Source organism: Coptis chinensis, chromosome 7 (genome assembly GCF_015680905.1).
Source record: "Coptis chinensis isolate HL-2020 chromosome 7, ASM1568090v1, whole genome shotgun sequence".
NCBI lineage: Eukaryota > Viridiplantae > Streptophyta > Magnoliopsida > Ranunculales > Ranunculaceae > Coptis > Coptis chinensis.
This window is the reverse complement of record NC_141462.1, coordinates 81,928,450-82,072,628: the sequence shown is the minus strand read 5'-3', so window position 1 is coordinate 82,072,628 and position 144,179 is coordinate 81,928,450. Positions and strand designations below refer to the sequence as shown.

The window sequence follows — 144,179 nt, the reverse complement described above, 5'->3', positions numbered from 1 at the left end:
TAAGAGTGTTACAAACAAGATAGCTAACCCTTAGCTGTCCGAGGGGATTAAACACTAAGGTGTTTTTTTTTTCCGGTGTTATATAAGTCATGTATTCATGTGAATCCCTTTTTAAGATTTAAAATCCATGTGAAAGTTCTAAGAGGACATCTCCCTGTTATATTCTTATATATAGGCTGAAACCAGCTAAGGTCGTATCCTCCTCTCTTGGTAGGCTAGTTTGTATAATGGTTCTAGGTATATTAGTGATAAGCAAAAGGTATGTCCTGTCGATAAAATAGTGACGTACACATTAGTATCTGACAAATAACTTTCAGCTACTTAAACTCTAGCTGTATTTGTATGTATTTGTATTTGTAATTGAACAATTTTGAATAGCTTAATGGATACTGTGTCCCAAGTACTTCCCCCTTCCAGGTATTTTCTAGTAATGAGCTGCCTCCTATTGTTTTGGTTCATAGAATTTTTGGATTTGGTAAAGGGTGCCTTGTAATATTTATATTTTTGTTTGAGATTTTCATTGTTTCGTTTTATTATTGATTGGAGTTTTGGGATTTATGTTTTGTTTTATTATTGATTGGAGTTTTGGGATTTATGTTTTGTTTTATTATTGATTGGAGTTTTGGGATTTACCTTATTTGTAGAGATTGGGAAACTTGTCGTATTTCGTTGGAGCAGAGGAGAAAGATGAAAGGGTACTAGTTCATGACTTGGGCTCTTTAACAAGCATACATAATAGGTAGGCTACTTTAGTTTGTGTGATTTTTTGTTCTGTATTAGTTGGATTACTTATGTCGTTATGGCATTTGTCAGGGCTCATGAATTGTTTTATTATTTGAAAGGTGGACAAGTAGATTATGGAGAAGAACATAGCAAAATATTTGGTCATTCATAGTTTGGGAGGATATATGAAGAAGGTTAGAAGATTGTTATTGGCGAGATTGTTACATTTTTTTGTGGAAGTTGTATATCTGTTGAATTTCATATTTTGTGTTGGTGTATTTGATCTCAATGCAGGGCACTACTCATTCATTTTGTTGGACATTCGGCAGGAGCCCAGGTGGTTAGAGTGTTTCAGCAAATGTTGGCCGACATGATTAATTTATTTTTTAAAGCTGCAAATGTAAGGTTTATTAGTGAACTTGTGATGATGAGTCTAGATAGCTAATAAGGTTGGAAATGGCGAAACACTTTGCCGGATGATTTATCTTTTATATACCTGTATATTTGTTTTCAAGATCTTGGTTAATTTAATCCTTGGCTTTGTGAGCTTTTTTATATATATCTTTCGGGATAATTAATGAGGTGTATGATGGTTATTTGGAGGTGTAAGACCTTTGCTAGGTGATTGGTGGTTATTTGTGGATTGCAGGTGAAAAGATTAAGAATTGAAATATCAATTATTATTATTTTTTTAAAAAAATAGCTCTCCCACGGTCTATAGCCGTAGCAAAAAATCAGATCCCACGGATCAAAACTGTAGGCAAAATGCCCTTTTCCCACGTTACAACACTGTAGGTAAAAGTGACCTTTTGCCACGGCCCAAAAGCGTCGGTACAAGTTACCTTTGTCCATAGCCGACAACCGTCGGTAAAAGTGACCTTTTGCCACAGATTTTCCAACGGTTTCTGCCGTGGCCATACTGACGGCAAAAGCTGATGCAAAGACCGTCGCTATTAGTAGGCTTTACCCACGGTCATGACTGTGGGTAGACTATTTCCGACGCACAAAAAGCCCACAGTCCTGCGACGGTCCAAAACCTGTTTTCTTGTAGTGGAGCCTCTTTGTGGATTAGGGTTTAATAGGCTAGGGTTATTACTATTTAAAACAAGACTATTACCTTCTGGAGGAAGGCCCACTATAATTGCATTTGACCCGTTCATAATCTTTTCTTGCTGACCACTCCCAGATGGTTTTGGCACATATGCAAGTACTGGAGCACGCTGGTGTGGAATCAGCTTTTTCCCTTTCATTGCTACGGCGTCTCCACGCATCTCTATATTACTTGCTATGCTAATATACGCCTGTACTAGGCAAGTTTGGTTTCCTTCCATGCAAAATTGTACCTCAGATTCATCCATCTTGTTCTTCTTTGAGCTCCCTTTCTCTATTCTGTTAGCTTGGAACTCCAAAGGTGCTCGTAAGGCGTTGGAGAATTTGTATGGTATTTCTAGTGATCCATATGCATACCTTGGATGAATTTCTAGAAAACGATGCTTCAGGGAACATCCTTTATGATCATGACCAAGGATTCCGCAAAAATAGGCAGCCTCTCTTATTTTACCCTTACCTTGAGAGGTTTTAAAGCTCCTATATCAAGGTGAACATGTTCTGCTAACTGATCTTTAGTATCAAGAGAGATTTTAATTCGTACATTATTGGTATGCACTTTGGTAGGGCTATTTGTATCTGAATCAACATATTGCCCAAGTGCATACCCAATCTTCTTCAAATCATCAACAATATTGTGTCATTCAACTGGTAAACTAAATATTTGGACCCAACACGGTACCCAGTTAAATCTCATTTCAGCTGTAGTAAGATTAGGTTCCCATCTGATTACTGAGAAGATATAGCCCTGAACCTCCCAAGGGCCATTGCTTAAAACATGTTCTAGGTCTCTTTTATCCTCAAAAGCAATCAAGAAAGTACCATTAGAAAGGGTATGGAGGCGAAAGTTACCTCTAGTAGTCCATTGCCTTTGTAGGTTTTCAACTATGGTTTGTAATGGTATCCATCTTTTGCAAAAAATATTTGCAACCGCCTTTTGGTTCCATTCCTGGATGATTGCATCTTGAAGTTTGTTAAGTGTAGCCTCTTTTGGAATAGGAGAGAAAATGAGTTTTTCTAATAGCGCGTCCTATAGATCTTGAATAGCCTTTTTTGTTTTGTTTTCTGATGATGGGTTTGTCTCCTCCTCTATGATGAAGAGGATTGAGGAGAAAGATTATATGGTAGTTGTTTCGACCAGATATGATCAAAACATCAAGTGTTAATAAAAGAGACGAAGAACATAGAAAAGTAATTGGAAAAATGATGGTGATCGGGGGAATGATGAGACTGTACCTTGCGGTTGCCTACGTACCCAAATTATCAATGTGATCAAGTCTCAAGAACGTAGTTCTGAATGAAAAATAGTTTTGTATTTATACAAGTAGAGTAGAGAATCCTTGTAGCTCAAGTATTCTTGTAGCTTGAGTCATTGTGATAGAATATAACTCTCAACTGATAATTATCTCTTTGATAAGAAATGAATCTGGACATAAATCAATGTACATTAGTGGCAAGCCATGTGGCTAAGGTTCAGCCTTAGACATATGAGTTAATGGGCCTGTACATTGATCCATGGTACTGCAAATTGGGCTTTAGCCCTGTCGATTAAACGAATAAAGTGGAGATTCCTACCAATGGACGTTCGCCACGTAGGTGGGGGTCGAAACACCGCCCCATCTTTGGCATGCGAACAAAGTTCATATGGCGAAGAAGAAAGAAAAATGAGCGGAATGTATAACGGAGTGTCGTGCGAAAAAAAATAATTGGAAAATTGACTGTCGAAAAAAAAATTCGTGAATTATCGGGAATAAAATAATGTCAAACTAACGTATACGGGACGCTATGTAGTTAAATAAAAGATGGCCAAAAATGCACATAAAAAAATAAAATATGCACAGAAATAAAATTGCAAAAAAATTCGATTGGCTGAAAAACCCGACGCAACGTCGCGTAATAATCTGAAATTTGAATTCGACGAAGGCGTGCCAACGGAATAGCGATACTTGGATTATACCGTTGAAAATTAAACGTAGGGACAGTTTAGTAATAATAGTAATTAAAGGAAGTTAAATACTAATTGGACTCAAAGTGTTCCGATGAGATAAGAATGTGGAGGAGATAAGAATTGAGATTAGAGATGAAGTTGGATTAGAAAAGAATCCCATCAGAACTGAAAAACAGTTCGACCCTATATAAGATTGGTAGTTCATGTCCACATATCATCACCCACTCAAAATTGATATGCCACATTGCCACTAAGATTAGCTTAATAATACGGATTGAACGGCGACAAAATACCACCAAATTAGGGGAGGGCAGTCATGGAAGGTCGGTGAGAAAAGTAACATGTTGTAATTGGAAGAAGTTAAAAACAGAAAACGTGAAGGAAAAAATAATGAATTTGAATATTGAGGCATGTTAAGTTCCTTTTGATTTTTAATGAGCTTAATAGATGAGAGTAGAAAGGGTCGGGGAATCCCTGTACATGACACGAGAACCTAGGTACGAAAAACCAATTGCCGGAGAAAGGTATCCAACGACCATTGATAAGTCTTGGCTAGTCCGGCGGCAATAATATATACCGTCCGCGGAGGAAAAAACGCGAGGCTTGTTAAAAGTAAGATGACAATAACTTATATGTATTTCTTTCTATTTCTAAAGTGCGAATTTTCCTTGGGTGTTTTGTATCCGACATTAATCGAACTAAGTTTGTAGGTGAAATTGATATGCTCAATACGGAAAGACGAAGAGAACTTAGCGCCAGTGACCAATCGAAATACCAAGGACACTGACAGAAACGCAGAAATAGAAAGCAATAAAGAAAAGAAGTTGCTGGATCACTACTGAAAATAAAAGACGTAACAAGCAAGAGAAATTGGGTAATGCACCTTAGAAGAAAAACAGAAGCCAACAGAATTTTGGTTCAGAAAAACTGACGAAAACCAACCAAAAGTGTCGGTAGGGATGATTTGTTGCTGGAATTCAGTGAGTTGTTGAGTTTGTGGAATAACTTGATGTTGGAGATGGGGTTGGAAATTAGTGGTGGTGGCATGAAATTGAGGAGTGGAGGTGGTTTGTTGTTGATGAGTGGTGATGGAACGAAGTTGTCAGGAATCATCTGTTTGAACGTCGAAAATTTTCGATCGGAAAATTTCGCATAGAAGATCAGTATAATGCCTTAGAAAAAATAATGAAGCTGTAAAAAAAAATTCACTCGAAAAATTTCTCGTAGAAAGATCGGCACAATGCCTTCGAAAAATAATGAAGCTCTTAAAATTTTTTCTCGAAATTTTTTTAGGTATAAAGATCAAATGTAATGACTTAGAAAAAATAACGAAGCTGACTAAAATTATCGCTAGGAAAATTTATCGTAGAAAGATTGGCACAATGCCTTAGAAAAAATAACAAAGCTGTCGAAAAATTTTGCTCGGAAAATTTATCGTAGAAAGATTAACAGAATGTCTTAGAAAAAATAATGAAGTTGACTAAAATTATCACTAGGAATATTTATCGTAGAAAGATTGGCACAATGCCTTAGAAAAAATAATGAAGCTGACGGAAAGATTAACTCGGAAAGTTACGCTCAGAAAGTTCGACTTAATGCCTTAGAAAAAATAATGAAGCTGGATAAAGTTTTCGCGAAGACAGTTGACGTAATGTGAATTCTCGCCGCACGGAGAAACGGCAGTATTACGAGCAAATTATATTCATAAAGAGTCGACGGAGAAAAGTTTAGCACAGAAAAAGCGTCAATAAATGTCGTAGAAGAAGTAAAGAAGCTGACAGAAGTTTCGTTGAGAAAGAGCTGCACAATGCCTTAGAAAAAATAATGAATGCGGAAGATAGTTAACCGAAAGTACTAAGCGAAGCAAATGCAGATTTTGAAGAAGAAAATGAAGATTTAATCGAGCGACCGTAAGACAATTGACAAAGACAATTGATTAGGTAATTGTGTGAATGTATGTAATACAATAGAGCTAAAACTTTTTTTGATGAAAAATAAAAATAAAGTATGAGTTTGTTATTGAATATTGTTGTTGTCTCAGATAACATACCTGCGGAAAACTGATAATGTCGTAGATTTATGTAGTTGAAATGAAATAGAACGAGATGCCCCCAATGCTAACTTTAAGTTGCAAAATTAGATTGAACGAAAAAATGCTCTGACGCAGAACTGACGAAACGAAACGGGGTAACTTCATCAGAAGTTGACATAGCGCGAGTAACCGACTAAGCGAGCGTAAAATCGTTCAATTTAGACTGACGAAATTAAATGTGGTAAGTTAGTCAAATTTTGTCGTAGTGATAATACGACTAAACGAGCGTAACAGTGTTCAACTTAGACTACCGAAATTAAACGTGGTAATTTCGTCAGATTTTGTCGGAGCGATAGTAACGACTAAGCGAGCGTAAAAGCGTTTAACTTAGACTGACGAAATTAAACGTGGTAATTTCACTAGATTTTGTTGTAGTGATAGTAACGACTAAGCGAGCGTAAAAGCGTTCAACTTAGATTGACAAAATTAAACGTAGTAATTTCGCCAGATTTTGTTGTAGCGATAGTAACGACTAAGCGAGCGTAAAAGCGTTCAAGATTGAAAATTAAACGTAGTAATTTCGCCGGATTTTGTTGTGCGATAGTAACGACTAAAAGCGGCGTAAAAGCGTTCAAACTTAGAAACGACGGCTAAACGCGAGAACTTCATCGATTTTGTCGTAATGATAATAACGACTAAGCGGCGTAAAAGCGTTCAACTTAGACCCATTTAAATTAAACGTGGTAATTTCGTCCGATTTTGTCGTAGCGATAGTAACGAACTAAGTGGCGTAATAAATGTTCAACTTAGGATCGATTTAAACTAAACGCGGTAATTTCGGCCGATTTTGTCAATAGCGATAGTAACGAACTAAGTGAGCGTAATAAATGTTCAACTTAGGTATGAAAACTAAACGCGGTAATTTTGTCAGATTTTGTCGTAGCGATAGTAACGAACTAAGCGAGCGTAAAAGCGTTCAACTTATACTGACGAAATTAAACGTGGTAATTTCGCCAGATTTTGTGGTAGTGATAGTAACGACTAAGCGAGCGTAAAAGCGTTCAACTTAGACTGACAAAATTAAACGTGGTAATTTCACCAGATTTTGTTGTAGTAATAGTAACGACTAAGCAAGCGTAAAAGCGTTCAACTTAGACTGACGAAATTACACGTGGTAATTTCGTCAGATTTTGTCGGAGCGATTATAAGGTTCGCTAGAACCAAAATCATACCATTGGAACTGAAGTGAAAGAACTGCTTCTTTATTGATTACCGAGTCTTGAAAAATGCAAAGATAATAACGAAAAAGAAACTATTGAACTAGAAACAGACTAACAAATTTTTGTCCGGTTTTTTGTTCAACTTGTCTATTTTGTCTGCTCACTTAGTAAAATAATCTGTTGCGACGAGCAAGAAACAAACACTGTCAGGGGCTGGCAAAAATAAACCAACAATGTCAAGACCCCATTTCGCAAATGACCAAGGTTTATGGATTGGATGACGCTTTATCGCGGAAAGTTTGACCCATATCATATATCATGTTTTTGACAAGGCACACACTTCTCGGACAAACACGTACATCCTTTGGCATGTATGGCCACCAATACCATTGAGTCATTGCTATGTGAGCGAGACTTCGCCCCCGGGAATTCCTGAGCATCGTCAGCTGCATGATCGTCGTCGGTAGATACCGAGACATTATCAGTGCCAAGCTCGTTGGAATCATCTGACAGCATAAGTGGTTAATCTAGTGTTGTCATTACAGTGACGACTTGATTTTTCACGGATAAGTATGCGATAGAATCAGGATGCCTTACATCATAACGTGGATACTGTACCATACTGATAGATGTAAAATTTCATGCAATTCGTTGAACGAAGTCCAAATAACGCTCATTCTATCATTGCGAGCCGCATATTATCATTCAAAGTGGCTAGCGACTAATTTATAATAATTAATCGTAACTTAGTCGCCCCCAACTGAAGAGTTGTGCGTATACCACAAATGACAGCTTCGGACTCGGCCATATTATTTGACGCGTCAAATCTCTAATGTAGAGACTTCTCAATTATGTCTTCATTCAACTTCAAGATGACACAAACAAGACCGGAGGCGGACTTATTATGCAAACTATCGGTGTAAATCTAGCAATTAGCTGATATATCCGATAAATATTTCAAGTCATCGCCCCCAGGAGGTAATGACAATTAGAGATCGATGTTTTCCTCATCGAGTAATGCTTTCGACATAGGAATATCATCAATAAGAAAATCAGTCATTAGCGAAACCAAAGTTTGTCGTTGTTTAATTGTATGAGTGTCAGAGACAATGTTGTAAATGCTAAGGTAATTTTTCCATTTTGCGACTCGATCCGTAGACGTTGCGAAAAAACTTGCGCAGCGGATATTCGACCAGTATAAACTTCGACTATTCCTTCTTTGAAATAAGCTTAAGACGTCTGACAGCATGAAATAAGGCCAGTGTAATATTTTCAATACAAGAATGCCTCGAGACATATGACGGACATTATCCGCGAGGATGGCGAAGAAGAATCGCCGAGGCAATAACCGTCTTTGAATAATTTGGCGCATCGGTGGAACGGTAGTTGGGTCGTATGCAATCGGATGTTGAAAAGGAATAGGAGGGAGTATTTCGATACCGTCAAGTTGACTTGGAACCGCACATTAGCGATGATCGTCAGTAAGTGCATCGAGAACTTAGGCTCGTCGAGTATTCATCATAACTTTTGTAGAACGTGATCATCGGTTTTGCATAAGAACCGCAGACGGCGCCAATTATGTTTCGACCAGATATGATTAAAACATCAAGTGTTGATAAAAGAGACGAAGAACATAGAAAAGTAATTGGAAAAATGATGGTGATCGGGGGAATGATGAAACTGTACCTTGCGGTTGCCTACGTACCCACATTATCAATGTGATCAAGTCTCAAGAACGTAGTTCTGAATGAAAAATAGTTTTGTATTTATATAGGTAGAGTAGATAATCCTTGTAGCTCAAGTATTCTTGTAGCTTGAGTCATTGTGATAGAATATAACTCTCAACTGATAATTATCTCTTTGATAAGAAATGAATCTGGACATAAATCAATGTATATTAGTGGCAAGCTATGTGGCTAAGGTTCAGCCTTAGACATATGAGTTAATGTGCCTGTACATTGATTCATGTTACTGCAAATTGGGTTTTAGCCCTGTCGATTAAACGAATAAAGTGGAGATTCCTACCAATGGACGTTCGCCACGTAGGTGGGGGTCGAAACAGTAGTACTAAAGAGAAGATCAGAGAAAAAGGATAAAGAAAGCTAAATATTTGGAGTAAGATTTAAACTTGAGGGCAGATTTTATGTTTGGGAAGTAGGAAGTAGGGTTTTTAGAGAAGGGTTTTTCTCTGCTTTTTCATCCGCAGAGAGGATTTTCAAACAGATTTGGTCTTATCATGCAAAAGGTTGCTATTCAAATTAGAAGAAAAATGATTTTATTTAAAGACGGGTGTTTAGGGGGAGGTAATGGCTGTGCTGATTACTTCATATATGTATATATATATAGGCTACTATTAATTCAATCGCGGAAAGTGTTACATGGATTTTTTGTGATTATTTATCGTTTTATTGCATTTTGCATATGTTTAGTGGCGTGACTTACATACTTTTATATCTTTAAATTTATTTTATTTTTGATAGAAAGAAAAAACTATTAGACCCATTCCCATTAGAGCCACTCCCGAGTCACTCCCAATATGTACAAAGTCATATCTCATCCTACCAGTTGAATTAAGAGTTCATATTTTGCAGATACGGTCTCCTCGCCATGAATAACATGCCCACCAAATTTCGACTCATTTAAATATGTCTAACCTAATCAAATATTATTATGAAATCAGAAAATTCTAGACCGTTAGATAAATGTTCAAAATTGAACATTAGTTTTCGCAAAGTCAGACATTTCCAAATATAATGAAATTTTATGGGCATGCTATCCATGGTGAGAAGATCATACTACAAAAAATAGGATCTTAATTCAATTTGTAAGTCAATAGAGTTAAATGTCCTCTTAATTCAGAAAATATCTCTCTAATGTCCCATGAGTTAAATAGGACAGACTTCAAGAATTAATAGAATCACAAAATTTCATAAAAAGTACTTGAGTACCATAGGATGGATCGAGTGAGATCATGCCATGTCCTTGCATTGTAATTGATCAAACTAAGACATGTAAAGATTATCATTAATTATTTACTTTTTATATACAAAGAATTTTGTTTTATTCATTTTTATACATATTGATTTGCTTAGTGATTTGTTTCTATATATTATGTTTTAACATAACACATTTAGAAATTATAGCAGCAAAAGGTTTTAAATGGGGGTAATTATATTTTTTACCCCCCAAGTGTGAGGAGTTTACAATATAAACCATTATACAAAGTCATTATATTGCATTACGGTTGTACACTGCATCATAATCCAATCCAATGGAATTAGATCTCAATCCCTACACGGTAAAAATATTATCTACCCTAGCCCAAATCAAAGAAACACAATTTACCTATAATAGGATGTAATTAATCGCAAATACTTCACTTAATATACTCACTCCCTCTCTAATCTTCTATCTACTATAGATTTCTATCATATATTAAAAAAAAACCCTCCTCTCATCATAATTAAGAATCAGTCAAATTCGGAATCGGTCAAATCTGATATGTGGGAAGAAATTTGGATAGTTGTAATATTATTATGGGATGTCAAATCCGTTTCTACATCATAAAAAATTTGCCCTAAAATATTTCGTCACTTTGATATGCTTAAGTTGTTGACAATTTAGTTTATTTAACTGGAAATTGTATAGAGATTTTACTAGTTTGTTTATATTGTTTGACTGTCATCTTATATTTCCAATAGCTAATTTAAGCGAACATTCAAAATTAAATTAATCTTTGTGTGCGAGTTTAAAAGTGAAGTTGATCTAACATATGCTATTTGAGAGATCTTAATGGTCACTTTCAAAATGTAAAAATATGAGAGAGAGATGTCATTTAAAAGTGTGGTTCAAAATAAGAGAGGAAAAAAAAACAAAGGCTTATGGGCGGCATTATTGAGAAAAAAAAAAGGTAAGGGCGGTGGTGATCATGGCTTTCTGGTTACTCGGCAAAGTGTCAAAGACGTTTACAAGATATATAAGAGCATCTTTAAGTGAGACACTATCCTAATATTAAACACTAAATTTTCAATAATTTGGTGTTTTTCCATCTTTAGGAGAGTCACATGTTAATGAAAACACAAAAAAAAACATCAAAGCAAATACCAAATCAGCCAAAATTTGGTGTTTGTTTTGGTGCTATATCAAATCTCTCTTGCGGTTTTGGAAAAACCGCGCGGTTTTTTGAACACCGCATAAGTTTGGGCTAGAGTGTGGGCTTCAATCACGCGGTTTTGCGAAAACCGTGCAAGAGATTTGAAAAGAGAAGAAATAAGGTGGGCTTGGGCTTTTGTGGCGCGGTTTTGCAAAAGTTGCGTGGACTTAGGCTTCTAAAGTGGGCTTCTATGGTGCGACTTTGCGAAAGCTGCGTGAGTTATACGGTGCGGTTTATCCAAAATCGCGTAATTTGATGTCAACTATTTGATATCGCTCGTGAAGTTGGTTGGTGTTTTTTTTATTTGTTATTTGATTTAGTTCAAATATTTAGTGTTTTTTTAGTTTCTCTCCTAAATATGCTCTAATAAGGGCATCTCCAATGGAGGGTGTAAATAGTATAAAGTGTAAAATTTACACTTTAAATGCTAAAAATCTCTTTCCAATGGGGGTTGTATATCGTAGATAATAAGTTATTAGTCAATAGATGGGGTGGAAAATTCTCCATCCCGCTATTAGTTAATAAAAAAACCCGGACGGCAAGCTTTATTTTTCTATTTGCGACGGTCTAAGTCCGTCGCTCAGTGATTTACAACTATTACCAAACACAGACATTACTTTGAATAACGTATGAAAGTGGACCACTATTTGTTTTAAGCTTTTGCGACGGACCAAACCTGTCATTTTTCATTATTTTGAATGGGCTGTGACAGTTTAAGTCCGTTGTTATCTATTTTTACACATTTGCCTCCCCTACTATTGGAATAGTCACAAATAGTAAATATATACTTTATGTATTTGGGATCCCCTACTATTGGAATAGTCACAAATAGTAAATATATACTTTATGTATTTGGGATTTAGATAGAGTGTATAATCCTAATAGCGCCTATATGGAGTCTATGTAGATGTAGATTTTTACACTCTATTGGAGATGCCTTAACCACAACAGCCATCAAGTTATTGGTAGGTGGGTATCTGGTGGACTTTAGAACTCGAGTAGTGAAGATGATGTGGCTTGGTTAAAGCCCTTTTACGAATTTCATGGTATTAATTGGCAAGCCTCCTTTACTCAATTGAGCGGCGTACATTCCTCTATTATTCTAAATTAAACACGCACATTTCTTGCGGCAAATACCTTTTGGGCGGACACTAATTTTTTAAGGCCCAAAAGATTTTTGTGGTTTTTGAATTTTGCATAACTTTGTTCGGCATGCTAATATTTTTCTTTTTCTGACGATAGAAGGTTTCCATTAAAATGTTTTTTGCGATAAAAATTTTCGCATGTTCTAATTGTCACGAAACATGTGGTGCATTCGATCTATTTTCCATTATGACACAAATGGAATAACCACTATTTATGGTATCCTATTACAACGTCCACTACCCTTTTACCAAAGGGTGCTAACTCCATTTTATGGGGTGTTAATACTACCGCCCATTAATATGGCATTTAAGGTGTAAAAAGTAGAAAGTAGAAAGGGTACCTTGAGTCTTATATGGAAGAAGGCAAAGCTAACGACAAGAGTTAACTAGTGTTCCCCCCTCCTAGGATGACCCAATTAGGATTCCCTCTATTAGATGGGAAATTAGGCTCTCCTCTCTAAACATACGGTTAATTTGGTTTTGGTTTGACAGTTAATTTTTAGGTCAAATAATTGAAAATGACACAATTACTCCCACCTAAGTAAAATTGAATATTTTCTTTTTGAAAACAATGAAAATAGTCGTGTCATTTTCAATTGTTTGACTTAAAAATTAACGGTCAATTCAAATTGATTGTGTGTTTATGGGAGAGACCCTAATTTCCCATCTAATAGGAGAAAATCCTAATTAGGTTATCTAGTAGGGGGTAATACTAGTTATAACCCTAACGACAACAGATGGAGCAGGTAGACACAGATCTAGTGCACCGAATAGTTGAGTTAGTTGAATACCTCTTAGTGGGAGTTACCCAATACTAACAGCTAGTTTTATACTTTTATTGACTAAGATCACTCTTGTACTGTTTAGCTAGTTTGGCAATGTTTTAAGTTTTTAAACACTCGATAGTGGCATTGCTCAAATCACTTGTCTAAACTTCACAGTCTATTTGTCCACCCCACCTTTTATTTATAAATTATAAAACTGATGATTTGGCAAAAAAATAAAAAATGTGTGTAAGGTATAAGGTATAGATACAAGGGAAATACATTTAGGTTTTAAGCATAAGCAGCCGCAAATGCAGCCCAACTTAAATCAGATGTGCCTAATTCATTGGCTACACGTTGTTTTAATTGTCCTCTGATTAGTCAATATTAGCCTCAACCAGAAATTCTACACTTCTCCTTTAGGAATAGAACATCGTGGGGTCGTAACGAAGAAGAGGAAAGACAATTTGTGACTCGCAATCTTCTTGTGGGAGTGTTTACTGGTCCACTCCATATTTACGCGAGTGTTAACAGAATCCACTCCATTGTTTGTAGTATGGTATGTACCTACCATGTGTTGAACCCTTTGTATCCAATGTCGAAGCCTGCCTCTACAAGTTCGAGCTTTTAAGCAAGTGGTGGTTCTCCACAAACATCAACAACAACAACTAATTAACAACAATGAAAAGCGTTTCAGTGCGAGACGGGATTCCTTGCACCTGGATCAGACTCATTGAACTGAGGCATATAAGCAAGTCTCCAAAGACTCCTAAGACGACTTGTAAGCTTAGCCTATGTAATTCTGTAAACACAAGAACAATGGTGACAGTCCCTCACAGCCTTACTAGAGGAAATAAATAGTCTTACAGCTATTACAATTTACAACTACAAACCACTTTTGCAATCCACGTACATACGTACAGCTTACTGTTTGATCATTTTGAAGAGAAAAACCCCTCGATGTCTTATTATAATTATGAAAACTTAAAATTTGTCCCCCAAAATGAAAATAGCCCAGTGACATTCTGCTCAATATCTAGATAAGCCGTTATACATCATAGTCACTCCATAGTCCATGTCACTCAGTTCCAAAACACTTGCACATTAATTTGGCCTCTCAAATTCCATTATACAGTGGAAGATTCCAAAACTAAGAAGTCACACTCAGTAGACTACGCACTCCCTAATAACAGAGTGTAGGGTACAAGTCAGTATCAATTCTTTACACAGGAAAACCAAATTCTTGTTGATAACCTGAAGAGCCTGGTGAACTAGGAAACCAACTCGTAGCCCTTACTGTCTGCGTTGTTTGCGGTATATTAAATGGTGCAACTAGATTTTCTACAGAATCATCTTCAACTGTGGTTATATCATGTATACTTGACCTCCTCTTGTCTTTCTTTCCCGAGTTTAAACGAAGATAGTACTTTTGAGCATGACTAGCCACTTGGGTTGGTGTTCTCGACACAACCGCATTTCTTGAGATACTTCTCCAATCTCCCTTACCATATTTTTGCAGTCCAATTAAAAAAAGCCTGTCACAACATCAAACACAAATCAAATTAGGAACCAAAATATCTCAAACACAAACTAGACCAGCATCTAGACTACCTATAGTAACACTATAATAACCAGGATTTAAGACAAGTACAAATACAAAACTAAACAACCTCTATATATCATGTTTAACATTATATACAAGGTACCACGAGCTAAACTGTTGTATCATATATATCATTTAAATTTTAAAGTATCTACCAAGCAAGTGAAGTACCTTGTCAACTTGTTTTTTTAAAGTATACAAGTCAATGGAGCATTTTAGACATTTTAGGGGACCAGGGACTGTGGACCAATTAGCAATTGCCACGATACTCTCCTCCAATGTATTAAGGAATACGCTAATGCCCTACAAGATGGACTGTATTATTTTTCAAGAATGATTATCTGCTTATGTCTGACAAGTGACCAGTGATCGAATAGTTTAGAGTATGTTAATGTCTGAATATCAAGCATTTCAAATAAACTAATGAAGAAAAAACTATCTATCTTACTTGTGCTCGTCTTCAGTCCAAGGAGTCCCTTTCTTCCTTTCTGACTCGGTCTGCTTCGACTTGGAACCACTACCAAACGATATCTCCCTTTTACTCGACTCCGATTCCCAACTCATCTCTAACGAATCATCAGCATAACAGGGCAACTCAACTCGTCCCGAGTCGATTTCCGACACGTCATGAACTAGCTCTTCATAGTGTTGTTTTACTTCCCAAGCTGTCTTTCCAGGAACTGCATCAGCGATTCTTTGCCACCGATTACCGGTTTCCTCTGGGAATATAACAAGTGCTTGTTCGAATAGTTTGTCTTGTTCACGTGACCAAGGTGTTGTACATGACGAGGAATTGGCGATCATCCAAAGACTGCCTTGTAACATCTCTCAAAATCAAAATCGGGTTTGGTTTCTTTGGGTTGTCGTGGAAATGATTTGGTGAAGTGTGTGTGTTAGAGTGAATTTATAGTGAGGAAGGAAAGATGTCGGCTTTTAACACGTTTTCCTATTTTTGGCTTTTTGGTGGACTTTTAGTGCACTACACCTGTTGCTGCAGTCGCACATATGAAACTATCATATCCATGGAAAATATGAAACTACGATGTTTAAACACATGGCTTGCATCAAAAGTGCGGGTTTAAGTTGCTAAGTTGCTAAGTTCTAATAACTTTTAACAAAAATGATCTCAACACCTATATATACTATTTATAAAGAGGGCGTGGACAAAGCATTATTAAGTCAACAGGACCAATTGCCCAACTCATTGAATTGCAATCAGGCAAGTAGTTTAATTCCTTCGCATAATCCACGTACTGGCTAGAACGTAACGTAGAATCATTGTGCTTTGGTTTAATTAGCGCAACTGTCCAAGTTAGCTACGCATAGGAATCATTAAAATAATTCAAAGAATATGCAAAGTGACATAGTTAGAGGTGGATGCTTATCTAAATGAGGATGATTAGTAACTCTAAGTTTTTCTATTGTATGCCAATTAAAATGAAACGCGCAGTCACTTCATTTTGCTATTGGTAAAGAACAACTCGTCGAGTTACCAACTCCTTTTGAAGTTATCAACTTGAATCTTCCAACCTACGTGGCTTTCAAATATCATTCGCGGGCTCCATTAAAGAGGTCGGTCTAAAGCAGTCCAAAGGATCTTGAAACTTCGTGGATAACATTCGTTTTGTTCAAAGGGGACTTAACTAGTGACAGATGAATTGACAACACTCGAGTACTTCCAAGTTTTTGACGTTTATTGTTTCAGACTTTCAGTGTGCAAGACCTCGATGCCACCTCAAATACGGATATTGCAACAACTGCAAAGTCGAAATATTAGCATTGAATTTTATATCATGGGTCTAGATTCTAGACTCTTTAAGTATAGCTTCAGTGAAGAATACTTACTGTTGAAGTGGCCTTCATGACTGATCTGGCTTGACTGGCCAATTAATCTGTCTATCAGAAGCACTTTGACGATTAGTCAGCGATTAAACTTTTTTATTACCATCACCAAAATTAAATCTGCCAAAGTACCTACAATTATAGGTAACTAAATACAAATCAAACTATGGCTGGGACTGACCTACACCAGGATGTCCAGAATTGTCTTGAATACCAGTGGAGCCGCTAGGCCTTACAACCTTGTAAAAAAGGGCTGTAATGCTGGTTCTGTACTGGTGCTGTAATGTTACAAGTGCTCTGAAATATTGCTGTACTCCTGATGCTGCTCTAAGATGCTGCTGAGGTGCGCTTGGTGCTCTTAAATGCTGCTGAGGCACTGCAAGTGATCTAAAGTTTTGTTGAGGTGCCGCTGGTGATCTAAAATGCTGCTGATGTGGTGTTGTTGCTGCTCTAAAGTGCTTTTGAGGAGCACCATAGTACTGCTGAGAAGCTGTGCTGCTGCCTGTGGAGGTTGATGCTTTGAAGAGGCTGACTCTTTGCTTGGAGAGGCTGCTAGCTGGCTGTAGTCACTTTTTTAGCTATTAATGGAGAAACCACTGAAGGTTGAATTTTTGATATAAAATTACAGCTCGCAAGTCATAACTGAATCGATAAGAAAGCACATTTTTGACAAGTACATGTTCGATCCCACTGAGATGTGAAAGATTCAAACAACATCATGGATAAAAAATTTCAAATGGGCATGTGAAAAGATGGAAATTTTGCTAAGTTAAAGATTAAAACGAACGTATTGTCAATATGATTCTACAAGATTTATTTTCGTTCTAAGTAACAAATTCTAGCCAGTTTAAAGGATCTTCTGATAAGTCCATGGATCATTTTAAAGACAACTTAAAAGAATGAGCCACAATTAAATAAAGTGCTCAGAAATCAGAATCCACTGAAGTACAACTTATACTGACTCAAATATAGTACCCATTAGAGGTGGCCCGGCCCTAAACATTTAAATCATTTCAGTTATTAGGGCCGGATAGGGCCGGGTCGGGCTTGGTCATAAGTCTAAATTTCAAGTCCTGACCCTACCCTAAGCCCTCTTTAATAGTTTAGGGCCGGGCCTATATATTTTCTTCTTTTATCAGTTTTAAAACTCATTTATATTACATAAAAATTTCAAAGATTTGCAAACTTAAAGTCCCACCACTTTGAAATTTGAATAACAACCAATCTAGTAATAATTCTTGATAAGTCTAACAATTTAAAATACATATCCACAATCTAATAAACTGAAGTACATAGAGACTCATATTTATATTTCAAAATTACAGTTAAAATGCACAAGACACATTTTGGAATGAGCTTTCACTGACATAAATCCGTTATTTCTTGTACTCAAATCTCACCAAAATTACATTTAACATTGAGGAACACAAATACAAATAAGAGTATGGAATGAGTTTTTACTGACGTCAACCTATTTTTCATTAGGCTAGTGCCCAATGCTCATTATTGTTCTTGGCGACGAGGTTAGACGGGGAGTTGTGAGGTGTACATGAGTTGTGAGATAGAAACAATTAGGTTTACAAGTTTTTATGATATAAGACAAGTTATTAGAAGTACCTATATGGTAAGTGATAAATTACAAAGGACAGTGTTATTTTAATTGAAAATATGTAACAAGGAGTTGGATAGTTTTAGTTGTGTATTTTATAGTGAAAATATAACTAGGGCTTGGTTAGGGTCGGGCCTATGTTTGAAACCTTAGCCCCGACCTGCCTTTAGAAGGCATTAGGCGGGTCGGCCCCATACTAAAACTCTGTGGAGCTTTAGTTGTGAGGGCTTTATAAGGCTTAGGGTCGGGTCGGTCAGGGCCGGGTTAAGGTCGTTAGGGCCAAATTCCCACCCCTAGTACCCATTTGTATGATTCAATATAATCAATCAAAATTATTCCCGAAAATAAAACTATAAGAACCTTTTATTTATTTAACCAAACCTGAGCAGTACTCATCTGTTGGGGTTAATCACCGATACCAATCGATTCCCCACTACACAGATAATTTGTATTTGAACAATAACCACTCCAATCAATAATCTAAATATTTCCTACAACACTCCTTGTAGTGGGAATGAAGATTACAATCACTCCTTGCAGTCTCTCACCTTACTAGATAACTCCTCTATCTTTATAGGCTTGTATCTCTGTAAAGGTTATCTCTTAATCTTGATAGCTTTCAAGATTGGGTTTTTTCTTACTTCTGTGTTGTCTCACGTGTTTTAGGTTTTGCCAAAAACCCCAACCTATAATGCAAAACTCGCAGTTCCACAAAAATAGAATCCTGCCAAAATTAGGCATGGGCTCTGGTGTGGTCGGAATTGTGCTACAAACGGGCGGGCGCCAGCTTCTTACCTTGATGATGATGTCCAGCGCTGAGCTCGGGCGCCGCTCAGATTTGGTCGGGAGGGCTGGTGCGCTTTGCCCGAGTCGATGTCCAGTGCTTTAAGCGCTTTATGGCTTTCGAATAAGTTGTAGATGGCGCAGGCGCGCTCTGTCTTTTCCACACAAATTGAACTAATTTCTCTCCTCTCCTCATGTGAGGGATAACTCCAACAGTCTCCCCATCCTGAACAGTGAGGGGGGATACCTCCATGCAATTTCGAAATCAACAGGTGGAGTCTGCTACCATTCTGGCGGTAGCACAATAAACATCAAACTTACCTTTCGGTAAGACTTTGGTCATCATATCCAACCCATTCTTGTCGGTATGGATCTTCTCGATACACAAATGTTTGTCTTCGAGTATTTCTCTAATCCAATGATAACGCACGTGTATGTGCTTGGATCTAGAATAAAAACTCGGATTCTTGCTCAAATGGATGGCGCCTCGATCGCCATAGAACTACAAACCGCTTTCGCTTTAGCCCTTAGTTAGTTGAACCTCTTCATCCATATCTCTTTGCAACACTCGATTGGCGATATATACTTTCGGCTTCACGAAGTGGAGAGGGCAACACATTTTTGCAACTTAAATTGCCAAGAAACTGCTCCCCCTACAAAAGTAACCAGATAACCGGAGGTGGACTTCATCGAGTCAACATTACCTGCCATGTCTGCATCAGTGTAGCTTTCAAGTAAGGGCTTACTTCCACCAAAACACAAACACGATTTGGAAGTACCCTTGAGATATCTCAATATCCACTTAACACCTTCCCAATGCTCCTTCCCCGGATTTGACAGAAATCGGCTTACAACACCAACGGCGAAAGCCATATCCGGTCTTGTACACACCATTGCACACATCAACCTGCTCACTGCGGATGCATAAGGAATCTTTTTCATCTGACTCTGCTCATGCTCACCCTTTGGACACATCTCTCTGGTCATGCGGAACTAGCCACCAAGCAGACAACTGACTGGCTTCGCTTGATCCATGTCAAATCTCTTCAACACCTTCTCAATGTAGCTCTTTTGAGAAAGCCACAACTTCCCACTCTTTCTGTCACGAGTGATCCGCATCCCAGATATCTACTTTGCTTGACCCAAATCCTTCATCTCAAAGGACTTACTCAAGTCTTTCTTCAGCTTGGATATTTTGTTGATGTTTGGGCCAACTATTAACATATCATCCATATACAACAAGAGCACTATGAAATCCCCATATGGAAATCTCTGAACAAACACACAATGATCGGAAGCAGACTTCTTGTATCTTTGCTTCGCCATAAAGGAATCAAACTTTATGTACCACTGTCTCGGTGCTTGCTTCAACCCATACAAGCTCTTTATCAGCTTGCATATTAGGCGCTCCTTGCCTTTGACCTCAAACCTCTCTGGCTGGTCCATGTAGACATCTTCTTCAAGGTCTCCATGAAGAAAAGCTGTCTTAACATCTAGCTGTTCAACCTCTAGGTTCATACTTGCGGTCATACCCAATACCACTCGGATAGAAGTCATCTTCACTATAGGAGAGAAAATCTCATCAAAGTCAATACCTTTCCTTTGACCAAATCCCTTCACAACAAGACGAGCTTTGTGCTTTGGGTGTGGATTGTTCTCCTCATGCTTGACCTTGTAGATTCACTTATTCTTTAGAATTTTTCGTCCTTGCGGTTTCTCAACTTACTCATAAGTGTGATTTTTATGCAAAAATCCATCTCATCATGCGTGGCCTTCAACCACTTCTCTTTGTTTGTACCTTCAAGTGCCTTTTGATAGTACATATGTTCTCTACCATCAGATAGTAAAACATACGTATGTGGTGGATACCTGGTTGGAGCTAGTCTCTCTATGTCTGACGTCCTTGCCCCATCTGCTGGTGTCTCAAGAGGATGTACTTCTACTTGCTATGGTGGTGGTTCATGCACTTCATCTGCATCTTCTATACCAATAGGTTCTATCCCATCATGAGCAATATGATTCTCATCATGAGCTTCAAACTTATGGTTTTCTGCATTCTCAATGCCTTCTACACGTTCCACAGCAGGAACTTCTGGTTTTGAATCAACAAGATCATTGGTGAAAGCCTGTAGCTTCTCACCCTCCTCAAAGTTTGCTATGGTTTAGTCTTCCAAGAACACAACATCTCGACTTTTGATTACCTTCTTGTTAATCGGATCATAGAGTTTGTAACCAAACTTTTCATCTCCATAACTTAGAAAAATGCACTGTTTGGTTTTGTCATCAAGCTTGGATCTCTCATCCTTCAGAATATGCATAAATGCCCTACACCCAAATACCCTCAAGTATCCATAATTAACATCTCTGCCTGACCATACTCTCTCTAAATAATCACTATTTAGAGGCTTTGACGGCAAAAAGTTGATCATATGCACGGCTGTACGCATTGCTTCTACCCAGTAGCTTCTAGGTAGCTTAAAGTGAGATAGCATGCATCTCATCCTCTCTAGAATGGTACGGTTCATTCTCTCTGCTATTCTATTATGTTGCGGTCTCTTGGGAACGGTCTGCTCATGACGGATCCCATGACTCTCGCAATACTCTTAAAACGGCCCTATGTACTCACCCCCATTATCTGAGCAAATATACTTCAAAAGTTTCCCTGTCTCTCTTTCCACCATGCTATGAAAATTTTCAAACACGCCAAGTACTTCATCCTTGGTCTTCAGACTATATGCCCATACCTTTCTTGACGCATCATCAATGAAGGTCACGAAGTATAAAGCTCCCTCGTGGGACTTCACTTTTATAGGCCCACATAAGTCTGTGTGCACTAGTTCAAGGACATTGTCCTTTCTGTGAGATGGGAATCTTTGGAAAGACACCCTGTGTTGCTTTCCTACCAAACAGTGAGTACATCTATTTAAATGTGTACCTTTGATGTCTGGCAAGAACTTCCATCCTTTTTTCGCCCATATGACACAGTCTCTTGTGCCACAATTCAGAGGAAACTTCTTCTTCTGACACATTCACTTCTGCTTTACACAAACTAGCCTGTGTTTTGTAAAGTTAAGAGAGCAAGTTTTCTTCTCTCTGGCTGCTACAATGGAACCTCTTTTTATTTTTCATATCCCGTTACCAAACGAGTTTACAAAGCCATCGTCATCTAACTTCCCAGCCGAAATTAGGCTTAGCTGAATGTCAGGGATATGTTTTACATCCTTGAGTGTCAAGGTGTAGCCGACATTGGTTTCTACATGAACATCACCAATGCCTATAATCTTTGAGACACCATTGTTACCCATCTTCACTTCACCATATTCACCACAGCTGTAGGTAGTGAAGAATTCCCTGTGACGGTATGACGTGATAAGATGCTCCTGTATCTATCACCCACTCTGTATCCTGACATAAAGTACTAAGACAATACTCACCACAATCTGACACAATTCCCACTAGATTGTCGACTAGTGTGGTAGTATCTCTGCCTGTGTTTCCGTTTCTTTGTACCATGTCTTCATGTGCACAATTATTCTTCTCATCACTTTTCAGTGTTCTGCACTCATATCTGAAGTGACTCTTGGTGGCACAATAGTAACATTGCCTCTCTGTCTTAGGAGTTCTAGCTTCACCCCTAGATTTACTTATGTCATCACCTCTAGAACGAGATGGTTTTCTGTTTCTACCTCTTCCCCGTTTCTCTGTGACAAGGATCTCTGAGTGAGAGGAGCTGGCTTTTGAATTCTTTCTAGTCTCCTTATTCAACAAAGACGTGGTAGCCATCTCCATAGTAACGATTCCATCCTTGGGTCGCCCGCAGTAGAGATCAAGCAATGTCTCCCAACTTTCGGGTAGAGAGCCTAATAGAAACAAAGCCTTAACTTCGTCTCCCAAATTAATCTTCATCAAATGCATTTATTGATGGTATTCTGTACTTCGTTAAGATGCTCAGACATTGAAGAACCTTCTTGGTACTTCGTGTTGGCAAACTTCTTAACGACTAACACTTTGTTTTCGCCCGACTTCCTCTCATAGAGGTCTTCTAGTTTCTTCCACAAGCCAAAAGCTGTAGTCTCTTTGGATACATGGTGAAAGACACTGTCATCAATCTACTATCGAATGTACCTAATTGCTTTTCTGTCAAGCTTGCTCCACTCAGCCGTAACAACTGTTTCCGGTCTTTTTTCTCCATTCCTAATGGGTTGTGCCAAGTCCTTGCAATAAAGCAAGTCTTCTATCTTGGCTTTCCAAATGGTGTAGTTCTTCCTATTCAGACTCGTCATGCGAGTGTTCATGGAATTGTCCATCTCCACAAATTATTTAAACTCAAATCTTCTCTCAAGAGTTTTGTCAAACACCTTCCAACCAAGATTTGGATAACACCCTTGGCTAATCTAACCTGGCTCTGATACCACTTGTTGGGGTTAATCACCGATACCAATCGATTCCCCACTACACCGATAACTTGTATTTGAACAATAACCACTCCAATCAACAATCTAAATATTCTCTACAACTAAAGATATACCGTGGTTCGGCCAATGGTGCATACTTCTACAAGAGCTAATCCTTTTATAAAGTGGGAATGAAGATTACAATCATTCCTTGCAGTCTCTCACTTTACTAGATCACTCCTCTTTCTTTACAGGCTTGTATCTCTATAAATATTATCTCTCAATCTTGATAGCGTTCAAGATTGAGTTTTCTCTTACTTCTGTGTTGTCTCACGTGTTTTAGGTTTTGCCAAAAACCCTAATCTATAATGCAAAACTCGCGGTTCCGCAAAAATAGAATTCTGCCAAATTTAGGCATGGGCGCGGGCGCGCTCTTGCCTGAGTCGATGTCTAGGCGCTTGAGCGCCTAGGGCGCGCTCTGTCTTTTCCACACAAGCTGAACTGATTTCTCTCCTCTCCTCATGTGAGGAATAACTCCAACACCATCAAGCCTAGGGATCTACTATCAAGGAATAAATCAAAACATAGTACATCAAAGTTGAGCAAGAGTGATTAAAGGTCGTTCAAGTTTGAGAGCTGTAGTGCCAAAGTATTCATATATACATCGAAGTAGGCAAGATTAACCTCAAGCAGTAAGCACATAATAATGGAGAAAAAAACAATAACAAAAAAGAATAATAACATCCTAAAGCTTCATCCTTAGCCCTAGTTAGGGGTGGGCAATGGGCCGGGTCGGGCTAGCCCAGCCCTAAACATTTAAAGCCTTTCAGTTATTAGGGCCGGGCATTTCGGCCCTAAAAGTCTCATATAGGTAGGCCGGGTCGTCATAAGTCTAAATTTCAAGCCCTGACCCTACCCTAAGCCCTCTTTAACAGTTTCGGGCCGGGCCTATATATTTTCTTCTTTTTACTACATCAGTTTTAAAACTCATTTATATTATAAAAAAATTTCAAAGATTTGCAAACTTAAAGTCCCACCACTTTGAAATTTGAATAACAACCAATCTAGTAATAATTCTTGATAAGTCCAACAATTTAAAATGCATATCCACAATCTAATAAACTGAAGTATATAGAGACTCATATTTATATTTCAAAATTATAGTGAAAATGCACAAGACACATTTTGGAATGAGCTTTCACTGACATAAATCCGTTATTTCTTGTACTCAAATCTCACCAAAATTACATTTAACATTGAAGAACACAAAGACAAATAAGAGTATGGAATGAGTTTTTACTGACGTCAACCTATTTTTCATCAGGCTAGTGCCCAGTGCTCATTATTGTTCTTGGCGACTAAGTTAGATGAGGAGTTGTGAGGTGTACGTGAGTTGTGAGATAGAAACAATTAGGTTTACAAGTTTTTATGATATAAGACAAGTTATTAGAAGTACTCATACGGTAAGTGATAAATTACAAAGGACAGTGTTATTTTAATTAAAAATATGTAACAAGGAGTTGGATAGTTTTAGTTGTGTATTTTATAGTGAAATTATAACTAGGGATTGGTTAGGGTCGGGCCTATGTTTCAAAACCTTAGCCCTGATCCTGCCTTAGAAGGCATTAAGGCCGGGTCGGCCCTGCCCTAAACTATGTGAGGGCTTTAGTTGTGAGGGCTTTATAGGACTTAGGATCGGGTCGGTCAGGGCCGGGTTCGGATCGTTAGGGCCAAATTCCCACCCCTAGCCCTACTTGATAACTTAGCCTAAATGGGATAAAACCGTGGATTGAAGAAACTGACAACGACCTTATTAGCTATAAATAAAAAAAAAATTGATTTTTTAACGGAGTTGCTGAACTCTTCCCTCTCAACTTCTACACTCGTAAACTCTCTAAACATCAAATTTGCTAAAACCCAAGACCCAAGCCTTAGTGCCTAAAACGACCACACAAATTACTTGCCTTACCAGTTGTAAACTAAAGCCAGTAAGTATGTTGCATGCAAAGATGCCTGCCTGTCTACAGAAAAATCGAGAAGGTTTTTTTTTCAATATATCTAGACCACCAAATGGTGGACTTTTTAGCAGGCTGCAGGGGTTTAAATTAATTAGAACTTCTCTAATTCTCAACATGTTGATCAGGGATGCAGGCAAGGACGGAGACAGAGGGATCAGTACAAAAGGGTTCGTCCCTCCAAAAATTTTCAGGATAGTGTACTACTGCCCCCTCATATACCTTGCCCCCCTAATCCAGATTCATGACTCCGTCCCTGAACACAGGTGTACATTTGCAAATTCTCTTCCGGATCTTGGTGCGCTGTTTCTGAATTACGAATAGGTCAAGGTAAACAGTCAGACTCTTTTAATCATCATGCTTTAATAATATTTTGTGCTTTGAAATTCAACTTCCAACTTTAAACTCTGAACCAGTAAGGTCATGCAAAATGCATAATTCCTCTTGCATGCCACACACTCCAATAGCTAACACTCGGTTGATGCTTGGTCCACACCTCTAAATGGATGTCTTAGGCAAGTCTGTTGTGATGATTCTTTATTTCTTGCTCCTGCTCACCAATCCAATTGGCATCATCAACAATTTATTGATGCTTCGATAATAAGTACATTGATGCACAAGGAGTCCAATTTCTTCAATTTTATTGAGCCATATGGCGTCCTTTCGAAGTTAGTCAACCATGGATCTACTTTGCTTGGATTTTATAGCCGTCACTCTTCTCCAGGTATTGAATATTTATCTGAAAAAAGTAACCTCTCAAAGTCTCAGGTAACACCTACATTCCTGATGGCTTAGTTTCATCACAACTTCAAGTATACCAACATTCCTGGTCGTGTCTTGAGTTTCATACTCCTTTCAAACAAGTTTTCTGCATCCCTTGAAAACCATATGAACTCAGCATCATTAAGTACAAGAAAATCTTCATCTAAATCTTTTTCAGAAAAGGCGTTACCCCTCCTCCGACTTCAGGAGTCCAGGCTGCATTCTAGGTGCAAATCAGGCAGCAATCTAGGTGCAAATCAGGCAGCATTGGGTTATCATGTCTATTCCCTGAACTGACATTAGCAGTGTCAACACTATCTTCTACGCCTTATCGTTGCTCGCAAACGGTGGAAGTTTTTCAAACTCATCCTCAGACAATCTGTATCTCCTCTATTTCCCTATTTCTCTAGTTATTAGGCTGAGTCCAATGGCTCTCTATCCCTTTAAAAGTAGTGTTAAAGTCAATAAAGTAGAGCTAAAGTCAACAAAATAGAGCTAAAATCAACATATTTTACTCTATCATTATTTTTATGTATATATACAAAAGGATTCTACTCTCTTATCTTTTTACTTTATATATATATATATATAAAATAGAAAAATAGAAATAATCCTTTGTATATATAAAGAGAAAATTAATGATAGAGAGTAAAATCTGTTGACTTTAGCTCTACTTTTAAAGGGATAGGGAGCCATTGGACTCAGCCTTAGTATACCCCTCATCGTTGCCCTTATTGCTCCTATCCTTCTGTCTCACCCTCTGTTTCAGTCACGGTTTCTCTCCCCGTATCTTTGTTGCCATTTACTCTCTCCTCTCCTTTCTGTTTCCCCTTTTCATTCATTGTGTTGTCCAGTGCTGGTGCTTCAGCTTCAGTTGGATATTTTCCGTCTCTAAGGAATGATGCCATGTAAGCCCAGGCAAGGTACCTAACTGGGTTACAATTGGATCCACCTCTTCCCACTTAACAAACAGATGTGAGTACACGTTTCCATCAGACTCGATCTCTATCCACAAAACAACAGATTATCAAGAAAGCAGTCAGATCATACCTTATCAAGCGTCATCACTTCACAAGAAATGTCTTACAAGCTACTCTATGTAGCACAGTTAATTCTAATCAAAATTATCTGCTGTTAGTGTTCCCACCTAAATTGTCCACTGTATAGCACAATCGATCCTTAAAGACACCATACTGTATCATCAAATTTTTCAGTAATAACATGGCATCGCATGCATGACCTATCAAATGTGCCCAACCATCAAAATGCGCTGCGCAAACATGTCAATTTAAGATAAATTAAATAACGAAGACAAAATCACATTCAGAACCCAAAGAAGCTACATGAAGCAAAAACAATTCAAATTTTTCCACCTCCATTTTCAAACTACACAGGTAGAACCAATCACTCAAACTATTTCAGACACTCCCCCATTTGCATTTGTATCTAGACTCCACCTCCCATCCTCATTCAACTTCAAACTATTTCAGACACTCCCCCATTTGCATTTGTATCTAGACTCCACCTCCCATCCTCATTCAACTTCAACAGTACCTCACTGCAAGCTCATAGAACAGCAGCCTTCAGAACCCAGTTAAGCTCTTCCATTATAAAAACCCTAAACTAGTGCAAAATACTACCAAGTCTTTCCAAGAAACATCAACAAATAATAAACTGATTCCAAAACCATCCAAAACAATTTAAACCACGGGTGGCCTATTTTGTACATTCAAACTAGGATTTGTAACAAAAATCAGTACTTTTTTAACCAAAAATCACCTCAAGCATGTACAGAAGTTTGAAACAGGAAAGAAACGCCGACGATAACAGTCTTACAATCTTCCTGGAGCAAATTCAACGCAAACGCATGGATAACAGTCCAGAAGAAGGTATTATGCCCTGTTCTTCAGCAATAACCTCAATGAGCTGCAAAATCACGGTTGTCTATGTAAAATGCTAACAAATCACCACCTCTTTATATTGCTGTTGATTTCAAGTGGATTCAAACTCTAAATCGGCGATAATCTATCCCTGTCCTTCGCTTTTGATTGCATTTCTTTGCCTCCAAAGAGAAAAAAGGTTCTTCTATAACAATTCGTGCAATTACTGGACGTGAACAACATGGGTGATGCAACACGACTCTCTTCCAAATCAGCTCTATTAGAGCAAGTCCAATTGTGGGGAGGGGAGGTGCCACATGACTATTTTAGCACTTATACCACCCCTGGTATATTTAGTGGGCACAATTTCTGCCGTCAACAGAAAATTATGGTACAAACGGCACAAAGTCTGCCGTCCGTCCTTCACTTAAATTATAGAAGCTGCTACACAACGTCACAACCTCTCAAATTTAGCTGAGTTTATCACATCAGCCAAATTTAGAGCTCGTATAGCAGCCCTAGAAATAAGGGTGGAATTCGAGCTAAACGAGCAGAGATTTACTATGCTCTGCCTCAAGCTCGGCTCATTTATTACACGAGCCTTAAATTGAGCTCGAGCTCGGTTCATATAGTTAAACGAGCGAGCTCGAGCCGAGCCCTAATAGCTCAGTTATTTTACACTACAAATATGATATTTGAGCTAAACAGGCTGAGCTTCATCAAGCTCATTTGTTACATGAGCTTTAATTTGAGCTCGAGCTCTCGGTGTTAAGGTTTAACACCGATACCAATCGATTCCCCACTACACAGATAATTTGTATTTGAACACAATTCAACTCTAATCAATAATCTAAATATTCCCTACAACCAAACTAAAATGCCCAACTCGCTAAACAACTATTAAAAACGGATAATAATGTAAAGCAGTAAAAGCAAACCACAACACAAAGATATACCGTGGTTCGGCCAATGGTGCCTACTTCCACAAGAGCTAGTCCTTTATAAAGTAGGAAAAAAGATCACAATCTCTCCTTTCAGTCTTTCACCTTACTAGATCACTCTTATCTCTTTACAGGATTGTATCTTTGTAAAGATTATCTCTCAATTTTGATTGCTTTCAAGATTGGGTTTCTCTATTTGTTCTTGTATATTTTCGTGTCTCTTATGAGTGTTAGGTTTTGCCAAAAACCCCAACCCTTATTGCAAACTTGCGGTCCACAAAAATAGAATTCTCCGAAAAATAGGCATGGGCGCGGGGCTCGCCTCGGGCAAGACCAAGTCGAGCGCGGGTCGCGCTGAAGGTACTAGAGGTCGACCAAGGCATGAGCGCGGGTCACACTCAAGCTTATGCACGCAAGCATAACACCTTTTCTCTTCATGTGAGGGATAGCTCCAACAATCTTCCCCTCCCAAACAGTGATGGGGGATACCTCCATACAATTTCCAAATCAACAGGAAGAGTCTGCTACCATTCCGGCGGTAGCACAACAAACATCAAACTTACCTTTCGGTAAGACTTTGGTCATCATATCCGACCCGTTCTTGTCGATATGGATCTTCTCGATACACAAATGCTTGTCTTCGAGTACTTCTCTAATCCAATGATAACGCACGTGTATATGCTTGGATCTAGAATGAAAACTCGGATTCTTGCTTAAATGGATGACACTCTGACTGTCACATAGAATTACAAACTGTTTCTGCTTTAGCCCTAGTTCGTCGAAGAACCTCTTTATCCATAACAACTCTTTGCAACACTTAGTGGCTGCAATATACTCAGTTTCTGTAGTGAAGAGGGTAGCACACTTTTGCAACTTTGATTGCCAAGAAATTGTTCCCCCTGCAAAAGTAACCAGATAATCGGAGGTGGACTTTATCGAGTCAACATCACCTGCCATGTCTGCATCAGTGTAGCCTTCAAGTAAGGGCTTACTTCCACCAAAGCACAAACACGATTTGGAAGTGCCCTTGAGATATCTCAATATCCATTTAACACCTTCCCAATGCTCTTTCCCCCAATTTGACAGAAAACGACTTACAACGCCCACGACAAAAGCAATATCCGGTATTGTACACACCATTGCATACATCAAGTTGCCCACTGCGGATGCATAATGAATCTTTTTCATCTGACTCTGCTCATGCTCACTTTTTGGACACATCTCTTTGGTCATGCGGAACTGGCCACCAAGCGGACAACTAACTGGCTTCGCTTGATCCATGTTGAATCTCTTCAACACCTTCTCAATGTAGCTTTCTTGAGAAAGCCACAACTTCCCATTCTTTCTGTCACGAGTGATCCGCATCCCAAGTATCGGCTTTGCTTGACCCAAATCCTTCATCTCAAAGGACTTACTCAAGTCTTTCTTTAGTTTGGATATCTTGTTGATGTTTGGGCCAACTATCAACATATTATCCACATACAGCAATAACACTATAAAATCACCATCTGGAAATCTCGGAATAAACACACAATGATCGGAAGCAGACTTCTTGTATCCTCGCTTCGCCATAAAGAAATCAAGCTTTATGTACCTGCCTTGGTGCCTGCTTCAACCCATACAAACTCTTTATTAGCTTGCATACTAGGTGCTCTTTGTTTTTGACCTCAAACCCCTCTGGCTGGTCCATGTAGACATCTTCTTCAAGGTCTCCATGAAGAAAAGCTGTCTTAACATCTAGCTGCTCAACCTCTAGGTTCATACTTGCGGTCATACCCAATACTACCCGGATAGAAGTCATCTTCACTACAGGATAGAAAATCTCATCAAAGTCAATCCCTTTCTTTGATTGAATCCCTTCACAACAAGGCGAGATTTGTGCCTTGGGTGAGGATTGTTCTCCTAATGCTTGAATTTATATATCCACTTATTCTTGAGAATTTTTCGTCCTTGCGGTTTCTCTACTAACTCATAAGTGAGATTCTTATGCAAAGAATCCATCTCGTCATGCATGGCTTTCAACCACTTTTTTTTGTCTGTACCTTCAAGTGCCTCTTGATAGTACATAGGTTCTCCACCATCCGATAGTAGAACGTACATATGTGGTGGATATCGGGTTGAAACTAGTCTCTCTCTGTTTGACCTCCTTGCCCCATCTGCTGGTGCCTCAGAAGAATGCACTTCTCCTTGCTCTGGTGGTGGTTCATGCATCTCATCTGCATTTTCTATACCGGTAAGTTCTATCCCTTCACGAGCAATCGGATTCTCATCATGAGCTTCAAACTCATGGTTCTCTGTATTCTCAATGCCTTCTGCACGTTCCACAACAGGAACTTCTGGTTCTAAATCAACAAAATCATTGGTGAAAGCCTATAGCTTCTCACCCTCCTCAAAATCTGCTATGGTTTGGTCTTCCAGGAACACAACATCTCGACTTCGGATTACCTTCTTGTTAATCGGATCATAGAGTTTGTAACCAAACTTTTCATCTCTATAACCCTGAAAAATGCACCGCTTGGCTTTGTCATCAAGCTTGGATCTCTCATCTTTCGGAATATGCACAAATGCCCTGCACCCAAATACCCTAAAGTATCCATAATCAACATCTCTACCTGACCATACTCTCTTTGAATAGTCACTATTCAGAGGCTTCAATGGCGATAGGTTGATCACATGCACGGCTATACGCATTGTTTCTACCCAGTAGGTTCTAGGTAGCTTAAAGTGAGATAACATGCATATCATTCTCTCGACAATGGTACAATTCATTCTCTTTGCTATTCTATTCTGTTGTGGTGTCTTGGGAACGGTTTGCTCATGATGAATCCCATGACTCTGGCAATACTCTTCAAACGGCCCAATGTATTCACCCCCATTATCTAAGCGACTACACTTCAACAACTTCCCAGTTTCTCTTTCCACCATGCTGTGAAATTTCTCAAACACGCCAAGTACTTAACCTTTGGTCTTCAGACTATATGCTTATATCTTTCTTGACGCATCATCAATGAAAGTCACGAAGTATGAAGCTCCCCATGGGACTTCATTTTTATAGGACCACATAAGTCTGTGCGCACTAGTTCAAGGACATTGTCCTTTCTGTGAGACGAGAATCTTTGTAATGACACCCTGTGTTGCTTTCCTACTAAACAGTGAGTACATGTATTTAAATGTGTACCCTTGATGTCTGGCAAGGCCTTTTACTTAGCAAGAACTTCCATCCCTTTTATGCCTCATATGACACAGTCTATTGTGCCACAGTTCGGAGGAAGCGTCTTCTTCTACCACATTCACTTCTGCTTTACACAAAATAGCCTATGTTTTGTGAAGAGAGCAAGTTTTCTTCCCTCTGGCTGCTACAATGGAACCTCAGCTCAGTTTCCATACCCCATTACCAAACGAGTTTACAAAGCCATCGTCATTTAACTTCCCAGCCGAAATTAGGCTTAGCCGTATGTCAGGGACATGTCTTACATCTTTGAGTGTCAAGGTATAGCCGACATTGGTTTCTACATGAACATCTCCAATGCCTATAATCTTCGAGACACCACTGTTACCCATATTCACTTCACCACATTTACCACGGTACCGGTAGTGAAGAGAATTCCACGTCTTGCGTTGTGGCGTGATAGGATGCTCCTCAGATCTGCCACCCACTCGATATCGACATAAAGTACTAAGACAGCACTCACCACAATCTGACACAATTCCCACTAGGTCGTCGACTAGTGTGGTAGTATCTCTACCTGTGTTTCCGTTCCTCTGCACCATGTCTTCATGTACACAGTTATTCTTCTCATCCCTTTTCAGTGTTCTGCACTCATATCTGAAGTGGCCCTTGGTGGCACAATAGTAACATTGTCTCTCTGCCTTAGGAGTTCTAGCTTCACCCCTAGATTTTCTTCTGTCATCACCTCTAGAACGAGATAGTTTTATGTATCTACCTCTCCCCTGTTTCTCTGTGACAAGGATCTCTATGCGAGAGGAGCTGCCTTTTGAACTCCTTCTAGTCTCCTCATTTAACAAAGATGCGGTAGCCATCTCCATGACAACGATTCCATCCTTGGCTGCTCTGTGTAGAGAGACTGCTAATGTCTCCCAACTTTTGGGTAGAGAGCCTAATAGAAACAAAGCCTCAACTTCGTCTCCCAAATTAATCTTCATCAAATGCATCTGATTGATGGTATTCTGTAATTCGTTAAGATGCTAAGACATTGAAGAACCTTCTTGGTATTTCGTGTCGGCAAACTTCTTAACGACCAACACTTTGTTTCCGCCCGACTTCTTCTCATAAAGGTCTTCGAGTTTCTTCCACAAGCCAAAAGTTGTAGTCTCTTGGGATACATGGTGAAAGACATTGTCGTCAATCCACTGTTGAATGTACTAAATTGCTTTTCTGTCAAGCTTGCTTCACTCAGCCGCAGCAACCGTTTCCGGTCTTTCTCCTCCATTCTCAATGGGTTGTGCCAAGTCCTTACAATAATGCAAGTCTTCCATCTTGGCTTTCCAAATGGTATAGTTCTTCCTATTCAGACTCGTCATGCGAGTGTTCATGGAATTGTCCATCTCTACAAGTTATTTAAACTCAAATCTTCTCTCAAGAGTTTTGTCAAACACCTTCCGACCAAGATTTGGATAACCCCTAAACTAATCTAACCAAGGCTCTAATACCACTTGTTGGGATTTAACACTGATACCAATCGATTCCCCATTACACAGATAACTTGTATTTGAACACAATTCAACTCCAATCAATAATCTAAATATTCCCTACAACCAAACTAACGTGCCCAACTCGCTACACAACTATTAACAACAGATAATATTGTAAAACAGTAAAAACAAACCACAACACAAAGATATATCGTGGTTCGGCCAATGGTGCCTACTTCCACAAGAGCTAGTCCTTTATAAAGTAGGAAGGAAGATTACAATCTCTCCTTTCAGTCTCTCACCTTACTAGATCACTCTTATCTCTTTACAGGGTTGTATCTCTGTAAAAGTTATCTCTCAATCTTGATTGTTTTCAAAATTGGATTTCTCTCTTTGTTCTTGTGTATTTTCGTGTCTCTTTTGAGTGTTAGGTTTTGCCAAAAATCCCAACCCTTATTGCAAACTCGTGGTCCACAAAAATAGAATTCTCTGAAAATAGGCATGGGCACGGGGCACGCCTCGGGCAAGATCAAGTTGAGTGCGGGTCGCACTGAAGGTATTGGAGGTCGACCAAGGCATGAGCGCGGGTCGCGCCTTGGGCAAGCCTATCAGGCTTATGCACGCAATCATAACACATTTTCTCCTCATGTGAGGGATAACTTCAACACTCGGCTAATATAGTTAAACAAGTGAGCTCGAGCCGAGCTAAACAAACCGAGCTCCGAGCCGAGCCCAAGCCACTCGGCTCAAATTCCATCTTTACCTGGAAACATTTTTTTTCTTTAGCAGCCCATATAGCACCCATTTGGACTTGCCTCTTAGTGGATAGGGCCGTTTCACATTTTATATTTACAGGGGAATTTACATCTATAATATAGGAGGAGCACTTGACTGAGGGTAACAAACTGATGACCAACAAAAAATCGAATTTAAAATGAGGGAGTGGCCATGATGAAAAATGAATTCCTACGGGGATGTCTGTCGAAAATTGAACTAAGAATGGGGGTAAAGTTTTAAGAACCTTTCAATATTTATACCCAGTAAAACTGGAAATTTTAAAAAAACAACAACTCTTTATTAGTAAAATTATGGGATACAAATAACCCAATACTTAACTACATAGAATACTTGTTACCTTCATGCTTCATCCGCGCGGTTGTTCTCTACACATGAGTCTTGATCATTGTTATCTTGTAACTCAGTTGTTGAATGGATGACTAGTTTTGAGTTAGTCGAAGCAATTGGATAAAAGAGTACAAAGCTCAACTACACTAGACAGGACTTCTATCCAAAAAGATCCAAGTGGGACAATAAAATTTAATAGTGTTCGCTAAAAGAGTAACATTGTTAGTTATTTGATATATTGACTCTTGACTTCTTGAGATCAAAGTAATCAACTGCCCGACTACTTTCGTAGTTTTCAATATCAAGAAAGAAAAAAAATCTGTTGAGCGAGTCGGAAATAAATTCTTGTTGTCTCTTCACTCTCTTGTACCAAAGTCCAAAGGGCAGAAGAAGGTTTTTTAATGCTTGTGCCCCAAGTTAAGCTAATGTACCATCCATTTTTCAACGTAAACAGAGTGTCCAAATTCAAGTCAAATGTAATGTGAACGGGTAGTACAAAACACATTCTGACTAATTTTAGACAATTTGGAGGGTAGTGTACAGAGGCTAGCAATTTAAAGGGACATGCTACGCAAGTGTCAAAAAACAGATTCTCCAGTGGCTGGAAATGGCTACCTCCCATGGGGAGCTGCAGCTGCAGCCTTGATGTAGAACCTTAGGATTACTTCTATTTTGATAGAACGCAACTTCACATCATTTTGGTAGAATGCAACTTTTAGTCATCCGAGGTTTGCGCTTTTTCTGGCTTGCCTACTTCTACTTTTCTGGTGAATCGTTGCTTTCAGTTTCGCCAAACAGTAATCATTTTCTAAACTTGGGAAATACCACCTAACATGCCGAAATCTCTTTTGAAACCTAATTGATAAATTGAAACATTTCTTGAGATGTTGTAAAATTTTACTGTACCGAAATGTAAAATTTTGTAGTGGTAGTGAGTAAGAAATTAAATTTTGTTTTCGGTTATTGTTTTGGTGACCACAAAAACGAAAATATATAAATTTTCGAGAAATGAAAAAAAAAAAAATATGGTGTAGTAACTATTCTTTCAAATTTAAATGTCTATACACAAAAAATGACCAAAATAAACAACTCACTTTCTCAAAATTAACAATCCTCTCAAATAAACCTATAAGATATCTCAATAATCAAATGTGCCCCAATAAAAAAATAAAAAATAAAAAATAAAAGGGAAAAACAACAAAGATGACAAGGTGAATACTAAATGCTAAATGTTTGTTTGAGAAAGATTAAGTCTTTAATGTTCAGTCACTAGTAAATACTAAATGTTAAATTGACAAAAAAAATTTAACCACTATTTAAATTATTTATTGCACTTGTTATTATTCAAATTTTTTTGTAAATTTCATAAAAAACTGCTTATTATTGTACAAAATAAACGAAATCGATAAAATGGTTAAAAATTTCGTGAAATTACTTTGAAAATTTGCAAATAGAAAACGTAGGGTTTGAAATATTTCTATGCCGATCGAAAACAAAAATTTTCGTAAAAATTTTGCAAAAATTTCCGAAATTAAGTTTCTTAGTCGTGAGCGGTGATTGTGTTTTTTTTTTTTTTTTTTTTTTTTGTTGATGAGAGTGGTAATTATGACTTGAGAGTGTTTTAATAAAATCTTCAAATTATTTTGAACGACTTGAAATGAAACAGATTTTTCTGAAAGATTATACTCTCAAGTTTCAAATCATCCTTGTCAAAATAGAGATCTCTTAAAAAAAATCATAACTTAAATACGTGTTGACAGTTCACAGGTGCTACTGTCATGTGTTCAAGTGTTTGTCCACGGATTGGTTCATTTGATAGTCAGAACAAATACATTCAGATTCTTCATTCTAATCGATATCAAAGCGTCAGGAATTTATATGACCGGTTCACAAAAATAAAATGGGAAAGAAAAGGAATTTATAAACTTAAACGATGACCGGTTCACAAAAATAAAATGGGAAAGAAAAAAGCCTTGGGGCACCGAATGCAAGTCATACGCTTCGTTTAATTGCATTAACGAGGTAAAACCTATGACTAATTTCTAGGCGTGTTCATGGCAACAAGTACCAAAAAAAGCCTTGGGGCAATGTTATGCTTCGTTTAATTGCAAACGAGGTGTGTAGTTCTGGCGTGTTCATGGCATTATGTTTGAATGTTATGCTCAACTGTGTAGTTCTGTCACTTCTGACTTTCTGAGTAGTTAACATGTAGCCATGTAGGGCACTAAAATCCTCTGTCACCATCATATTAAAAACAATTATTGATCGAGGTCAGTAGGTAGAGTACTCTTAAATGTAGATCTTAGCGTGTTTTTTTTTTTGAACCGTGTACGATAAGTTTTGCAAACTATTCTACTCTTGCTCAGTTTCCCAATATGTATGATGACATTAGTCTTATATAATAAGAGAAGAGGGCTTAATGTATGCTCTAATCCTAAGGGTGGATTCGAGTTAATCAAGCCGAGTTAATATATGCTTAACCACGGCTCGTTTATTAAGCGTGTTCTGAAACAAATTTAAGTTTGGCTCATGTAATATATGAACGAGCCTGAGCCAAGTGTAAAAGTTGTATTTCGTCTAACCTTACAGGTATAGGTAATTCAGAAGATAAAGAATGGATGATTAGGATTGACCGAGTTCGTATGGACGAACTGCCTACGTATCAAGTTCTCTCTCTTGGGGGGACTTGAATCAGGTCAGACGTAGTTTCTCATTCTCTTTATATAGGCAAGGAGCCCGCGCCTCGTGCCTTTTTGTTTCAGGTCAGATCTAGGTTTTCAGGTCACTTATGAGCCATGATGGCGAGTTATGAAGAATCAATGAGTTGCGGGCCTGAAGTTTCGGTCTTGATGGTTGTAATAAAGATATACGTTACCAGCCGTTACGGAGCGAGAGGAGCGAGCACTATGGAGGTCGCTTCGGGGTGAGATCGTCTACTCGACTTAAGTCACTTTGAAGCGAGCTCACAGGTCAAGTTCGTGAGATCGGTTGGTGGTGATACTGCTCTGGGTGCGAGTTGAATAAGTTACTTGCCTGAGTGGAGTCACTATGAAGCGAGCTCTGAGGACGAGGATACTAGGTTGGTTGGTAGCTCTGTATATGTTGGATACATGTGTGATATTCATTGGATGTGAATATTACTCCCTCACACAGCCCCATCTCAGTAGGCCGCTCTTTGCGAAAGAGCGATCTGCTGAGAGAGAACGTTATCACGTGTTAAACACATATGAAGATGCGGATGGTCTCGCGCAGAACTTGCCACCGACCTATCTCATCAGATCGTTCAAGTAGTGAACGACGATCTGACGTGAGTTTTAAGTGGCATGTGGAGGGCACGTGGTACTACTAATTTGAAACCTTTTAGCTGAACCGCCTCATTTTGTGGGGCGACGTGGCATGCTAGGGCTAAATGAAATGATACGCCTGGAGAACTGAATGGTTCGTCACTTTGCACCCTACTGAAAAACAAGAGCGTAAGGTTAGTTTCTCTTCTCTGCCATTTTTTGCTTTGTGATTTTTTCTTTGTTGATTTTTCTGTTGGTTTGTGAGGTCGTTGGTGCTTGTCACTTTTTGGTGTTAACTTGTGAAAGGAGGAAGTATGTCTGACTCCGATGATACTCGATCTGATGAGATTCGAGAGGTTTCGTTGAGTGAGGAAGTTGAAGAGGTTGATTCCGAAGTCCGTGGTGCGGGCGAAAGCACGGACGTTAATGAAGGTTCCTCTTTTTGGTGGGTCATCCCCTAGAAATGTAGACAAGCGTGCTCTGGAAAGTTTTCATGAATTGAGGGACGCTTGTGGTATAGATGTTAGCGACCTGGAGATACATGAAGTAGGGGATGACGCTGACGCTTTAAGTAATGTGTACATCCTACGGGGATATGGGGTGGTAGTTTGTGAGGGGCAATTGCGAGCTGGTATGAGAATACCGTTCTCACCACTTGTTTGTAATTTTTTGAACTTTTGTATGAAGTCGCCTTGCCAGTTCGTTGGCAACACTTGGCGTTTGATGGGGGTATTTGACCTGTTGAATGAGAGGTTGGGGTTCTGTGTTGAGGTTGCTAATATTATTGAGCACTTCGTTGTGAAGCAATCTTGTGCCAATAATTTTAGTTTGCAGATGCTGACGGGGAAGTCGCACGTTCTGGACGGTGTGAGCAACGAGCCTTAGGATAAAAGGCCGTTGTTGTTAAGTGGAAATTACTGTGCTAATGGGTTTGCAATTCATACTAGGGCTTGCGATTTTTCTGGTATGTTTTTGTGTCCTATGTTGTATACTAAACATTATTTGTTTGTTTTGAACTGACGTTGGAACTAGTTGTTTTGCAGAGGTCACTGTTGTCAGTCATATTGAACGGGGGGTGATCGAGAGGTTCGCTAAGCTTAGCCAAGCTAAGAAGCAAGAGAAACTTCCTGAGGTAGCTGCTTTCTTTGTAGAAAGGGGAGGTCATGGGATAAGGCTCATGCGGAGGAATCAAAAGAAAAAGGGCTCATAGTTAGGTCGATAGTGAATCTTCTAGCGAGTTCATCATGAATAGGAAAGATAGTGGCGTTCTGACTGGGAGCAGAGGAATAAGAGCCGGAGTGGGCCGCTGAGGCTTGTGGGAGGTGTTGGGCCTTCTGGGGGTGATGGTGGGATGCCCAGGCTTAGTGGTGGGAAGGGTCACCATTCTGGTTCTGATCCTACTCCCCGGGAGCAAACCAGGAGGTGGGCGGCTGCTCTGGTGGATGTAGATGAATTGAGAGTTGTAGCCCGTGAACCTGGAAGTTTGTTAAAAAGAAAGGCTATTGCTGATGATGATAGGGTGTCGAAGGCAGCTCGGCTGGAGGGCATAATGGGGGTGGAGTTTGGCCATCGTTTTGCCAAAAAGAAAGTTGGGCGTTCTGAGGGAGGTTCGAGCTCCAAAGTGAGGTCGCTCCAGAGGGTTAATCTGGGAGATGACGATTTGAACCCGCTTGAGAAGGGTACTGCTGCTGTGACTGTTATTCCTCCTAATATAAGAGAGAAGTCTTCTGGTAAGGGTAGTGCCAAGGCTGGTCTTGGCAAGGGGAAGGGTGGAGCGCTTGAGACTGGTGTCACTTAGGTTCACCCCAATACTGGAGAAACCCAGTACGTGATGAGGTCTGACTGTAGCTTCTAGTCGGCTCCAATTGCTAGTTCATTGCTGGATAACATCGTTTTCAATAGAGATCAGCAGAATTTGGATGCCTTTTGTTGTGTGTTGCGTAGGATGATTTATTGATTTGAGGACGTACTGCTGTTTCGTAGGTATTGTCCGGCTATCAAAAGTTGAAAGAGCTAGCCGTGATTGCTGATGCTGAAAAGGGCAAGCGAGAGAAGATGAAAAAGGAACTGGAGAACGTGCGTTCTGTTCAAATCTCTCTCCAGACGAGTTATGATGAACTGAAGAAGCCGCACGATCAGATCGCTTTGGAGAAAATGGTAATGGCAACGGCACTGGAGGAGGCAAATGACGAGGTGGCAATGTACACTGGGTACGTGGAGAAGGCAACAACTGCGGCCATGGCGGCGAAGGACGCTTATGAGGCTCTGTTCGGCGAGGTGAACGAGCTGGCCAAAGACTACAACGATCTGGAGCATAAATACCTTGCTTTACAGGTAGAACCAGAATGTGGGGCTCGAGGTGTAGCAGTGTTAGACGCACCTGGAGATGCTAGTATCGTTCTTCCTATATGTGAAGGTCCTGCTCCTGTGAATGAGGTTGCCTCGGATCCTGTCCTGGAAAGTGCTGCTTTGGAGGACGCGCTGGAGCCCCTAGCCACTGAGAACTTGCCAAATATTTCTTAAATCTTGTCAGCTGTGAGAGAATGTTTCTTTGTTTTACTTGTCTTATCTGTGACTGGTTGTTATGATACAATAGAACTAGTTTCTTGAGCTTGCCTGGGTAGTTCGTCTTTATTATTATTGTATGGCCTATAACCCTATACATTAAGAGCTGATAACCTGGGATTACCTGGGCAGTTCACCTTTATTATCTACTTTATTTTGCAACGAACTGGTTTCCACTTGAGTGGCAGTTCGGTAATTATAGAGAATTGGTTTCCTGAGTTTGTTCAGGCATTTCGTTCTTTTATATTTATGAAATGCATGTTTACTTTTCTTGCTCTTTTTCTTGATGCTTTGCATGTATCTTGCCTGATTTTTTTGCACGTATATAGCGTTGTGTGTTATAACTGGTAAGAAGTGTCTAGGATATGCAGCCTTTGAGCTCGAGTGGTGATGTTGCTCTTTGTAGAGCGTTCTTCTCTAGGTCGCGTCTTAACATTGTAGGTTTCGACTAGTGAGAAGTGGTGAGGCGATGTAGCCGGTTAGCTCGAGAGAGCATCCTGCTCATAGAAAGTGTGTTGCATGTTGTCGAATTCTACTGAGAGAGGATTGTGCACGTGCTTGGCACGTGTGAGGAGGGGAAACTCTGTAACCAGGAATAGTAACCACCTAGTGTAGTGGAATTTGAAAAGATGGTGGGTCGTGTGGCACGTTGGTTAGGGTTTTGGTGTATTTATGGTATGTCTTGGGAAGTGAAACGGTTTACCTTAAAAGACCTTTTGTGTGAGGTTGTAGGGGTAGTGTGCGTCACTTTCTTCAAGCTAGTTGCCAAAGTTCTTGCCAAAGCTCTCGTCGAAGCTCTTGTCCAAGTTCTCTAGCATTTCAGGTTTGCTCCAATTTCTTTCCATTTCTCTTCTTTGTGATATGTAGGCTTAGTACACTTATTTTGCTGATGTTGTGCTGTCAACGGAGTGTAGAATGTCGAGGGTAGATGGTGATGATTTTAACTCTTTGGTCCCTCCAATGGGAGGGATGAGGGAGACCTCTTTGCTCATCTTGGAGGAGATTAAATTCTTGTCATGCCGTTCACGCGATCTAGGTAAGTGGAAGGCTGTCTCTTCTGACACGAGGGCCACAAAATGATCTAAAACTGTAGGTCGCTCTGCTTCTGTTTCGTGCAAGCGAACTGGAGGTGTGGTGTTCAGGAACTGATAAGACCCCAAAACTGTAGTTTTAACCCCTTAATAATATTATATTTAGACTAATTATGTGTATAATAAATAATAGTTAGTATTGTTTACGTGTTTTTGTGTATTTTAGGTATTGGAGTAAAATATGTGAAGAAATATGTCACTTTTGCAAGAGAAAGGAGCAAATGTTGGTTGGTAGAGATTGCCATGAATAATTAGGGATTAAAAAAATCCAATCTTTATGTGAAAACATAAAAATTAGGATTACAACAAATCTATGCTAGCCTATTAAGTTTTTAATCAAGGTGGAATCAAATCCCCCTAATACCTCTCTTCCCATTCACATCTTATAATCAAATTGCCATAGTATAGTCTAGAACATTCTAATTAGTTATTTATACATATTAGTTTTATTAAACCATTACTCTCATGGATATTATAGAATTGTTAAGTTAGAGAAACTGTTACGTCTAGTAAACTAGGAGTGGAACGAATTCTTTACTCCACCATATTGCAAGATAACGAAAATAGAACTTTGATCGAAAGAGTAAATCCACAAACTTTTACTTATTCTTAGCATAATTAGTTAAGAGTAGGTAAAACGTCTGTTTTTACATTTATCAGGAACCCGAGTTCAAGAGGTGGGGTCGACCTGGGCACTCGCGATCGTGTTGTAGCAGGTAAGGGAAAAGTCAGGCGGGGAGAGCTCGGGCTGGGGTATGCATTCTTGGGGCGGGATGGTGATCCGGGAGACAGTTCTTCTACCGGGAAGACGGGAAGAGGCGCGCATAAAAATGATCCGATCAGAAGATTGGGTTAGCACCCATAGCTAACTGTCTTCTGGACGGTATTGTCTTGAAGGGTGACAAGGAGATGCTGGAAGACCAAGATTTGGATAAGACTATGGAGACCATGGATATGACTTGCTGTTTGGTAAGCTTTTACTATTCTCTGGTTCCTTTTTCTTTTATTGGCGAGAGTAACATGTATGTTTTTATTGTAGTTTCTTACTGGGTATCATAAGTTGAAGCATATGGCCCGAGTTATGGAAATTGTGGAAAATGATATGGGCAAGATGAAGCAGGACTTGTTGAGCTTGCAACTCACTCGAGAGGCTGAGAGGAAGGAACTGGTTGAATTGAGGAAGCTGCATCAGGACGCTATGTCCGAGAGGTCGTTGCTGGTCAGTTCGATGGTTGACGTGCAAGAAAGGCTGGGAGCAGTAACTGAGTACGCTAAGCAATGCAAGTCGGTTGCTCGTCATGCTCAACAGGCATATGACAGAGTGTGCCAAGATTATGCGTTGTTGGAGGAGACATACTTTGAATTGAAAGGAGAGCGTGAACGTAGGGCTCTAGGTACGAGTGTGCTTGTCGTGCTGGAGATGCTAGTAATGCTCCGTCTACCAGTACTGTTCTTGCTAAAGATAAGCATGTTACTCCTGATGCTTGACCATCGCTTCCGCATTTCTTCTTCCTTGGTGAGGTTTATTTAAATGTTTCTCTCATTTTAGAATTTGTGAGTGGTTGTAAAACAATAGAACTGGTTTCTTGGGCTTGCCTGGGCAGTTCGCTTCTTGAAATGGTTAGGGCTCTGCCCAGATACATTAAAAGCTGATAACCTGGGGAAACCTGGGCAGTTCGCTTTATCTATCACTTTAGTTTTGAGATCGGGATGAATTGGTTTCTACATAAGTGGCAGTTCGATAGCTTTAAAGAACTGGTTTCCTGAGTGTGTTCAGGCAGTTCGTATTTGCACTTATGAAATGCATGTGTACTTTGAAGTATGATCTTACTTTTGTCTAAATGATTGTTGCATATACTTTCATAGGAATATGACCTAGAAATGTATATCCCGTTTGTCTAGGGAAACATAGGGTACTATGAAGCGTTTGAGCTTGTGTGAGCGTTGTAGCTTAAGTAAGTGTGTTGTTCGTAGAGGGCGTTTTGCACTTAGTTGATCTTAGAGGTATAAGTCTCCAACTATCGATAAGCGTTATGGCTAAGTAGCCTGTAGGCTATGTAGCCCTGAGCTCGAGTGAGAGTTTCATCATTCAAAACGTTTGAGCTTTGGAGAGCATTTGAGTTCGTTTGAATATTTTGCTCTTAAAGAGCATTCTGCACTTAGTTGACCCTAGAAATATAGGTCTCCAACCAATGAGAAGTATTAAGGCTATGTAGCCTGTGGGCTATGTAATCTTGAGCTCGAGTGAGCGTTTAGTCATTCAGAATGTTTGAGCTTTGGAGAGCGTTTGAGTTCGTTTGAATGTTTTGCTCTTAGAGAATATTCTGCACTTAGTTGACCTTAAAAATATAGGTCTCCAACCAGCGAGAAGTGTTAAGACTATGTAGCATGTGGGCTATGTAGCCCTGAGCTCTCGTGAGCATTTTGTTGAGGAGAACGTTTAAGCTCTGTAGAGCGTTTTAGTTCGTAGATTTGACATCATTGGGATAATGCAGTTCATTGATGCTGAATAAAACTATATGGATAGTGCTAAGAGAAAGAATTCATGGACATGGAATTTTTATTGATAAAATTTCTTTAACAAGAAAGTATTCCAAGGACGTGGAAGTGCCTGTCCATCTTGGGTTTTGATCCAATATGATCCATTGCCAATGACTCGTTCCACTATATAAGGGTCTTCCCAAGTTAGTGCCAGTTTTGAGTCATCCTTAGTCTTTTTCAAGACTAGGTCGCCTGGTTGGAAATTGCGAGGGTTAACTCGCTTGTTGTATGTCTTCCTCAGAGTTTGTTGGTAGGATGCCACTCAAATGGCTACTAGGTCACGTCGTTCTTCGAGTAAATTGACTTCACGAGCAAGAATGGAGTCATTCTGTCCAGATTCGACGATCTCTGATCGAGTCGTTGTAATTGTTAGCTCAGTAGGGATGATGACCTCAGTACCGTAGCATAGTGAGAATGGGGACTCGCCTATACTAGAACGAGCTGTCGTTCTATGAGCCCATAGGATGTTTTCTAGCTGCATTAGCCACTAACTTTTGTTCTTTTCAATATTCTTTTTCAAATTTTCCAGAATTGCTTTGTTACTAGCTTCCGCTTGATCATTGCTCTGGGCGTACTGGGGAGTAGAGAATGCGTGAACGATCTTCCACTTAGCCAAGAATTCTTTAACTATTTTCCCTTTGAACTAAGAGCCGTTGTCCATCACCAATGTGTGGGGGAGGCCAAATCTGGTAATGAGTTGGTTCAAATGAAGTTTCTGACATTAGCCTTTTTGACGTGTGCCAATGGAATCGCTTCCACCCATTTGGTGAAGTAGTCTGTTGCAGCTAGGATGAACCGAAAGTCTGTGCTCTTCTGTGGAATGAATGGACCCATGATGTCCAAGCACCACATGTGGAATGGCCAAGGGCTGGCAATGTTGATCAGTTCTCAAGCTGGCTGAATGATGTTGTGGCCAAATATTTGGCACTTAATGCATTTAAGTATGTACTTCTTGGCGTCAATTTACATTCGCGACCAGAAGTATCCTTGTGAGATTGCTTTGTGAGCCAGAGAGCAACCTCCTGCGTGGTTTCCGCATTCTCCTTCGTAGATTTATGTGAAAATCGTCTAACCTTGTTCTGGGCTGATGCACCTCAGATGGGGTCCTCCAGCCAATTTTCTGAAAAGTTTACCGTTGACGAGGTAGTAACGACATGACTGATACTGAACCTGTTTGGCCTTTGTGCTATCTTTTGGTGACTTGCCAAGCTGGATGCAATCTATAAGAGGTTGCATCCATGCTTGACTCATCTAAGTTTCAGAGAGTGGGCATAGGTCGGTAACTTCTAGGACGTGTTCATTTTGGTAAGCAGGTCGGTCGACTACCTCAATAAGTAGTTTCCTTGGATCACAGTTCAGTGTTTGGGTTGCGAGGTATGCCAAGTTGTCAGCGTGGCAATTCTCGTCCCGTAGGAAATGTTGTATGGTGACTCTTTTGAAAGATGGTAATAACTGATCTACAACTTGAAGGTACTTAGAAAGGTTACCTTTATTGGTGGTATACTCATGAACGACCTGGCAAATGACCAGTTGTGAATCGCTAAAGACCTTGAGCTCATGAACATCGAGCTTTAACGCCATACGGAGTCCCATGATCAGGGCTTCGTATTCCGCTTCATTGTTGGAGGTCGCAAAATCGATGCGAACTAATTTTTCCACCATAGAGCCATCTGGTGATACTAGGACTATGCCGACTCCACTGCCCCCTGGGTTGTTAGCTCCATCCACGAATAGTGACCATACCAATGTGTCTCGTGGTTTAGAAGTCGGGGTGTTCTCTTCTGGTTCCCAGTTCAGGTCGTCAACTGGGAAATCTGCTAAGAAATCAACAACGACTTGACCCTTCTGGGAGGTTCTTAGAGTGAATTCAATGTGGTGTTCATAGAGTTCTTCTGCCCATACTGCCATGCAAGTCGTCTTGTTGGCTTTGAGAAGTATCTTCTTTAGTGGCAGGTCGGTGAGCACTTTGATTGGGTGTGCTTGGAAGTAAGGCCTGAACTTTCTTGCTGAATAAAGTAGTGCCAGTACTGCTTTTTCTTTGTATGAGTAGTTCTTCTCGGCTAGCAACAACGTTTTGCTGGTGAAGTAGATCGGTTTCTCTGCGTTCTGTTCCTCTTTGAAGAGAACTGAACTGAACTGATAGCGAAGTCAGAAACATCTAGGTACAGCCCCAGTGTTTCACCATTAATCGGTTTTGCCTTCACAGGTGGTGTTGTGAGGTAGTCTTTGAGGGTGGAGAACGCTTGGTGGCATTGTTCGTTCTATGAGAACTGTTCGCCTTTCTTGAGAATCTATAGAAGGGGTCGGCATTTGTCTGACGCTCTTGATATGAATCGGTTTAGAGCTGCCACCATTCCTGACAGTTTCTGTATCTGCTTTGTTTTTGGATCTGGCATATCCAAGAACGCTCGAATCTGGTTTGAGTTCGCTTCTATCCCTCGCTGAGGCACTTGATACCCCAGGAATTTCTCGGAGGAGACATCGAAGAGGCATTTCTCTAGGTTGAGCTTCATCTGAGTTCGCCTGAGTCTGGAGAGCGCTTGTTCGAGATGATCTAAGTGATCTCCAGATTTCTTGCTTTTTACAACCATGTCGTGTATGTAGACTTCCATGGTGTCTCCTAACATGTCTTGGAACATTTTGGTGACCAATCCTTGGTAGGTCGCTCCAGCGTTCTTTAGGCCGAACGGGAGGACGTTGTAACAGTAGATGCCCTATTCTGTTACAAACGATGTTTTCTCTTGGTCTTCTTCGGCCAGTGGGATTTGGTTGTAACCACTGTAGGCATCCATGAATGACATGAGTTCATGGCCAGCGGTTTGGTCTACGAGTTGGTCGATTCTTGGTAAAGGGAAGCCGGTTTATTGATTGACATTGGTGTAGTCGACACATAGGCGAGCTGTGCCGTTCTCTTTTGGTACTGCTACTATGTTGGCAATCCATTCAGGGTATTCCACCTCTTTGATGAATCCTATATTTTTTAGATTGTCGATCACGTCGTTTATTGCTTTTCTGAACCTAAGAGATAGTTTCCTAGGTCGTTGGCGAACTGGCTTAGCATCAGGGTTAATATTTAACTTATGACATGCAATTTTGGGATCAATTCCAGGCACATCGATATACGACCAAGAAAAAATATTTTTATTTAATGATAAAAAGCTTACAAATTGTGCCTTGAGAGTAGGATCAAGATTAGCTCCTACGTAAACAAACTTGGGGTCATCCTCGGTTCCTAGGTTGACATTTCCTTTATCTCGGTTGGAGTAGCCTCCTCAATAGGGTGAGCAACCTCTGGGGTCTTAGTCTCATGCAGTGTCTCTTTCGCTTGAAGGGGTAAGGCGACCTCTAGGGTCTCGACTTCTGGAGGGACATTTTTTACCGAGCCCTAGTGTTCTCTTTAGTGAGCTCGCTGTGGGGGGCATTGGTTAAGGTCTTAACCTCAAAGATGAAGTCTTCTGCCAGCTTGGTTTTAGCGATCTCGCCTTTGGTTTTTAGTGAAGCCCCAGTGGGCTTGCTAATTGAGTGGATATGATTACAGTTGTGAGCGTCGAGTTGGTTGCTGCGGAGCTCCATCATGCCTCTGGGGCCGGGGAAATGCAACACTTGATGAAGTGTTGATGGGACTGCTTGCATCTTGTGGATCCAACGACGTTCTAGTATAGCAATATAGGATGAGTTGACATCCAGAACGCTCAAGCATGTGTTGATGTTGACTTTATTTTCATGTGATCCCATCGAGACAGGTAGAATGATGTCACATATTGGATTAACTCGTGATCCATTGAAGCCATAGAGGGGAGCTATTGGATCGACCATAACTGATTTGGGCAAGTTCATCAATTTCAGAGTGCGATAGAATAGGATATCGCACGAACTGCCTGGATCGATCAAGACGCGTTTGACAGTCCAGTTGCTGATTTTGATGTGGACTACCAAGGCATCATTATGTGGGAGGCACACCTTGTTGAGGTTGGCTTCAGTGAAGGTGATGTCTCCTGAGCTGCGGCCATTTGTGCGTGGGATGGGGGCCGCTTGTGAGGAGAACTGGTAGACTTCGTGGAGGGCGCCCACTTGTCTCCTTTTCTCTCTGGAGGACGTGACCGAGTCATCTTGGAAGGTGATAATGTTGATGGTTCTGTTGGTGTCTCTGTCAGAGGAGTGCTGGCGACGTTCGTGACGCGATCGCTCTTTTGAATGTCCTCTTGCATGAGAACAAGCTCGGCTGGTTGGGTGTGGTGAAGTTTGACTTCGCTCTCTGCGAGCCATAATTTTGTGACGCAGGTCGCCATCGGGTATATCAGTATAATGTTTGAGATGCCCTGCCTCAATGAGGTCTTAAAGGTAGTACTTGAGCCCCCGACATTCGTTGGTCTCATGGCACTTTGCTTTATGGAAAGTGCAATACGGCTTCCCTAGTGTGTCCTTTGGCCATTTTACCTCAGGTCGGTAATAGGCCGTGTTTTTTATTTTCTCCAGTATGTAACTTGGAGATCTTGTAAGCACAGCGAACTCTCTTTTGGTTTGGTTTCGCCGCCGGGTCCATCACCGCGCACGTTCGGGTCGCTTGTTGGAGGATGGGGCGTTATCTGAGATCGCAGTGACCTCGCCTGCGGCCTTTATCCTTTCTTTTTCAATGCCTTCAGTAAGCTTGATGTACTTCTCCACACGTGCATACAGTTCGGCCAGTGTTTCAGGGTGCTTTTTCATGAGCGACCTGAACAGTTAGTGTTTTTCCTGATCGCATTTGAGAAGGCCACTATGGCGGACTCCTTGAGGCCGCTCTCCATAGACAGTATCTCTGTCTTGAAACGTCCCAGGAAGGTACGAATTGGTTCGCCACTCTTCTAAGACAATTGGAAGAGTGAATTAAGGTCGGCTGTCTTACGTTTGTTGTGGACGTACTGACTAGCAAACTGGTCAGTGAGCTTTTCGAAGCTGTTGAATGAGTTTGGTCCTAGCTAGTAAACCTAGTCGAGAGCTCCGTCTTTTAAACTTGCTGGGAACAAGCGACATTGCAGGTGGTCGAACTCCTATGCACTGTAGAGTGCAAGGCTTTGAATGTAGCGAGTTACGTGCTGCCGGTGCTGCCGTCGTACATTGAGAACCGAGGTTGAATGAAATCTTGAGGGGAGGATTTATTGAGTACTTTGAGTGTGAAAGGTGATGCCCGGTACATCATCAACATCTTGTGGACGACCTGGGTGGCGTCTTTCTTCCCAGTGCTATGTTCAATCCACTGGGAGAGGCTGTTGATCTGTTGGTTGACTTCATTGATCCCGTCCTCAGCGGTAACCCCGTTCGGACTTTAGGATTCAACCTGGGTTTTGATAGCGGCGTTCTCCTGTCGGAGCTGGGCGATGCTATCGTTCATGGTTTCCATCTGGGTAGCCATAGCCTTCAGTTGATCGTGTAGGTTTTCCATGCTTCGTGGGCTTGAGATTTTGTTCAAAAGTTTTTGTTTGAAGGTTTGTGAACTCAAGAAATCGAGCCACAGACGGCGCCAATGTAAAGGTTGTATTTCGTCTAACCTTATAGGTGTAGGTAATTCAGAGGAGATAGAATGAATGATTAGGATTGATCGAGTTCGTATGGACGAACTGCCTACGTATCAAGTTCTCTCTCTTAGGGGGGGGGGGACTTGAATAAGGTCAGACGTAGTTCCTCATCCTCTTTATATAGGCAAGGAGCCCGCACCTCGTGCCTTCTTGCTTCAGGTCAGATCCAGGTTTTCAGGTCACTTATAAGCCATGATGGCAAGTTATATAGAATCAATGAGCTGCGGGCCTAAAGCTTCGGTCTTGATGGTTGTAATAAAGACATACGTTACCAGCCATTATGGAGCTAGAGGAGCGAGTGCTATGGAGGTCGCTTCGGGGTGAGATCGTCTACTCGACTTGAGTCACTTTCAAGCGAGCTCACAGGTCGAGTTCGTGAGATCGGTTGGTGGTGATACCGCTCTGGGTGCGAGTTGAATAAGTTACTTGCCTGAGTGGAGTCACTATGAAGCGAGCTCTGAGGACGAGGATACTAGGTTGGTTGGTAGCTCTGTATATGTTGAACACGTGTGTGATATTCATTGGATGTGAATATTACTCCCTCACACCGAGCTCGGTTATTCTACACTACAATGATGCTATTTGAGTTTATCGAGCCGAGTTTCATCAAGCTTGTTTGTTAGATGAGCTATAATATAGGCTCAAGCTTGGCTCATTTATTAAATGAACGAGCTCGAGCCGAGCCCAAGCTGCTCGGCTCAAATTCCACCCTTATCTAATCCTCCTCCATGTCAACACCAATCGAGCCATCAACCATAGCATGACTTGAGTGACTATTGCTACCATAGCAGCACGTACGACAACAATGAACAAAATCAAACTTGTGCACATGTACACAGACTTAGCTTCTTTTCAAGTCATTTTAATTAAAACAGCTTTCATTTGTTCTTGACCTGGTCATTAAAATTGTTAAAGTGTGTGGACTGAAAAAGAAGAATAATCCCACATTGAACAAGAAAGGAGTTCATCATAGATTGATAAAGTGGAAATATTACTAATTAGTACCGAGGCCTTTATGGATAAAATCCCACGCTGATGGCCTAGTTGCGGCCCAAGCCCAATGGGTGGTTAAGTGGGAGGCAATATCAGTACTAGTTTATCCCATGGGCGCAAAGGCCTAGACATAGCGGGTGTGCCCAGGTCCTAACAATTGGTATCAGAGCCGATGGTTCAGTAGTGACATCTAACACACAGATCATGCAGAAACAAGAGACGAAATCATTCAAGGTGGAGCGACAGTGAAGGCTGCAACTCAGGTGGAGTTGCTAACAACTGGTATCATTGTCGATGGTTCGGCAGGGACATTTAGCACAAATCATGCAAAACAAGAGACGTGCCCATGTCCTAACAATTGGTATCAGAGTGGATGGTTCAGTAGTGACATCTAACACACAGATCATGCAGAAACGAGAGACGAAATCATTCAAGGTGGAGTGACAGCGAAGGCCGCAACTTAGGTGGAGTTGCTAACAACTGGTATCAAAGTTGATGGTTTGGCAGGGACATCTAGCACAAATCATGCAGAAACAAGAGACGAAATCATTTAAGGTGGAGCACCAGTGAAGGTCACAACTCAAGTAGAGTTGCTTAATGAAGCATGCCCATTACAACAAAGATTGGTGCCCTTTAGATGTTGTGGAGATTTCAGATTGAGAATGTAACTCCTCCACTAGAAAGGCCCATACATACCAGAGTTTATGGCATTGGATCGTGCTCGACGATGAATGAATGGAATCCCTTGGAGTTTGGTCCAATGTAGAGATTGTTAGAGTGTGTGAAACGAAAAAGAAGAATAGTCCCACATTGAACAATAAAGGAGTTAATCATGGATTGATAAAGTGGGAAAATCACTAACTAGTACTGAGGCCTTTCCGGATTAAACCCCACACCCATGGCCAAGTTGTGGCCTAAGCCCAATGGATGGTTAAGTGGAGGACAATATCAGTACTAGTTATCCCATGGGTGCAGAAGCCTAGGCCTGCAAGTGTGCCCAAGTCCCTAAAAGCAAGTCAAAAGGAGGGGGGTATAATGGGCTGTTATAGTACTGCCACATGAGTTTTTTAGACTTTTTAGTAGCCCAACCAAATTTAGCTGCCCAAAACATGAAAAACTATTCCAATTGACACTTTTAGCAGCTGTTAAGTTCGGGAGACGAACAACTAATGTCTGTCTGTTAAGTTGCAACAGACAAACACTTCTAATGGCTATAAATGGCTCGTTTTTATGAAATTGTATATTTATACACAACTACTTTACACAACTCTCTCACAATTTGCTCACGTGAAGTCAAATATAGATAATCATTAAACTATAGAACAAACATAGATAATTCTTAAACTAAAATACAATATAGATAGTCATTAAACTAGAACATAAGTTATGCATGTAACTATCCTTGAAACTACATTCATTGATCCGCACGATATTGCCAAAGGTGATTGATGAGCTCAATTCGTAGTTGAACATTAGTTTCTCTGCTATGAATACGACGAAGTGTATTGAGTCTTCCTGCAATTTTCTCATGTCGATTTCCTGCAACATGCAATGCGACTAGAGGCTCCCAAGAAACGTCAATTTACCAATATTCGATATCAATATTCTCTCGTTCATCCTCGATATCATATTATGTAAAATGATACACATCTTCATTATCCGATTAATGTCATCCCTACTCCACATTTGCGCCAGCCTCTTGATTATTCCCCAGCTAGCTTGTAAGACACCAAATGCATGTTCGACATCTTCTCGACACGCTTCTTGCATCTTAGCAAAAAATCCCTCCCTTTGAGTTGTTGGGTGAGGGATTGTTTTCACTTTGCACAAGTGTAACCCATTTAGGATAAATCCCATCGGCTAAATAGTAATTAACCCATTTTGTATTAACAACCATTCACAGTGTAATTGCAACGAGGAGCATCATCACGCATAAGATTGTCGAAGAGGTGAGAACGTTAAAGCACGTTGACGTCGTTGTTTGAACCCGCCATACCAAAAAAATGCATGCCCAATCCACAAATCTCTATCGGTGATGGCTTCCAAAATTATTGTAAGTTTCTTTTTATATCACACATGTGTACTTTGTCATGCCATATGACACATTTACCATTGCCAATGCATACAATCTAAGCTTCTAAGCATACTTGGGAAGCCATGATTTTCGCCTTGTTAACGTATATATAGTACACGTTGAATGTCCTATTTGTTTGGAGCCCTCAAATATTCTTTTCGAATAGTACCATCATGTCATCACAAAAAAGCCTCAAGCTTTTGAAAAGAGTACTCTTTGCTATTTGAACGTATTCATCCCACGCATCCGCACCACAACCATATGAAAACAAACAAATGTAAGCAACCACCTTTTGCATACCCATCAAATATGGTTTTCCAATGCCATCAACCTTGTATGTGAAGTACTTGTCGTGGTTGAAGACGACTTTCAAGATTCGAAGGAAGAGATGGTGTTGTATCCTAAACCTCTTACGGAAGACATCAAGGGGATACTCTGGGTTTTGTACGAAGTAGTCCCTCCCTCCCAATCCTATTATGAGCCTTAATTCGATCACGACAAATGTACTTCATACTGGTGACCAAGCCTCGATGATCACGACTAGCTTCGTGCATGTCTTGCAACAAGGAAAAGATTGGTAAGAACATGTTTTTATCGTTATTGACCATGTTCTCTTCTTCATATGAGGAGCTTGATTCGACATAGCTAGAAGAAGAAGTCATTTTGAGTGTGAGAGGAGAAATGTTGCAAAGTTGACAATGGTGAGGCTTTGATGGTACAATGAAAAAGAAGGTGTAAATGAAGGAGAAAATTAGAAATTCGTGGTTTATAAAGTTGACACAAGAAATAAAGTTTGTGGAAGGATGGATGTGATTGAAGTAAGAAATGGAGTTAGTAGAATGGATGGATATGATGCAATTGAAATGGTATAAATAAAGTTAGTTGAGATTGTGACGGTTGTTGAGGCTTTGATGACAAGTAAATACATGTGAGTGAATAATTGATTGAATTTGGCTAAGTAAAAATCATGTTGAGTGTCTGGAAAGTATAGATGGTAGATTTTCTGTCGTCTGACCATTTAATTAAAACTGGGGACAGGCGGCACAGTTTCTACCGTCTGTACACAAATTACCCACATGCCGTCCGTCCCCCGACAACTTATTTTGGCAGCTACTAGACAAGGCCACAAATTTGGCTGGGTTTATCACACCAGCCAAATTTAGGAGCCTTCTAGCAGCCCTATTGGAATGACATTTTGGTGTTTGAGGTGCTATATGGCCTTTAGCAGCCCCATGTAGCACCCCCTTGGACTTGCTCTAACAAAAACAAGTTACAAAGAATGCTACTTGTTGTTTATTCTCTATCTGTAGGTAATTTTGCTGACATAAACCTTACTGAAAATGAAAAAAATTCAAAGTTACATTGTTTAACTTCATGTACTAAGCTAAAATAAGATAACTACAAAGAATGCGCGCTACTCGTTTATTCTCGATCTGTAGGTAATTAGCTTACATAAACCTGCTTCATCAAGCTTGCATTGAAATTTGAAAGAACCCCTCTAGTCAAGCTACAAAGAACCACATTCTAATGCTCATTAAAGCCAATCCAATGTTGCCATTCCAATAAATGGTCTGCCATCTCCCAATTATCAACATCACCAGTTGTCTGAGATTCATGGACATCATTTCCTGGGGACGTATTAAGAGAGCTCTGATCAGATGTTGAGGCTACATTCTCTTGAGCTTGGTCATTAGTTGTATCAGTTGTTGTAGGTCCTGATGGGCGGCGATCAAATGCTCGTAAGCATCCAGAGTTTACGTACACTCGGCACACACTGAATTCGTGTCGTAGCTACACAAAAAAGAAAAAAATAATAAGAATTAAAACTTCATACTAACTCAAGAAATAGAATAACGTTATATAGCTTGAATTAACTAGGTACGGTACGGTATAAGTATTTGTATGGTAACTAGTCCTAATGATGTTATGGAATATGACTGTAAGACCTTCAAATTACTTGTAAATTATTATATAGCATACAAAATGTTGAAGGATTGAAGTATGAATATCAATGTTTGTGTTGATCTGAGGGTAATTCCAAAGTCTACATTAAAGCCAGACTAGTATAAATTATATAGTATATAGACATGCATACCATTTCAGTTGAATAATTTGAGGCATTCACGTACACTTCTCCTTCAGTGGCTTTATACTCTACCATCTTCCACTTAGTTTTTCTACCTGAAGGAGCTTTTCCTTTGTAGAAAACCATGGTTTTCTTGACACCAATAATGCGGTTATTAGAGTAAACAAAGCCAGGAGAGCCTGTGGCTTTCCAGTATCCTGAGTTCGTAATTCGGTTCGGTCTTCCTCCTCGAGCTTCTCTCTCTTGTCTGGGAGTGAAGAAAAACCATTGCTCAGGGTCCCCATGGCACAACTCTCCTGAAATCTCTGAAACACAGAAGAAGAAGAAGAAGAAGAAGAAGAAAATGGGCAAATGAGTGTTATTGTAACGAAACGTTTGATCATTAACAACTATATGTGTATATATATATGTCTGTGTGTGTGTCAGTGTGTGTAACAAAAAAGTAGTTCATATACACTAAAAGTAATGGAGGAAAGGAAGAGAAGCTTATTGTTACCTGGGAGATCCCATGGATCAAACTCATAAATGTCGACAACAGGAATAACTCTCTGAAACTCTTCTACCCCAATTCCTTCTAGCTTGTTACGAAGATAGAACGAAATCAACTCTACTTCTGTTGGAAAGAAACGAAAACCTGGTGGACGTTCATCCATATGTAAATATTTTTAGTTAACGCAATTAATGTTGGTCTTTCGAACTTCTTTGCGAGTGTTTTTTTTTTCTCTTTGTGGTTCTGTTCTGTCATAGAATTACTAATTGGTAACTAATTTATAGGTCATTGGATTGTTGGACGTTTAGAAGAAGTTTACGCAAAAAAAGAAAACTTTATTGACGGAGTAAATTAATTAATAATTAATAAAGAAACTGAGATTCTCTGAAAAAGACATATTTTAGCAGGGGACATGGGATACGGATTTAACCGAGTAAGGCAGGATAAACGGAGAAACGTAAGGACGTGGAACTTAAGTTGAAAGTTCCACGCGGTGGTGAGGAATAACGTTTCGAGTTCATCAGCTTTTGTATCTGCCTGCCACCACATACAAAATTTTCCACTTGCTTTTGAACAAGTCAAGGACCATATCCCCTCCAATCCAACCATCATGTTGGTACTAGCAGGGATGTGTTGGTACTAGCATGGATGTAATGATGCATGCTTTATTATTAAATTGGTGGTATGTAGCAAATTTAAATAGCGGGTGCCTAAAATATGGTAAGTCTGTAGGTTAAGTCCAATGGTGCGCAATCTCACCAAATACTGCGAAAATCGTGATCCAAATGATGAGTCAAAACACCAATCTGTTAATGCTATTGTTATTAATTTACCTATACATAGCGCAAATTTTAGTGGAATGGCGTATGATCTACATGCGGGTAGAATATATTTTGTTGGCATGCCACTACAAATGGCGGGTAGAAAGTGTTTGCACATCACTAGGAGTGGTGTTTGGTAATATTTGCTTGATTTGGGCTACACGCCATTGAGAGAGGCGGCTAGAAATTCGAATATTTTCTTCACGCCTTTGGCACTGGCGGATGGCGGATGGTTTAGTAACCATTGGGTGCAGCTTACACCATCCCTATGCTATTGTGCTATAGTGGGATAGCCTACAAAACCATATATTGGTGTACTACCAAATTGTCTACACCATGGCTTCACTTTCATTTTTTTAAGACATGATTTGTTTGTAAATATTTTGAAGTAGGGATCTAAATGGGGCGGGTTGGGGGTGGGTGGTTTGTCATCCCCATCTCCATCCCGGATTTCAATTTCATTTCTCTACCCGCCCCATCCCCACTTGAGAGTTGAGAGGCCGTCGGAGATTATCCATACCTGCCCCACTTCCCATTAACTAACTTAACAAAAAACAATTTCTTATTAATAATCACCTAAATAAACTACTTTTCATCTATATATTAACGACACTTTTTGAATTTGGCATTAGACTAGTGAAAAGATGATCATGGTTTGAAGAATGAGGTATTGAGTTTGATTTTACTCTTGCAATTTTTTTTTTACAAATATATACATAATATATGCACTACATACTTAATTGGGGCGTGGTCCAATCCTCGCTTGGAAAGAGTCGATCTGGCATTCCCCATATCCCCCTGGGTATTTTTTACATCCCTATTTTGAAGTGATCTAACTATTTAAGTGTTTATAATTTAATTATTCTTGGACACACCCATAAAACCACTCCCATTCTCCATAACTAACTAAAGTTTTTGTCATACATCAATAACCGCCTGAATCCAATAATATATCTTCCAAATTCATTTGGGGTATTTCTAATAGGGGCAAAAAAAAAAAAAAAAAAAAAAAAAAAAACTTTGTAATATTGCATTTAAGAATTCAAAATCATTAGTTGTTGATTGAGACTTAGGTTGGACAAAAAACATGGGTATTTGTACTTGTTCATTGTAGTAATCCAAAGTATAATAATTTCTGAGTTCTCCCATTCGTCAAAATTTGATTTGTTTTTTTTTTATGTTGCTAGAGAGCGAGATAAATTATTGGAGAAGAATTCAAGAACATTTTTTTTTTAAAGAAAGAAGAATAAGTAAATGACTTGTTTTGTCTTAGGTACGCCTAATAAAAAAAAAGATAATTTATGAATCTAAATATGTCTAAATTAATTTTATTTATTTATTTTAAAATTGGTAAATTATTGGAGAAGAATTCAAGAACATTTTTTTTAAAGAAAGAAGAATAAATAAATGACTTGTTTTGTCTTGGGTACACCTAATAAAAAAAAAGATAATTTAGGAATCTAAATATGTCTAAATTAATTTTATTTATTTATTTTAAAATTGGTAAATTATTGGAGAAGAATTCAAGAACATTTTTTTTGTTAAAGAAAGAAGAATAAGTAAATGACTTGTTTTGTCTTGGGTACGTCTAATAAAAAAAAAAATTTTAGAATCTAAATATGTCTAAATTAATTTTATTTATTTATTTTAAAATTGGGTATGAGAGTGTTTTTATAGGTGTGTCCAAAATCACCAAAAAAAAAATTATAATTTAATTATCTTAACTATATATGTGTATTATTGTGTATATCTTTTGATGGGCCTGGTACGTCTTTGGAGTTTGGATTTGAGCGTTGTAAACAACTCTTTGGCATGTTTTCCTATTTTCCTATTTTCCAAATACGTGTTTAACAAAAATTCCGCAAAATAATCCAAATTTCGAATTGACTACTCAATAATAAACAAAATATCAACCATTCACTGAGTACGAATTCTGAAGTATGAACACTACATCTTTCGACCTAGCAAATATTGGGTTAGTCTTTTACTTTGTCACATCCCGAATAGCCTGGTGCATCCTATTTAATCTAACAGTGACTGGTTGGGATCTGGACTCTAAAATACGTGTTGAAGCCGTGTGGAAATTTCTTTTATTTGATCAACTTTCAAGATTATGGAATAGAAAAGATAAAGTTTACCATTAAGGAGCAATATCAACCTTAATAACAGCTTTGTTTAGATAAAAAAACACTTTTTTGAGCGTAAAGATAATGATCTGTGATTGAGAAATTTACGTTTGATAGCTCTTTGAAGATAGTTGAGGAAAGTCAATGCCAAGGGATTTTCACTTACATCAACGTCTACAGTTACCGCATTTCATCTGTAGTGGTATGGAAGATCGACTGAGTCTCTTATGAGAACGAGGCTGTGTAGAATTTAAACTTTGATTCAAACACACAAAATCGAATAATATGCGTAGAAGAAAAATTTGGACTAAATAAACTTTAGTATATCAATTCAATCACTTATCTTAATTTTTTTTTTAATAGAGTAGAGAGTTATGGCTGACCCAACCTGCATTAGTTAAAATCTTAAGTATATCCTCCCATTCTTATCCTCCTCAGTTATAGTCGTGAGAGTTAAGCACAAAGGAGGGACAAAATAGTTGGTTACATAGTCATTTTCTTGTCCTGCAAGGAAATCTGCAACTCTATTCATTTCCCTGAACACATGCACAAAACTTACTGCTGTAAAATAACCTAGTGTAGCTTTAATAGCAGCAACTAAGTTTGCGCATTGCCATGACACCCTCTCCTTGTCCTGGAGAATTCTTACTGATCTCAAAGAATCATAAGCCACTATAATCCTTAACTTTTGAAGCATCTGGCATCCTTTCAATCCTTCATAAATAGCTCTCAGTTCTTGGAAAAGAATTGTCCTCAATCCACCACCACCAGAGTATGCGAGTAGGACTTGGCCTTGGGAATCTCGTATTACACCTCCAATTCCACACCTATCCTCTGACAAAGCACCATAAGGATTCAATTTCACTGTATTTTCAGGTGGTTTTGTCCAGATGCATTGTTTAGGGGTTCTCATAATCAAGTTTGTCGTTAGTCCTAGCCTTTGTAACAACACTCTACCTTGACTAGTGCTTGTTACTGTGGAGAATTGGCCTTGTAAATAAGTGCACATTTCAGTTGTAACCCAATTTTTAACCACCTGCCAAACTTGTGAAGTATTTCTAAACCTTATGAAATTTCTTCTCTCCAAATAAAACTTACCACTGCACATAAGAATACCTTATAGATTTCTGCCTCCAGCGTATTTGTGCTGCAAATTCTCATAAGTTGAAACCATTCAGAGTTAGTGTCAAGCGCTTGTATATTGAGGCCAAGTAATTGTTTCATACTCTCCCATATAGCTTTGCTGTACACAGACTCAAAGAAGAGATGCTTTGAGTTCTCCCTTGAGTTGTTACATAGGCAACACTTTGAGCTGTGAAGCACCTTTTTCTGCATAAGCATGTCTTGAGTGGGGATGTTACCTGATAAAAGCTGCCACATTGTGAATGAGTGTTTAGGTACAACCCACTTCCCCCAAACAAGATGAAACCATCTTACTTTAGCTCTAGGGAGATGCAAAGCACGATAGGCAGATTTAGAGCTAAACCTTCCATTAGGGTCCGGAGTCCAAAGAATCCTATCCTCTGTTAAAAAGGAATTAATTTTTGTGGCAGAAATAGTATCCTTAAGAGAGCTCGATGGTAATTCATTAACTATGACATTCCAATTTCCCTCATGAATAATTAAGATCACTAACTTTGGCATTGCCTGGAAGTGGAATGACAATCCTAGCATATATATTCTCCCAAAGTGGTGTATCTTCACACCACATATCATGCCACAGCCATGTATAACCAATAGAAATACTGTACTTTATAAATTTCCTGGCTACTTTCCTTGTTTCAAGGATTCCTCTCCACACCCAAGAGTAGTCCTTGGGTACATTCATAGTCCAGAAGTACTTCTCTTTCAAGTTTTGGTCCATAAATTATTCTCTTTAGAAACCACTTTAAACACTAATCCACATTGAGCAGCTATATTCCACACTTTGAGGTCCAATATCCCCAATCCACCCTCCTTTTTGTCCAGTGCAGTACATTTCTTACTTGCATGATGGATTTTCTTGCTCATAACATGGCCACTCCATAAAAACCTATTACAAATCCTTGTGACTTGCTCCAGAACAGTTAAAAGGATAACAGAATTCTTTGCCCAATATACATGGAAGGTGGAGAGCACTGAATGGATCAATTGTAATCTTCCTGCGTGAGACAAAACTCTAGCTTTCCAGTTTTGAATTCTACTTGTAATCCTTTCCACCAAAAGTTGACAATCCTTTATGCATAACCTAGGAGAGAGTAAAGGTAATCCAAGGTAGGTGATGGGAGGAGTTGCCAGTTGGATACCTATGGTGTTTGCCAAAAGTTGGCCTTCATCTGAGTTCATACCTCCAACAAGAAGTGTTGTTTTGTTCTTATTGAATCTCAGTCCAGTTGCTTGAGCAAAGATTTCCAGTATTGCTTGTATAGTAAGTAATGAAACACACTCACCTTTAAAGAAGAGGAGTAGATCATCAGCAAAACAAAGGTTCACAATCTCTGTTTTTCTGCATTTTGGATGTGGCTTTATGCTTCTACTCACAAACCCTTCCTTGAGTAAACAACTCAAAATTTCCATAATGAGAACAAAAATGTAAGGAGATAGAGGGTCACCTTGCCTTAAACCCCTTTTGCCTTTAAAGAATCCTTCCAGAGTTTCATTAATCATAATAGAGAAATATGGTGTTGAGAAACACATATGAATATATCCATCTTCTCATTTTAGGGGGAAAATGTAATCTTATAAGCATAATATTTATAGCATCCCAACTCACTGTATCATATGCTTTACTTATATCCACCTTAAGAGAGCATCGAGGAGAGACATGCTTTCTAGTGTACTTCCTTATTAGTTCATGGGAAAGTAGTAGGTTATCTTGAATAGTTCTTCTTGGAACAAAAGCTGACTGGTTCATGGAAACAAGAGTGTCCATAACGGGCTTCAACTTACTCACTAACACCTTTAAAATGCACTTATAAGTTGTATTACAACATGCAATAGGCCTGTAGTCAGTTACGTTCTCTGGATTAGGCTTCTTTGGCACTAGGCAAATGAAAGTAGCATTGAATCCTCTTGGCATTGCATTTGTGGTGAGTACATACTTCATGGCTTTAAGGAAGTCTTCCCCTACTATAGGCCAGCATTCCTTAAAAAATAATGCATTGTAGCTATCAAGACCTAGAGCTTTATAGTTGTCCATGCTGAATAAAGCTCCCTTTATTTCAATATCATCTACTTTTGCTTCCAAAGCTTCTCTATTACTGTCATCAATGGTTGCTATGACATGTAGGTTCTCATAGAAATCATTTCTATCTTCTGCTGCAGGTTCACTCCCTAGTAGTAATTCATAGTGTGAGAGTATTGAATCAACTACTCTACTATGGTCATTGATTTTCATTCCATTTTCATCTGTTATCGATCATACTTGTTCTGACCTTTTCTCTCCTTCACCATGCTATGGAAGTATGCAGTGCATCTGTCACCCAAGAGCTGCCACTTTGACCCTGCCCTTTGCTTAATCTCCTTATATTCCATTTCAGTTTTCTCTTCAAAGTTTGAGAAATACTTTTTAGACCATTGTTTAAGTGTTCCCTTAAGGCATTTCAGTTTTTGGGTTAGAACAAAGATAGGACTACCATAAAACTGGGTAAGCCATGTTTCCTTAACTACATCTTGAAACCTAGCGTGCATACACCATGCATTACAAAATCTGAAAGGGTACATTCTTTTTGTATCTATGAACCATGATAAGATCAAAGGGGTATGGTTTGATAAACCCTGTGGGATGAATTCAACTTCTGAAGCAGGAAAGAGTTACTCCATTCCCCATTGACTAGGCATCTATCTATTTTAGAGCCTTTCCTCGTGTAGTCATCTGCATTGTTTGTCCACGTGTAGAAGCTACCTGTATACTTAAGATCAGTGAGACCAGCAGTATTTACACAATTCATAAAATCCACACACTCCCTAGGATGCAAAGGTTCACACCCATATCTTTCATTTGAGTTTAATACACTATTGAAATCACCACACATTGACCATGGTTGAACTATAGTGGCCTGCAACTGGGTGAGGTCATTCCATAGTGACATCCTTTCCCTTCTTGTATTCTTTCCATACACAATAGAAAGAAGAAAATTTTGCCTTGCAAAATAATAACCTCACAATGCAGCAATTGTGACGTTTCTTTTAAAAGGTTTACCCTAACAAAATTCTGGTCCCAGCAAAACCATATTCTTCCACTGACATCAGAGGAGTAGTTACTTACATGTGACCAATAAGGGCAGGCGGTATTCCTTATTGCATCATATTTCTCCTTTCTCACCTTAGTTTCTAAAAGACCCAACATACATAGCTTCTATTCCTTTCTAACTTTAATGATGTCACTAGCTTTAGAGAGCTCATTAAGCCCTCTAACATTCCACACTCCTAACTTTATCATTTAAAGTTTAAGGGAGGTTTGTTCTTCCCTTGCCCCTTCGGCTTCTTCCCAATCTCCCTGTTCTTTTGGTTCCAAGTTTTGTTTTTCCTTGGACTAGACTAGTTTTGTTGTTGCTTCTTCTTAGACCTTGTTTCCCTTGTTTCAGTTTCTCGTTGAGATGGTTGAACTAGGTGGTCAGTGAACACCTCCTCCACCTATTGTACTTGGGCTTCTTGTAATAGCTGCTTGTCATTTCGAACAATAGAGAAAAGCTCCCTGTCTTCCAAGTATTGTGTTTCTTCCACTTCAGTGGCTGCTAGTTCTTCAGAGTCAGTGTTGAAATCTTGTTCATTATCTTCAAACTCATCTGATAATACATGAAAAGCTCCATTCCCAATAGATAATGGGGGCAACATTATATAAAAGTCAAGTTCTTTGAATGGAACCATGGCTTGTGGGACTTCTGGTTGCATTACATTTGTTTGTTGCTCTCTTGGAACAACCTAACTGGTTGGGATTGTTACCATAGCAGGTTGTGTACTCCTCTGTTGACTCACTGCAATTATCTGCTCCCTTAGTAGTGTGTTATCTGTAGGACATGTTGTAGTAGCTATTTCTTTGCCAATGGCACCTCCGACATCTCTAGTCAGTCCTTCCCTATCCTGTATTCTAGTCTCCTCAGTGGCTGTTACTGGTCGCACTTCTCTTCTTTCCCATACTCTATTCCTAGTTGGGACTACTGCATTAGGTCCATGCATTATATTTGTGTTTCTCCCAACTAATGGTACCTCTATATTGGTAGCTGTAGTGCTGACATTTACTTCTGTGTTTGCTGCTGCATTAGTGCTCGGGAGAGTACTAGTTTTGGTTGGGCATTTAGCATCTTTATGCCCAAACTTGTTACATATATTGCAAATTGCGGGTAACCATAAGTATTCGACTCCTACTTCTACTACAATACCACTCAACTTAAAGCTCAAAGTATCTGGGAATTTTGCATTAACTGGTACTTCCACGCACACTTTGGCATAATCAAGCCTTAGTTGTTTTTGTGTGTCTTCATCCCAACAGTGTGGCTTCCCAATTCTACTTGCAACAAAACTCATCCCCTTCTTCGTCCATAGCATTTTTGGAACATCCCACAACTTCACCTATATAGGTAGTGTAGTCATGTTCTTTCTTTGCATCTCTAGTTCTTCAGACCATTGCCTCACCATAAATACCCTTCTTGCAATAAATAAAGGGCCCCTTTCTAGAACCATTTGTCGGTCTTCATCCTCTATGAACTTGAAGTAGAATAACTCCTTGTCAGTAGCAATATCATAGTGTGCCTTTGTTTTCCATGTGCGCTCAAGAACTCTTTTGACCACAGGAAAAGGAAGTCTTTTATCTACAACGAAGCCTACCAAGTGATCTTTCTAGTGCTCTTTGCCTTCCTCCACTATATCATCTGGAACATCAATAATCTCCAGACCGAGATCCGTTTCAATCCATTCTAATTGGCCATCAGAAAATTTTGAACTTGGGTTTACAAACAGCGAACTCCAAGACATAGGGTTCGAGAGAGAGCTCGAGGATACAACAGGGGGATTAGAAGACTCTGAGGTCGTCATAGAAACCCAACAAACAAAAATCCCCAACACTAGCGGCAGAAGAAACAAAAGCCAACACTCTTATAGTGTTCTCATTCCTTACCTAACGAGGATAGTTAATCACTGGAAAATCCCCAACTTTGTTAAAAGAAGGGAGTAGATTACAATGAAGAACTATCTCTGCGAGGAGTATGAGTGAACAAACAGCAAGAGAAGATCAAGATTTAGCCGTTCACTCGAAAGTCTAGCTAAAAATCTCTCTTTTACAAGTTGCTTGCTCAGAAAGTTACTATAAGAGGTAAAGAAACTAAGATAAGCACCTAAGCAAAAGAATTGGCCTTATAAAATGTACCTTAAGAGGAAAAGAAAAGACGAGTCTTGAAGATAAGAAATCGCCTTTCAAATTGCCCGTTTAGTCTTAAGTGACGTCACGAGAGCCCATCTCCATAAACTTGATAAACAAAAGAAATTATCTCTCCATACCGGTGCATCTCTCTTATTATTCTCTCACTTATTCTTAAGCTAATGTCTAGGCACACACACACATATATATAACCCGGCTCTTAAAAGGACCTTAAATAAGGACTAAATCTAAAACAATCACAATTTCACCTACAAAATAATTTAAAACCTAATCTTTTGTACATATGATCTACTAACTATAAATAACATCTCTACAAAAATTCAACTCGTTGTCACCATTTCTTTGGGCAAGGGTTTTTGGCTCCATAAGGTGACAAATCCCTATTTTCCCTCATAGTGACTTGCATTGGGAATGCTCTATGCAAGCATCAATTTGTTACCTCCACATAAGACTATTTCCCCTCATAGCTACCTTGCTAGTAAAAAGTTACTAGGGGTTGTGCACTACAAATGTGACTATAAACTTCGGACGGAATATTTCATTCCGTCTGAATGTAAAAAATAAAAAATATCGAAAAAATGCGCCAGACGAAATGTTGTAAGAAAGAAAAAATAAAATAAATGAAAAAAAGTCGAAAAAAAAACACGCCGGGACGAAATGAAACCTCCCGTCTGGAAAAAACACACGAGACGGAATAAAAAGTTCCGTTTGAAATTCACAACTCAGTAACAATCTCGGTAGCTCTCATTGTTATCTAGTGAAGAGCTACCTCCATAGTCACCCTTGCATTGGGCCATTGGTTTTGGTTTATAAGAGTGACAGGTTAGAACATTCCCAATACAAGTCAATATTTTCCCCCTCTTATCACCTCCACATAGACAGTTTTTACCCCTTCTTATCACCGTTTTTGGTGAAAAGCAAGGTGAAGCTGCCCAATGCAAAGGTGAATATTAATCTCGGACGGGATGTTAGATTTCGTCTGAACATAAAAATAAAAAAAATGCTCCGGACGGAATGAAACATCCGTCTTAAATGGAAACCCCCAAAAAAACCGAAAAATCATGCGAGACGGAATGAAACATTCCGTCCGAAAAAATACCTATTTTTTTAAAAAAAAAACACGCGAGACTGAATCCAACATCTCGTCCGAAGTTCACAAGTCAATCACTATTTCGGTTGAAGGTTTCACCCCAGTAATGACTTGGGAAAATAGTCACCCTCCTTTTCACCTCTGCATTGGACACGGATTTGAACAAAAAAGAAGTGAAATTTTTCACATTCCCCTCTTTTTCACCTGCATTGGAAATGCTCTTACTATTTCTTCTCAAAGTCAATTGTATTGGGAATGCTCTAAATATAAAAATGATCAACGTCAAGATTCTCTCCTCTGTTTCTGAATGACAAACACTTCATTGACCTACACATATGAACTTGTAGATCAACTGGTTGTACAACCTCTCCTAACGAGAGAGGTTAGTTGCAGTTTCGAACCCCAACTACGTTGTATGGCAGTATGGGAAGTTTGCACTTGTGTAACTATTAAGCCCTTTGGGATGGCGATAATAGTCTACGGGCAAGGTTCCGAAGAGTCGATTACGGCTCCATGTTCGATTACCCTCTGGGCTGATGATTATAGCTTTCAGGCCAGCCGAAAAATGATGTGGCTGCATAAGTGGACCAGAGCGAATTAAAGCAAGTAGAATTGGAGGCAATGAGGCTACTCACTTAAGTGGTGCAACGACACGTTCAAGTTTTACTTCTGCTTGTTTTGTGAAAAAAAAAACTTCATTGACTTGCTCGGTGACTTGTGTTGTCCTCATGCAGTCATGTTGCTGGGAAACTGCAAAACCAATTGTGTAGGCCCCTATGGCCCAGGGAACCAGCTTTACGTGATCTATCAATTTTGTACGAAACCCCACAAAGATACAGACCGGAATTTTAAGCGAAAAAAAAATAATAAATAATAAAAAAATAATAAAAATTACCTACTGGGATTACTGGCCCAACAAACCACGGAGAGCAGTTGTGGAATCTGGAATCAATCAAACAAGACAAACATTGATGTTTTGTACCGTCAACTTTGTTCGATTTATTAAATTAGGCCAAAAACTTTTTTTTTTACAAATTGGGCCAACAACTTGGTGTAAAATGGTTAGATAAACGAATAGAACATAACAATAGAGGAAAAACGGACTGTCAAGGCATGTTGTAAAGATTTCACTGGCGTTTTTACTCACATGATTCAATGACAGAAGTAGAGAACACAATTCTCTCTATGACAACTCTCTCTGGCGGTTAATACTTGAATGAAAGAGATGGGTTTAGGTCTTTGTAATTGAATATCTTTGGTTGATGACTAAAAACCTTTATATAGAAGTTCAAATCACTCACAAAAAGTTAACTAACTAATGTGGGACTAAATAATAATATAGACTGCAAAACTGGTTTCCAAGAGTTTACCAACCACTGTGGAACTATCACACAAAATACAATAAGAGAAAGAATACATTTGTTCATCTTCTCAACCAAACTCACATAAGTAATTTGAAATATCAAAAGAAGAATACTAACAATCCTCCACTATTTCAAAATATTTATAGTCCCCGCTATTTTGGAATAGGATATGACAAAACGGTTAACGAAGTGCCAGAGAGAATCGAAATTACAGTGCATAAAATACTGATGCTTTACGGGCTTGAACCAGTCATAAGACAACAAATCATATCTCATGTGAAAGTGGTAGAATAAAGTCTTTGAATCAACATTCCTTTGTAGTGAGATAGAAGACATGCACCCACACTGCTATTTCATTGTATTGTTTGTTCTACGGTGTTGCGCTTTTTGGCCTTACGCTACATGTGCTACATGAATGCTCTAGAATATTTGCCCAAATATCCATAAGAACCAACCCAATACTACATTCATATGGGTGAATTTTCATCAGGTGTACATTGCAGTTTAAATACACCACCTCATTAAAATATGGGCTATGGAATCCAATAAGAGTTAAAGAACTCATCCTTAGTAATTGCAATTCTAATTATACATTGTATATTATAGTACCATCTCGTCATAGGGTGGGACGTCTCATAAATAAATAAGATGATAGTACTGCAGGACGACAAAGTGACTTGCTTTTTCTTTTGAACCTATTTCATGGGATCTCCAATCACATAGGTAGGGTTACCGTCAGTGTCGCCCTATATATGGGCATAAGTCCCATCCCCCTCGACGTATAACCACTTGCCTCCAAATAAGTGGCGCAGTCAAACATGTAGCCAAACTAAGTCTGACCTAACATAATCTCTAACAACTACTTTATTAAGTTATATCTCAAACTTATATGAATATTTTTCCTATTGCATATATTTTTTTATGTCTTAGTTATTGCAATAATGAGACAGTTGCAAAATGTATACACATTAGGAGGCTATTTAGAGCCAATGGAAAAATTTGCCAAGAGGTTGCTAACCCATTCAACATCATCGCATGCCTTTTCTAAGGCGATTAGCTTGGATGATATCAAAGATTCTCAATTTCCACTAAGGGTAGGTAAACATATAAACATTACTGGATCTAATTTATAACACATTACCCTTCCAACAATGATGAAAATGTACTAAATATAAGTCCATAATCAATGGCTCCGCTATAGTACTTGGATAATCTGACAATATACATCCAATATTCCTTATAAGGACAATGTTCCTTATCAGCTCAGTATATCATTAATGTAGGTAGTGATAAGTCTCATATAATCCATCAATTACAATAGGCTACCAATAATATTGACATATTTAGTATGAGAAAACACAAGTGGATTATTTTTCATAATATGAATATTTGCCACAAAAGATGTTGACACAGACTTACTATCATAATACTCATACTTTTTAATGAAAAATATTTCTACAAAGTTCTATAACAACATAATGAGACAAACATGAATTGTAATTCTTATATTCACTAATATCATTCAATTATGTAATGCCCAAAATTCCCATATACCATCTGGTCAGTCTGGTTTAAGGTACGCTATGAGCTACAACCATATTCAAATGACAACATCTTGACAACTGAATATAGCAATTACAGAAATGAGATCAACAACATAATTAAATATCATATCTCTAATGACAATCTATATGTATCTCAATAGGAATTTATCTGTCTCATAAACATTCTCAATGCTAATACTCATGATACTAAATCATCTAAACAAAGAGAGATTAACACATATATTTCTTACTTTACTTTAAAGAAAGTACACATCTTTATCAATATCATTATTTTGATATCCACAAGACACCAATATACTGTCGAATTTCTTATGCCATTTATAGGCCAATATATTAACTCATTCAAAGATTTAATTATATTGTATATATACTATAACACACCGTGTTTTTTTTACGTATTTTTATATTTATTAATTAATTAAATTATTTATTTTCAAAATTCGTCGGATTGGACTCGGGATACGTGGGCCTGGTTTTGGGCTCGAGTCTGTGTTAGGCTTGGGTTTCGGACCCAAGTATATAAACACATTGTTCTAGAGAATAGGGTTTTAATAATAAGAAAAATAATGAAAATGGAGGCAGAGAGAGAAGCTGGTTTGCTGGAGAGGTGGAGCGCGACGGTTCGGACGAAGAGGGATTCGTCGAGCTGTTACGTCAGGTGAGTAGATATATTATGTTTGATAAAGTTCTCGTTGTTTACTGTAGATGGCATGAGGATAGAATCAATATGATTTTACTGTTCATATACTGTTCTATGAGTCTGATCATACTGTATACTGTGTAGTGTTAACTACGTATGCAACCTTGAATAATCGTCTGTTCAGGAAAACTTAAACGAGGGTATTAAATCGATGATGGCTGCTGTAAAAACAATGGTCGGCTTATTTATTGGCTACGCGCTTTCGCATTTTCGCCAAAAGCCAAAAAGAACCAACTCGACTATTTTGTTTTGTGTGAATGTGATTGTTTATGTTTGCTGTAAATGTTCTGGTGGAACTAGATAAGTATCGATGCGTCTAAATGATTGTATTGACGGTGGTTGATGGTAGTTGGTGTCGTGAGATGGAGCTTTTGCAGAGCAGTAATGGCGTCTAGAGTTTGGTGTTGTGTAGATTATTGTTTTGTTGAATTTTGATTGATGATGGGGGTCGTGGTGGATTTTGAATTGGTTATTGGTGTTGGAGGACCTGAGAGTGCTGTGATTGAAGCTTGAATAAAGCTTTAATGGCGTCGTTCGAATTTTCTCAGTATGATGAAATGGTGAATTGTTGACATAGGTAGCTAGGGTTTTTCTCCCTGAACCAAACCGCTGGGTTTGTTTTACTTATGGATGGCCGGTGGTGGCCGTTGTGGTGGTGGAAGTTTTGTTTGAGGAAGGAGATGAACAGTGCAACACGATTTGGGCTTGGGCCAAATCGTGTGGGCTCATATGTTTTAAACTTTTGGATTTTATTTTTGGGCTTTAGTGTAGACTATGGGCCTTAGACTTTGGGCCCTTGGGTTAGAAGAGTTTGGGGATGGCTGACTTTGACTGTTGACCAGAGTTGACTGTTGACCAGAGTGGAATTTGACTTTGACCAGGGTTGACTTTGACCAGTTGACCCGAAAATTTGACTTTTTTTCCTAAAATTATGATTCGGTCTAATAGGATAAGTCTAGGACTATTAACGTGTTTGATTTTTGGCTAAGACCTTTATAAATATACTTGTGTACGTGTATTTACTGTTTTGTATTTTTCAGTCTTTTACGATACACAACGTTATGACACTTATACATTCATGAAATTAATAACGCGTAAATAAAAAATAATTGAATCAAGATATTTCTACGTTCTCTGAAATAATTTATGAAATAAAGTATAATAATGCGTAAACAAAACTTACCGCACCCTTTTAGAACTCTCCACGCCTCAAGTTTTGGAATTTGGTTTATGACTGATGAAGTCATATGTTAGGTGGGCATTTATTGAATGTGCCATAAATGGCCCGTTAGTGTTATATAAGGGTATTCATTGAATGTGCCATGAATGACCAGATTGTAGTTGACTGCCCTAAAGAGGAACTAAGGTATTCGCCTTGGGTTAGTTGTATTCCTTGAGTGTACGGGAATGTAGGATTGGGTATTCCTTGAATGTGGCAGGAATGACCCAGGGCATTCATTGAATGTGCCATGAATGGCCCGTTAGTGATTTGATAGGTGTTCCTTGAATGTGGCGGGAATGACCTAAGGTATTCATTGAATGTGCCATGAATGACCTGAGTTTTGTGCCCAAAGAGGCTGTGAAATATGTGTATGAAAGCCCAGAGATGGCTATGATATTGTGGTATTCGGTGGGAGAGAGGCACACAGGAATGTGTGATTTGGCAAATGTGTGGAGTGCAAATCGTGGAGTAGGTACTAAAGGGTGGGTGTATAAGAAAAGTAATTGATTAATTAATAAGAGAAATTTCTTTGATTGTGCGAGTGTGTTTGGGTTTACTTTTGAATACCTATAGGATATCGACAAATGATAGAAGTTCTAACTTTCTTTTGCAGGAGGGTAGGACTTAATAATATTTTGTGTATGGACGCGGTCCTACCCTTATACAGCGGCGGATATCGGTAAGTGTAATTCATTTATTTAGATATTAAAACGAGTTATTAGAATGAGTTAATAAGATGGAAGTTAATAAAATGGAAGTTTTGCTTGGGAAGAAACTATGCCGTTTGAGATGACGGAACTACCTGTCTTCCAAGCTGAGAATGATTAGGTTATGATAGAGTTAAAGTGTTAGTTGGATAAGTAAAGTTTGAAATGTTTATATGTGTTTAGTCTACTCATACCAGCAAATTCAATTTGCTGACCCATGTTTGCTTTGTTTTGGCAACGTGGGTGTGTTTTTGGGAACATAGGTGGAAGGCAGTGGAACCGCGGCGTGTGATTGGGATTCTCGCCTGGAGCAGTCTAGGAGTTTAGTTTATTAGGTCTGATCTTTTGGAAGGATGTAATAACGTAGGTTACATTTTTATATGACATGAGAATACGATGTTGGAAATTGTTATTCTTAAAGTCTGTTTATGTTTGTATTGGGATAGAAGAAAGTTTTTAATAAAGTGATAGTTGAGGAATTTGGAGTTTATTTGTGGTTAAGTTGATCCTGTTGTGATGTGGGTTTTAGGTTTTGACATGTGTTGTATCCCCCCGTCATAGCCTGGGTTTTTAGACAATTGAATATAGTGATGTTTGAGATATTTATATTTCAAATATTCATTATTTTAATTGTTTAGAAAATCGGGCTGTGACATATACCTTAAGCTCATCACTTGGTACTACTTGGTATTGTAGTTCCCCAAGTTGATCCATATAATTTTCTTCATCAAGATTGTCGTATTAGGAATTGAAAAGTTTTGAAAAAACCATTTGATGAATAAAATTATGGATCATAACTACTCAACTAGAGCCTTTATAATTCTGAAGAAGAAATTCTAGTTACATGAGCAAGGATCCAAAATAGTATAAATTTGTTCTCTGAGTGAAACCCATTGGCTATCTATATTAGCCTCGTATTTTGCAATACAGCTATCACGTTTTAGTTTTCTCTTGAAGATCCAAATTCAACCTTTAGATCCCCTAAGAGGTAGATTAATTACCTCCTCTTAATAATTGTGTAAATCAAGAGTCTAATTTAGAGAAGTTGTATCCTTAAAAAAGGGACACTTCTTATAAATAGACAACATCCTTATAGGTTAATGAATCTTCCTTAAGAAACATGTAAACATTATCATCGTGAATGGTGGATGTACTCACCGATAGTTTTCTAAATTTCTTGTTAAGAAATTATGGAATTCTCTTTTTGTAGTTCATTATGAACATTATTCAACAACTCAATGCCAATTTCACAGAAAACACAACCTCAATTAAATTAGCATAGAAGACATTCAATAATAGTGTGGTATTTGCAAGATTGTTATCACTCATGACTACTGAAAATAGGCATCACTATTATGAGTTTAACCAATGAACTTCTACTAAATAGTTATAGGTCTCAAAAGACTTATTTTAGATGCATTTATGCATTCACAATAGCCTTGGCAAGACGTACCCCCCCCCCCCCCATATTTTGAAGCATTTTTGGATAGGCCCAAGACCTTACCATACTTCGCAAGTCGGTGTCTTTCCAATTATCTTGTGAAGTAAACTATAGTAAAACAGTGTCATATATATGGGTCACCCCCCCCAGTTCAATGGTTACTTAACCTAATCAAACTTACATGCAAAACACATTATACGACAAACACTGAAAAAAACTACAACAATAATATGCACTCGATCTTATGACAAGAATATACGTTACTCAAGTCTATGATTATGGATCATATTAAACATAGTCATATTATGTTCATGCTATCTATATGAAAGTAAACCCGCATATGATTCTAATGAATCTTAAGGAATAAAAGAATTAGATAAAAATATTTTCTCCAAGATAATACTATTATCAATCTTCTTTTCATCGTTCAACATTCTAATTTTTATAGTGAGACAATCAACACGTTTGTACATCATCTTAACTATTTATCCATAGTTAAAAGAGGATAATGCCTAATAAGACAATCCACATGCGTTACATCTCTTTGTCTAAAATAATCACAGGAGGATATTGTCTAATAAAACAATACATAATCTTACATCTCCTTGACTAAATTAGGTTTAGGAGAATATTGATTGTTTCACATATTGTTTCCTTTTGTAAACAACAATGTTCATTACTTAAAAATTATATGGCATGGTTAAGTTTCATGTCAAAGGTCAAGAATGCATTCATGCCAAACACACTTAATATCATACCATTGGTTCAGAAAATATAAACTTTAAATGTACCATTCACAAAAAATTAAAAGGTATACGATATTAAACAAATCTAGCCACTGAATATGCAAAACAACAGAGTACTCCACCTCCTCTTCATACATGAGTGATAAGTGCTCAAAAAGAGTATTTTAACCCTAAGTTATATCTCTTATTTAGCCATCTTATTGGACTAATAGTACTTGTAAGTTGTGTTTTATGATTTTATAGGTGAAAAAATATAGTTTTGCCAAATATTAGAGTTAAATGGCAAAAAAAGAGCAATTTGGAGCATTAAGGATCAGATGGTAGCTCATGGATAATTATGAAGAAGGCCCAAGGTTTTGAAGCTATGAAAAGATAGGACTTAGACCTATTTTAGAGCTTACTTCAAAATCTGTAGAGGTAGTATTTGTTCGGCTGAACTCGGTTATGTTGAGCTGCCTACGTATCGAGTTCTTTAGTGAACTCGAATCAAGTCGGACGTAGTTCAAGCTTTTGATTGGTTGATTAGATGAGAGATAAAGATAGATGATCGAGAAGATGGAGAGTTGGCCCCCCTTGAGAATGGAGAAGATGCCTCCTTTTATAGGCGTAGATCCCCCTTTTACGCTGTCTTGATGATTACTTTTACTCCTTCCGTTATGAAGTAATGATCTCTCATTAATGATGCTGGTGACTAGCTTGTAGCGGTTACGTTTCCTAGGTCGTTTGGACGATCTGACCTTAGGTCGTATGCACGACCTGCTTGTAGTCTGGACACGTGGTTTGCCACGAGTGGCTGAGAGTGGAGGGTACTGACATAGCCCCCTCTCTTTAGATCACTGTTTGTAGAATAGTAGTATAAAGAAAGATAATAAAGGAGACCGCGTGTCTTACTTGGTTGAAAATGGAGATTGTTGCAAATTGAATTTTCTGTGTTTGTAGACTGGATGTCGTTTGTTGCTTAGAGCTTTGTTGTGAGTTGATGTGATAGGTCCTCCGTTGTAGTGCACAAATTATAGCTTATAGTGTGTAGATCATAAATCGTATGTCATAGCTCGTAGTTCGTAGATTGGATTTTAATGATAATTAGCCTTTGAGTGGTAATTACAATTGAATCAAGTTTAACCCTATCAGAGGCCTTAAGTTGATTTGTGGTCCTTTTGGGGGTACCCTGGATTGGATTTGACTGATAATTAGCCTTTGAGTGGTAATTATAATTAGATCAAGATTAACCCTAGCGTTGGTGTTAAGTTGATTTGTATGCCTTTTGGGGGACGTTTTTATTGATAGTTAACCTTTTAGGGGTGTCACTATGGTTGATAGCTAACCTTTTGGGGGCGTCACTATGGTTATGTATGTTGCTACGCCCAGTTTTGGAGCTTTGAGTGACCTGGTCGGAGATGGTTGTAGCTAGCCCCCAGTTCGTAGTAGAAGCAGCCATTTATAGGTGTTAATGTTGTTTAGCCCCAGTGTTGGAGCTTGATTGACATGTGTAGATGGCAATAACTTGTCCCAGTTCAAAGATGGCTATGGCTTGCCCCCCAACTTGATTGTCTTGCAATAAACTGCAAGGGAGTGAGCTTCCATTTTGCAATTCGAGCGACTCACTGGTTTGTAGTATATGCAAACCGTTGAGGAGGAAATTGCGTGCTTTGAATTGTTATATCTTATTCGGGAATACTTAGATCCTTCTCGATTTGGAATTGTTGATTCCTTGATTCGACAAAGTATTGTTTCTCCTTGATTTGTTATTTCAAGTGATGATGGATATGCTGACAACCTTTTGTGTGTGGTATAAGTCCATGGTGAGCGTGCTTTTTCAGATTGATTGACATCATCGATGTGAGCTTTATGATGTGATCAGTCTGGGACGACCTGAAATATTGATGTTCGTTCAAGCTCTAGTGAACTGATGATAATCTGTGTACAAGCTGAACTGATATTGATTGTGTTCAAGTTGAACTGATAGTTGGAATATTAGTTGCTTCTTCCAGGTTGTAGACCTGCTCTGACCTGACTTGAGGATGACTTGATCTGAGGACGACTTGACCTAAGGATGACCTGAGATGAGGATAACCTGATCAGAGGATGAGCTAATCTGAGGATAAGTTGATCTGAGGACGACCTGACTTGAGGATGACCTGAGCTGATGATGCGCTGATCTGATGGACGACTTGGCTGAGGATGACCTGGCTGAGGACGACCTGAGTTGAGGACGACCTGATCAGATGATGAGCTGATATGAGGATGACCTAACTTGAAGAAGACCTGACTTGAGGATGAGCTGATCTGAGGATGACCTAAGCTGAGGCCGACCTGAGTTGATGATGCGCTGATCTAATGGACAACCTGGTTGTGGACGACCTGAGCTGAGGATGACCTGATCAGAGAATGAGCTGATCTGAGGATGACCTGACTTGAAGATGACCTGACTTGAGGATGAGCTAATCTGAGGTTGACCTGAGTTGATGGAAGGCTGATGGACGACCTGGCGGAGGTCTTTGCATGAGATCTGGCTGAGGTTTTGATATAGCTCTGTGATGAGTTGTGCTGGTGTGCGCTTTTCCTCATTGATATAGGTCCATAGATTAGCATGCTCTAAAGTTTGTATTTGAGATTGGTTGAACCAACACTTTAGTTGACCTGGTAAAGAGTGACCTGTAAGCTAGATTCCTGGATCTGTATTGTCACCGATTCGCCGTAAAGGAACGTGTGACATGGTGGTAGTTGGCAGCCCTCGGGTCAGTACTGGATCGACTGCATGTGATCTGTAAGTATGAAGTATATCTTCCAACATAGAAGTGTGCACAGATTATCCAAACTGATCCAAAGATTAAAAATTACTATAAATGAAGGATAGTTGAATGTAGACTTATCTCTTAGAACGCTGACTTTTCACTTGCTGCCATTGATAATCCACACCAAGCTTTGAACTGTTCTTCCATGGTGGTTTTACCAAGTTTTATGGGCTTGAGAAAATGGTTTGAATGTTTTTTCTCAAGAAGACAAACCGGCAGACGGCGCCAATGTAGAGGTAGTATTTGTTCGACTGAACTCGGTTATGTTGAGCTGCCTACGTATCGAGTTCTTTAGTGAACTTGAATCAAGTCGGACGTAGTTCAAGCTTTTGATTGGTTGATTGGATGGAAGATGGAGATAGATGATCGAGAAGATGGAGAGTTGGCCCCCTTTGAGAATGGAGAAGACGCCTCATTTTATAGACGTAGATCCCCCTTTTTCGTTGTCTTGATGATTGTTTTTACTCCTTCTGTTACGAAGTAATGATCTCTCATTAATGATGTTGTTGACTAGCTTGCAGCGGTTACATTTCCTAGGTCGTTTGGATGACCTAACCTTAGGTCGTATGCATGACCTGCTTGTAGTTTGGACATGTGGTCTGCCATGAGTGGTTGATCATGAGAGTGGAGGGTACTGACAAAGCCCAAGGCAAAATGACCCGTTACTTGGACCAAAGCCCGCAAAAGAGGAATGAAGAATGGAACAAAAGAGGAAAATAGACTCATGCGTCTGGGATGCATGGATTTACACTGTCTCATGATTCCAGATGTTTGGAACCAACTCAGCAGCTCCACCTCTTAACGCTTTTGGAAACGAAGATGGAATTAGAAGGAGGTCGATATGTAATAGGAAATTAGGTACAAAAACCTATGTTTTGAGATGTTTCTAGAGATCATTGTAACCCCTATAAATAGAGCACCTCAGTGCCAGTTGTAATGGCCAATACATATTTATTCATTCTTGTCTCCGAAACTTGAGGCAGAGAGAGGTTAATAATAAGATATTCGGTTTTCACTAGCCAAGTCTTAATAAATTAATCTCCCTAGTCTTATGTTCTTCTTTTCTTCTTTTTCATGTTCTTCCTTATTGATAGAAGACTAATCTTCTTCTTCAAGGGAGGAGATGAAGTCGGTGCTTAGGGTTCGGTGATTTTTCTGGTTCATGATTTTCTCTAATCAGGTTGGTTCTTTATGTTTATAGTTATTAATTAGCTACATTGCCCATACCAGGGGATCGAAGTATAGAATAGGGTTTATGATTTGCAATATTAATATCATGCTAGTGTTCTTTACTTTTCTTCTAGTAGCATAGTTCTTTAGAGTTAGGAAAGTATTTTTTGTGTTGCCCTAGAAGGGGTAGCTCAGGGAGTGGATGCCTGGAGGAAGTATTTTTTGTGTTTGCCTTAAGTGGTGATTCATTGAATGGCAGCTTAATTAGGAAATACTCCTTGATGTTGCTCTCGGTAATACATTGAATGGCTACCCGAGCTTATATAAAAGGAAAAAAGATATTAATAGTATAAACATAGGAGCAATCTCAAGTAGAAATAAGTGTTAACAATGTTTCGTCCAAGAGAACATTAACACTCGCTTGATTGCCTAATTGTAGTCTACTTGTGAGAACAACCATGAAACAGAAGGTCGTGGATCAAAGGTATCGGGTGGATTCAAATATCTTGAATTCCTCTCTATCATATTCTGTCTTTATTTCGAATTCTTAACTTTAGTTTAATTAGATAGTTTAACAATCCTCAAATCTCTACAACCATTGTTTTAATCTATCCCTCAAACCCCCTTTCCAATCCCGATCTTATTCATAATACAACTTAAAAGTGTAACAATATCCTACTCATCCTTTACTAATTGAGGGATAATTAGGTTTTGATCTCATATAGGTTTGGTCAACGACATCCATCATCCATCATCCTACATACCATTCTCAAACAACAAAACTAAGTGTGTCAATGAGCTCAAGTAAGATAGAATATCATATCAACAAGACATCAAGTGCAACCACAAAATGTCTTCAACTAGAAAAAAAATTACCAATAAACTATAATCAAGTTCAAGATAAATCCACGATGATTAATATCCAAAGCTAGCATACTACACAACCTTAGTATATGTTATATTAGATATAAACTACAAGTTACTCCATCTAACATGCATTCTCACAACATTACAATTATAACCATCGTATAACAATACATACACTCAATAGACAAGGTAAATAATTATGCATTGAATACATTATAATTACTAACCAATATTTGAATGTGGTTTATATTAACTATCTTAAGGTCTCTCTTAGACCATCTACGTACATCTTCATATGTACAAAAAAAATTAATATCACACTACATCTAATCAAACCAAATAATATCATTAATGATAAACAAAGCTCACGTATAACTTGTTGACTAGGTTATTAATAGTAAAAGGTTTAAGCTTAGAGATTTTCCTCCTAAGAATAAAAACTGGCATGCAACTCTAGGTAAGAATATCATTAGATAAGCAAACCAAAATAATTGCAAGAGAGTGAAAGAATACAATACCTATCAGATTGAAAAACCGGATTACCACGTTTACCTCCATCCAAAAAAATAGTATCAAAGAACTATACACTGAACTAGCTTAGGATGAACTAGATATCAAGCCATATACCATTGTAAAGCTCTTTGAATCAGCTATCCAGCCCTAAAAGCAGATTGTAAAATCGAGCTCTGAGTTGAAAGTTATAGCTGTTTCCGTAACGGGTGACAGGGTAGTCCAAAAGACGAACTTTGACGTTTTCTTGATTGAAAAACCCATATTTGACTTCCACAAACGTAGGAGAAATATATACAATCATCTAGGGTTTGATAAACCATGAAAGATTGATAAAAATTCAATCTTTAAATAGTTTTCCTAGCAAAAACGAAATTATTAGAAAATTTCTAAAGTCATTACTTATTAAACCAAACAATAATAATTAAAAGTAAAACATTTATCTTTTTTATTGTCGTCTCGAAACACTATCATTTTTTCTACGAATATCTCTTAAGATTGTTGTAAAAGAGGTTAGATAAACGAATAGAACAGAAAGACAAAAGAATAACGGGCTGTCAAGGCGTGTGAAAACACTGTCCTTAAAAAGAAATTTTGCCCCCTCAGATAGTGTAAAAGCTTCATAGGCATCTTTACTCACAGGATTCAATGACAGAAGTAGACTAAGATACACTTCAATAATCTACTCTACTAGAACAACGACATAACTCTATTTGGCGACTAAGGCTTGAATGAAAGAGGTGGGTTTAGGTCTTTGTAATTGAATATCTTTGGTTGATGACTACAAGCCTTTATATAGAGGTTCAAGTCACTCACAAAGAGTTAACTAATCAATATGGGACTAAAACAATAAATATAGACTACGAAACTGGTTTCCAAGAGTTTACCAACTAATGTGGGACTATCACACAAAATGCAATGAGAGAAAGAACACATACTCATCTTCTCAACCAAGCTCACATTTGAAATATCAAAAGGAGAATTCCAACACAACTTTGGTTAACAATGTATCATGTTAGGCCACTGTTACCATTCCATTATTTTAGATGCATATATGTGGCGTGCCGGATATATATATATATCGGGCCGGCTACGTCGACATACTATTCTAACATACTATCTTGACATACCCACCGACAGTCAGATCAAACAGAATCTGACATCCAGATCTATTTCTAAAAACCAAACAAATAATTTAAAAAAAATAAAGGCGAAAATGATATTTACGTTTTTCTCACAAAAGAAAAAGTATTTTCTACGTCTTTATTCACGCAGAAAATTAGTCTAGAGGACTTAGTTATAAATATTTAGTAGTCCTAAGACTCTTCTTAAATTTGTTTAGAATTTAATACCCCAATTTGACCAAAATATGGAACTAACCACCTGTTATCCAACTTTACCAAGAATAGACGAAAATATCCTCACTTGGAAACAAACATAACCGACTATCTACCGAGTAATATAGTGGGATACAAAATAAAAAATTAAATTTCACACAAAAAATTCACTTATAACTACCTGCCTTCACATTTAAAAATGCATATAATGAAAAGAGGGCATCTAGGGTGCATCAGAGTGTATGAGTGCGCAGGAATGAGAGCCCTTGGACAATACTTCTTTGCTGCAATACACCAGTACTTGTGCCTATATGAGTGGCCCAGATGCTATACGCTGAGTACACCCTGCGCACACTAACTTTTCGGTAATGAAAAAACTAAAAATATTATGTCTCCAATATTTTGTGGAGGCATTTGACACTAGTCGTTAAGTCTAAACTCCAAACCACTAGACATTAAACCCAAAATCTTTATAAACTAGACCCTAAGCCTAAACCCTAAACCTTAAGACACTAAACCCTAACCCCTATAAACTAGACCCTAAGCCTAAACCCTAAACCTTAAGACACTAAACCCTAATTCCTATATTCTAAATTTATAAACAATAAACTCTAAACCAACCCGTTTCATTTAATAGTAGTTAATCAAACCCACAAAATAAATAATCAAATGCATTTTGTATATGTATTTTAAAATGCGTGGTGTGTATGCATTTTAAAATATATAGGTTTATAACGTGGTGCATCTGCATTTTAAAATATATAAGTTTATAACGTGGTTTATAACGTGGTGCATCTGCATTTTAAAATATATAAGTTTATAACATGGTGCATCTGCATTTTAAAATGTATAAGTTTATAACGTCCACATTCGGATGAAAACAGGTAGTAGTGTCAAATTTAACTTTTGGAGCAATACACGTACTTTTTGCTAAATTCTATTCAAACCCAAAATCAGAAAATTAGTCTAGAGGACTTAGTTATAAATATTTAGTAGTCCTAAGACTCCTCTTAAATTTGTTTAGAATTTAATACCCCAATTTGACCAGAATATGGAACTAACCACCTGTTATCCAACTTTACCAAAAATAGACGAAAATATCCTCACTTGGAAACAAACATAACCGACTATCTACCGAGTAATATAGTGGGATACAAAATAAAAAATTAAATTTCACACAAAAAATTCACTTATAACTACCTGCCTTCACATTTAAAAATGCATATAATGAAAAGAGGGCATCTAGGGTGCATCGAGTGTATGAGTCTTGTGGAATGAGAGCCCTTGGACAATACTTCTTTGCTGCAATACACCAAGTACTTGTGCCTATATGAGTGGCCCATATGCTATCTGGTGAGTACACCTACTGAGACTAGCTTTTTAGGTAATGAAAAAACTAAAAATATTATGTCTCCAATATTTTGTGGAGGCATTTGACACTAGTCGTTAAGTCTAAACTCCAAACCACTAGACATTAAACCCAAAATCTTTATAAACTAGACCCTAAGCCTAAACCCTAAACCTTAAGACACTAAACCCTAACCCCTATAAACTAGACCCTAAGCCTAAACCCTAAACCTTAAGACACTAAACCCTAATCCCTATATTCTAAATTTATAAACAATAAACTCTAAACCAACCCGTTTCATTTAATAGTAGTTAATCAAACCCACAAAATAAATAATCAAATGCATTTTGTATCTGTATTTTAAAATGCGTGGTGTGTATGCATTTTAAAATATATAGGTTTATAACGTGGTGCATCTGCATTTTAAAATATATAAGTTTATAATGTGGTGCATCTGTATTTTAAAATATATAAGTTTATAACATGGTGCATCTGCATTTTAAAATGTATATAAGTTTATAACGTCCACATTCGGATGAAAACAGGTAGTAGTGTCAAATTTAACTTTTGGAGCAATACACGTACTTTTTGCTAAATTCTATTCAAACCCAAAATCTACTCTTTTTGTTATAGTAGTTATCTTATCTAAAAGTAGTTATCTTATTCAATCTTTATTCTGGTAGTTATCTTATCTACAAGTAGTTATTTTGGAAGGGTGAAAAAGAGAATAATTTATATTAAAAAATAACAGGTGGCACCTAGTCTCGAGTCAAAAGCTTAGTATCTAAAGATTTTCTATAAAAAAACACTTATGGCGAATAAAAACAATGTAGGGGTATTAAAACCCAAAATAATTATGGATAGGGCTTTAGAGTTGTTTTTTTTTAAAATGAGACTCTCTAGCCCAATTTCTTGATTTTTCCTTTTGTAAATTAAAATGTTATTTTTTACCTTAATTATTTTTATTTGTTTGGTTTCTTATTAGAAGCAAATTTGGACGTTAGATTCTGTAAGATCTAACGGTTGGCTAGGTATGTCAAGATATATAATATATATACGGGCCGGCTACCTTGACATACTATTCTAACATACCATCTTGACATAATATATATGTGTGTGTGTGTGTGTGTGTGTGTGTGTGTGTGTGTGTGTGTGTGTGTGTCCCACTGGAAGCTCATGTGGCTTTGTTGTAGTGGACATCTCATACCCACTGATGTGGCTCCATTGTGTCATGGCTACATCACTCTTATGTCATTGTAATATCATGCATGTTGCACGTGTTAATAACCATTGTAATATAAAAGTTACACTTAGTCGCGATTCTCATTTTTTTTAGCCAGTCTGAAATTCCCAAATTCAAATAGAAACCCTAATCTCCAAATTCTTAAATCAAAAACCTAATTTCTCTCGACTGAAGGGCTGGGACAAAATTGTCATCGTTATTTCTCTCGACTTCATTGGAAGAATTCACATTTTCTTTCACCATCTTCAAAGTAAATGCATCCAAAGAACTTTCTACCAAGGTTCTTGGCTATCCATGAATAAGTGATAGGAGAAGGCTCTCCATAGTAGTAGTGAGGGTTCTCTTGAAGTTGATATCTTTGAATGAAAAGAAAACCTTAATTTGGGGATTTTAAAGAGAACTGAGAATTTAGAGCTTTATTGAAGAAAGATAAGAAAGACAAAAATAGATAATTTAGAGAACTAGAGAATTCTAGCAGTCAGGGATTACAATCAATTGGGGGATTGTAGCCGTTAGGGATTACAAGATTTGGGGATTTTTTAGTCACAACTGATTATTGCTTCTAATTTATGTGCAACAAGCGTGATTTTACAATGACATAAGGGTGACGACATTATGACATCATCATTAAATCAAAAACCTAATTTCTCTAGACTGAAGTGCTGGGACAAAATTATCATCGTTATTTCTCTGGACTTTATTGGAAGAATTCATATTTTCTTTCCATTGGACGAATTCACTTTTTCTTTCATCATCTTCAAAGTAAATGCATCCAAAGAACTTTCTACCAAGGTTCTTGTCTGTCCATGAATAAGTGATAGGAGAAGGCTCTCCACAGTAGTAGTGAGGGTTCTCTTGAAGTTGATATCTTTGAATGAAACGAAAACCTTAATTTGGGGATTTTAAAGAGAACTGAGAATTTAGAGTTTTATTGAAGAGAGATAAGAAAGACAAAAATAGATAATTTAGAGAACTAGAGAATTCTAGCCGTCGGGGATTACAATCAATTGGGGGATTGTAGCCGTTAGGGAATACAAGATTGGGGGATTTTTTAGCCGTAAGTGATTATTGTTTCTAATTCATGTGCAACAAGCGTGATTTTACAATGACATAAGGGTGACGACATTATGTCATCATCATTAAATCAAAAACCTAATTTCTCTTGACTGAAGTGTTGGGACAAAATTATCATCGTTATTTCTCTCGACTTCATTGGAAGAATTCACATTTTCTTTCATCATCTTCAAAGTAAATGCATCCAAAGAATTTTCTACCAAGGTTCTTGTCCGTCCATGAATAAGTGATAGGAGAAGGCTCTCCACAGTAGTAGTGAGGGTTCTCTTGAAGTTGACATCTTTGAATGAAACGAAATCCTTAATTTGGAGATTTTAAAGAGAACTGAGAATTTAGAGCTTTATTGAAGAGAGATAAGAAAGACAAAAATAGATAATTTAGAGAACTAGAGAATTCTAGCCGTTAGGGATTACAATCAATTGGGGGATTGTAGCCGTTAGGGATTACAGGATTTGGGGATTTTTTAGCCGTAAGTGATTATTGCTTCTAATTCATGTGCAACAAGCATGATTTTATGATGACATAAGGGTGACGACATTATGACATCATCATTACATCAAAAACCTAATTTCTCTCGACCGAAGTGCTCAAGCAAAATTATCATCGTTATTTCTCTCGACTTCATTGGAAGAATTCACATTTTCTTTCCATTGGATCAATCCATTGGAAGAATTCACATTTTCTTTCATCATATTCAAAGTAATTGCATCCAAAGAATTTTCTACCATGGTTCTTGTCCATCCATGAATAAGTGATAGGAGAAGGCTCTCCACAATAGTAGTGAGGGTTCTCTTGAAGTTGACATCTTTGAATGAAACGAAAACCTTAATTTGGGGATTTTAAAGAGAACTGAGAATTTAGAGCTTTATTGAAGAGAGATAAGAATGGCAAAAAGAACTAGAGAATTCTAGCTGTCGGGGATTACAATCAATTGGGGGATTGTAGCCGTTAGAGCATCTTTAGGAGAGAAACAAAAAAAACATCAAATTTTTTAACCAAACCAAACACCAAACCAAAAAAACACCAACTAACTTTAGGGGCAACATCAAATTTTCAAAATCAAATAATGCGGTTTTGGATAAACCGCGCCATATAGCCACGCGGTTTTCTCAACACCGCGCACTGAAGCCCATCTTAAAAGCCCAAACACACGCGGTTTTGGGAAAACCGCGCGATGTGTCGCACTTTAACTTTCTTATTTATTTTCTTTCCAAATCTCTCACGCGGTTTTGGCAAAACCGCGCCATATAAGCCCACTTAGAAGCCCAAGCCTATGCGGTGTTAGAAAAACCGCGTAGTTTTTTCAAAACCACGTGAGAGATTTGATACAGCACTAAAGCTGGAACCAAATTTTGGCCAATTTGATATTTGGTTTGGTGTTTTTTTAGTGTTTTCATCCAAGGCCCAAAATATCGCCGATATATCTTGGTAAATTGGTACACCGATATCGATATTTTCGACATATATTCACCGAATATTGAACCCTTTTTTCTGATATATATCGGAATTTTCGATATAAAACTTTATATCGCCGATATAATCGATATATCCGATATTTACGATATATATCGGTTGACTTTTTGACCATTTTTTTAAATATAAATCCGATATTTTCAATATATTTCCGATATTATATTTCCAATATATCCGATATTTTAAATAGTTTGGACTGGTCACCAAAAAAATTGGATATATCTGATATATCCGATATATATCAATTTTTGGATATACCGATATATTCATCGATATCGATATTTTGGACCTTGTTTTCATCAATCAAAGATGAAAAAAAACATGTTGGATGCTAGGAAAGTCTCTCCTAAAGAAGATGAAAAACACCAAATTGTTGGATGCTTAGGCATCAAAGTATCTCTCCTAAAGATGCTCTTAGGGCCATTACAAGATTTAGGGGCCCCTTTAGATAAACAATAAACACTTGTTGTTGCTTCTAATTCAAACCAATGTTACATGGTCAACAATAATTGAATAATTTTCATGATGACATAAAAGCGACGACATTATGGCATCATCATGCCATATCAATTGTTCTTAGGTGCCGATTACAGTAGGGCAACATAAACTTCCGTTAACTCACATTGACAGTCATTAATACACATAAGCATTTGAAGTAGGTAACGGAAACACACCAGTGGCATAATGTGATAAATTAACCAAAGTTGTTGGCCCAATTTGCTGAAAAAAAAAAAATTTAGCCTAATTTGATATAACGAGCAAAGCAAATGAAGTACAACTAATTACAAAACAACAATTTTTTTTTCATCAAACAAATACAACTAAGAAGTGTTTGGCACTTTGCACAAACATACCAATTCATCTAGAGAATTTGCAAGAAATAAAGTAAATGAAAGAACGGTGCTTTATTTTCGTGATATAAACTCTAATTAGCATCCACTTAAACAAAGATTATATTGGATATTTGGATGGTTGATTCGCACTTTCAGGAAATAAAAAATGGTAAGGCTGCTTCACTTTCATAATTTATTCTGTAATTATCATCCAACTTTGAATGCGAAAATTGGCTGGTTAAGTTGATGATTTGAATATTCAACAAAGAAATTACATGGACTTCGGTTAATTTGTAAGTAGAAAGTAGAAACTAGGAACTCCAATCAAGTCAATCTACATTTGGAGTCACCCTATGGTCCAATTCCACAAGAAATCTCTTCCCTTCCACATTGAAATTGGAAAGACAATCAGCTTTAACCCGTGTATGTTATAGATGCATTAACCGTGTATGTTCATTGTAAAGAACTCTAACAAGTAACAACGAGCAGAAGCAGCAACATCAGCAGACATTCGGAATCGTTATGGGTCCATAACCTATCACACCACCACTTAATATATATATATATATATGGGGTAGGTTCCATTTACAACACTTTTTATACAACGTTTTATACAATATCCCTTGAAAATATGAATTAAGCCTTGATTCTTTGTAGATATGATCTTCACACCATGGAGATCATCTCCACAAAAATTCAACTCATTTGAAAACTCTTAACCATGAGAAAAATTGCTCTCAACCTATGAATTTTTATCAACGGTCCATAAATATCGATTTTGTAACCCATTTTTGGCAAACTTAAAAATGTTCAAAGGATCCGATTTTTTATGGAGGTCATATCCATGGTGAGAACATCTTATCCACAAAAAATTAGCCCTTAAAACATCTTAAAGGGTCCGGTGGGGGGTATTGTATAAAACGTTGTATAAAAAGTGTTGTAAACGGAACCTGCCCCTATATATATATATATATATATAATATAATAATAATATAATACAAACTCAAGTCGTGCCTCGTGCATGTCTCCCGGGCTATGCATGGAGTCACGGAGAAGAGACTCAGAGACGTGTATCTAAGACTCTTAGGCTCAGTTAAGTGGCATAGTTTAGAACCATCCAATTTTACCCCACTTCAACTGGGGCCAAATTACATCTAATTTTTTTATGGGAAACACATACAATTCTACTCCATTTCAACAGGTGCCAAATGACATCCAATTTATATATCATTCTACGCCACTTGAAATGGTGTCATTTGTTTTCTTCCAAATTACTCCACTTCAACCGGTGCCAAATGATCTGACATCTAATTTATCATTCTACTCCACTTGAAATGACGTCATTTGTTTTCTTCCAAATTAGTCCAATTCAGCTCACGTGAAATGCCTTTCGTATTCCTCAAATATATGGATAGAGAGTAAATACCGCCTGACCACCCACCACTTTTGTAGGAATAGAGAGTCATTGGACTCAGCCTTAGAGTGTGAAACAATTGTCATCGAGAGCGTGAGACAATGCCAAATATTTTCATTTTCATTTTCCCTACATTTATGCTTGAAGATTAAATATGTACGGTGGCACTCACACACACACACACACACATAGGAGGGATAGAGTCACATTCGTTGTAGCCACATTGTCACAGCCCAATTTTCTAAATAATTAAAAAAATACATATGTGAAATATAAATATCTCAAACATCACTCGGTTCAATTGTCTAAAAACACAGGCTATGACGGGGTGGATACAACACATGTCAAAACCTAAAACCCACATTATAAAGAATCTTAACAACAAAAATAATCTCCAAAAATTTTCTTTATTACTTTATAAAAGGTCTATCTTCCGTCCCAATAAAACATCAAACCACTCTAAGAATAATAGTCTTCAACATCGTATTTTCATTCCATATGAATATGATAATACGTTATTAAAAAAAAAACTTTCAAAAAGATCAATCCTAATAAAAACTAACGGACTGCTCTAGACAAGAATCCAAATCACATGTCGTGGTTCCACCGCATTCCACCTATGTTCCCAAGAACACACCCACGTTGCCAAAACAAAGCAAACATGGGTCAGCAAAAATGGAATTTGCTGGTATGAGTAGACTAACCATATATAAACATTATCATACTTTAATTATCCAAACAATCACGTTATATTTTCCCATAACTTAATCATTCTCAGCTTGGAAGACAGGTAGTTCCGTCATTTTAACCGGCATAATTTCTCCCCAAGCAAGACTTCCATTATATAACTCATTATAATAACTTGTTTTAATGCCTAAGTAATTGAATTAAAACTTATCGATATCCACTTCTGTCTAAGGATAGGACCGCGTCCCTGCACAAAATATTATTAAGTCCTACCCTCCTGCAAAAGAAAGTTAGAACCTTTATATAACATATGTAGATATCCTATAGGTATTCACATGTAAGCCCAAACACACTCGCATAAGCAAATTAATTTCTCTTATTAATAAATCAATTACTTTTCTTATACACATATTTCACAACCTATGTACCTTAGGTCATTCCCGCCACCTTCAAGGAATACCCAACTCTACATTCTCGTACACTCAAGGAATACAACTAACCCGCAAGGCGAATACTTTAGTTCCTCTCTAGGGCAGTCCAAACAATCTGGTCATTCATGCACATTCAATGAATACCCGGGTCATTCATGGCACAGTCAATGAATACCCCTTTATAACACTAATGGCCCTTTATGGCACATTCAACAAATGCCCACCTATCACATGACATCTTCTGTCATAAAACTCATTTCCAAAACTTTAGGCGTGGAGAGTTCTAAAAGGGTACGGTAAATTGTTTACGCATTATTGAACTTTATTGCATATATTATTTCAGAGAACGGAAAAGTATCTTGTTTCATGTATTATTAATATATCGATGTCTAAGTGTCATAACGTTGTATATCATAAAAGACGAAAATCTCACATAGTAGTTAATACACATACACACGTATATATAAAGGTCTTAGCCTAAAGCCAAGCATGCTAATAGCCCTAGACCTATCCTAATAGCCCAAATCATAATCCGAGTTAAAAGTCAAATTGGGTCAACTGGTCAAAAGTCAACTCTGGTCAAAGTCAACCCTGGTCAAAATCAAAGTCGACCTGCCAAGGGTCAACAACAGTCAACCAGCCCCAAACTCCTCTAACCCAAAAGCCCAAAGTCTAATTGGTTTCGACCCAAGCCAATGTGGTCTGACCCAAGAACAAAATAGAACCTGGCCCAACCCAAACTAATAGATTTTGGCCCAAAGAAAACTAATGTCTCAGCCCAACAACTAAACAAACTAAGGCCCAAAACAAAATTTTGATTTCGGCCCAACACAAGCCCAACCGACCAACAGGTCGTCTCCTTCAGCTAGTGAGCAGCTCTCCTCCACCGCCTACCACCACCAGCCACCACTCATCACCTCCTCATTCCAATCCAGCGGTTTCACCCCTCATAAAAAACCAAACAACTTTAACTTACCAAGAAACTCCAATTACAAGTTTCGAAAACACTTCCCCAACTATAGATCTGGATTCTCGACGCCATTGATGCGTCTTCAAGCTCCCAACAGCCGCCCCCTCACTCTACCGCACTCAATCAATCCTCAATAACCCATAACCAACCAACAATCAACACATTTAAAACAACAAGAGTTTAAACCAACCCAAACAAGACAGGCGACTCCATTAACAGTTTCTTCAAAGCTTCGACAGCCGCCTCTCACGACACCAACAATCACCCTCAATTCAAACCAACACTATACTATACTAACAAATTCGATTCCAACATCATCCAACAAATACACAAATTAACAGTTCAAAAGAAACAAAATCTACACAACCACAGTATCACAGTATCAAAAGTATTAAGGAGGTGACGGTGTTTGGGGTTCGCGCCTCCATGAACAACCACTAAAGAGTTTCAACAACAGTCCAAAAATTACGCATAACAGAATGAACAGGAAGAATAAACATAAAACTTATATATTTTGATAATAAATCCGTAGATTTGAAATTGATGAAAAAAAAATCATCGTTATAGTAGTTCGTGAGAGATAAAATCTACTCACCCGTGATACGCTCCTGTTGCCAGAAAAATCTCCAACAAGAAACTTCTCTTCTCCCTTTCCTCTCTGTGAAACTCTATTTTCTGTAAAACTCCCCTTTTTTTCTCTGTATAAAAACTCTCATGTTTTTCCTCCAAAAACTCTACGTGAGAAATCACCTTTTTTATTTGTTTTTAAAACCTCACCGAAAAACAAGGGTTGAAACTTATCTATTTACCTACGGGTCTTTTATCCTTATCTGATAGTTATCTATATTTAGTTTAACCTATTATAATAATAATAATTAATTATTATTATTATAATAGGGAAAATATAAGAAAAAGACAGGGTGTTATACACATTGTAAACGGATCCAAACAAAATCGTGGACTTAAAAGTTGAATTAAGGGCTGGATTTGTGTACATATTATCTCCCCACCATAGAGAGCATGTTCACAAAAATTCAGCTCATTCAAAGAAGTCTAACCTTAGAATATGCTCACAAAAGTTTTGGACCGTTAGATGTAAAGTTTAAAAATAAACACTAATTTTTACATGGTTAGACATATCCAAATATTATAATTTTTTTTTAGAATAATCTTCATGGTGAGGGGATCATTTCCACAAAAAACCAGACCTTAATTCATTTATATGTCAAAAATGTGGCTATAATGTGCGCATAAGAATGTGGCTCCAATATGTATATATCATCAAATAAACTTTGATAACAATTATTGCTCCAGTAAATGAGCAAGATAGTTACAAAACACTAAGGGGCCTGACTTCTACGCCCAAACAACTGTGAGCCATTGGCATCACTAGAGCATGTCCCCAAACACCAAATGACCATTTTAATGGAGTTGCTAGAAGAGTGGTAAATTTGGCTGGTGTGAAAAATCAAGCTAAATTTGAAGCCTTGTATAACAGCCATTAAATAAGTTCAGGAAGATGATTGGCACAATTTATGTCGCCCGTCGGTTAAATTGTACCAAACGAAACGAAAAAATTGTGTCGTATGTCACTGTAGAGGTACATTTTAGTCATAACCTTACAATGTCGGAGAATAAGGTTTCTATAAGATGTTTGACTAAACTCAAGTCGATGTTCTGAGCTGCCTACGTATCTAATTCTCTGATGAAATGGAATCAAGTCAGACGTAGTTTATCTTGAGTGATTGAGTTGGAGATGGAGAGAATGTGAGCCTCCTTTGAGAATGGAGAAGACGCCTCCTTTTATAGGCGTAGATCCCCCTTTTGCGCTGTCTTGATGATTGTTTTTACTCCTTCCGTTACGAAGTAATGATCTCTCATTAGTGATGTTGTTGACTAGTTTGTAGTGGTTACGTTTCCTAGGCCGTTTGGACGACCTGACCTTAAATCGTATGCACGACTTGCTTGTAGTCTGGACACATGGTCTGCCACGAGTGGTTGAAAGTGGAGGGTACTGACATAGCCCCCTTTCTTTATATCATTGTTTGTAGAATAGTGGTGTAAAGAAAGATAATAAAGGAGACCGCGTGTCTTACTTGGTTGAAAATAGAGATTGCTACGAATTGAATTTTCTGTGTTTGTAGGCTGGATGTCGTTTGTTGCTTAGAGCTTTGTTGGAAGTTGATGTGGTTGGTCCTACGTCGTAGTGCGCAGATCGTAGCTCGTAGTGCATAGATCATAAGTCGTATGTCATAGCTTATAGTGCGTAAATCGTAGTTCGTAGATTGGAATTGATTGATAATTAATCTTTGAGTGGTAATTACAGTTGAATCAAGCTTAACCCTATCAGAGGCCTTAAGTTGATTTGTGGTCCTTTTGGGGGTACCGTAGATTGGATTTGACTGATAATTAGCCTTTGAGTGGTGGTTACAGTTGAATCAAGCTTACCCTGACATTGGTGTTAAGTTGATTTGTACGCCTTTTAGGGGCGTCATTATGGTTGATAGCTAGCCTTTTGGGGGCGTCACTATGGTTGATAGTTTGCCTTTTGGGGACATCACTATGGTTGATAGCTAGCCTTTTTGGAGAGTCACTATGGTTGATAGATAGCCTTTTGGGGGCATCACTATGGCTGTTTCCCATTGAGCATCCTTGATTGTGATCTGACATCATAGTGCGTGGTTCGAACTTGATTCTTAGCAAGGCGTCAAGCTGATTGGTTGATAGCTAGCCTTTTGGGGGTGATATTATTGTCGTAGATGCCATTTGAGTTGGCTTATTAGTAAGCCTTTTAGGGGCGTTACTATGATCATATATGCCAATTTGGTTGGCTGATAGTAAGCCTTTTAGGGGCATTACTATGATTGATAATTAGCCTTGAGTTGGCGTGCTTATAGCTAACCCCCAGTTCGTAGTAGACGCAGCCCTTTGTGGGTGTTAATGTTGTTTAGCCCTAGTTCGTAGTAGAAGCACCCATTTGTGGGTGTTAATGTTGTTTAGCCCCAGTGTTAGAGCTTGGTTGACATGTTTAGATGGCAATAACTTGTCCCAGTTCGGAGATGGCTAGCCCCCAGCTTGATTGGCTTGCAATAGACTGCAAAGGAGTAAATTTCCATTTTGCAATTTGAGCGACTCACTGGTTTGTAGTATATGCAAACTGTCGAGGAGGGAACTACGTGCTTTGAATTGTTATATCTGATTCGGGAACATTTGGATGTTTCTCGATTTGGAATTGTTGATTCCTTGATTTGACAAAGTATTACTTCCCCTTGATTTGTTATTTCAATTGATAGTGGATATGCTGACAACTTTTTGTGTATGGTATAATTCCATAGTGAGCGAGCTTTTTTAGATTGATTGACATCATCAATGCGAGCTTTGCAGTGTGGTCAGTCTGGGACGACCTAGAATATTGATGTTCATTCAAGCTCCAGTGAACTGATGACAACCTGTGTACAAGCTGAAATTGACAGTGATTGTGTTCGAGTTGAGCTGATAGTTGGAATATTGGTTGCTTCTTCCAAGTTGTAGACTTGCTCTGACCTGACTTGAGGATGACTTGATCTGAGGACGACCTGACCTGAGTTGAGGAAGACCTGATCAGAGGATGAGCTAATCTGAGGATGACTTGACTTGAGGATGACCTGACTTGAGGACGACCTGACCTGAGGATGAGCTGATCTGAGGATATGATGACCTGACTTGAGGATGACCTGAGCTGAGGAAGACCTGATCAGAGGATGAGCTGATCTGAGGATGAGCTTACTTGAGGATGACCTGAGTTGAGGACGACCTAATCAGAGTATGAGCTGATCTGAGAATGACCTGACTTGAGGATAAACTGAGCTGAGGACGACCTGATCAGAGGATGAGCTGATTTGAGGATGACCTAGCTGAGTGATGTAGGAGGATCTGAGTAAGATGATGTTGAGTTGTCAGATTGCACATTGATGGTACTAAAGTATCATAAGTTGGCGGATCAGTGCAAAGATGGCAAGTAATCATGATCTTTAGCTAATTGGAGTAAGTTTGGATGCGTTTTGGTATTTTGGCCATAACTTTGGCTACAGTTGTCAAAATCACGCATGTGATCCCAATTTGAAAAGATCTCGGCGGCGCGCACGCTGTCACCACCAAGCTACACTCTGTGGTGGCCAATTTCGAGGTCAAAATTCATTGTTTTCTCTTGCAAATTCACTTTTTTCTATTTTTGTCCGACCTGAGCTGATGATGCGCTGATTTGATGGACGACTTGGCTGAGGACGACCTGGCTGAGGACGATCTGATTGATGATGACCTGGATGATGGAAGGCTGATGGACGACATGGCGGAGGTCTTTGCATGAGATGTGGCTGGGATTTTTATATAACTCTGTGATGAGTTATGCTAGTGTGCGCTTCTCCTCATTGATATAGGTCCATAAATTAACATGCTTTGAAATTTCTGTTTGGGATTGGTTGAACCAACACCTTAGTTGACCTGGTAAAGAGCGACCTATAAGCTGGATTTTTGGATCTGTATTGTCACCGATTTGCCATAAAGGAACGTATGACATGGTGGTAGTTGCAGCCCTCGGGTTGGTATTGGATCAACTGCAAGTGATCTGTAAGTATGAAGTATATCTTGCAACATAGAATTGTACAAAGATTATCCGAACTGATCTAAAGATTAAAGATTAGTATAAATGAAGGATAGTTGAATGTAGCTAAACTTATCTCTTAGAACGCTGACTTTTTGCTTGTTGCCATTGATAGTTGAATTGAAGAATGCTGGATGTTCTTCCCTAGTGGTTTTTTAACCAGTTTCGTGGGCTTGAGAAAATAGCGTGGATCTTTTTCTCAAGGAAATGAAGGAAGTTGAAGGTACATTTTAGTCACGACCTTACAATCTCGGAGAATAGGGTTTGTATAAGATGTTTGACTAAACTCAGGTCGGTGTTCTAAGCTGCCTATGTATCCAGTTCTCTGATGAACTGTAATCAAGTTAGATGTAGTTCATCTTGAGTGATTGAGTTGGAGATAGAGAGAATGTGAGCTTCCTTTGAGAATGGAGAAGACGTCTCCTTTTATAGGCGTAGATCCCCCTTTTGCACTGTTTTGATGATTGTTTTTACTCCTTCCATTACGAAATAATAATCTGTCATTAATGATGTTCTTAACTAGTTTGCAGCGGTTACGTTTTATAAGTCGTTTGGACGACCTGACCTTAGGTCGTATGCATGACCTGCTTGTAGTCTAGACACGTAGTTTGTCACAAATGGTTGAGAGTGGAAGGTATTGACAGTCACTATTCACTTTTATTGTTAATTTTCATTGTTCACTATTTATGACAGATGCATGGCAAAATATCTGCCGCCCGTTACAATTTAAAATTTGTGTCGTCCATCTCAGTGAACTAACGCACATTGGAACGGTTTGGTGGGCCAAATTTGACTTGCAAACTATAAGTGCCAAATTTCTGATGTGATGTGTCACCCTTTTAGCATGTTACCATTGGACTTGCTCCTAGTGGTACATCTAAATTTATGAGAAATAATATAACATATACTAGGTTTTCTCTTAAACGACCATGTTATATAGTGTCTTGAGAAACTTATATAGTGTCTTGCACAGTTTATACTTTATACAGTGTTGTTCGTTAAACAAGTTAATAAGTGTAAATTAAAAAACTGTTCAAGACATTATATAAACTGCCTACAAAGTTTATGAGAAAGCATGTAACATAAACTAACGAAAATATTGTCCATAGGGGATCTAATTCTCCATTATGTCATTGAATTTCTCCCTGCAAAAGTATTGATAGTCCCTTGGCAATCCCTTCTACAAAATTATAAATTACGTTTGTTAAAGCACAAGGGAAGTTGGATCACTTCTATGCTGTTTTTATTTGGAATAATTCACTACTATGTGCAAATTTGGTTCAGTTAATCTCAATTCAGTATATTTTGTGATGGGCTTTTGTAGATGTATCCCTTGGAAACTCGCAAATAGTACTGTCTTATTTTAACCGTTCAAGGGCTCCTCATGGAACAGACAGTAGTAGTTAACTGTCAACAAGAAAATAAGAAGCTTTGATCCCTTAATAAATAGGATTTATTGTCAAAAACTGTTTTAACTTCCCAGTTTGAAAGCATCCACAAAGAGGCCTAAGCAAACACCAGCTTTCCAGTAGTTCACCATGACCACCAAGGACTTAAACCTCCCATTGGAGACAGAGAGGGGTTTTCTGTACATAAGCATCCCAATCCCCTCAATGGCAGCAACCACAACACCAGCCACTAATACATCCCAATCACCAGTTTGTCCAAGAATTGTAGCAAGTGCATTAGCAGTGTAGAAGCCCAACAAAAGGAGAAATATTTTCATGGGAAAGTTCTTTCTTGTTGCATTAAGCTTATCTAAAAGCTGTCTTCCACTGGCACCGACTATTCTCCCCAACCGTGTCTGGCCTAGACCACTATTGTCATCATTGAGGCTGTCTTGGCCTCCACTGCCAGGAGTTCCTCCTGTGTCTAATGCAAAGGCTATTCTCCACCCCCATCTTCTTTTCGGCCAACTGTTCAGACACAAAGCACAAAGAAACAATCTGGATGAAATCATTACTACTGGGAAGTTAAGGCATTTCAGTTCCAAGCTCAAAATTCCCAGCAGTATCTCATGTTTTAAAACCTTGTTTTGCAAGTGGCAATTGCAAAAGGAGAAAATAGGGACGAGCTTAAGTTCCACAGCAAATGGAATATCTTTCTATCCAAAAGGTATTAGAAGGCAAAACCTAAAAATTTCTGAATTACATGTGTCTAAGGTAAATATACCAACTGTGTACGTTCAAACAAAGGGAGTACTCATTCACCAAATCTCCAACATTTTCAATTTTTTCTTGCTCGGTATTGGATCTTGTGAACTGAGCAAGCACCATGGCTATAAATGAGTGAATTACGCATGTGGCGAGAAGGCAACTTCACAGCAGACCTTGCAGCTAATATGGATGCCTATATAAATGGGATGTGCCTCATCTAAATTACTTTAGATTTGATTGAGCTTGCAATTGGGAATAGGAATACCGCCTGGTCTTCCTTACAGTCCCACACACTTGTACATACTACTTCTTAATATCAATATATTCAAATCTTTTCAAGCCAAAAAAAAATGGAGCTGGAAAAATGTAAACAACATATCTGTTCGAGATACATGGAGCTGGAAAAATGGACACTTATCATGATGACCACGTTATATTATAAATGGAGCTGAAAAAATGGAGCTGGAAAAAATATATTCAAACCCTTAAAAGCAACATTTCTGTTGGAGATACATGGAGCTGGAAAAATGGACACTTATCATGATGACCACGTTTTATTATAAATTCGATGACTAGTTGCACAAACTAAACACTCACAGAGACAGATCACGTCCACGTAACATCAACTATTTCTTGAAGCGATAAGGAAGTGAAAGAGTTAGCAATGGATCGCATTCAAGAAACTTTTCAAGCCTATAAGCATTCCCTTAATAAATTTCAGAACCAGGAAGCAGTAAAGCAAATGAGATGGAGATCTACACCAGATGTACATATATAGACATGAAATAGGAAATCCTTTGAAACTTCAAAAAGCTTTTTGAAGCCATTCATTGTTATGCAAGACCCAAACAAGAACAAAACTTCCTTTCCACTTTTAGAAAGTTCTCATCACACATGGATGCATACTTCTTGTCCCAGCACTACAACCCATTATATAAGGGGAATCCCTATTGCCACACGGCCACACGTACATAAATATTTTTAAGAAAATATTTTGAAGTCAATAATCATCATTATGGAAGACCCAAACAAGAAAGAAAGTTCCTCTGCACTTCTGAATCTCATCACATATAGATGCATACGTCTTGTCCTAGCCAACCCTTTATATAAGGTGATATACTTATTCCCAGACATACAGACACTTCTCAATACTAACATAGCAGAGTTGTTCACGAATTGGAGATGAGTGAAAGAGAATTGATATCTTCAAATCCATCAACTTATTTAAATTTAGCAACTCCCACCTTCATTCAATTTAAACTTTCAGTATGACAATAAACAAGAAGTCAAAGCGATGACGTTTTGCCTAGGACCTCAAGCATTTTAAGCTTCAATCCGCATCCAAAGAGGAACAGAAGAATTCAAAGCATGAATCAGGAAAGGAACAATAGACAAGGCCATAGGCATATTCTAGTTAGCTTTTACACATCCAGAAAACTGTTAATCTGTGATAGTCAAAACCATTTGGTACCAACAAGAGCATTTAGGATTAAGAAAAATCTTCTTCTTTACCGCTTTTGACTCATTTTGTACGTATAAGCAGGTGTTCGTGAATGCGGGTTTTTACTCCAATCCGCACATGACCAAAACCTTAAAATGCAAATGTTTAAAGTTGACTTGATTCAAAGATAACAGTATAACTCATAAAGCTCCTTAACCACAACCAGTAAAACAAAATTTGAGAACGTACTGATTTATTAAAAATGGATGTACTGTTGCTATACTCGTTACGAATAAATTAAACATTCAGCTCATAATAGTAATGTAAGTTACATTGACACGGGTAAGCGTATACATATCCGTATCCAACACATATAATATGTGCGTTTTTATTTTGTTTTTCTCTTTTAGAATATGGTGCTCCACCTTTATTGTCTGAACATACAAAACAGAAGTACCCTTCTAATCCGTATGAAGTATAGCATGTTTAGGGAAAGAGGTGGCAATATATTAAATGTACCAGGTCACACTCTACGGCTTCGGTAGATTTACTCTAATAAGAATGCAAGTAGACAGTGCCACAAAAGCTATGTAATCATAGTGTTATTTGTTTAAATATACGTAATCATGGCTAGTGATTTTACTGTGAATTTCCGGCTATTTTTGTGAATCTCTAGCATTCTACTTCCCCTTTAATATATGAAAAAGACTTGGACATATTCTGAAACTTAGTAATTGAGAAATAATACCTCTTTCTGGTGACCAATGCAGTCTTTAAACTAAGCTCTGAAATTTGTCTGGCGAAACTTGGCTTGACATCCCAGCTTTGCAATATGTGGCACGCTGTAAGAGTCAAACACGACCTTTGAAAGCCTTCACTCTCCATTATTGGCATGCCCGTTCGCACCATAGCAGTTCTCATTCTACAGTCTACAAACTACTAAGTTAAATGAAAACGCTTACAGAGTTTTATTACTCCAATCTCAAAATATGTGGGTCTTCTAGAAAACAGTCTGTTGCATATTCCAACTCCATCTTATCACCCAAACAACAATATGCTGCATTCAACTATGAAACAGACGACCAGAGAGCCCTTCTTAGTTGTGGGGTTCCCTGCAACTTCACACCACAAGAAATAACCGTGTCGTCTGGTTAGCCCACAACTCGTTTTCAGCCCCGTGGGTTTCTAACTTTCGGGTTGGCCAGCCCAACTTGCGACTTTCCTCGAAACATTTCTCTACCAAAAAATTAGTTTAACTGAGTCTGTTAAGAATTCTTTGGACTCCTAATACAGACAGGCATAATATTTTTAGTTTTTACACCCAAGTTTGACCAAAACCAAAATTTGACTCATGTTTAACCACTTTGGACAAAAATACCCTATTTAATTATTTGCAACTATTTCTACAATATGTGAAACAACGAGATTTCCTCTCTCATAATCTCTTAAAAAGTTCATAAATTTTAAATGTATTTAAGTTATTTTGAAACTCAACATTTTAAAACATATATCTAAGTTATTTACTCCAGGCTTCTAGCCCTTTGGATAGTATTTTGTGGAGCAATACACCTGTACCTTTTGCTGTTATGAGTGGCCAAATTCAATACACCACTCTTTCTTTCCTTATAAATCTAAATTTTATTCAAACCCAAAATCCACTCTTCTTGTTCTGGTAGTTATCTTATCTACAGCTAGTTATCTTATTCAATTTTATTTTGGTAGTTATCTTATCTACAAATAGTTATCTTGGAATGGTGAAAAAGAGAATAAATTATATTAAAAAAAATGGTCTCGAGTCAAAAACTTAGATTCTAAAGATTTTATATAAAAAAACACTTACGGCGGATAAAAACAATGCAGGGTATTAAAAACCAAAAAAATTATTGGTTGGGCTTTTGAGTTGTTTTTTTTTTTAAATGAGACTTTCTAACCCAATTTCTTGATTTCTCTACCACGCCCTTGCTCATATTGTTCCTGTGTGTTTTAAATGAAAACAAATAAAACATATTGCATGTGCCAAAACGCTAACCCGCCAACGCTATTAATATAAGTTTACCTATCTATAGCGCCAGTTTTAACGAGATAGCGTCAAGTTTACACGCCAGTATGAGTGGCGGGTAGAAGAAATCTAAGCCACACGCCACACTGTGTGGCTGGTAGGGCTGTCAACGGGTCGGACCTGAATAGGACACTCCTAGGTCCAGGCCCAGCCCAAATCATATTTGATATTTTGAGTCCAAGCCCAGCCTAGGTCTTATTGGGCAAGTTCGGATTCAGGCCAGGCCTAAGTCCGTTAACAATACATGAGGGGTCTGTTAGCAATGAGAACTGTTATTTTAGTCTAAAATTTAATTAAACTTGTAAGTGGTAAAAGAATCAAACCCACAACTCTTGTGTGGCAAACACAATACTAACTAATATGGCTTCCAATTTTCTATATCAACTTTCAGTAAATATAATATATATTAATAATATTAAATATAAAACACATAAACTATTATAGATTTCGGGCCGGACTATTATCGGATTGGACATAGGTATGTCCAGACCTGGCCCAATAATCTTATCGGGCTAAATTTAAAATCTAAGTCCTTATCTTATCGGTTCGGATTCAATCGGGCTTCGGGCTTGTCCCGGCCCATTGACAGCCCTAGTGGTGGGTAGATTTTTTTTTTTTTAAATCTTTTTTCCCACACGCTTTTGGGAATGGCGGTTGGAAAGTGAAGAGTCCCAAAAAAAAAAAAAAAAATCCTCCTATACGCTATTGGTACTGGCGGTTATCAAAAAAACCATTGGTTTTGGAAACGCTAACCCGCTATCACTATCTACTGTACTATTGTGGTTTGGTGGGATAGCACACCAAACCATTGTACTTAGCCTAATGCATGAACTAATACGCAAAAAAAAAAAAAAAAAAAAAAAAAAAAAAAAAAAAAAAAAAAAAAAAAAAAAAAAAAAACTAGTACGTGTAATCTGGATATAAGAGAATCTTTAGGTGGTAGCTGGAAATTGGCATTCAAGTTGCCAAATCATACCTTGTCAAAAAGTGCCATCTGGGGTTCTACCCCTACGCCAGTTGAAGTGGGGCAACACCAATTAAATTATTGGCGGAAGTGGCCCGCGGCAGTATGAGTACAGTGCTAAACTTGTTCGCATATTTCCGACCAAATTTGTTACCACTAACATTTGCTATCCACCTAGACAGGCTTTTGATTCTCTCAGTTGGGAATTCTTGTTGGAGGTGTTGTCTAGATTTGGTTTTATGCTCCTGGATCTCAACTCACGGTTGGAATTGTGTCATCCGTCAAATATTTCTTAATTTGAGATTGATATGCTAATAGGCGAACGACATATATTTAGTCAATCGTCGCAAGGACAGACGGAACTAGGATTCAACGTGTAGGAGTGCAAGAGTATATGCAATCCTTAATTGAACTATATATATATATATATATATATATATATATATATATATATATATATATATATATATATATATATATACTAGTATTTTGGACCCGGGCATACGCTCGAGATCTATTAAATATATATATACTAGATTTTGGACCCGGGCATACGCCCGAGATCTATTAAATATTTTATGTGCTGAAAAGACTTTACAAAATGTCTCACACAATTTTCGAATCAGAATATATTTTTATTGAAAATAAACCAAAATATGTTAATGAACAGCGATTATGGTGCATAAGTACTTGGAAATTAAGGGATCAAATTGAGAAAGTCTCTTCACTTTGTGGTTTAGGATATTAAGTCGTTATTTTCAAATTGAATTATCTTAAACTCGATCTAGTTTGTATAATAGTTTTCTTAGATTTACTGTGATTTAGCAATAAATCATCACTGCTCGGCTTACGTACTAATGTGTACAAATCACTAAAATATCTATATATCAAATCACTAAAACAGATTGATTGTTTCCATATCCTCAAAGAATGTACTACTCCCACTTAAAAGATTTATCACATGAACGTGTTCTACGATGAATTGATGAATACAAAAAAAATCTCTTTCAAGAAAATACGTTCACCTACTTAAAATAATCCCCTAAGTATTTTCTCTTTTTCGAGGTGATTGTTTGTATACATGCAAAATATACTTATTCAATTCCAACATGAATAATAGAGAAGATCATGTCGTTCTATGTCTTTCGTCAATGTGAACATGTCAAAGTGTTAACATAAAAATGGATGGGTAAAATGAGTAATGACCATTAATTTTCATATTTGAACAATCTAATAATCAAATGGATGGAAGAAGAGTGTGTCTTTCAAATAACATTCCCTTTACAAACTTGAAGCTTCTAACACACACCTTGAACTTATAATAAAATGTTCAAATATTCCATCTTATTCCACATTTTATCTTATTTCTTATAGTAGATTTATCTATTCTCAATGTTTCTACACGCACATTGCAAAACAAAGTTCAGATGAAGAAATAGTACCACAAAGTTGTTCCAATATTACGCTAATGTTGAAAGGGTTAAGTTTGATGGTATCAATAAAGTGCCACAAAAATAAGTATAACAATAATTCACACACAAACACTCTTCACTCTTTCAGACTAAAGAATTATCATCTATCAATTATCAGTAGAACACTCGTAAGAATTTTTAAGCTTCGATATATTTTACTCCAAAATTATTAAAATTTCTACAACCAAAAAATGTTTAGGTGGCTCTCTTTGAAACCAAAATTTGTTGCATATCGAATAAATGTTGTTGAGCTATTGCAAGTTCAACTGTAGTTCCATCACTTTGAAATGTTCATCACAATACAAATTCAATGATAACTTTCTTATGCAATACCAAGAGTAGCTCATATAGGACATCATATTATTATACAACTTGGCAACATCCTACTCCATGATGATATGTATATTCTATAAGCATCCACATCTATTTATGAAGTTAGATAGGTGAAACATATTTGGCAGGATCCTACTCCATAATATGGACATTCTATAAGCATTCTTACCCATATCTTTTAGCACTATCACATTTTCTTGCACTTAGAATGAGTACAAATTTTGAAAATTTATTTTTAGCACTATCCCATCTTCCTGTACTCGGGAAAAAAAAACAAAACTTAGGAAACCAAAGACAGCTGCCTCGATCAGTTAATTTAATCATCACTCTTGAATGAAGTGATTTCACTCACCGTATCTTGTATTTGTTATAAGAGTCAGTCCAATTTCTGTTCCAGGACCTGAAATGAAATGTAAGAAGGTTGTATATATTCAGTTCAAAGAAAGCCAATGTATTATTTATAAATGAAATTAGTTAAGTATATATACTTAAGATTTTGCTTACCATTTGGGCTCTAAAGGAAACCGTCCCAAGTGCCAAATATAATTTTGCTTTTGAGTTCATTTGTGTTTCCCAATGATATCCGAATACAAAATCTAGATTGTTATAGTCAGCTCTTATTGTGATGGAAAAAGCTCTATGGATTTACATGTAAACGTATTATATTGCTCTATATACATTGAATGGAAAAACAACATCACACACATAACTATACATTACATCTACTTGTCTTCCAAATATGACTATCGGTGATCGTCCGATCTTTTCATAGTGTTCTTAAATCGATAGAAACACAGTTCTCTACATTAATGAGAAAGAACTTAGGAAAGTTTTCCCCTTGGCATTTGATCTTGTGTTAATTTTGGCATTTTCTGAATTGAGTGTTCAAGTGTATGTATGTGAGAGGTTGTGTTTGGATGATTATTAGATATATCATTAGATTGTCTAAAGAAACAATGTCATATAAAGAAGCATAAATCAAATGTGCAAATAAAAACACCCTTTCATAATAAGTTGGTGTTCTTTTTACAGGTTTAGACTTTCAATATGTATATATTATCATATTGTAGTCTGCATGTTTTTGAAAATTAGAATGAGATCCAAGAAAAAAAAAATGAAAAGAAAGAAAAGTGCATATGTAAAGAACTTGGGAGAGTTTGCACCTTGGCATTTGATCCCATGTTCACTTTGGTATTTTCTGAATTGAGTGTTCAAGTGTATGTATGTGAGAGGTTGTATTTGGATAATTATTAGATATATCATTAGATTGTCTAAAGAAACAATGTCATACAAAGAAACATAAATCAAATGTGCAAATAAAAGCACCCCTTCATAATAAGCGGGGTGTTCTTTTTACAGGTTTAGACTTTCAATATATATTATCATATTGTAGCATGTATGTGTTTGAAAATTAGAATGAGATCCAAGAAAGAAAAACGAAAAGGAAGAAAAGTGCATATGTTAAAAATGTGAGAGTGCGTGATAGGTATTCAGGCACTTACTCGGGAAGTATATTGTTCTACTTCTTAAGAAGTTAATAACCAACAACAAATGTAAATTCTAGGTATATGAAAGGGTTATGCGAATAACATTTTGAATGTTTTAATTCGATATATCTCACATAATCCTTAGAGAATAGGGGGAACCGTCGGAAGCTGATTGTACACCCTATAATAAGTTATTAACTGAAGAATATGTAGTGTTTTTGAGACCGCGTTAAGGATATATTCTAAATAAGTTGGTGTTGTAATAGGGAATTAACTTCTACAAATCACCTATTTTTTAGCAATTTTTTTATTTGATCAATTATATAAGAATTGGGACACTAAAAGTGTTTGATTCATATTAAGAAATTACCTTCTACAAATCACCTATTTTTTAGCAATTTTTTTTTATTTGATCAAATATATAAGAATTGAAAATACACTTAAACTCTCTAAATATAAGAATTAGAAATACACTCAAACTCTCCAAAGAGATTCTATGTACGTGGGATTGTAGGCTATTAGAAAAGATTATCTTTCATATTAGAGTGCCACATAGGAGAGAGAAAATGATATCTCTCATATTAGAGGGCCAGATAGGAGAGAGAAAAATCTCTTGTAGAGGTCTCTGCTTTAGTATATAGACTAGATTTTGAACCCGGGCATACGCCCGGGATCTTTTAGGTATATTTCGTGATGTAAAATAAATATTTTATTATGATAGTTTTTATATTTAAAAACTTTATGGTCTAATTCAAGTACAAAATGTGTGGCTATTTCGCGTAAGACTCCTAAGAGCATAAACAACTAACCCAACTAATGACGCAGTGACCCATTACTAATTTTACTATCATCACTTGAAGTTTCCAAGTTGAAGTAGAGTTTACAAAAAAAAACTTTCAAAACCATTATGCTTATTCTTATGACTTGCATTGCTTAGAAAAATAGTCTACAGCCAGAAATGTCATCCCTCCAAACCCCAAAAACATTGCACGCATATATTGTTCCAATTATTGCAGTTTTTTCTGTAGACATGCCCCCTACTTTAACGCTTGATGTCGGTCAATTAGGTTTGACTCTCATTAACCGTTAGTCGAGGTTTCTATTTTCTCCCAATAAAATAATAATAATATTTTATTATTGCATACATAATAGAAATTATTGAGGGCATATTCAGCATTTTATCACAGGAGTTTTAGATTTTTTTTTATTTATTTATTAGAAGAAAATAGAAAACCTGTATTAAGGGTCAATGAGAGTCAAATCTAGTTGACCGACATCAAACGTTAAAGTGGGGAGGATGTCTAAAGAAAACTAGAGTGGGGGGTTATATCTAATTCCCAATTATAAATGGGGGGAGGGGGGGTATGTCTAAAAAATCCTATTTGTTTGTTTTTAAATACATTTTTGAGTGCAATTAGTAAATCCGTTCTAAAGAATTAGTAATTGATTAAATCTGTAGTAATGTATAGTATATTGTTGCATTGTTTATTGTTTCCTTGAAAATATACTACTTCTTTGACCATCCCACCTCAGCACCTCTTTAATCTGTCCAGTATTTTAGTTCACAGTAATGTGATATAGGTAATGGTTTGGTTGTTGAATTGTTTAAGTAACACTGATGCTATGGGATGTTCTGAGAAGCCCATTCTTTTTTTGTTAGGATTTTTAAACTAATAGGCCAGATAAGTTGTTTATGTTCCTGTGTGGGTCTATTATATTAGAGAAAGAAAATGTTGTTTTCCAATCTTTATTGTACTTGGTCATGTGTAATTGTATATCACTGTATCACTGTATTAGTGTATATCATTGTATCTTTGTATGTATGTTGCTTTGAGTAATTAGTATACATGCTCCAGTTTCTACATCCAAAATAAAGTCAAATTATTAATGAGGTCTTACTCTCACATTTTAATGATTCAACTACATTGTCTAGATAATTTAGATATATATCTCAATCCCGGCCTGTCTAGATGTTGTTCTTAAAACCGCCACATACAACTGCCCATGTGTGAAAGCTGTAATAGATTCACATGAATTTCCAACCTGAATATCCTAGTACCTTGAAAAGAAGTGGAGGGTCTTTATGATTTTGGCAAGTCTCGTGCTATTAGTATTAGAATTTTTATGTCAAAAAAGTTGGGAGATCTTTTGGAAGTTTCAAGTGTCTTTGCTGCTATCAATCATGTGGAATGCCACCCAGCTTGGCAACAGTCTCAGTTGCGTGCCTTTTGCCAATTGAATGGAGTACACTTATCCGTGAGTTATAAGTTTTAAGAAACTTAAGCTTCTAACTTTAATATTATACCCCTCTTTGCAGAGCTTTTTTCCATATCTGGCCTTCACTTTGCAAGGATATTAACCATTAGGTTCCCCTGGTTCAGCATAGGTAAAGAGTATTGTGCGTAAGCATCTAATATTAAATGGTGTCAGAGAAATTGTTGAAGACTCCTGCACAAATTGCTCTTAGTTGGGGACTCCAAATAGGTAACAGTGTGCTGCCTAAGAGGCATGGATGGTAGAGAATCTTTACTGCTTTGATTGGTTGATTCCTGATGACTCTTTTGTGAAGTTCTCTGAAATTGAACAGGCAATAACTGGTCTCTTGTAATACTTTTCTGGAATTGTAGGTAGATTTTGTTCTTTGTGTGCTCTGATTACACTTAATCAATCATTGCATGTTGTCCACTTATGCATCTGAAGTCATTTATTATTTTTATTATTCAGAAAATAGGATCAGGGGTTGAACTGGATTTGATATGTACCATTCCGATGCTAGCTGGTCATATTTTTTGTGTGTTTGGTATTCTTGAGAATAGTATGTTGGTAACCAACATATTAGTTATTCACTAGTGCTTATTGACTTGTCTTCTACTTGTTCAGTTGTGTTTTTGGTGGTGTTGTTCATAAAATTAATCTATAATTTCTAGACATCAAAATTACGTATGTAGTACTATTTATCTCTTGATGTGGTGGTCAGACACTATATATTAACTTTGTTTTTTGTTTCGAAGTAACTGTAAACTTACCAAATGGTTGCATGACAATATTTTAACGCATTGAGTGAGAAGGTGTTGCAAAAGATTGGTTTGGGAATTGATATGTAGGGTATTGTCCATAAGGAGTCCAATTCAACAACCAATTTTATAACTTAGTTATCATTAAAAATGATTAAAAGTTTGGCTTTTCCGTGAACGACTACCACGATCCTCCGTTGACTCTTCTTCAGTTTCCAGTTCTTCAAAATCATCAACCAATTTGTATGACTACCAAGTCGGGTTCTTCTCCTACCCGTATCGAATAGAACATGCTGAGCAAAATCTTCTTCATGTAAAACTTGCTCGATTTAGATCGGAAAAATCGTACGGATTTTATGAAATCGTGTGTTATGGGCTCGAATCCTTAGTCATCTGTCTCCCTTGTTTGATTTCTTTTCTATTTTATTGCATTTTATATATTAGAGGACCTATATTTGTATTTAGTCCAATAAAAAATGATTATATCATTGATGTATCTGCAATTCAATATGGATGGATATATATACCACATATATATGCCTCTCTTACTCTCATTTTTCTCTATAATTTTTTATTACTTGAACAGTTGATTCCTTTTTTCTTTTTCTTTTTTTTTCCGCCTTAATCCTTTGGCTAATAAGATTTAAACTTCCCATATAGATCGAGAGTTTCCTAATAGGAACACAAAATGTGATGCTTTAGTTAAACCCTTCAATATATAAAAGGTTTTAACTACGCATTTGGTAGCAACTCCTGACACCACACGTGAACACCCCAACTAATACATCACAATTAATCTATGTAGGTACAAACTATAGCAAACACTTATAGTAATAAGAACTTATAAGTTATAAGTACAAAATATTCAAGTTCTTTTATCTCCCCCAGTCCCCTTAATATTAAACTTGATAGCTTAATTCGAAAACTTTTGGCCATCTCAACAATTAAGAGTCTCCTTGTGCATTTGCCCTACTCAATTTATCTTCTTATTTATTTCCTTCTTATATATTTTGAATAAATTATGATCTTTTTCCAAGTTACAGTTGGTCGATCTCATCCCTAGCTAGCGGTATTCTGATGGCCACCTGTCAATATTTCAAAATAGGTATTTATTTGGACCAAGTGTGTTCTATGCTCCAATGCGCCTATCATCAGTCTATCCCATATGTTTCATTCCCCAAGCCCCTTTGAAGTCCAAGCAAAAGCCCCATTTCGAGTCAAGGTTTTTGTGATGTTATGTCAAATGGATTCTATGTTAAGATGGAACCTAGACACGTACATGACATAGTTTTTTTTTTTTTTTTTTTTTTTTTTTTTTTTTTAGCAGTTAGGGGTTAGGCAGATCCCAACCTGTATTAATATTCAACTCAAGCTCTTTGATACATCATTCCCCCATCATCTTCCTCCACTATTACATGTAGCTCATACAGAAGAGGAGGAATGCTATAAAAGGCGCATAAACCCTCACAATGATATATATATATATATATCCTTAATAGTACTCGACTTTGCCAATCAGTTAACAATTCTATTTCTCTCTCTATACACGTGAGAGACTATCATAGATTCGAATTTTCTCATGCACATCCTGATAGATGCTACCAAATCCAAACAATACCAAGGGCATTCCTCTACCCTGTTAATCACTTATACTACTCTTTTGGAGTCAGATTCTACCATGATTTTCTTACAATTCATGTATAGAGCTGCAAGTAAACCAGCTTCAATGCCTTTGAGTTCTTAAATAATGACAGATCTGAGGTTAGAATTTTCCATATAAATGATCAATGGGGCTCCCTCGTAGTCTCTTAGTATCCCACCATAGCTTGCTCCTTCTACATTTACCGCTCCATCTGAGTTGATCTTCAAAGTGTCTTCTGGTGGTTTTGACCATTGTCCTTGAACTGTACATGGTCATTGTCTTTGAACTGGACAAAACATAGTTTCTAGACTTTTTTTAATGATTTTTTGACAAACACACAATTTCTCTAATTGAGCCCTATTTTGTGTTTCCTTATTATATAATTTCCCTAATTGACTCATACGCTAGGCAGCACAACTTCGTTTGCTTAATTTTTTGTTCCGATCAAAAGATTACTTATTAACTGGCAATAAGGTTACTTGGCCACAACAATAATGATCTTCTTTTCTTTAATTCCAACATGAAAGATCAAAATCTATTCACACGAGCGGATGGAGATGTCTTGGTGCCAAGTCTTGCTTAATTCAATGCAATGGTCATTCTTTTACAACTTTGAATTTAATGAGTGTATTTCATTTCAAGTCCCATTATGCACATTTATTTTGGTGGTGTCAATGCCTACAATTTTATGACGACATCCTCTCACTCAGATTTTATGCTTTTACCTATAGCTAAATTGCTAATACCATTGGGGTAAGATAATACATATGTGACATGTTTGTATACACCCAGTTTATGCTGTAAATAGATAGTCTTAGAATAATAATATGAAGTCCATTTATGTTGTTGAGAATGGAAATCAAGGCATATTTAACATTGTTCTTTCCATGATCATCGTGTTATGCTAGTTTTCGGTCAATTTGTATTCTTTTTCTACTGTGCTTTCATGGCTTCATTGCTTATTATCTATTCTCTCCAAAACTTCCAATTATTTTTAAGATTTTTAGGAGAGAGCTTCAGATTTACGTATTAAAAATCTATCTTAGAGGTCTGTGCTTTAGTATATAGATAGTAGATAGGGAGTGCTTTTTTTTTCGATAGAAACTGCTGGGTGTATTATTCATAAGAACCAAACCTTACAAAGTTACAAACAACAAACGAGCCAAAGAAAATACAAGGAAATACAAGTATATAGGGGGTGTGGTAAAGAAGTTTTGTAAATTTCTTGGTGCGAGTCCTTAAAGTTTTGAACATTTTTCTAGCAAAGTAAATACAGTGATGTAGTTTTCTCCAAATCTCCCCGTGCCCCCGGGTTCCATCTATCAGGCTAAGTCCAATGGTGCGGCAAAACACCAAATTTCGCGTAAAATGTGATCCAATGGTACATTAAACCGTTATACCGACAACGCTATCGTTATAAATTTCTCTATTTATGCAGTCACTTTTAACGCTATAGCGTATGCTCTGTACGCCATAACCAGTGCCGGCTAGCAAAAAAATCCTAAATAACTCTACACGCCATAGCCAGTGGCGGTTAGAAATTTGATTTAATTTTGAAATAACTCTACACGCCACTCACTGTGGCAGTTAGAATTCCCACCACTCCCAATAGCGGTTAGAATTGAATTCTCTATTTTTTTGTTTTTTTAATAACTTAATTTATGCAATTACCATTCTATCCTACCCTTTTAAATTTTTTTGCTTTAGTTGTATTTCTTTGTTATAATTTCAATTTTAAGATTAAATTTATTCCGATTTGCAACAACTTAATTAATTATTTAAATAAAACATTTATTGAAAAAAAAACAAATTAAAAGGAAATACATTAAAAATGCATCAAATACGTACGAAGCATTTAAAATTCTTAATCAAATTAATCAATCGCTTTCTCTGTATTCTTCAAAGTGCAAATTTCTTGAAAGAGTTCGTGCATTGCGAAGAGTTTGATCTTTCAAAATTTGTTTCTTTGCGTTTTTGTACCATTCTTTTCCTTGAGGTGTCATAGTCGATGTATTTGTGCTCATGATCTCCTTTTCCCATGTCAATGTCTCACGGAATTCTTTTTTTTTTTTCTGCAAGTTTAATCCTTAAAGGATTAGACGCTTCACTTTCATAGAATTTTTTCCCACGGTCAGTTGCTGCCTCAATGGCCTCCATCGCCCGTTGAGATTGCCGCGTTAATTATTTGAGAGAAGTTTTGTTTTGACTGTCAACTCTTTTTTTTGTTTTGATTTGTCTCTTCCACAATCCGGTCTTTTTGATGAACTAGGTCTTTGCATTTCAGAATCAGGTGTTCCCCCCATGCCATCTTGTTCGTTTAATGGAGCTGGAGACCCGTTATGAAAATTAGTTTGAGAGAAACCAGGTGTAGTTGGAATTGAATAGCGCGCCCATTTTTTAGTAGTCTTTCAAAATAAACCACGATGATCAAATTTGAAGGGTTTATTATCCTAAGACACGGTGACATACAACTTCCTTGCTTGCTCCATCTGTAAAAGAAAAAAAAAAATATTAGTTTGAGTTTAATCAATTATATTCTAGCTAAATAATTGATATATATATATATATATATATATATATATAATATCTTACAATGTCCATTTCGTTAGTTCCTGATTTGTTCATATCTTGATTTAAACATCCACGAAATAAAGTAACTACTTTATTTATAAGTTGCCAACGACTTGTAACACTTCTCATAGTTCGTGCCTCTGTAAAACCCAGTATCATATCATCCTCTGATTCTCAAATTGTTCTTTAATTTTATCCCACAACATGTTGCCTGATTGATTTGTTCCGGTAATTGGATCAATTGAATTATCCAACCATGCTTGGCATAATACTGTGTCTTCATCAACGCTAAATGATGATCCCCTGCTTAACATTGTTACTGAAAGAGAGAGAGATGAAGACAGTATTATTGATAATACAAAAATAAAATATTACTGATGTTTGCGGGAATGTGCCTTTGAGAGAGGAAAATACAATCTTTTTATAGGGTCAGATTGAATTATTGGATTTTATTTTCTTGTAGTCTGTACGCTATTGATTAGGGTCATTGGGTTGTGGGCAATATTGTAATGAATTATGTAAGAAATTATTGGGGTGTGTGCAAGATAAAGAACTGTGGGCAAGATTGAAATGAATCATGCATGCATGGAATCTATTTATTGGGGTGTGTGCAAGATAAAGAATTGTGTAAGAAATGCATGGAATCTATCTAGAGTACGCATGCTGCATGTGTACTCTCCTGGCCCTCCACCAGCATATATAAACATAACTCTCCGTAGGAAATTAAACCAATTTGCTATCTCACACAACTTTTAATATTTTCAATTTTTATTCCATAACTTATTTACTAGCAAAATGAATTCTGATAGTGATAATAATTATGATTCTGTTTCCCAGAGAAGACGACGTATTGAAAGACACTTCATGCATGAACAAGAAGTGTTGATAGCAGCTGCACTCGCAATTCAAATGAATCTTGTTATATCAGCTCATATCATTGAAAACTCCAATCAACCAACTCTCCGTATTGGGTCTGTCCCAGGACGCGCTTATAGGAACCGTAATAGGGCAATGGGAAATGCTCTCTTAAAGGCCGATTATTTCAGTGTCAATCCCACATATGATGAAGTTTTATTTCAGAAGCGTAACAGAATGAGCAGACACCTATTCTCGAGGATTAGGAGTGGTCTTAAGGAACATAGTGATTTCTGGATGAAGAAATATGATGCAACCAATAAACCCGGTTTGTCGTCACGCGGCAAAATAATGTGTGCGTTGCAAATGCTAGCAAACGGAAGCCCAGCTGATTCAATGGATTAGTATTTTCGCATTGCGCAGTCAACAACACTCTCCTTTGTTAAAATGTTTTGCAAACATGTGGTGGAGAGATTTGGTGCACAATATCTGAGATCTCCAAATGAATAAGACATTGCCAGATTGCTCCGTGTTGCTGAGTTTAGAGGTTTTCCTGGCATGCTTGGCAGTCTAGACTGTATGCATTGGAGATGGCAAGCATGTCCAATGGAATGGGCAGGATAGTATACTAGACGACATGGATCAGCAACTCTTGTACTCGAGGCAGTTGCTTCTTTCAACATGTGGATATGGCATGCTTACTTCGGTTTACCAGGTACTAATAATGATGTTAATGTTTTGTGGCGCTCTAATCTTTTTCACAAACTAACATTAGGTTTAACCCCTATGGCAAACTATTCTCTCATGGGTAAGGACTATACTGTCGGTTATTACTTGGCTAACGGTATATATCCTCAGTTGTCTACACTAGTGAAGGCGAAAAGGAATCCTAAATCAAGAAGAGATAAATTTTTTACGCTGATACAAGAATCTTATAGAAAAGACGTTGAACGAGCATTTGGGGTTCTTCAATCTCGTTTTGCAATTGTTAGAGGCAAAGCTCGCTTGTGGGACAAAGATGTGCTCTATGATGTTATGTCAGAGTGCATTATTTTGCATAACATGATTGTTGAGGAAGAACGACATAACTCTTTGAACACTTACGTTTATAGAGACTCTGAACCTATTATTAACCATGATTACTTTGAAAATCCTAATATAGCATAAATTGTTCCCGACCGAAACCCCAATTCAGCTGAATTTCGCAGAGTCTTGCAACGCGTGGCATATATGCATAATAGGCATGAGCATGTGGAATTAGAGCAGCGTCTGATTAACCATCTATGGGAATGGCGTGATCAGAATTAGGATGTTTTTATGTCGTGCATTTCTTATATGTTTCTAGTGTATGTTTACTCGTGTGTTTACTCGTGTACGTTTACTCATGCATTTATGGGAATGGTAGTATTTTTATGTCGTGCATTTCAAGTGCCTGCTCCATTCAATTGCTTGGATTAGGCACTTGAATTTGACTTCTTCTGCACTACATGCTTCATTGCTTTATATTCGCGCAGCCAAGTAGAGACCATTAGAATCTCATAACACATAACCAAAAGGGGCCTTTGAAGTTTGTATATTGAAGCTTGCATCTAGACCACATTTAATTTGAGATATTCAGGAGCTTGTGCCCTCCATTTACATTCTTCGATCTTTAGTAGTCTATTTTTCTTCCCTGCATGTTTAAGTATGTATGATCAAGAAAGAATTCAGAGATGCATAATTAAAGAAACTTGGCTATCGGCTACATCTCTCCAGCCACAGGTTATAGTATAACAGTAGGCAAAATTGTGTCCAAATTTCCCTCTAAATAGGCCAGCTTTGTGGTGGATAATGATCAAGCCTCAGTTGCCAAGGTGTTGTGAACAAAATAGGTCTTGCTAGGGGGCATTCCAAAGGGATATGGTGGATGGTTTCTACTTTCATACCATATATAAGGCAATTTTTAACAAGTGCATGAAATAAATATTTGAGCAAAAAGAGAAGTTCTAGCTATGGCGGTATCCTGACTCCTGACTCCTGATTCCATGTTTGGCGAAACTTGGTCAACATAGTGAACATACCATACATTGGGCATTATGAGCAAACTTTCAACCAAGTGTTGCCAAGTGCCCACGCCATTCCGTCCAGAGTCCAAACTAGTCGCTCGGGTGTGTAGCACAACCTTGGCAATATTTGCTTGTAGCTGACAAAATGGGCAAAAGAGATATCCAAAGAACTTTCAGTAACATAATTAAACGGTAAGTGTTACTTTTCTTGATGTGCTACTGCTCAAAATGACCAAGAAAACATCACTCATAAACATACATGCTTCTTTACACTAACGTCACTGGCAGTATAGATTAGTATGACCAAACCATGTCTGAACTAAAAGAAGAGAGCGAGAGAGACCAAGAAGTAAAATGGGATGGTTCTGTTCCCCCATGTGACTGACACCACCTAAGCAAATAAGATCACAGCAAACTTCACTCAAGTCTTCCCCGGATGCAATTACTAATTCTACAAACTCCATTGTCATAGGTGCCAAGAGTTTAGCTCTGTTACACCTTCAACATGGCGTGGATGAAAACTTGGACTACAAAATGTAAACTGAGACTTGATCACATCAGTGCACCACTCAATTTCATAATGCAACAATCACACAACATAATCAATATGATCTTAAACATGTTCAACCAATACAAAAACATATATAAATTAAGTTACTCACAAATTCCAAGCAAATTCAAAAATACCTGCGACCAATTACAAAAAAATCGGACAGAGTCTCCTTTGTAATGTAGACATTAAATCATATCTCAAAACCTGTCATAATCTGTAAATCTCACATATATAACAACCCAACAACTATTGCTAATACCAATAGATAATTATAAGTTTAGCATCATTACAAATATGTATTGAACAATGAAATACTAATAGAAACCATAACTGCTACTTCCTTCTCCCTGTGAGCTCGAGTAACGCATGGATGGATCAGTTGATTCACCCGCAAAATGAGGGACATATACATCCTCCCTTGAGATAGATGGCCGAGTCTGAACTTGTGGGGGGGGGTCATCTGAGTCGCAACTACTTCAGCGTATTCAGAATATGAAATGTCATGACTATTCAATTCTTGACGAGCGCATTCCAATATATCATCCTTATTACAAATATTGAGCGCATTCCACTATTCATTTGCAAATAAGACTAGCCATAGAAGTCGTGTCATGCATGTAGTCCTCTAACATCGTCTTCAATTGTGCCTAAATTGATACCATAATTAAATAAATTAAATGTTAATACAAAAAATAAAATAAAATAAACTATTTAATTTACTTACTGGTGTCAAGTTGGCATCAATAGGGAGATGTGGCACCAAATCTTTGTCAATTGGTGGAACACGTAAATTAAAGATTTTACCATTACAACAAGTAATAGGGATAACCCAATTGGCTTCAGGAGTAACAACTGACTCAACTTGTGACAATGGGGGATATGATGAGCGATTAAGGGTTGCCCCCATCGGCTGTGAGATACCTACATCCTCCTTAAGACCAGATGCACCAACAAAGTCCACATTCACACCTCTATAAGTTGGGGGTAGAAGCATCCCCACTGAGACACGAGCCCAATAGTCAGTGTATTTGCTACTCACTAACCTGTCTAATCAAGGCATCAACAGAAATGTCACCACTGTTGTACCATTGGAGCAATATATCAGTCTGGCATCCGTTAAGATTCATATGCGAAGGGGGATCACAAGGAACTGAAGGAATTCCAGTGACTTGGCGATGACAACACTCTCCTAAATACCAAACATTTACTAACGGTCCAAACAAGATGCATCGCCAACTAGTCAACTCTAATGCTTTCCGAACATATGGATGATTTATGCGTATGCATGTGGAATCTACCCATGGTAGCCATACAATAGAACTCCGAGTACGAGACTCTACCTGCTGTCGCGCTAGACATAGATTACAATGGGATTCACCCACAACCTTATGACGGTAAGTTGGACCCCAATTATTTATAGCAGGAAATTGGTCAGGCTCTTCAAGTATCCGAACGTGCATGCCATTTCGAAAATAGGAATAATACCAGTATTGAACAAAAACAAATATATTAGCACATAACTAACTAATCAAATCCATTTAAAAAATAATTAACTTTAATTACCTCAATGACTTGCCACATCCCCACCACAGTTTTACTACCATTGCCAATGCCAAAACGACATACCAAGTCCAAAGACCCGATCAGTTGCGTATATGCAGCTCCTCCCCAGTCATAACTACTGATATCATCTATCTGAATAAGATTAGCTAGATATCCCAAACGAACCTTGCTGTAGGAATTTGCTAACAATGCATTTCCAATAACATACAACATGAAAGCACGAAACCCTATTTCTCTTTCATTAACACTATCTTGCACTGCATAAGATGTATACATCTATAAATGACTCAGTTTGATGCTGCCACTATAAATCTCATCCTCCATTAAAAAAGGTAAATATTTGACAGCCTCATCAAATAACTCATATTTTGAATCAAAAGCTATAATTTTTCCTTCTCCAACACGCAACCCCGTAAGTATTGAGAAATCAAGTGGCGTAAAGCCTATCTCGCCACATGGAAAATGAAATGTGTGGATAGAGTCCCACCATCTCTCTACAATTGCTTCAACTAACTGTCTATCGAACTTTTCAATGTCAATTTGAGCAAAGATGTCAAAACCAACATTCTGAAGCATCAATTAAAATTCTCCAAAGTTCACTTGGCTCAACCATTCCATAACAGGGGCCAAAGTCCCTTTCTTACCGACTTTTTCCTTCGTTCCACCACCTTCACGAAGAGTAAAGGATATGTGTGTTTTGTTCCACCACCTTCACGAAGAGTAAAGGATATGTGTGTACTTTCCTCTACAACAACACGGTGATAAAAACTAGGATCAAACTCAGAATAAGAAGTCCCTACATGTACATCTTCTGGATTTGGGGCATTTGGTGTCCCTGACTTTTTCGACTTTGTACTCTTACCTCTGAATTTGTGTAAAATACCGGACATTGTAACTAGTGAAAAATAAATTAACACCAAAATCAAACATAATTTATAATATGAAACTAAATAAATTGGTCTTGCATTACGACAAATAAAATTAAGTGTGAGTTATGATATGGCACAAAACTAGATGATATGGCATTACGACAAATAAAATTAAGTGTCGCATTTTCTTTCTACTGATGGTATGACACAAAACTAGACCACACTATAGTATTCTACGTATATCAACACACAATCGTAGTCTCCTTAACCTAGAAAAACTCCAATTATCCTTCAAAAGGATACTAACACATCATTTACCAAATCAAGTGGACGTATTGTTGAGACTTAGACAATGTGTTTCTAACCTTGGCTTCGAATGAAGGAGCAGCTCGCTCTTGGATTTCTTTGGGTAATATGTATTGAGAATCCAAGTCAAAGTGCTTGAAGAACTGGCTTGCTAGGCAATTATTAGTGACTAAATTGTCCCACAAAAACTTGTAGCACATCAATTGAAACCTGCCATGCTTTTATAACACATCGTTATAAATTAACGAAAATCTTTCCAAATTATAAAAGCAGAATTGTCTACGATAAGAAAGTGAAATTATAAAAGCAGAATTGAGAGAACAACATCAAAGTGAAATATTGATAAATAACAATTGAAATTCAACAAATTTTAAAAGGTCGGCCTTATATCTCTCCTAAAATAGCTAATCATAACACGCACTCTCTTGTATAGACTAGCAATGAGGAGGACTTTGTCAATCTCATCACCTTCATTTTTGTCCACTAGAATAACCATTGCCAGAATTCTTTCTATGATGCAGCAACTGGTTCAAGAGGGAAGAGACGCGGATTGTAGCAAGTTCGAAAACTTGAATATATAAAAGGCCACTTTAGATGCTTGTCAATTTGAAGGACAACATTGGTTTTTCCTGAAGAAGGGCCACCATAGAGGAAAAGAGGAAGTAGGGGGGAATTTAGAGGACCAAGTAATCGCAAGAGCTCGAGTATCTGAACTCCTCTGCCAGGAAAAGTAGAAAGCAATGTCTCCTAACTGATGGATTGTTCTCCGCAAACAAGATCATCAAGAATTGATGAAGGACGAGGGTCAACTTTCTTTTGATTTTGGATGAAGATTTTTGTAGGTGTATTAGAAGCAGAAGATCTAGTTGTTCTTTCGGTGACTTGGAGAGACTCCTCTTTGCCCATATCTTCAGAATATGGCTAGATTGGCTAGCACCCTACACGCAACTATATGGCCTAAAGAATTCACTCCCCCCAGTGTATTCTAACCATAAAATGTGCTATCTCCGAATTCTCTTACTACCAAGAACCTGTATATATTACTATAGTAGCTACAGAGATACAGGAAGCTTATGGAATTGGTAATCAACTATGCTGCATCCGATACTGATCACCAAATAGTCAGTTTTAAGGAGCTCTGATGTGGCTTTTTATCCGCAAATAAGCTTATGATAATTTGTCACGTCGTAGTAGTTGTTCTTAATATGTAAATGTACTCTTCTTTGGGTTGAAAACAATGTGCCCTCATATATTGAAAAATGAAAACTTTGAAAAGGGGAAAACTGTATCAAACATTCAAATCTCTTTGAATGTTATTGTTTCGTTCTGCAATATTGCCGTCATAATAACAACACTATGAACAATTTTGCCTTCATGCTGTACTTTGGTCACATCTTAGAAGTATCTTTGCGGTGACTAACTTATCACGAGTGAATGCAATACAATGTTGTACTGGCATAACATGAAAAATGGTAACTTGAAAGTAACTTAATCTTCATTTTCAAAATTGGGCATCACAAAAAATGTAATCTTTTAACGAAATACTCAAATCCCATTTCCTAAGCAAAAAAAAAACATGCTTTGAAGGAAATTGAACAAACAATTGGTGTGCAATTACGAAAACAACTATAAATAAAAACAAAGGGGTTTCTTGATTCACATTTACAACAGTGTAAAGTACAGGAGTACTATAAACAAGCTTGTAGAATTACCTACTGCAGTTTTTTTGCCTCCCTCTTTCTTTCCAGCCATTTTTGTGAGAAGTGGCGATGAAAAATCCAAAATTCGGCGTCAATTTCTAGGACTTCTGTTTTTCTCGTGCGGTGGTGTTGAACAGTGAGAGTGAGAGTGAGAGTGATTTTTTTTCCGTGTTCTGGGTGTTTTTTTTTTGAAAGGGTAAAATGGGGAGATAAATACCTACACGCTTGTGGGAGTAGCGTATAAAAAAACTTGGTTTTTTTTTTATTTTATTTTATTTCTTGCCCGCCACTGCTGATGGCAGATAACAAAAGGGGATATTATTGCTGTATTTTGGGTTGCACGCCAATATCAGTGGCGGCTGAAAAAACAAACCATTGGATTTGATTTCGCTATCCCACTAACGGTATCCACTGTGCTATTGTGGTTTGGTGTTTTGCTACACCAAACCATTGGACTTAGCCTTATCTATGGCTACTGTCCGTTAAGTTTTAGCACCCATCCCTCATCTGTGTTGCTTATTCGCATGTTGCATTAAACTTGCTCTTATATTTGTTTCCTTTCTCTATCATTGCAAAGTAATATGTACTTGTGTAATATGAAGTTTAGTGTCACATCCCGAATTTCGACAAAATTCGGAAAAATAATATTTGTTCCCGACTCTTCGATTTTCGAAGTGTGATGCACTCTCAACTCCCATAATCAGTTTAAATACGTGGATAATTAAAAACCAATAAAAATTTAAGATAAACAAAAGTCCTCTTCATTTCCCAAGAACTCACAAATATTATTAAATTACAAATCTTCTTTCAACAACTCTTTAATTATAATTACAACTGAAAATACAAAACAACATTTGTCTCAACTAAAATCTATTACACCTTAAGGGAAAACAAAACATATCTTGAATGTGACGCTAATGCAAACCACAAGAAGCAACCAACCTTCTTCAACATTAATCCTGCCAAGACTTATCAACTATGTTCATTTAATGAACACACCTGATAAGCAAACATGCAAATCGGGTCAGCATTATAAACAATGCTGGTGTGAGTAGCCCTAAAATACAAATTATACTTATACATATATATACACAATCCATAAGGCATTTAGTTCCTCCACCGAGGCGCCTTAACTTCCAACGACAAATACAACATTCTTAATTACAAAAATTTAGGCAGGTAGTTCCTCCACTGAGGCGCCTTAGCTTCCCAACCATAATACAAATGTCACACCCCGAATTTCGACAGAATTCAGAAAAACATTATTTGTTTCCGACTCTTCGATTTTCAAGGTGTGACGCACTCTCCACTTCCAAAAACCCATAAACAGTTTAAATATGCGGATAATTAAAAACCAATAAAAATTTTAACTTAAACAAAAGTCCTCTTCATTACAAAAATTAACAAATGAAAATGCAAATAACCTTATCTCAACTGAAAATCGATATCACCTCAAAAGAAACAAAGCCTATCTTGAAATGCGACGCTAACGCTAACATCAAGCAGCAACCAATCTTCTTCAACACTAAACCTGTCAAGACTTATCAACTATGTTCATTTAATGAACACACCCGATAAACAAACATGCAAATCGGGTTGACATTATAAAAATCTTTGGTGTGAGTAGCTCTAAAATATAACATATATTTATACATATACATACACATTCCATAAGGCGCTTAGTTCCTCCACCGAAGCCTTAACTTCCAACAACTAATCTGAAATTCTTAACTACAATAAGTAAAGGCGGTAGTTCCTCCAATCGGTAGCCTTTAACTTCCCACTAACCACACAACAAACCATATGCATAATAAAAGACATTTAGTTCCTCCACGAGGCGCCTTAGGTTCTAACTAAACTATAACCAGTCAAGCATATTATATACTTACCTCGTTCCATGCTCAATTACAGAGTGGGTCGTCTCTGCACAAGTAAGTAGTTTGACCCACCATTCTGCAAAACCATATACAATCATCCATCTAAAGATATATCATTAACCAACATATTACCATAATTATATTAATTAAGGCTTTCTTTGCGTGTCCCTAAAATCACGTCGTATCTATGTCTTACCTAGTTTCCCTGGCTACCACAATCGCTACCCAACGCCGAACATATACATCCACATGCCTCCCCTTATATAATGTATCACTCCGTATGTATGTAACTACCCCGAAATGGATGCCACACACCGTAAACCCTCACACGGAAGCCATTATGCAAGTATCGCCACTATTCGGCATAAAATATCGCTGTCTCATTCTATTTTTTGCGAACGGAATAATCAAGCCACTATTCAGCTCGATTGCCCAACACATATTGGGTCCATCATCACATAGATACACCCTCCAAGGGCTAATCATATCACCCTACACAAGGGCCATTCATATTAATCACCCGGAAGGGGCCAAATCAAATTACTGCACCCTTACCCATAGGCGCATCACATGAGTTGTGGTAGCTAGGTTTTAGAATTTTCGTTACGTAATTTATTCAAATGTCATACATTAATGACTCATAATCATTCCACTATATCACGTGCAGGTCAATTACCTTATTGCACTAAGCCACAATATTTAGAAATATCTCAAAATATCTCATAACCATTTGCATTCTTTCACGTGCCAATATATTATTGCACTACGCCACACTCCCGTGGAAAATATCCACAAATACTCTACTAGTATCTCACAAATAAAATAATGGAGTGTCTATACATTTATTTCTTCACAACTATTGCAGTTAATGTATATATATATCCCAACATATTATATAATGTCACAATATCAACGTCAAATCTTAATTAGATAATGACAACCAAATTTATACAAGCTTCCACAGCATTTTAGTATTTGATTTGTCCATACAAGTTACAACATAAAATGTAGCACAATTAAACAGTCCACAGTCCACAATCAAAGCCCAATATATATATATATATATATATATATATATATATATATATATATATATATATATATATATATATGTTTTACACACTACTCACGTCAAATCTTAATTAGATAATGACAAACAACGTTATATAATTTTTGACAATATTTTATTACTATATTTGTTCATATTCTTAAATATATGAAAAACTGGAAAAAGTCAACATTCCACAGTCAACGGTCAAAGGTCAAAGTCAACGGTCAATGGTCAAAGTCAAGGTCAAAGTCAACACTTCATTGTCAAAGTCAAACTGTCGTTTCCATGTTCGATAGGTTCAGGGTCATAGCCATGGTTCATGGCTAAAGGTCAAAGGTGCATGACTCATGGGCTCATGACCAAGGTAATGGTTCGGACCCAACTGGCCAAACCCAAACCTTAGAACCCAAAAATCTAAAAGTTGAAAGACCCATTTGGATCTATATTAAGTCCTATGGACTGGCCCCATACAATATTAGAAACTGGCCGAAAACAGTTAAGTGGTTCGGCCCAAAAATTGAACTGAAACCGGCCCAAAAACTTTAAATTAAACAGGCCGAAACTAAACAAATAGAAAATGGCCCAAACCACTAACTAATATCAAACCGGGCCCAAACAAAACAAATAAAAGGTTGGCCCAAACAACTAAAACAAACCGGGCCCAAAAACTAAACTCGGCCCAAGCCCAAGCCCAGCCGGTCAACAGTTCATCTTCTCCAAGCTTCCTCCTCCACCACCAGCACCAAACCGACCACCACAAGCCTCCACACAACCACCCAACTCAACCAATTGGTTTTAATCCTTGCAAAAACCCCTACAACTTTGTCAAACACAAAAACTCTAATTCTTACATTCCGAATTATTCAACCAAACTAGATCTGGAAGTTTCTCGCCGCCATTAATGGCTTCTACCACCTCCGACAGCCCCCACACAATCAAACACACCCCCTTCCATCGACAACCAACAATCAAAAAGCAAAACCCAACATACAACATCAAGATCCAACTACTACGTTTCCAAATCATAGACTGGCGATTTCTTGGTGCCGCCATGAATACCTTTACAGAGCTCCAACAGCACCATCCCCCGCTGCTAAACCCGACCAACATCATTCACTTCTAACCTCAGCAGTAAGGGTTCCAGACCACCCCAACAGAGTTCAACCAAAGGTATAGGACGATTTCATGCTATTGGGCTTTATCTGCCATTAATGCCCATAAAGCTTGGACAGTTCAATGTCGATTTTCTACCCTCAACAGAGTTTCGACAGTTTAACCAAAATCTAAAACATATCGACAGAACTAAAATTATAAAACTGGTCGGAAACACTCGACAGTAAATTTGTAAATACTAAACAGACAAAAATCATAGTTTTAGTAGTGGTGAGAGATAAACTCTACTCACCTGTCTTAACAGCTCCACGAATCCTCCTAGTCTAAATCGTCGTGCTCCACCCTCCAGCAAACGAGTTTCTAGCTCTGCCTCCATTTTTACTATTTTATTTTTCTTAGAACCCTATTCTCCAGAACAATACGAATATATACTTGGGTTTGAAACTCAAGCCCAATACAGACTCGGGCCCAGAAATCAGGCCCGTGTATCCCAAATCCAATCCAGCCGATTTTTTAAATAAATAATTTAATTAATAAATAAATAGAAAAATACATATTTTAAATACGGGCGTTACAGCTATACACATCTCAAAAGAATCTCGTCCCTAGATTCGGAAGTAAATCTATACGAACAAATAACGTTGGTTATTAACTTCGAACCTACACAAGAATGTATAAAGATTAAACTTAAACAAGATAACATTGATATTAATTATTTTAAATCATTCCAGAATATATGTCTTCATTCCATTACAAAATCTATCATATTTTAACTGTCTATATTAAAACACATTATTATTGTCACTTAAACACAAGATAAATATATCATTTCTCATTAGCATGCAGTTTCTTGACACGTAGCAGTCTCTACGAAAAATTAATATTCTACTTAACTAATCCATAATATGGGGTAAGTTCATCCATGCATAAAACATTATGGAGTCTTTCATTATCATGCACCAAAGAAAAAATTTGTGCCCTAATACACTCAAAATAAAAATCACTCGTGTCATTGATACTATAATAAAACTTTATATTTACTTTAGTCATACTATCAAAAATATTAAATTTAAAACAACCCTTGAATCCTAATTCATGCTTGCAACTGGATCAAATATAGCACGTATTAAAAATAATTTTTCATATTCATCTATCCAAATCATATAGACTGAAACAAAACAATTAAGAATAAATACTCGACGCTCATTGCTATTATTATTATTACTAATTATTTTAACCGGTGAAAAGATTCAAAAATTAATCTCCATATATAGTGACAATTAACATAAGACTTGCTACCGTATAACACGAATTTTAAAAAATTTAGGATAATATAAACTCACTTCTAACATATCACCCATAATAAGTTATACTCTCACGGTAATATTTATGAATCATAAATCAAGGTATATATGTAAGAATACTCGAATATGCAAAAATCAATGTGAAACTAATTTAACAATATTAATCAATCATGTTATAATTTATAGGCACGACACATATTTATAAGACAAAATAAAAATCCGTTTGTTGTTGAAATACGATCATCATTATATTAAGACATCCTCTACATAAATTCCAATATAGTTTAAAAATAACAATTATCACTATTATTTTAATTAATCATTAATAACGTGACCTTAAGAAAACAATCTACACATGCATGTTTTCTTGGAAAAACAATATTAATCATCTCATACACACGGTAATAGTTCCTCTATATACAATAATATAAAAACGTGTATACGCAAGTATACACATCTCAAAAAGAATACACGTGTATACGCAAGTATACACAACTCAAGAAAGAATACACGTGTATACGCAAGTATACACATCTCAAAAAGAATACACGTATATTTTATTATTATTATTTTTTTTCTATTTATAATTAATCACATATAACAAATTAATTTCTTATACTTCAAAATACTATTCATCCATTAAAGTGTACGAGTGAGGCGAGATAGTTCCTCCAACACTGAGGCAATTAGTTCCTTACTCAGTACATCACAAAGCCATCAGATAATGCAGCTCATTCAATATAGATTAAAATATCTTATTGTTTCTTGAATAATAACATAACACTCAAATACAAAGTTCACAAACACGTTATTGCACTTAATCCATGTGAAAATGATCACCAACAACAAAACAATATTATAGCAGCACACCATTTTGATCAAATCCATTAATAATTTACATATAACCACTCCTCATATGATAAGGAAAAATAAAAGCATTTCATATGCACTCCACCAGAGTAACTAATATAAATATACACATTACACATACAATCAAATCAAGAAAAATATTGCCTCTCTTTATTTCTATATCTCTTTCATTTTCTTTGTAAAAATAAAACAACTAGCGGAAATAGTTTTGAAAATAAAACTTCTTAAACACTACCCATAAACCACGATCCGAGAATCACTTAGACTCACCTAAGTCTAAGCTAACCAAATGCTCCGATACCAAACTGTCACACCCCGAATTTTGACAGAATTCGAAAAAACATTATTTGTTCCCGACTCTTCGATTTCCGAGGTGTAACACACTCTCCACTTCCAAAAACTCATAAACAGTTTAAATATGTGGATAATTAAAAACCAATAAAAATTTTAACTTAAACAAAAGTCCTCTTCATTACAAAAATTAACAAATGAAAATGCAAATAACCTTATCTCAACTGAAAATCTATATCACCTAAAAAGAAACAAAGCCTATCTTGAAATGCGACGCTGACGCTAACCTCAAGCAGCAACCAATCTTCTTCAACACTAAACCTGTCAAGACTTATCAACTATGTTCATTTAATGAATACACCCGATAAGCAAACATGCAAATCGGGTCAGCATTATAAAAATGCTGGTGTGAGTAGCTCTAAAATACAACATATATTTATACATATACATACACATTCCATAAGGTAGTTAGTTCCTCCACCGAAGCCTTTTAACTTCCAACAACTAATCTGAAAATTCTTAACTACAATAAGTAAAGGCGGTAGTTCCTCCATCGAGGCCTTTAACTTCCCATTAACCACACAACAAACCATATGCATAATAAAAGGCATTTAGTTCCTCCACGAGGCGCCTTAGGTTCTAACTAAACTATAACCAGTCAAGCATATTATATACTTACCTCGTTCCATGCTCAATTACAGAGTGGGTCGTCTCTACACAAGTAAGTAGTTTGACCCACCATTCTGCAAAACCATATACAATCATCCATCTAAAGATATATCATTAACCAACATATTACCATAATTATATTAATTAAGGTTTTCTTTGCGTGTCCCTAAAATCACGTCGTATCTATGTCTTACCTAGTTTCCCTGGCTACCACAATCGCTACCCAACACCGAACATGTACATCCACATGCCTCCCCTTACATAATGTATCACTCCGTGCGTAACTACCACGAAGCGGGATGCGCGCACCAGGTACCCTCACACGGAAGCCATTATGCAAAATCTTTACAATTATTCGGCATAAAATATCGCTACGTCTCGTTCTATTTTGTGAGCGGAATAATCAAGCCACTATTAAATTTCACGATTGCCCAACACATGGGTCAATTAATATCTCATATAGATACACCCTACAAAAGGCCAATCATATCACATCGCCCGGAAGGGCCATTCAGATTCACTCAAAGCGCCCGAAAAGGGCCAATCAAATTACTGCAACCCACAGCAGGCGGATCACATGAGTTGTGGTAGCTAGGTTCTAGGATTTTCGTTACGTAATTTATTCAAATGTCATACATTAATGACTCATAATCATTCCACTATATCACGTGCAGGTCAATTACCTTATTGCACTAAGCCACAATATTTAGAAATATCTCAAAATATCTCATAACCATTTGCATTCTTTCACGTGCCAATATATTATTGCACTATGCCACACTCCCGTGGGAAATATCCACAAATACTCTACTAGCATCTCACAAATAAAATAATGGAGTGTCTATACATTTATTTCTTCACAACTATTGCAGTTAATGTATATATATCCCAACATATTATATAATGTCACGATATCAACGTCAAATCTTAATTAGATAATGACAACCAAATTTATACAAGCTTCCGCAGCATTTTAGCATGTGATTTGTCCATACAATTTACAACATAAAATGTAGCACAATTAAACAGTCCACAGTCCACAATCAAAGCCCAATATATATATATGTATATATATATATATATATATATATATATATATATATATATATATATATATATATATTTTTACACTACTTTCGCGTCAAATCTTAATTAGATAATGACAAACAACGTTATATAATTTTTGACAATATTTTATTACTAGATTTGTCCATATTCTTAAATATATGAAAAACTGGAAAAAGTCAACATTCCACAGTCAACGGTCAAAGGTCAAAGTCAACGGTCAATGGTCAAAGTCAACACGTCATTGTCAAAGTCAAACTGTCGTTTCCATGTTCGACAGGTTCAGGGTCATAGCAATGGTTCATGGCTAAACGTCAAAGGTGCATGACTCATGGGCTCATGACCAAGGTAATGGTTCGGACCCAACTGGCCAAACCCAAACCTTAGAACCCAAAAGTCTAAAAGTTGAAAGACCCATTTGGATCTCTATTAAGTCCTATGGACTGGTCCCAAACAATATTAGAAACTGGCCCAAAACAGTTAAGTGGTTCGGATCAAAAATTGAACTGAAACCGGCCCAAAAACTTTAAATTAAACAGGCCGAAACTAAACAAATAGAAAATGGCCCAAACCACTAACTAATATCAAACCGGGCCCAAACAAAACAAATAAAAGGTTGGCCCAAACAACTAAAACAAACCGGGCCCAAAAACTAAACTCGGCCCAAGCCCAAGCCCAGCCGGTCAACAGTTCATCTTCTCCAAGCTTCCTCCTCCACCACCAGCACCAAACCGACCACCACAAGCCTCCACACAACCACCCAATTCAACCAATCGGTTTTAATCCTTGCAAAAACCCCTACAACTTTGTCAAACACAAAAACTCTAATTCTTACATTCCGAATTCTTCAACCAAACTAGATCACGGAAGTTTCACCGCCCATTAATGGCTTCTACCACCTCAGAATGCGGCCCCCACAATCAAACACACCCCTTCCATCGACAACCAACAATCAAAAGCAAAACCCAACATACAACATCAAGATCCAACTACTACGTTTCCAAATCATAGGTCAAGATTTCTTGGTGCCGCCATGAATACCTTTTACAGAGCTCCAACAAAGACCATCCCCATTGCTAAACCCGACCAACATCATTCACTTCTAACCTCGGCGGTAAAGGGTTCGGACCACCCCAAGAGTTCAACCAAAGGTATAGGGCGATTTCATGCTATTGGGCTTTATCGCCATTAATGCCCATAAAGCTTGGGCGATTCAATGTCGATTTTCTACCCTCAATGAGTTTCGGCCAGTTTAACCAAAATCTAAAACATATCGATGAACTAAAATTATAAAACTGGTCGGAAACACTTTCGAAAGTAAATTAAGTAAAATACTAAATGCATTTAAAAAATCATAGTTTTAGTAGTGGTGAGAGATAAACTCTACTCAATTGCCTTAACTCCACGAATCCTCCTAGTCCAAATCGTCGCGCTCCACCCTCCAGCAAACGAGTTTCTAGCTCTTCCTCCATTTTTACTATTTTATTTTTCTTAGAACCCTATTCTCCAGAACAATACGAATATATACTTGGGTTTGAAACTCAAGCCCAATATAGACTTCGGGCCCGGAAATCGGGCCAGCGTCCCCAAATCCAATCCAAAATTTTTTTTTAAATAAATAATTTAATTAATTAATAAATAGAAAAATACGTATTTTAAATACGGGTGTTACAACAAAGGCATTTAGTTCCTCCACCGAGGCGCCTTAGGTTCTAACTAAACTAAAAACCAGCCAAGCATATTCTATACTTACCGCATTTCATACTCAATTACAGAGTGGGTCATCTCTGCACAAGTAATTAGTTTGACCCACTCTTCTGCAAAACTATATACAATCATATATTTAAAGATATATCATTAACCAACATATTACCATAATTATATTATTTAAGGCTTTCTTTGCGTGTCTATAAAATCACGTCGTATCTATGTTTTACCTAGTTTTTCTGGCTACCACAATCGTTTTCCAACGCCGAACATGTACATCCACATGCCTCCCCTCTCATAATGAACCACTCCGTGCGCAGCTACCCTAAGCGGGATATCGCATACCAGGTAACCCTCACACGAAAGCCATTATGTGAGTACTGCCACTATTCGACATAAAATATGGCACGTCTCGTTCTAATTTTGCAAACGGAATAATCAAGCCACTATTCGGCTACGCCAGAAGGGTCATTCAGATTCACTGAAATGCTAGAAGGGTCAATCAAATTACTTACACCCAAAGGGCCATTCAGATTCACTGAAACGCCAGAAAGGCCAATCATATCACATACGCCCCTCACAAGGGCCAAATCACATGAGTTGTGGTAGCTAGGTTCTAGGATTTTCATTACGTAACTTATTCAAGTGTCATACATTTATATCTCATAATTATTTTCTTTTATCACGTGCATGCCAAATACATTATTGCACTAAGCCACGATATTTATAAATATCTCAATACATCTCATAACAACTTTCATTCTTTCATGTGCCAAATAAATTATTGCACTGAGCCACAATCCCGTGAGAAATATTCACAAATATTATACTACCTCATAGTAGCATATCACAGATATAATAATAGAGCGTTTACATCAATTTCTTCAAAAATATTGCATTTAATATATATATCCCAACATATCATATAATGTCATAAGTTGCTCCAAATGTATCGCATAACGTTTTTATAACGTTTTAGGAATATTATGTCTCCTATAATTTCTATCTCGTCGCGTGTCAAAAATTGCACAATATCAACGTCAAATCTTTCTTAGATAATAACGACCAAATTTATACAAGTGTCACCAACATCCTATCATCGGGTTGGTCCATCAAATTCAATCTATAACATTTTGGAAAAAGTCAACAGTCAACAGGTCAACAGTCAAACCCAACAGTCAACAGTCCTAATCGGTGGTCATCCCAACCAGTCCTCACCCAAACCCATATTTAAAAAAGGTTCAAACTTTGGTCCTAACCGACTTGGCTAAACTGACCCGGCTTAATAACTTAAGCCTTAACCCGGCCCATAAACTGAATTGGCCCACCTTGAAATTTTCTAAACTAAACAGATCTTAGAATATAGTAAGAATACTATCCGATCCACTTAAAATTCTATGGACCGGCCCACACAAACATTTTAAACCGGCCCAAAACAAAAGATAAATAGAATTGGTCCAAAAACAAAAATTGATGTGGTTCGACCCAAAGTAACAAAACTGGTGTGGTCCGGCCCAACTAAAATAGACACCAAAACAAAGCATCAGGAGCACTGGATACTGATCCCCTTCATCCTCACCAGCGCACCAGCACGAATTATGGCCACCACTATCTCTCCTCTTCATCCCCTTTCAACCCAGCGGTTTTGGTCCTAGAGAAAAACCCCACCACTTTAATAAACCCAAAACTTTACTACCTAAACTTCAAAAATTCATCCCCAACATAGGTCCGACCACCATTAACGTCGCCTTGAAGCTTTCAACCACCCTCAAACTCCCCCCCTACCACCATTCATCAAACAATCAACCCGCAATACAAAAAAAAAACAGTTCAAAATACAATATTCACACCACCACAATATCACAGTTCAAACATTTACAAGGGAGGAGGTTTTGGGCTCGCGCCTCCATTACCGACCTCAGTTCCAACAGTTCAACAAATCAACTTTTAGATTTTTAGTAATTAAGCAAAACAACACATAGCATTTAACGAGTTAGACATTCAACAGGATGAGAGAAAAATAACGACATAATAAAAGGAGAACAAAAACTGAGCGGAAGAAAAACTCGACAGTAAATGTTTTTATTCGTAGTAGACGTAAAACTCTAGTTTCGATGGAAAAAGAAAAAGCATAACTACTCACCTGTATCGCGAAAAACGTATCTAGAATATGAAAGAAAAATCGATTTCACGCCAGCTAGAATACGCATGATCCGTGCTCCATTCTTCTTTGTTTTAACTTGTCTAGTTCTAATGAAAAATTAGTTTTTCTTAAAAACCTCCATTTTTGAAAAACCATCCATTCTAAAAAATTCTGCCATATTTTACTTTAAGAAACTTTTCATATTTTCTCCCATAAATTTCAGAATTATTCTCTCTCTGTTTACTTATTAATACAATCTCTACACATTATTTTAAAACTTAAAAACTTTCCTATTAAATCATTTTCAAACCAAACAAACTATTTTCCCTCTTTTTTTCCAAAAAGTCAAACATACATACATATTCCTCCAACTTAAGACTTAAGACTTATTATTATTATTATTATTAATATTATTATTATTATTATTATTATTATTATTATTATTATTATTATTATTTTGCAAAATAATTAATTTTGGACATTTAATAAAATGAGGGTGTTATATTTAGTATGGATAATTAATCTATAATCTTGCCTCTTAAGAAAATAAAAATAAACATATAGCAACTAGCAAGGCAAGGAACACGAGCAAACATACTAATTCAAACATATATTGAATACAGACATATGTTACTAAAGTTCTTACACAAACTCTTAAGTTACACAAATGTGTAACTTCGTACAAGAACATATATATCAGACTGAACTAGTTCAACCTTCTATCTCATATATACTGGTATTAACTACGTACTTGAAGTCTGCTTGTTCACCATTAACCATTATGGTATTGCAATTGGGAGTATTGGAAAGTAGTAGCTGGTGGGTGGCATGCCCCACTCTCTTGGAAGAGGCAAATCGACGGTCTTTGATGAACCATATATCGGTTTTGCAGTCCCACTCTTTGCATTTGATGGTGATGAAGGGAACTTGGTCCTTGAAGAGCATGAGGTACCGTAGGCAAGTGGAGTTGAGGTTGTATAGGATTTGGAGTCCTGGGCCTTAACAATCTTGGAGACTAAATATTTCTTGTAACCACAAAGCTGGTTGGGTCCACCAAGAAGCTGGGCCTGACAATTAGTAGACGAAGGATCTGCAGTGAGTTCGGCTTCAAACGACCCATCATCCTCAGTTGTTGCAAGTGCAAATTGCTTTACTTTGTCACACTTCACCAACACCTTAACATCTGTAGACAAAAGTAAGAAAATGGTTGAAGTACTCCGGTGAGATTAGTATTAAACAATAACTAAAACCTATCTACACAAAATATACGAAAAAAAAAAATTTAATATTCGGAGAATTGGATTGATTTGACGGGAGAATATATATAGTACTTGAGATCGATCAGATCTTAACTATTCAAACATTAAACTTCACTAACAAAATATCTTTGTTGAATTAAGCCAGGGACAGGGAGAAATGTACTAATCCAAACTCCAAATTCCAAATAAAAAACTCCTAGCTATATTCTACTCATAAATATGGTCTCCCTCTACGTCTCAAAGAGAAAAAGGCTACATGGTATTTACTTCCATTAGACTTGAGACTGACTCGTTGAGCGCTGTATCATCTTAAGGGATAGGGAGAACCCCCCCTGGTACTGTGCTGATCTTAAGGCATCTATATATAAAAGCAATCTTGGTGTTGTTTAATGCGGTGAAGATAGGGTTCTTAAGGCATCTATAAAAAAAATAGCGTGGTGGAGATACTACACGTCTACAGAGAAGCAAACAAATGTGTTATTGATCACCTTGCTGCTGTTAGTGTAAACAATGAGGAAATCATGTACTTCTGATCTTACTTTGTCAGACCTTATAAAAGATGATAAGGATGGAGTTGTGACTTTCAGGCTATATGTGCAGGTTTGGGTCTGTCTAAGTGCCTAAGCCAGTTCCCAAATTTTTTCAAAAAATAATTAAGAAAAAAACAAAGAAAAATAAAAAAGCGTTAAATTAAGGCTGGGCTTCCTAGATTGAGGAAAATATGATTAAAATCTACCAATTTAAAAGAAAAGTGGTAATCTTGCTGGACTGCTGGAGAGTTGGCTAACCCACATTATTGAATCCTGATATAAAGATAAATAATTGCCTCAGATGTTCTTTTTTCATACCAAGTGTCTTGGTATGGCTTTTAGTTTTTGGTAAACTTGGCTAGCCTAACTAATATGATACTGCAAAGTATATTTAAATCGGCTATGGTACTTTGGTGAGTTTGGTCTTTGGGGATGCCTTGGCACTTGGTAGGGTACTTACAGTGTCTCTAATTCTCAATGAAACCGGCCATAACATGTTAACCTAACAATCCATCACGAAACTGTAATTAACAACGTACGTACTAGCAGCAAAATCAAAAATAAAAAAACACAAAAGAAAGTTCTAAAGAAGTTTTTCATGTCAACCAGAGTAAGCCAGAGTTTTAGGCCAAACCAGAAAGATCATCATTCTTTGTGCAATCTAGGCAAGAGACGGAGCCCTTCACAACATGGCATGTTGAAGACTGAATTGATGCAAGAGCTAAGGCCAGGAAGAGTGCAGTGAATACCCAAGTGAGTGCCATTGAAGAGAATGCAAGCAATTATGGAGAAGAAAATAGATGCAATGTTATGTTTAAATAGAGTGGTCCAACTAAGAATACTGAATGTAAATTAATGGAGGCAGGGTAAGCCGAAGTGTATAGGTGTGTCTGCATCATTAATATTTTGATTATTTGCACTTTTTAGAATATTTCAAAATGTATTGTATTTATACCTTCTACTTATGTTATTTTCACAAAATTTTTTTTTAAATGAAATTTTTTATTAATAATGATAACGAATTTTACAAATGATTAAGACAGGTGTGTAACAAAGCGCTGAAATCTTTTATGAATAGTAAATTCTATCTCTCTAAATACAAACTTGTTATCACTATTTTTTTAATATTGAGTCTCTAATTTGCTCCTCTATATTGCACAATTGAAAGAGGTACTGACACAAAATTTAGTACGTTGGGGATCATTATTGAAGGTGTGATTTTTGTTGACTGTATGAGCAGTGATCCCCTCTGCAAACTGCACTACTGCAGTATGGTGTACGTCCGAAGGTTGTCCATTCCCCATAACAGCTTAGTGGTGTGTATCTTGGAGACTTGGACAAGAGCATAATGTCAAAACCTGCAACCATAAAAGTAGTTAGGAGCTGTGGTGGTGTAAGGTTTTATCTTCAATTCTGACTGATCATTCAATTATCTGATCAACATACAAAAAATCATCATAATGTATTTATGTTTCCTTTACCAAAAATATGTATTTATGTTTCATATGGTTTTAATGGAGAAAATAGTTGTGAAATTTTCTACACAAATGTGGGTATGAGTTAGGGCTAGAAATGGTGCGGGATGCAACCCGAATCCGACCATATCCGAATCCATTTTAATGGATATGGTTTCTATGTTTGTGACTAGAATCCGACCCAAATATCCGAAAATTCAAAAATCCAAATTATTTTAACAAGATTTATATTTTGATATCTAAAAATTAATTTATATCTTACATTTATATATGAAAATAATTAAAATAATGTATTTTTTTGTATTTTTTAATGGATATAGATATCCGAAATCCGACCAGAATCTGGATGGATCCAAATATGGTAAAGAGTTTTGAGTGAAAATCTAACCCGAACCAGCTCCATTTCTAGCCCTAATATGAGTACTTAAATAGTAATCCCGATCCTGATCGGAAAAAAAATAAATAAAAATAAATAAATAAAAAATGTTTAAGTAGTTAAGTGTATATGTATTTGGGCAATGAGAAAAAAAATAATAGTAAATTGTGCAATGACTCAATGAGTATATGGTATCACAAAGAAGAACGCATGTAATTAGGGCCGGGCATCAAAGATATAGCAGGCGAATTACAATAAGAGTGTTTTTACAGCAACTCACACTTTTGAACCGAATTTGTGAATACACTGACGTGTCAAGCAGAGAGACCTTGATTTTCAGTACTTCTTTGACCAATACACACGCACCCCCTGCCTGATGAGTGCCACGTCAGTGTGTTCACAAATTCGGTTCAAAAGATTCGGTTGCTATAGAATTTTGGTTACAATCATAACAAACAATGGATATGCCCAAGAATGTAAAGACGCATTGGACTGGCTGATTAGGTGATATTTCACATGGACTTTGTCTTGATATAAGATTATGTGGGGGAACAGTGGGACACGTACAACCAAACATAAACAAGAATAGAGACTATATACAAGTTCTTATCAAAATCACGTTGAATGTAATTAAATTGCTCATGCAAAAGTATTGTTGATATACCTACCAGAAAACCTTCAACAACTAAAGTTAATTGTACTTTAGAAAGTGCTAGAGTCACTTCTCCAGTTCTCCCATAATCCAAACTATAAACCCCACAAGATACTAAGCCGTTATGATTTCTTGTACTTTAGACAGATAGATCTCTTTCCCATAAATCAACCTACGTACCCAAAAGCCATTAATATCAAATTAGAAAATCTTTGAGAGGCCACAAGTTTTTTTTTTTTGGGTTTTTTTGACTTAATCCCCCACAGATGTATTCCTTTTTGAAATAACCCCCCATTTTGAAAATCATTACTGATTGCCCCCCATTTCAGAGTTAATTTTTCATATTGACAATTTTGCCCTTATGTCAAATTTGTAAAAACCCCCCATTTTTAACATACGTCTTTGAAAAATTCAAAAATTCAAAAAAAAAAAAAAAAAACAAATTAAAAAAAAAATCCAAAATTTTCCAAAAATTGAAAAAACAAATCAGAAAAAAAAAAAAATATGACTGATGTAGCTTACTCTTCTAATGAGTCAAACAGGGTTGAGTAATAATGAAGTGCCTTAGTAAATTGGTCGAATTAAATCGGCCCATTATGATTTGCTTCTTCTTCCACAATCGTAACAATTTTAGGCTTCATCTCTTTAATTGTACCCAAAACGTTATCAATTGCATTGGGCTGGGCTAGTAACTGATGCAACTCAAACATCGAATTCACTACAACCGTCTTCGCCGGTCCGAAGATCCAAAATGGATGCGTCAAGATCAGCTAATGAATTACAAACAAACCCTCTATACTCAAACTCAACATGTAAATTTTTAGCAAATTGAGCTAACTTCCAACCAACCTGTTGCAGAGCATCTATGTTATCGGGCTGAGGTGGCCCGATACTTGTTAATCGAAAACTAGGCGGCCCATTCGGACGCATTGCAAGTGCTTGCATTAAAGCAAACCATTGAATACCTTGTTTCATACTGAAATCGATAATATGAACCCGATTGGAATCGATGCGAGTCTAGAATCGCTTGATTTGCAGTGAAATGAGCGAATTTGAGGTGAGGGCAAGTTTCATAAAAATGGATTTGAAGAATATCAGAGAAAGAAGAATCAAGTGAAGGTTGAGGATATAAACCGTAAATATGACGAAAGCAAGTGCTTCAAAGAAAGTAAGTAGCTACTTTCCTCATTGTGAAACTAGCGAGTAGGCTTATCCGCTTAACGAGTGATTCACTAGTTTGAGGTTATCTTGTTGAACCGCCGGCCAGCAGCCCATTAAAGTGTGAACTAGGCGAATACCATTTTCCTGCGAGTCAATTAGTACTCTTGGCCGAAGTTGACTCGCTTAGAGTAACAATCCCATTGTTGTTATTTGAAGAGGCGTAGATTGATGGGATTTCTTGTTTGATTCTTTTCTTCCCCCTTTCACCAAGTATTGCACTCAAATCGTAATTTGAAGAAACGGGTTCGTCATAGATCTGTGCTTTGATAGTTGAAGATTCAGCAGGGGGAATATGTGATTGTTTGATGATTGTTGTTGTTGGGGAAGAGATAGTTCAGCTTCACAAATCATGGATTCGAGCAAAGTAGAAAGATCAGAAGGATTATAATGAACTGTATCAGAACCACCAAGATGAGAAAGTAAAACATTTTCTTGAGCTGCTGATGAAGAACCCATCGTCATTTCAAGCTGTTCTATCTTAAAAGCTACATCACTATATTTTTTTTAATTTGTTTTCAAGTTGTTATTTTTTTCATTTTTTTTTCAATTTTTCTGATTTTTTGAGTTTTCAGATTTTTATTTTTATTTTTATTTTTTAATTTTCAAAATTTTCAAAGATGTATGTTAAAAATGGGGGGTTTTTACAAATTTGACATAAGGGCAAAATTGTCAATATGAAAAATTAACTCTGAAATGGGGGGCAATCAGTAATGATTTTCAAAATGGGGGGTTATCTCAAAAGGGGGTACATCCGTGGGGGGTTAAGTAAAAAAAACCCTTTTTTTTTGTTTGGTAAAATGCATTCGATTTATTCATTTACAGAAAGGTACGAAAAGTACAAATAGCAGCCGAGTCATTTAACAAAAGACTAGTTACAGATTTAGGTAGTTTATCACACCAAATAGAGATAACACCCAATCGCATACGTGAAAGCGTATTGGGCAAATTTTCTCAAGTAACCATGGGATTCAACCACCAAACTTGATCAGATGTCGGATTAAATCTCAATTTTGCAAAATAATCAGCCACAAAATTTCCTTCTCGATATGTCCAGTAGAGTTTAGAGGCCACAAGTTAGGGTATTTCCAATGGGGGGTGTAAAATTATAACTCCACATAGACTCCACCTAAATGTTATTAGGATTTTACAACTCCAATTGCAAATTATTATATAGTCCATAAATATCCACTCTCAATTGTTTCCAATGGAAAAGTATAAAAAAGTTCAATTTTAAACTCGGATGACACTTGAAGTGACATCTCTCTTTAAATTAAAGTGGGACGTCACTTCAAGTATCGAACGAGTTTTAAATTTTCAAATTATGACTTTAGAAATAGATAGGAACGACACTCCAAGTGACGTCCGAGTGTTTTTTTTGTTCAGACGTATGTTCAAGTGTCGCCCAGGCTATTTATCAACTGATTCTATCAAGCCTATTACCACGGTTTAGCACCCCATTGGATAGAGTTTTTTTACACTTGGGGTGTAAACTTTTCACTCTATACGGTTTACACCTTCTATTGATGCTCTTATGGACACTACACCATAATAGGATATTTGCAACGCGGACCTTTTTTGCTTTGCAACGGTTATTTACTGTTAGCAAGTTGCCAACGCTATATTTCAGGAATTTTATAAAGCGTTGGCAATGTTATAAAGTGTTGTTTTATTTCGGTGAATTTCAGGAATTAATTGCCAACGCTTAAAAATCGTGTGAGAAGCTCGAAATATAAAACATAACCTCTCTCTCTCTCTCTCTCTCTCTCTCTCTCTCTCTCTCTCTATTTTGCTCGGTCGATATTTTAGTGATAAAGGAAATGAATTTGGCTTGTTTTCTTCGTTTTTAAGGTTTTCTTCATATATCTGGAAAAAAAATAGTACTAATCTGATTTTTCACTTCAAATTTTACTAGATCTAACAATTAACATATCTTTGTTTGTTGAAACAGACTCAAAACTTGTTTCGTATAGCAATATAGCCTCCTCGTTCCTTGCGTCGAACTGCTTTTAACTGAGGTTTTTATTTTAACTTTTCATTTAATTTTCTCATGTTTTGGTATAAGAATATGGCCTGATGTTGTTTGTTGCGTTAATAAGCCCAACTTAGGAGAAACCCATCTCTTTGGGGAAGAAAATAGGGTATTGTGTTCATCATGGCTTCATTCAGCTGGATTCTTCAACTCCACTCCACAAAGACCTCGTTTTTACTCGCAAGGATTGGATTTCAACATTAATGTATGCCCGAACTTCACATTTATTAATTCAATAGTCATTAATAAATTCTCATTGCTTAAAGAATTTGATAGTCCAACCTTTCTTGGTTGGCTTGCAAGTTGCAGCAGTAAGGTGCATGATGAGACCAAAAGACTTTGCGCCAATAAATAGAAGACCCGTGTTGGGCTAGAATACATCACATAAGGCAACTTTAATTTTGGACTGACGAGGTGAGAGCTTCTATTGTGACATCTCAAACTTCTTTCAAACTGGAAACACATGAGAAACTGCCCCATTCTGTGGGTTCCCCTGAAAAATGGATATTGTTTGTTTGTCCAAATCAATCACCGTTGTACACAGTGTGTAGAGTGTTGGACCTGAAATCTTTTTTGGCATTTAGAAGAGTTTGTAAGAAGCTTACTCCTAAGTGCTTTTGTGGAGAAAGGGTCTTTAGAAAATGATAATCTATGATTAGAGTTAGATTAGAAAGTTAATTTGTTTCAGAAATGCACCCATAGCTAGTGGGAAACATTTTACAAGCCATTGTGAGAGTAAAATGTTACCTTCCATGTAGATGGGATATTTCTTGTCGTTTGTATCTCCAAGCAGTGAAAGAAAATTGGCCTCGTTTTTTTTTTTTTTTAGGTAGCTGGGCTGCTCTTCTTTGCCTGTTCATAGAGTTCTCGTCTTGTGTCCTTCAGGAAACAATACCCGTGGTTAAAATAAAAATTCAATTCTATGTTTGTCCATGATTAATTTTCTACTTATACATGAAAAATATTCCTTACCTGCTGCACTTGAAGGTGGAGATATATGTTTGCATGGTAGTAAGGCCAGATCCTTACTACTATAGATTGAACTAACTTTACTGTAGAGTCCATTGATTTTGATGGAGGGTTTACTTTGCTTAAGGTATTTCTCTCTGTCCATCCAAACACATTTGTACCTTGTGATTATCTTGGGGAATCTAGTAGTGTGTTTGTTTTGTAGGGTCGAGTAAGTACGCAAGACGTTTTTTCTTTTTCCAATTCAGACTTAGTTCCTGGAAAATATGAAGGTGCTTCTCAGTTTCCATTCTATTGGTTTGTTACCTTAGATTCTTTTTGGATTTGTTAGGTTTCAATGGATTGAATGATTGACTGTGGAATCTTATTTTGTGTGTATTGAGTAGGAGGATTGAAACTATGGGAAGGTTCACTTGATTTGGTTAAGCAACTCCGCTTGCAGATTCGGGAGGGACAATTATCTCTTTTGTGACCGAACATGTTAGAAGGCAGGAGGTTTATACTCAGTCTATTCCTGGAGTTTTCTTCTTTTACGACTTCTCTCCAATTAAGGTGAGTGAATTGAAAGCTGCCTTTCATAATCAAGGCAAGTACTAAGCATATTTTCTCAAGGTTCTGAGACTCTACAAGGTTTTGACAGAAATGTTCAAGCTAGGTTTTGCAATATTATATTTTAGTAGCATCGTTTATGTTGACGTATGTTCGGAAGCCAAAAAATAGTATTCTGATATCGCATTTAATGTATCCTATAACTCGGTATCTATTTCTGCATCTATTTTATGTTTCTCATTTTCAGTTCTGATTTGATTTCTAGTACTTGGTATCTAGTACTGACTTGGTATCTAATATTGACTTGGTTTCTAATATTAAACAATTGCTTTATTTGACAATTCAACAAAATTTAATACTAAGAATGCCATACTCCTGGAACTTGTTAGAAGTCATGTTTCCTGCTTTATGCTTAATGCTTGACAGATTGTATGTAATCGTTCTTATTGCATATGTCAAAGCTAGCCCGTTCTCTGACTACCTGTGCCCGTCTCTGCCCACGGGGTTTGCCAGGAGGTTCTCTTTCCAATCCTAACAAACTATCGAAACACTTTTTCAGTGGATTCTGAACCTTACCTAGGCCTGGCACGCATGTTGAATTGAATTTTGAGTTTTGTATTTTCTAGTTATGCATAACGCAATCCTGTGTGTAGTGAACACTCAGATGATTATTTGAGTGTGAGTTTTTGTTATCTGTGCAAATTATTTTTTTTTGGCAAAATTGCAGGTGAGCTTCAATGAGGAAACAATGCCATTGTTGTACTTCTTGACAAATGTCTACGCGATTGTTGGAGGTAAAACTAAATGGTCACATCACATTTTGCATCTTTTTTTAGTTTTAATTCAGTTAGGGGCATACATTATGGAAATAGTAGTATGGCTTAGTACTTGAAAATCAGCACTATTATCTAGAAATTAGAAACCAGTTTAACTGTTTAAGTAATCCTAGCTTGGATCAGTTTCTGCTTGATCTCCTCTTGCCTGTACCCTACCCCCCTAAGGCTAAAATGAACCTAGTTGGTTGGTTCAAAGCCACTTCAAACCATCATATGTATGCTAGTTTGCGATCATCTGATTAACTTGTCACATGAACTAGAAGGTTAGCTATGATAACTATAGTCAGGTCTGCATCTCTTGGCATATGCATATAGATAGTTCAAGGATGGAAAACAAGAATAAATATAGGGAAAAGTAAATTGGAAAATGCATAACTGACTAGTCTCACATTTCTCATATTTTTGGGACTTCCCGGTGTTTTCACAATTTTTGACCATCACTTTTTTATTCTGTAAATGTTCCCGCAAGCACTTCTTATTGTTAATGACCATGGAACGTCCCTTAATTTGACAAACATGCTTTCCATTTTAATGTAGGCAATTGTAAGAGCTGGAACCTTTATATTTGCTTCACATATCAGCTATATGCAAATTATCAGCTTTTCAGTTCATGCCAACATTACTCGGTTTGTTCCTTGTCTTGTAATAGGTTTGAATTGGACAAAGAGCATCCTGATAGGAATAAACTACACAAAGAACAGATTGGTGTTTCTCTGTCCAAAAGCTCGATAGTTCCTTGTCAGGAAAGCACCAGATCCAAGAATTCTGAGAACTCAAGGTCTCAATCTCAAGCATGTACTCTTGAGCAACTAAAATCTATTGCTGATTTTGGTAATTTAACACCACTTCTTGTATATGAAGAAATTGTATTATATATTCACATAATATGGGAATCTATCTAGAGTTATGGTCTCTGTGGGATCAGCTTTTGTTCCTTGAAGATTACTAAAAATTCTTGATCAGTTTAGTAATTTCTTTAGTTTGATATGATTTCGAAATCAAGTTGATATAGTTTCATCCTCAAAATTCAGAATTATGATAAAACTTTACTGCAATATAGTATCCAGGAAGGCTTTCATTATTGCCTGTGTGATTGGATTACTCGGCTATTGAATGCTCTTATATATTTTTTTTAGGAATTCTCTAGTAGTTGAGTTTAAAGCCTTAAATTTGAACTACTGCTAAAGTCTGGGCTTAGGCACATTCTCAAATTCTTATTAGGGCCAAGTTTGAAGAACTATGTTCGGACCTCCTTGATAGGTTATGACTTTCTATTTGTTAGAGTGTGATACACCATATGGTGTATGTGTATGAGCATGGCTATGAATACTGGCACACAGTAATATCTATTTATTGTAGGTTTAGATGGTCTCCCTACAAAATATATGAGAAATTATTATTTTTTATCAGCAATCCATCAACAACAGTTTATAATCGTTACAAACGATTTTTAATTTTTTTTAAAATTCACTAACAACTTTGCAACGGTTAAGAACCGTTGGTAATATTTTTAACAAATTACTAACGCTTAAAAAACGTTTGTGAAATAAAAAACAGTTGCAAAGGTTTTAAATTTGTATACAAAATAGTTATAAAAAGCGTTGCAAATTTCTGTTTGCAACGGTTAATAACCGTTAGAAATTTCTGTTTACAACGTTTATTAACCGTTGCAAATATTTTCAACACTTTACCCACGCCATATTTACAACGCTTAAAAAGCGTTACGAAAATTATTAGCAACGGTTACGCCATATTTACAATACTTAAAAAGTGTTACGAAAATTATTAGCAACAGTTTTTTGCCGTTGCAAATAGCCTATTATGGTGTAGTGGGAGCCATAGTTGTCACAATCTGGCTTTTAATTAGTACGAGTGTTTCTATCATCGAACTTTTGGGTCGAAGTGTGCAAAATAGATCCTAGTTTTTGGCATGAGAGACCTTGATGTCATGGATGTCAACATGTCATTAACTCATCATCCCAAAAAAAATTCAATTCCTTTTGAAGATTCTAGTCTTAACAAATCTACTTAGGAAACATTTTTCAGGCAGTTCCATTTTATACAAAATCTGCAGACTTATTGGTGAGGTAAGAAAGTTTGAAACAAAGTAATTTTTTTGTTATCACGATCATCCTCACCAAAAATCACGAGTTGGACACCCATAATTTCCCAGGTAATAAATGTGGTAACTGATGAAGTGCTTAAGTTCCCATCGTACATGACTGCTAAAATATCACATATGGAAATAGGACCAAAGTATTTAGAGCAAGTCCAATGGGAGCTATATGGGCTGTTAAAGGCAAATATAGCACCCCAACTACAAAAATATCGTTCCAATGGGGCTGCTAAAAGAGTATTAAATTTGAAAAGAGTAAAAAATCCAACCAAAATTAAGACTTTCGCTAACAGTTGCTATAATAAGTTCTATGCTGTCCGTGTGTTAAATTTCGACGGAAGGCAAAAACTGTGTCGTCCGTCCAAAAAAAATTCAACTTAAGTTACAAAACAATGAACGGACGGCAGAAATTATACTATCCGTATCATTTAGCACTTCAAAACATAAACACGATTGTATTGGTTTTTTTATTTTGGAGTGCCAAATTTGGCTAGACAAACTAAAAAACCTATGTGGCACCTTTTAACAGCCCAATTTAGCGGCTCTCCATTGGACTTGCTCTTAGAGAAAAAATTTAATGACACGCTTTGCACAAAAAACTACTCACACGCCAATGAATCACCTGAAACAAAAGATAAACTTATTCCGATCACTGCTAATATATACAGCAGAATTCTCATTTACTACGTACAATTGGATATATTTTGCTGTAAGGGGTGAATGTTTACGCGATATATTCTG

The 144,179-nt window shown here is 37.4% G+C and overlaps 6 protein-coding genes, 5 long non-coding RNA genes and 1 pseudogene across 16 annotated transcripts in view; 5 read left to right on the top strand and 7 right to left on the bottom strand.

Moving 5' to 3' along the window:
• Nucleotides 1-1,291, top strand: part of LOC147489332 (uncharacterized) — a 5,187-nt gene extending 3,896 nt beyond the window's left edge. For 3 of the 4 annotated variants that reach the window (XR_015201953.1, XR_015201956.1, XR_015201954.1), the window contains 3 exons: nucleotides 645-739; nucleotides 843-917; nucleotides 1,018-1,291. This is a non-coding gene — a long non-coding RNA (uncharacterized LOC147489332). The remainder of the gene's footprint in view (nucleotides 1-644; nucleotides 740-842; nucleotides 918-1,017) is intronic. The other variant, XR_015201955.1, reaches the window with a different exon arrangement.
• Nucleotides 1,292-14,030: 12,739 nt separating this feature from the next.
• LOC147489331 (transcription factor DIVARICATA-like) lies at nucleotides 14,031-15,801 on the bottom strand. Its single transcript, XM_086572149.1, has 2 exons — nucleotides 15,144-15,801; nucleotides 14,031-14,627 (listed from the first exon to the last, which is right to left on the bottom strand). The coding sequence occupies exons 1-2, from the start codon at nucleotides 15,518-15,520 to the stop codon at nucleotides 14,315-14,317; spliced, it is 690 nt and encodes a 229-aa protein (XP_086428275.1). The 5' UTR covers nucleotides 15,521-15,801; the 3' UTR covers nucleotides 14,031-14,314.
• A 38,271-nt stretch (nucleotides 15,802-54,072) lies between these two features.
• Nucleotides 54,073-55,742, bottom strand: NAC090 (NAC domain containing protein 90). Its single transcript, XM_086573141.1, has 3 exons — nucleotides 55,385-55,742; nucleotides 54,898-55,193; nucleotides 54,073-54,593 (listed from the first exon to the last, which is right to left on the bottom strand). Exons 1-3 carry the CDS (start codon nucleotides 55,539-55,541, stop codon nucleotides 54,327-54,329), a joined length of 720 nt encoding a protein of 239 aa, XP_086429267.1. The 5' UTR covers nucleotides 55,542-55,742; the 3' UTR covers nucleotides 54,073-54,326.
• A 2,980-nt stretch (nucleotides 55,743-58,722) lies between these two features.
• On the bottom strand, nucleotides 58,723-59,705 carry LOC147489329 (uncharacterized). The gene is made up of 2 exons (XM_086574615.1): nucleotides 59,442-59,705; nucleotides 58,723-59,361 (listed from the first exon to the last, which is right to left on the bottom strand). The coding sequence occupies exons 1-2, from the start codon at nucleotides 59,703-59,705 to the stop codon at nucleotides 58,723-58,725; spliced, it is 903 nt and encodes a 300-aa protein (XP_086430741.1).
• Nucleotides 59,706-69,185: 9,480 nt separating this feature from the next.
• On the top strand, nucleotides 69,186-71,804 carry LOC147489328 (uncharacterized). The gene is made up of 2 exons (XR_015201808.1): nucleotides 69,186-69,357; nucleotides 71,592-71,804. It is a non-coding gene; the product is annotated as an uncharacterized LOC147489328 (long non-coding RNA).
• Nucleotides 71,805-95,644: 23,840 nt separating this feature from the next.
• On the bottom strand, nucleotides 95,645-99,166 carry NPQ7 (antigen receptor-like protein (DUF565)). 2 transcript variants are annotated; one of them, XM_086571792.1, is made up of 2 exons: nucleotides 98,652-99,166; nucleotides 95,645-96,222 (listed from the first exon to the last, which is right to left on the bottom strand). In XM_086571792.1, the coding sequence occupies exons 1-2, from the start codon at nucleotides 98,822-98,824 to the stop codon at nucleotides 95,778-95,780; spliced, it is 618 nt and encodes a 205-aa protein (XP_086427918.1). In that variant the 5' UTR covers nucleotides 98,825-99,166; the 3' UTR covers nucleotides 95,645-95,777. The 2 variants fall into 2 exon arrangements, with proteins under 2 accessions (XP_086427918.1, XP_086427917.1); XM_086571791.1 differs by having other exon boundaries at nucleotides 95,645-96,252; nucleotides 98,652-98,962.
• Nucleotides 99,167-112,240: 13,074 nt separating this feature from the next.
• On the top strand, nucleotides 112,241-113,467 carry LOC147489326 (uncharacterized). The gene is made up of 2 exons (XM_086574614.1): nucleotides 112,241-112,628; nucleotides 113,016-113,467. The coding sequence occupies exons 1-2, from the start codon at nucleotides 112,241-112,243 to the stop codon at nucleotides 113,465-113,467; spliced, it is 840 nt and encodes a 279-aa protein (XP_086430740.1).
• Nucleotides 113,468-114,487: 1,020 nt separating this feature from the next.
• Nucleotides 114,488-119,618, bottom strand: LOC147489325 (uncharacterized). The gene is made up of 3 exons (XR_015201470.1): nucleotides 119,349-119,618; nucleotides 115,623-117,846; nucleotides 114,488-115,545 (listed from the first exon to the last, which is right to left on the bottom strand). It is a non-coding gene; the product is annotated as an uncharacterized LOC147489325 (long non-coding RNA).
• Nucleotides 119,619-132,019: 12,401 nt separating this feature from the next.
• LOC147489324 (uncharacterized) lies at nucleotides 132,020-134,075 on the bottom strand. The gene is made up of 2 exons (XM_086573301.1): nucleotides 133,850-134,075; nucleotides 132,020-132,609 (listed from the first exon to the last, which is right to left on the bottom strand). Exons 1-2 carry the CDS (start codon nucleotides 133,977-133,979, stop codon nucleotides 132,206-132,208), a joined length of 534 nt encoding a protein of 177 aa, XP_086429427.1. The 5' UTR covers nucleotides 133,980-134,075; the 3' UTR covers nucleotides 132,020-132,205.
• Nucleotides 134,076-135,997: 1,922 nt separating this feature from the next.
• On the bottom strand, nucleotides 135,998-137,401 carry LOC147489323 (DELLA protein GAI1-like; annotated as a pseudogene).
• Nucleotides 137,402-138,735: 1,334 nt separating this feature from the next.
• LOC147489322 (uncharacterized) lies at nucleotides 138,736-139,169 on the top strand. Its single transcript, XR_015201950.1, has 3 exons — nucleotides 138,736-138,787; nucleotides 138,888-138,954; nucleotides 139,036-139,169. It is a non-coding gene; the product is annotated as an uncharacterized LOC147489322 (long non-coding RNA).
• Nucleotides 139,170-139,296: 127 nt separating this feature from the next.
• Nucleotides 139,297-142,274, top strand: LOC147489321 (uncharacterized). Of its 2 annotated transcripts, XR_015201949.1 has the most exons (5): nucleotides 139,297-139,382; nucleotides 140,143-140,209; nucleotides 140,324-140,489; nucleotides 141,214-141,280; nucleotides 141,972-142,274. It is a non-coding gene; the product is annotated as an uncharacterized LOC147489321 (long non-coding RNA). The 2 variants fall into 2 exon arrangements; XR_015201948.1 differs by lacking the exon at nucleotides 139,297-139,382 and having other exon boundaries at nucleotides 139,816-140,209.
• The last annotated feature ends 1,905 nt before the right edge of the window (nucleotides 142,275-144,179 follow it).

Bases quoted from the DNA above. Each gene is read 5' to 3' on its own strand.
- LOC147489331 (XM_086572149.1), bottom strand. From the start codon at position 15,520: ATGTTACAAGGCAGTCTTTGGATGATCGCCAATTCCTCGTCATGTACA. The intron at 14,628-15,143 runs GTAAGATAGATA...ATGTTGTGACAG, and splicing joins TGGACTGAAGACGAGCACAA to GCTTTTTTTAATTGGACTGC.
- LOC147489326 (XM_086574614.1), top strand. From the start codon at position 112,241: ATGAATTCTGATAGTGATAATAATTATGATTCTGTTTCCCAGAGAAGA. The intron at 112,629-113,015 runs GTTTGTCGTCAC...TCGGTTTACCAG, and splicing joins TGATGCAACCAATAAACCCG to GTACTAATAATGATGTTAAT.
- NAC090 (XM_086573141.1), bottom strand. From the start codon at position 55,541: ATGGATGAACGTCCACCAGGTTTTCGTTTCTTTCCAACAGAAGTAGAG. The intron at 55,194-55,384 runs GTAACAATAAGC...TCTGTGTTTCAG, and splicing joins TGATCCATGGGATCTCCCAG to AGATTTCAGGAGAGTTGTGC. The intron at 54,594-54,897 runs GTATGCATGTCT...TTTTTTGTGTAG, and splicing joins CAAATTATTCAACTGAAATG to CTACGACACGAATTCAGTGT.
- NPQ7 (XM_086571791.1), bottom strand. From the start codon at position 98,824: ATGAGAACTGCTATGGTGCGAACGGGCATGCCAATAATGGAGAGTGAA. The intron at 96,253-98,651 runs GTATTATTTCTC...GATTTCATCCAG, and splicing joins GCATTGGTCACCAGAAAGAG to ATTGTTTCTTTGTGCTTTGT.
- LOC147489329 (XM_086574615.1), bottom strand. From the start codon at position 59,705: ATGTGGCAGCTTTTATCAGGTAACATCCCCACTCAAGACATGCTTATG. The intron at 59,362-59,441 runs GTATTCTTATGT...CAAGTTTGGCAG, and splicing joins TGGAGGCAGAAATCTATAAG to GTGGTTAAAAATTGGGTTAC.
- LOC147489324 (XM_086573301.1), bottom strand. From the start codon at position 133,979: ATGGCACTCACTTGGGTATTCACTGCACTCTTCCTGGCCTTAGCTCTT. The intron at 132,610-133,849 runs GTTTGGCCTAAA...TTTTGTCTACAG, and splicing joins AAAGAATGATGATCTTTCTG to ATGTTAAGGTGTTGGTGAAG.